Source organism: Zosterops lateralis (assembly GCF_965231275.1).
Source record: "Zosterops lateralis genome assembly, chromosome: 9".
In the NCBI taxonomy this organism is placed as follows: Eukaryota; Metazoa; Chordata; class Aves; order Passeriformes; family Zosteropidae; genus Zosterops; species Zosterops lateralis.
In genome coordinates this window covers 16,533,446-16,655,341 of record NC_139769.1, presented here as the reverse complement: position 1 = coordinate 16,655,341, position 121,896 = coordinate 16,533,446, and the positions used below count along the sequence as shown (strand labels likewise).

At 40.0% G+C, this 121,896-nt stretch overlaps 1 protein-coding gene across 1 annotated transcript; it reads left to right on the top strand.

The window, feature by feature from the left end:
• The first annotated feature begins 676 nt into the window (after nucleotides 1-676).
• Nucleotides 677-114,382, top strand: TGFBR3 (transforming growth factor beta receptor 3). Its single transcript, XM_083867130.1, has 17 exons — nucleotides 677-755; nucleotides 14,027-14,202; nucleotides 44,756-44,940; nucleotides 63,822-63,959; nucleotides 76,949-77,132; nucleotides 82,539-82,707; nucleotides 84,973-85,120; nucleotides 89,673-89,862; nucleotides 91,095-91,411; nucleotides 92,080-92,229; nucleotides 94,007-94,138; nucleotides 94,405-94,572; nucleotides 97,184-97,477; nucleotides 97,964-98,084; nucleotides 102,123-102,158; nucleotides 104,119-104,226; nucleotides 110,435-114,382. Exons 2-17 carry the CDS (start codon nucleotides 14,142-14,144, stop codon nucleotides 110,551-110,553), a joined length of 2,520 nt encoding a protein of 839 aa, XP_083723256.1. The 5' UTR covers nucleotides 677-755; nucleotides 14,027-14,141; the 3' UTR covers nucleotides 110,554-114,382.
• The last annotated feature ends 7,514 nt before the right edge of the window (nucleotides 114,383-121,896 follow it).

Here is a 121,896-nt window from a genome sequence, read left to right as displayed (position 1 = left end):
TGGCCCAAACTCGTTCTGATGTGGGCTTTTGGCTGCCCTTGGCCGGGGCGGCAGCACTGAGGGGCGGCCGGGCCTCTGCGCCAGCCGCCGGTGGGAGCTGGGCCCGGGCAGGGACGTACCTCGGTGCACAGGGCTGGGCACCGCCACACCGCCGCTCGCACTGGGCCCGGTACCGAGCGCAGCCCAGGCTCCGTTACGGGCGCGGTGCCCGGCGGCCTCACGCGGTTTCGAGGCCAGTAACTTAAAGGCCGTTTCCGGCCCGGCTGCCGTGAGCGGGGTCTGTGCCTCTCCCGCCCCGGCTGCGCGGGGACTCGGAGCCGCTGGCGGCGGGCACAGCCGGGCCGTGCGCGCCCCCGGGCCCCCTCACGGCCGGGTGGGCGGGGCTCGGGCGGGGCCGGGGCGGGGCGGGGCCGCGGCGCGCGCTCGCTGCACGCGGGCGCGAGGGGCGGGGCCGCCATTGGGCGCGGCCGTCACGGCGCCGTCCCCGCCCCGCGCCCAATGGCGGCCCCGCCCCGCCCCGCCCGCCCCGCGCGCCGAGGGGTGAGTGCCGGGCCGGGGCCGGGCGGGCGCACACGCGCCTCCTCCGCCTCCGCCTCCGCGCCGCCTCCTGCGCGCACCGCGGGCCAGGCACAGTGGCCGGCGCTGGGCGGCCTCGGTGAGGGCTGCGTTCCCGTCCCGGCCGGCCGTGCCCATGGCGTAGCCGCGCTGCCCCGCGCCTGCCCCGCGGGACGCGGCGTGGACAGAGTCGCTGCCAGGTGGGTGCGGCGGCCGCGACCCCCGCCCCGACAGCGGCGGTGCGGGCCGGGCGCCCCGCGGGGATGCGCCGTCCGCTGGGGCGGGTGCGCCCGTGGAGGTGTCACCGTGCGCGGGCCGGGCGGGAGGGCCCGGGGGCGGTCAGTGCCCGTGCCGTGCCCCGGGGAGCGCCGGAGCCCTCGCCCCTCGGCACCGTGCGGGCTGCGGGCTCCCCGTGCCGGCTGAGGGGACAGCCCTGGGGTGGGGTCTGGGGAGGGCAGCTACAGGTGTCCCGGCGACAGTCCCCGTGTCCGGCTGGTTGGTGCGTGCTGGGCGAGCTTCGGGCACCGGGCGAAAGCCTTTGCCGGGGCTCGCCCTGCTCTGCTCTGCGCGCCTGTCTTCGTGCCCTTCGTGAGGCCAGGGGAGAACTCGGCAATTACGGGAAGAGTGTGAGCTTAGTGTAAGTGAGAATAATATAAAGACCAATACAATATCCTTTCAGTGCTATTTCACTGAGGAGTTGTTGATATGTGGGAGTTATTGCTGCATATTTTGCAGGGGATGCGCTGGAGTCAGGTCAGCGCTTCTGAGCGCGGCTCTCCCGGTAATAAGAATGAGGCTGCAGTGTTAGATGTAAAAGTAGCAACTTTTTAAACACGAGCTTTCCCCAGTTTCAAGTGCAGTTGCAATTCCAAAGTCATTGTCATTGGTGTCAAACAGCACAGGATGTGATACTCCTTGTCCCTTTCAAAAAAGGCACTTCGGGGGTAGTGTGCATGTGCAGTTGTGCCTTCTCCACTTGCTGTGGATGAAACCAGATGTAAATCTACTTATCTCAGTTCTAATAAGCTGTGACTGTTAAAATTGATTTGTTATCATTTACTATTTTCTTCTCAAATTTGTGATCATCAGCACAGTTCATTTTTTGCAGAATGTTTCTGATAGTGCTCATAGGTTATTAGAGAGACATTTGGACACACGGGTGCCATGATTTTGTTCTAAGAAAAAGTTTTTCTGGTTGATCTTAGTTTATCTGCTTTTTGTTTGGTGAGGTCAAACAGGCTGATATTAGATGCCCAGTGGGGGAGAAAACCCCAAGTGAGAGAGCTGCCTGCTCACTAACTGTGCCATCAGTTGGGTTTGTCTCATGGTGACCTGGAGGACTGATAATATTGTAGTCTCATATGTGGAAGACTCTAAGTCTGTGTAAGTGAAATGTCTTTCCAAGACAAAACCTATTTGTTTATTGCTACTTACAAAGATTACTTTATTTCCCTTACAGTCCATGCTTTTTTTCATGAATACCTGGCACAGCATGAGCTGGTAGCTGGGTTTTAATTAGCACTGTACAGGTGTCCTGTCAAACTAGTCCCAACAAGGGCGTTAGTAAAATGTTAATGGAAGGTGCTTATTCGTTTGAAGAGCTCCAGTTTAACCCATGAAAGCTTGCAGGGCTTGAGTTCCAGCTGAGGAGGAGCTGCTCTTCGAGTGCAGACCTGGGCTGCTGCTGCAGCTGGTGCTCACTGGGGGAGGAAGGGAGGGACGCGTGTTGGAGGGGGGGGCAGGTCATTGGCTTCCTTCAGTGAAGAGTCCTTTACTCTGAAACTTGCTTCCCCCAATTGTTTGCTGCAGTCCAACCTTTTCAAGTTTAAAGTGACACTTCAGATTTTTCTCTCTTGACATGCTTTCTGTCCTTGGGGAGATCTTGTTTCGTGGTTGATTCTGATGCATGTTTTGTGTGTCCAGAGCCTCATCTAGTCAAAGTGTGTAGGTGATATCCATCAAGGAGGTGAATTATTTTAAAAAGTAACTTTCAGTTGTTGTTTCTGGCATGCAAAACATATTTTCATACCCCAGCATCTTGATGCCTACCACAGGAACTTCGTTTGGAAGGCAATTGCTAAACCAGCAGGGGGAACACAAAACTTTCTGTCTATAAAGTCTCTCCTTCTACCACAGTTGTAATTGATTAAAACTTTGGGCCTATACTTTTGATAGTATTTCTTTAGAAGGTGAATGTTAATTTATTTGGAACCCCCACATACAGTGAAATAAACATTATTTTCAAATACTTGTTTATAAATTTTTTCTAGCAGGCATATCTTCCGTTCTTCTGAATGCAATTTTTGCCATATTAGCTATTACTGACTTGCAAAAACATTAGAGGTTTGAGTGAAATATCTCTTTGAAGATATTTGAAGTGAATTAAGCCCAAGAAATTATATTTTGAGTAATCCTGCAAAGTTTCAGATAATGAACTAGACAAAATATTTTTACAATGGAGCTCTTCCTATATCACATTTATGATTGTATATAGATGTCTTGAGAGCTCAAGTTGACTTGCAATGCAGTTATATTCTCACAAGAAACTATTTCTAGTATTTAGGATTTCCATAAGAGAAAATATTTTTAGATATTCTCTTAGGTTTTAAGAAATCATTACTAGCTTATTACTGTAGAGGTCAACTGACGGTCCCAGCACAGAGCAGTAATGGGTTTCCTTTTTGATTCATATTGGCATAATAATTGGCAGAGTCTTTTGCACCAGGAATACTGAATGTAAAGGCTGTTCCCAAAGAAGGTTATGTGGATGGCTTGCACCAATCCGTATTGCTTCCTGGTCTGTGAAGTCTGGTGCAGCCAAATGGCAAATACTGAAGGTATGGATATACAAACAGATGGTTGAATGTGAAGTGAAGAGTGGGAATTCACAGTGTGTCAGCTATTCCCCAGTAAGAAGTGGGGAATGGGCTTTTACCTGCAATAAATGCGAGAGTCTTGCTGCTTCTACTTGGGGCTAATCCACCTTTCACTGATGGTGGGATAAAAACATGCCAAGAAGCTTTTGCTACGGAGTAGCCAATTTACTGCTTGTGATAACAATTGTATATTCCACTAGCATTAGGTATTAGAGCAGGTGCAGATGCAATGGCCTTCAGCTGAAATTGACAGTCCCAGGTCAGGTTTAAAGCAAGATATGTAAGCTCTGGTTCTGGAATGGCACTAACAGTATAGTGAGGTATAAAATATAGATAAATGTATATAAAGTATATGCATATTTCAATGGCCATGTATTGTTCTTGAAGAGTATTACATGATGATCTCTGCTACTGAAGGTACAAAAAGGTGTATGTTAAACTCCATTGGAAATCTTCATCTTCTGTTGTTTTCATGGAATCCCAAAACTTTCTTTCCAGATGGTTCTCTGAGATGCCGAAGTGTGTAATTCGTAAAGCCAAACTGAAATTTCTGTTTTAATGTGATTTGAAAATAGCAATAAATCTTTCCCTCATTTGTCTTACAATTCTTTTCTTTGATACCTCCAATAATATTGTGTCAGCATTTAAGACGTGAATTACCAAGTCTTTGGCCATTTATGTGGATCTCAGAAAATCCTCTCTGGGATATAGATTGCAGATATCTTTGCAATCACATTGCCTTTGATCTAGTTCCACAAAATATTTGTGTATTATAAATAGGCATTACTTCTATAGCAGTAATATTTGTGGTAATTAACAGTGGTATGCTAGTTTCTAGCCACTTCATGAATAGAAGCATGTTTTGTCATAAAAATGTACTAGCAAAAAGTAGTGCAATTGGAATTGCTTTATCCATCACTGTGGATTCGCATTTTTATGTGCTGGCAGTCATCCAATAGAGCAGCATTTCTTGTGCTATTGCAGCAACAATTAACTCTGTGGTAGCCAAAATGAAAGAGATTTACACATCTCTGGAAATCATGGAAAGAGGGACTTTAAACTGTCAATTTATATTCCATGTGTTTTTTATTTCAAGTATCACAAGATATTTTTAAAGAAGAACTTTATGACCTTGATTAGCTAAGTAGTCATATTTGTCAAGTTCAGCAGAGAACATTTAATATATTGCATTTTAAGTGTAATAACTGTTGATTTGTACTGCTCACAAATATTTATGTCTTGGAAAGCATGCTAGTTTCTGATGTTTCTATAATGAAGTGAATGGTGTTTTTGAGGAAAATGTGAAAATAATAATTTAATCTTCATCCTGTGAATAGTACTTCAAAATGAGCTATACCTGCTTATTATTAACAAATTTAATTGCATTCTAGTTAGCACTTCTCTGTAATAATCTGTCTGATTTCAGTACCCTAGTTGGCCAAGTTCAGATTTTTTTTTCTTCTTTCCTGTTGTAAGATATTGTAAGATTTTGAAGGAAAAGGCCTCTCTTTTAGATAATTTCAGTTGTGACCTTGCAAGAGACCTGTTAAGATTGCAGGAGAACAGTTTACCTAGAGGTCTTGGGTCTGAAGGAAGTTAATTATAGAGCTAGTATGTAGAGGTTGTTTTTCTGCACAGAAAACAATAGGGACTGTGATACATAAGGGGGTTTTAGTGTTTTTAAAGAGTAATGACAATTCACTTATTTTCTGGTTCTCCTTTGTAAGTATAGGCATTTTCTGTTGGAAATTGGTGAGTTATATTGCGTGAGTCGGGGACAGTAAAAAAATCCCCGAGCATCCAGTGAGTTTACTGTGTAATACAAATTTGCTGAATTCATGTATTTCTTTGCCAAGAAGCTGGAGGTGGATTGAAGGCTGATATGTCCTCTTTTGCCTTACATTTGACAAGTAAGTTGTTAGACTCTAGCTGCATTTGACACTGTGTGATTAAGAACTATGGGAGTATTTTTATCACATGTGTGATACGTTGGTTTTGACAGTGATTTGAGTGAAACAAAACTCTGTTCTACTTTACAAAGCAGCTGTTGCAGAATTTGAAAAGATGAGGCTTTTCTTGTAATAAAGCTATTGCATTAATGAACCAACTCACTCTTCCAGTATGTACAGCTTGTGTTCTGTGATATATTAGTTCTTCCCTCCAGCAGTTAAAATCACCAGTGTCTTTTAATACTTGTAGGTCTGGTAATTTGGTTCACTCCAGTGAGGAGGTGTAGCAATTTCCTTCTGGCAGAAAGATGCACAAATTATTTATATGGCTACAGGAATTTGTTGTGGTCTTCCCTCTCCCCATACCTGTGCCCAAAGATTTTTTTACAGCTGTCATTTATATATTTAATGTAAAATTATTAAAGGAAATTCTGAATGGTGAAGATTTTATGGGAGTATATCCTCATTCTCAGTGGTGCATGCTAGTGATTCATATCTTGACTGAAATAAATCCTCAATGAAGTGCTTATAAATAGTTTTTTTATGAAAAATTTTTGCTCCAACCTGAATGTGTTTTTCTGCTCAACAAATGGAATTACACCATTTATTTGACAGACAGGGAAAGGGTAGATACCCCTACACAAAGGGAAACTCCTTTTGGCTCATTCTTTTAACTATATGTCACTTTAAGGACTTCCCTATTTGTGTGGGAGAAGTTTCCTATCTCTAAGATGTGCAGCTGAAGATTTAGTGGCTAACAGTTAACTTTTGGTAAATGTGTTTATCTTGCATTCTTATTTAAGCAACCTGAAGAAATCATCTATTAATCTGCCTGCCTATTAGAGTTTGCCTTATTCTAGAGACCATAAGATATGCTTCTTTTGTTGTTCTGTTATGTTTGGGTTTTTTTCTAAAATGTTGGTTTGATAATGCATGCAGTTAACTTTAAAATACCTAGTAGTTAATATTTCAACCTGTTAATTTACTTTGTGTAGTATCTAATGGCCCATATCTGTGAGAACAGCTGGTTTGTGTCACCTCATCCAATTTCCCTGTAGTGGGAAGCACTTATTTTCAATCCTGTTCACTTATTTATTGACTATCTTGTTTGTTTTACCCTTCCCAAAGAGAATTGTATCGTCATACAGTGAATGTATGTTTAATGCTATAGTCTTGCTTTTTATCATACTCTTTGTGGGTTTCTCACAATTAACCCAGACAGTTTCAGGTATTTATAGGTCATGGTTTCAAAACTCCTTTTCTACACGTTTTAGTTTAGAGTTTCCTTTAGTTTCCTTAGAAACATTTAGTTTCAAGGTTTTAAATACACCAGTGACAGATTTAGGGTTTTTTTTCCTAGTAGGGAAGGTTCAAGGTAGAATATCACTAGATGCAGTCCCAAGGTTTTGCAGTCTTGAAAAAAAATAACAGTGCTAAGCATTCATTAACAGCAATTTGCTGAAATCTTTTACCCTAAGTAGAAGCCTTGTGAATTGTTGGTAACTTTCCATCCTACTGTGGCTTCAGTTCCTCAGAGATGCCTTCCCTAGGGTTATATCTGTCTTGATAGGTACATTAGAGCTGTTATCTGTTTAGTTTAGGTGTGCAATTAGAAACTCAGCCAAGTAAAACTTAAGATAAATTAAGTTTGTGTGAAGTTCTTGGCTGCTACTGTGTTTGTGAAGAATAAGATAGTCCAGTGCCAGGAAATCTATTCTGTTTCCAATTAGAAGCAATTAAAATTTTAGTAATTAGTCCAAAGAAATTTAACTATGAGAACGAAAGGTTGTAGAGATGTTTTTTCATGCAAGTTATGAGGATCTTGCTCAGCGTGAAGATTTCTATTTCTGTTGCTTTTGTTTAGGGTAAACTTTTCAGAAGCAGCAAGTCCCATTTAAAAAACATGAGCTTAGTCTCTGTTAGTTGCGGTGAGATGTTACTGGTTGATTGGCAACTTGAGTTTTATTTAAACGTACATTTGAGATTTTTTGGGTTGCCATGTTTTTATGTATGTATGCTTCTAGAAATCTCTGCCTTTTTTTTCTCCTTTCTGCTTCCTTAACGTGTATCAGAAAGATGGCATATAATTATGCTGCTGATATTCACTGGTAAGATCGGTGAGATTTCTTGTCCATCTTCTAACTAGAAGTTGGAAGCAGAATGCCTAAAGTAGTGTTGTCTTTCTAGGCAGGTGTTAAGGGGTCCTGTTGTTGCCAAGGTGAGGTCCTGTTGTCGCCAAGGTGAGGTCCTGTTATGACTTTTTTTGCCTGTGAAAGAATAGAGTAGCTGTGACTTGGACAGAAAAAACCTGGCTGAGCTGGTGGGAGATTGCAGATTGCTTTGGCCATTACAGTATAAGAGCTGTACAGCATCCCAGCCTCTTGTTTTCTCCACTTCCTTTAGAGATGTCCTGATGTGGAAGTTCCTGAAGGCTCTGTGATAAAGTAAAAAAATTCTGATTAGGTACTCAGATTACATGTAGAATGTTGGTCTTGTTGAACTCTGCAGTGCCATCTGTGCCTCTTCCTGTAGAGGTTCAGTGGCCTCTAGGAATTTCTGCTCTTGTCAAAAAGCAGTCTGTTCCAGTCTACTCCGTGTGGAAGTCTTGTGTACTCCTTCCACTAAAAGATGCCCGAATGCACTTCCTTCCCTTCCATGTATTGAAACCCTCCTGCATCCTGATCCTCTAAGAGACTGTTCTCATGTTTACACTTGGTAAGCAAAACCTTGCCCTCGGCCTAGGAAGATTTAGCTGCATACCTCCCTGTGTTCTGGGGAAGTTCTGGGAAAATATAACAATGATTTTTGTCCTGTTTCTGTAAACTGTCTCTTACTATTGTGCTATATCATGCAATGATTCTTCAGCTGCAACTTCCAGTGTCTGATGTTATCTAAACTCACAGCAATAAAATCAGGTGATTAAAAAAAGAAAGTTGTGAAGCTGAGGGGAAAGTTGGTTATGAAATGATAATGAGAATAGACAACCTCATCCAAACTGAAGCTTCGTTCCAGCTGTGGGCAAAGTATGTACCAGGTAGCAAAATCCCCCTCCAGTGTACTCTTACTAAATAGGTGGAATGATTTCGCATTTTTACTGGACTTATTTGTGTATATTTTTGTTCCTGTGATTTGGCAGGCTACACTGTAATACATTAATAAGAAAATAAATAAACAAAATACTAAAACAAAAATCACATGGAATAGAGGGGCACAATTGCTAAATGGCATAAAACATCTTCCTTTGGCACTCCTCCAGTTCCCATAGTCTTTAACTGTGACTTGTTGAAATGTCCCATTACAAGGACAGCAGCATGTGAACTGCAGGACATCAGAGTAACTATTTCCCTGGGCTTTTTGATATGTCAGGGTTTTTAGTTTTATTGCTATTCATATATTCTCTGAAAATGAAACCACTTTGCTTCTAAACCAGTATCTGTCCCTTTATAATTTATGAATAAGTTACTATTTTGAGTTCTGAATGGTGGGACTTTGTGTATATGCCTTGGATATAGGCATTTAAAAATACTTACAAATTTTCAATTCCACATGAACATTTGCTAATCCTATTAATCAGCTTTCCAACATGCATGTGTGCAAATCATGAAGAATTGACATGATAAATGTCAGCTAATAAAAAAAGATGTCTTCAAAAATGCATTTTTAATAGGAGTAGGGTTATAAATAAACTCTTTTGCTATTCCTAAGTTTGTAGAACTGCTCGTATAGTTAACTATTTGTGGTTTGGGTTTTTTTTAAACTTGAGATTGGTGTACTCGATTACAAATGATTGCCTTTTTTGCTTATACACGACATGCCTGTATTAATTGCATTCTCATAGGGAAGCAACTTGGACAAGTGGAAGAAAAACCGGTTAAATAAGTGAAATGGTTGCCATGCGTAAAACAAGCAAACAAAAAGTGAAAAGCTTTTGCTGTGAAGGCGGCCTTGGATGGCCTAGAAACTTGGGTTCACGTTGCTATGGCAAAACAACACAAAGGGACAGATCCTGCTGGCTTTGCTCAAGTATCCCCATTCACTTTGTTGGGACTTGTGATGTGACTTAGAGGAGGAGGATTTTTGGCTTGCTTTGGTAGAGAAGTGTTAGCAGTGTTGTAGAGAGCTGTGCAACCTCTGGCACCACACGTGGAAAGAGGAGGGAATTACCAGAGTCCATGCTGATAAGGAGGAGAGGAAGTGGAAGTTATTCTTCAGGCAGTAAAGGAAAAGTTTAGACAAGAAGGATAGAGTTAAGGCAGGGAAAGGTAGATGCTGATTAATGAAATAGATGGTGGCTATTTGGGGAAAGGGCTTAAGGGAACAGAAATAAAGGGGTAAATAAAACGGTAAGGTTCCAATTCAGCAAGAAATGTGACAAATTCCTGTGCTAGAGAAGCCTTTAATAGGAAACAGAAACACCCTAGATTCTGTGGCTCTGGTCACCGCAGGTTGGACTGGGCAGAGAAGCTTTGAAGAAGTAAGCAAAATAAATTTACCAAGAGAAGAAAAGTGTGTAAAAGTTGAAGCTAAGTCTTGCTGATTTCAAGAAGACTACTACACAGTAGGTACTTGGCTAGAAGTGCAGAATTGGGCTGAGTAGAAAGGTGCTCAAATGTCCTGAAGCCTGGGCCTAATCCTGGGGTGTACACTTGTTTATTTTCATTTATAGTTCTTCAAGCACTTTAGAGCCGAGTCCCATCCCCTTTCTGGAGAGGGTTAGGCTGGTGTGGGGATGGATACTAGTGGCAGAACAATGCAAAATGTAATTTCTTAGTGACAAGCCATCCATAGACCACAGAGCTTTATGGTCTGGGAGTGCCTGTCAGCAAGAACTGGAAAATCTGTAGGGAAAGATTTTTTTTTTAAGACTAAGCATCATGCTTCTAACCTGTGAATTCTTCCATCTTGTAGTATTAAAGGTGACTTTTTTAGCTCAAAGGCTAGCTTTAAGAAATCCAAAGACTGAAATTCTGAGGACAATGAGTAGCAGATTTTTACAAAGAAAACTATTTCTGTTGGTGAAAGGTAGAGGGAAAACAGTAGTGCATTCAAGTGATTTGTGTTTTGTCTGCTGGCTGGCTCTAACAAATGTAGATTGCTTTAAATACCACTGAATTAAAGAGCATTTGTTGTCCTCTAGCTTAGCATAGCAATGAGATCTGTCCTTCCAGTCAGCGCTTTGGTATCTTTCAAAAGCACCATGCTTTTCACTGGGTTCTAGCTAAGCTTTATGCATCAAAATTCTCATGGGCATCAGAGGCTCCTAATTGAAACCAAATTAAAACCTCATGCTTTCTCCTCTGCTTGTTCTTATGTACTTCAAAATGTGTTTCCTCCCTTTTCATTTCCTCAGTTCTTCTTTCAAACCTAGTAAAAGCTAGCAGTAGTCAGGATCTTCCTGCTGTTCCTAGCAGCACATATTCCTGATTGGATCTGCAAATATATATTTCTCATCAAAACAGAGTCTTTGTGCTTTTTAGACCCTCACTTTTACTGGGACTAGTGGCCTTTACAACAGGAGATTTCAGTGAAAATGGCCCCATAGTCTTCAATGGTTTTGATTCAGATGCCCTCTTTTGCCAGCCTTCCTTGCAGCTTGTTGTAATACAAAGCATTGGCATGAAAACATATTTAATAAACCCAGAACTCTCATGTCTGCTTCTCTTTCTCTTCCATGTTGAGATTCTTTGGTTATACTTTTAATATGCCCTTTCATGATCTCACTTACAAAAATAGCCACCCAGATATACCCCAAAGGAAAAGACGATTCTCTTGGAAGTTTCTTTTGAATGTCAAGTTGACTAGCAGTTGTGTTTACTTTTTGGGTAAATAGTTTAAGTCCCTTTGCACAGCTTTCTTCTCTTATTTCAAAGGAAATATCTTTCTATTTTGTGGACTGGCTTTTCCTACTTTTCCTAGTTTGCAGGTTTCACTTTTTTTTCTAGTGACAGCAGGTGTCACACTGAAGTAGAATCTGACAGATTTTGCACCACAGCTTAATTTTCTCACTTTTTTTAGTTGTTGATTTGCTTGGTACTGTCAGATGGTCACTTAATAGCAGCTTTGTAGCTGATTCCTGTCACACGTGATCAGATTTTGCAAAATATTGATAAACTGCCTGCTTAGTAGGTTTAGTCTTAAATGAGTTATTAGTAGCAGTTCTGTGTCTTTTGACTTAAATTGCAGCTGTGGAGCTGACAGTTTGGGTATCATTCATCCTAAACTCATGAAACACAGTCAGTTTGTCACCTTTTCATGTTTCACCTTTTCATGTTTGCCCTCCTTTAAAGTTTGTGAGTGTATGCCTTCAAGCAAGTGAGCTCACTCTTCAGAAAGCTCTTCCAAATTTTCTTTTAAGTCTTCATTATTCTGGCATAATTCATTATTTAAGTCTTCATAAACTGGCATAATCAGGGTAGAAGTTTAGGGCTTTTCAATCATATACTGGCAGCTCTGAGTTACACCATGGAAATGTTATTGGTCAGTGGGATGTGATAGAAATCAAATCACTCCTACAGATGGAAATGTGTATGTGTTCTCTCTGCCTTTTAAATCCTTTTTCAAAAGACTTTCATCAAAGTTGAATTGAAACTTGACATTTTAACATACTTAGATGTTCAGGTCAGAATAGGATTCTAAACGTCACTTCTTTCTCTCCAGTTCTTTCCCTGTGCTCCCTGTTTCTATACAACTTGGTGCCTTAGAAAACTGTCACTGAGGAATGAGAGGTTTGTGCAGATGGGAGAGTGATCTAAGTCATATCTTGTGTGTGTTCTTATTTGATATATTAGCATATGTGCTGTAGTCGCTCTTTTTCTAGTTTCTCTTGTATTCGTTGTTGGTGAAATGGCTGTACATCAGTAACTTGGGTTTCAGATTGCTTCTTCATTGCCTGTTTGCACATGACCTCTTGCAGAACATTATGCTGACCTTCTATAGATGACACTGTCTAGAAACCTCGTTATTTGCTGGTTTTGATCATTTTTCTTTATGGCAGCATTTAAAAATTGAGCTAGCAACCAAATACTGTCACCAGGCAGAGTTAGGTTTCTTTTCATCTAGAGAAATAGCAACAAATTATTCCAGCTTATATCTGACTTCCCAAATAATGCGCAGTATTTGTCATGTCTTGCCTTTTTGCCAGAAGTGCATTTTATCTGGGATGCTGAGCTTGAAAAGGAACTGCATGAACCCCCATGTTGTGACAGACAGTCAACTCCTTGCTGGCCCCATAGGCTGCTGTCCTGCAGAAGTGTGTCTGGGTGTTCCCAGCTGCCTGCAGAGCTGTTCCTGGGCTTTCCTCCCACCCCAAAGTGGGATCTGGGACTCTGCCAAGTCCAGTTGGAGGTTCCAGGAGCTGGGTGCTGAGTGAATGACCTGTAGGAGTTCTGGTCTTGGGCCCAACAGCCCTTTCAGGTGTGTAGATGCTGCTTCCTGCACACAGGGCGGTACTGTCCCTGCCAAATTGCCCAGGCAGAAATGCTGCTGAGGAGTTTCTTGAGTTTCCTCTTAGCCTTGGGGGTGCTGATCTTGAAGTGCTGGTCTGAGTGCACGTTCTAGTTGAGCTGACTTTTGCTGGTGCACAGCATGGTGCACACTGTATAACAAAATCTGGCCTTTTGTCCTTGTACTTCATTCCTTTTTAATATCAGCCAGAACCTTTTAAATGGTATTCATATTGCCACAATTTGGTTTTTTTGATCCTGACTCAGCATTTTGCTATCACTTTGTCTCACGATGAGGGTTTGTAATTTCTTGCATTAGTTTCTGGGGAGTGTTAATGGTTGCCAAGGTGCCATCTGTCACCTGCTCCTGAAGGCACAATTCTGGTTCTTTACCTTCTTGGTCTATAATCTTATTCTAGACATCGAGATGACTGAGAGTAGAGTTTAAAAAAAGGTAGAAGAGGACTTTGTGTATCTGCTTAAGTGTTTCCCCTGCCAAATCTGCAGCATGCATTCTGGGGTCAGAATTTTCGGTGTTTATAAGGCTTGCAGGCATCAGCTGTATTGTCATTTATTAGTATAGCACACTAGAGTTGTTTAACTGACCTGGTATATCATGTCTTGAAATCTCTTAAAGTAAAGATTTGAGGCAGTTTTGTTTCTATTTAGTGTCAGGTGGTATTGAAAAGTTTTCAGAGTTTGTCATACTGAGAAATGATGAGTTAAATTTATCGAGTTATCTGTCAACCAGCTAGAACACAAGTGAAACATTTCTCCATGTTTCTCCTATAGTAAAGGTAGCAGCAGATAACTGAGCAAACAAATGTTTATATGCACCAGAGAAAGTTGATTATTTAAAATAAACATGTCTGAGGGTGTGAGTACCATTGGCAGGCTTTAGTGGGACTTTGGTATTAGCTGACAGAAAAGACTCTGAGGCCTCACTTCTAAGCAGAATCCTAACTTGCACAATGTATAATATAAGGAAACAACATCTGCAAAGTGCTGAAATACAGGGGCAAGAGTACTGGTTATTGGTAAGTTATTGGTACCTAGGGTATCTGGCAATATAAAACGCACTCCCCTACTAGTCCTTTAAGAAAGAGTTCTGTTTCTCTTCTTACAAGAGAGATAATTTTAAATATCTAATAACATTTCTGTAAGTTGTATTTGTATTAATATTTATTCTTACTTCTTTCTATAGGCAATTAAAAGTCCAGAAGATCTGATTTCAAAGCATACCACAAATTTCAAAGGAAGCAAATCTACATGAAGAGCCACAAAGCAAGTTGATTTGAGAAGATACAGCATTTACAAAAATGTCGTCTAGTTGTGTGACTTCAGTGTTTGCTTTGATGGTTTTGTGCTTTGCAGCTGCAGGTAGGTGGTATTATGCAAATCAGACATTCAGTGTAACTGGTTGTGCATATTTAGAATTGTTGATCGGAAATACTTTTTCATGCTGAAAAAAGTAGGTCATCTAAAGTTTGTCTAGGTTTTCTATAAGACTATTGTGATCATAATGGCATTGTATATGATGTAAGAAACAATGCTGTTCCTATAAGAATATTTTCTTGCATCTATGTTCATCCTTAAAATAATTTAAGAACTGCAGTAGTAATGTAAATTATTTAGGTTATTTACCTATTTATTTTTAAAAAATGCATGGTGCACATGTATTATAAAGGGGAGGGTTGATAGGGAAGCCTTTGGGAGTGGAAGCAGGTTAGCTCTGCCAGCATGATGAACTATTGCATCTGCCAAGAGGCTGGATTTATTTCCCCAGGTGCAGAGTTGGGCTGGTGAAGCTGAGGCTGCTAGGGTCTCTCTACAGAGCTGGGCTGAAAGGGTGTACCAGCTCCATGCTGCCTCCAAGACCTATAATCTGGAATTAAGACCCAATTATTTGACTTTATAAAAGATATGTCTGACAAAATCCCAGAAAGGTTCCTAATAGGTCACCAAGTCCGTCCATCCTTCCTGCCTTATTGGGATAAATCTCACCTCGGTCATTCCTGACAGTTGCCTAACCTGGTTTATGGTCAACCATTAGTAATGATGACAAAAACCTTTTAGTAACAGTTGTCAGTGTTGATGGAGACCTTTTAGGTTAGGAACATGCATTGCCATTTAAGGGGATTGTTCCTGTCCCACATTTTGGCCTAGCTGGGGATTTTTAAAACAGTATGTTGCAACAACTGTCACAGAGAAAGGAAAGATCTGCGGAGTTCAAGTACCTAGTTTATTCTACAGTTTCTTCAAGCACTCAAGTGATTCTACTCAGGATGTTTGTTTGTCAAAGTTCTGTCTGTGGTTGCAAGGGGAAGCCTCTTATGTGTCCAGCTTGTGTACAGCGTGGGTCTTTGGAGAAGAGGCCAAGTCAGTCAAAATGAGACAGTGGGAAAAGTGGACAGTGGACAGATGGCTTGCTTAAATCTGAGATGTCCTCACTATGGAAAAGATGACCAGCTTTGGAAGAGACAGGGCTGAGCAATTAAATGTGTTACAATTTGGCTTCATTTCATCTACAGCATGGAAAATTATGTTATTTCAAGCCCTCAAGCCTTGTGGGACTTTCTCTGGGTTTGACCTCCTTGAAGGCATCCATCCAACATTAGTAACTTTGATTGTTTAATAGTACGTGATGCTGACATTTTGCAATAGCTTCATTACAGACAGACTTTCAGCAATGCAGGGTGTGTCTGAGTGTGTCTGCAGCTTGAGCTGAGGACATCAGTGCTGCTCTTGGCTGAGAAGAGCCATTACTTGGAGCAAATCTGTATTAGTCTAGAGGTGTAAAAATTTACTTTAAAAGGAATTGCCAGTGCAGAAAAGAAAAGCTTTTTTAATTGATCACAACCATAATTTTGTTTTGCTGCTGAGGAAAATGCTTGTCTATCAAGTCAGCTTACCTTTTAATGCCAGCTTTAATTAAACCCCACTGATTTAAAAGTGCTATCAAACAGTGCTACTATTAGAAAGTTATTCAGTGTTCAGAAAACGTAGCATGTCTGTCTTGAAATTCATTGTGGTTTTTTTGGTTTTACTCTCCAGTTCTGTGTTTGCCTCTGGCAGATATTCTTGAAACAAACTCTTAAAAAGCTTTGGATTCAATCAGATGCTTATTCATAAGTAGAGTCACAGAATTATTTTGGCTGGAAGGGATCTCTGGAAGTCTAGTCCAGCACCCTGCTTGGAGGAGAGCTAGTTTCAAATTGTCTTTCTTGGAGACTGATTTTTCCCTCTATCTGCATGGGAGGAAATTAGCTGAAGGGAGTAGGAAGGGTCACAGTTTTTTAGGGGAAGGTGAGGAAGCACTGTCTTTGTGGTTTCTGGCTGTACCTGCCTGTATATTTTGGCTTTCTTGCATGCTTTTTAATTTTTTCAATAAATTCTTAATGAGAACAACTAGATAATGTCCTTTACAGAGTATAATGAGTACTGTAAGATAAGAGCAAGAACTGATAGACTGTGATGAAGTGGAAGGAGATGTCAGGCAGATATAATTAAAACTGAGGAAGGATAGCTCTCTGGAGGTTATTTAGCTAGAGGTTTTGCATCTTGAGATCTTGAGTCTTTTTAATGGAAAGAGTTATACTTTAAATGTGGGGAGTTTGTATTTCTAGGTGAAAACAGGTAAGAGCAAACAGCATGTTCCAGTTGTGTGAAAAGCTGGCAGAGCTCTGGTCAGTGTGATGGCCAGGGCACTGCAGGCTTGGCACTCAATTGCCAGTGTACAGAACCTGTGCTTTTTCTGTCTTGAACCACTAATGTGCTAGTATAAATAAAACTAGAAGTCTAAATAAAGTTAAAAAGTATAAATAAAGTCCCTTGCTTGTGGTGGAGCCTGGGGGAGGCAGGGGGCAGCATGCCACCTCCTTAGGGTATTCATATTTATACGTTTGAGCCTTTTTCCAGCTTGCTCTTTGTTTCTGAAGAAGTGAGGCTGCTGCAGCAGAGCACACCGTTCTTTTGTTTGCTAGTCCTACACTGAAACTGCTGCTACTGGTTTAGGAGGGGTTTTGCTGACATAATGGCTTCAGCGTTCTTGTATTTTCAGGTATAAGTGAGCTTCTAGACAGAATCTGTTTTGTTTGGTATCTTCTTTTCTATTCTTGCTCTTGAAGGTACTAGTGTGTTAAATACATCAAAAAAAAAAACCCAAAACCCTTGAGTTGCATGACATGATGCACAGAAATGGATGGTCAAAGATGAGTCACAGACCTGCATATCGTTAAGCTAATAGGTTAAAGATTGCACCTCACTAACTGCTTTGAAAATGGTCTGTATAAATATTCAAAGAATATTTGCCTGGTTTTCTACCTCCTCATACTACCTGGATGTATGTAGCTTAAATGCTTATCTGAATCTGATTTGCTTTCACCTTGTACATGGATTTCTTGTAAGCTTTTATTTATACAGCTTTAATTGGACAGAAGAAGACTGCAAAGAAAACCTTGATTACTCTGAGATTTTTCTACTTCATGGAAAGTCGAGGCAGGATGGAGAGAAAAACTGCTGGCAAGCTATCTGCCCGACTGAAGGAATTAAGTTTTTGAAGTGGGATTAAATTAAGGTCTGGCAACCTGTAGTAGGAACTCCACACAAACACTCAGAACTGCACACAGTTATCCAGGCCTTGGATAACCTCTAAATTAGTCTGGCTTTGTAATCTTGGAGCAGAAATATTCTGTCCTAATGTGGCTTATATCAAAGGCTGGAACGTATTTATTTTACTTGCTGGCAGATTAGTGCAGTTGGGTGCATGATGCATGTCTTAATAAAATGTCTTAAAGCACAACTGAAATGCTTACCTGCTCTAGACCTTGAGAGCCAAACTTTCAACAAGACAGGTCCTCCTGTGAAGGAATGGGAGCACTTTTTAACTTGAACTTCTCTTTCTTCTTTTTTCTTTCCTGCATTACTATTTTGGAAAGAAGACAGAAGGATGATACTTCCTATGGATCTGGCCAAAGGTTCTCATTGCAGCCTCTGGGGTTGATCCTCTGCTGGTGCAAATCATTCCTGCTGCTGAGAAAGCAGCACAGCTGTGGCATCTGATACCAACCAGAATTTGCCCATGGAGCCATGTTTGTTTTCCTTCAACCCCCCTGCTGTTTAGCATTACCTGTGCTTGACTTGTAGATACCTCTCTCCTTATGACAGTTTCATGGTTGTGGTCAGGTAGATGAAGACCCTGTAAGAATTAGATGTATTGAAGAATTTTCTGTAATACTGAGATTACTGGTTTATCCGCTCATGTTAGGTCTGTCTTTATGGTTTTCTTCCAAAAGCTCTTTACTCCCTGGTTCTCCACTTTATTGCAATCCCAGCTGTTTTTTCTTTTTACATACTTGTTCTTGTAAATAATCCTACCTTGTTCAGAGCATGCGTGCTTCATTTTCAATAAGACTGTTCACTTGCAAGTTCATGTATCTCCTGGATCTGTGCCCCCTAGATGTGGTGGTGATGAGTGCCATGTTAATAAGCAGAACAGGCAGGAAGAGACAGGCCTTGTCATGACATCTACTTTTTCTTTTTTTTTTTTTTTTAAGATGAACTTCCCTTGACCTTGAACACTGTGTTTCCAAAAGCAATATATGATTCCTCAAAGTGTAATAGAAAAACCTTCCACTGGTAGGTGAAGGATGCGACCTAAAAAAAAAAAAAAAAAAAAAAGAAATTAATACTGGGAGTTACACAAATTTCCTTCTGTTTTAAACAGTGTTTGCTGGATATTGCCCAGATGTAATTAGAGTGTGATTTTTATTTTTTCCCCAAAGTATTTGTTGCCAAAGGTGAGGAGTTTTTTGTTTATTTAAATTGGGTTTAGAGGATGGAAACCAAGGGCCAGAGGTTGGATCTTGAATTCTTAGGACTGAAGTAAAGCACAGGCTGGTTGCAGCTTTTAAGTGGATGAGGATTTCACTCCCTACCTCCCTTTCTCTTCACTTCTTTCTCATAATCAGCTGACTTCTGCCTCCCTTGTAAAATCACCTATTCCTATCCATTTATGGTCTGAATGTTCAGACTTTTGAGGATGAGATGAACCAGCACTCAAAACATTTGAAGATTTGCAGTCTCAGAGAATTAGAGGAGCAGAGGGCTGTTTTGTGTGCTGTGCCATGTCAGAAAGGCTGCAAGCCCTCCTGCAGGGGCTGCAAGGGAATGCCCATGCTCTGCAGGGGACACTGTGCTCTCAGTTCTGAGAAATACTATTGAGAAACCAGTGTCTGGCTATTAGAAGTGGAAATTGTTCTAATTTTTTTATTCCTTCAGCACCCTGATGATGATTTGAAACATCTTAATACCACATTGATCTGATAGAGAATCAAATTATGAATTCCTAACTTCATGTCAGTGAGCTCTGTGACATAACTTTGAGATGCCAAAATATCTATTAAAAAATAGTGTTAATTTTCATTTCACACAAAACATAAAACCTTTCAAGCAGTAAATTGTTTGAAGTGAGCACTTTAAATACAAAGACTGATTAAAACTGGGAAGCTATACTAAATCTGTGTGCCCCTTGACTTTAGTTTCTTCAGCATTCTTGTGCTGCATGATGAGCTATTCCTTTGTAAATTACATTTTTAATCTGGTCTTCTGTCTGTCTTTTAGTAACTGAATTGAGTCAAATCCTGTGCCATTTCTGGTTTTTTTAATGCATAAATAGTGTTTTTTTTATCTTCCAAACCCACACAAAAATTCTGAAGAATTTAGAGAGTCAGGATACAGAGAAGGGTTATGTATTTTCAAAGAGGTAGTTGTTTCACAGACTTGGAATGGGTTGAACTGAGCAGACTTCATTTTTTTCCTGTATCAGCAAAGCTCTCAAGCTAAAAGCAGTTGAATTTCAGCAGAATTCTGCACAATTCTGCACCCATGTGGAGCAGTGGCATTGTGGGTCCTGATTCAGCAGAACAGCTGAGTGTACATTGAAGTGTTTGCTGAACCTGAGCATTTATCACTAAACATGAATATCTGGTTCTTTAATTAAAACTGACTCTGGGTGATGCCAAAGGAATCTTAAGAAATATAAAGTCCATAATGCAGTACTGGAATTGCACAGATGCAGGCAAATGGCAGCGTTACTGAGGGTCTCTGGAGGGAAGTAATAATGCGTACTGATGAAAAGTAGTTTTGAGGAAATTTTTATGACACAGAATGGGGAATGGCATTAATCCTTGTATTTGTAAGGAAATTTATTCAAGTTTTTTTTTCTTTTAAAGAGAAACTTCTCTTCAACAAGTTCTAAGCTTCACATAATTATTTTATAAATACTTTGCTAAAAATAATTCCTTTGTTTTCTGAAGGGAATTGGGATTTGAGGTTTTGCTTGTAGATCTTTTAATATCCCTTCTGTATTCCTGACCCTTATTAACTCTTTCTTAACTTTTCCATCTGTCATTTTTCTTATAAATAACATGAACCCTTGACCCCTTTAATTAATAAAAAAGTAAAAAAAGGCAGATTTAGTTAACTAAAGATTAGACTTCACATACTGTAGCACCCCACAGCCAGCATTCCCAAATGTGATCCTGGGGTATCTCAACAAGAAGCATCTGCTATTAGAAAAACAATTGCTATTTTCACATGAAAATTGTATTGAATTTCTGCAAATCTTTCTTGTATAAGCTCCTTCCACTGAAATATGCTTGTATGATTCAATTATTTTACTACTGGTGATGCTATAGTGTAGAGAAAATACAGGGAAGAGATACATGCCTTTTCAAGGAAGAGAAATAATTTCATCCTCTGTAGCTAATGACAAAAAGAACTGAAGTTCCTTAGGCTGTAAGTCATAGGAGAGATGAATTTGGAGTGAAAAATTAGCACAAAGACTGTACCATGTTTCATTACCTGGAGGCATTGAGTTGGATTCCTCTTTGGTGTAAACTTGTTTTAAGTCAATGGAATTTCACCAAAGATAAATTTTGACCCCAGGTGACAAAAGCAAAGGTTTTAATAATGCCATGAAGTGCAGCTGCTTTAAGCACAATGTGCTTTTCTTCATAAGTGTATTTTAAAAAAGATGGAGCTATTGTTCCTTTTTTTGGCAGCTCCCACACTGTGAGACTTACTAATAGGCCTTTAATAAAAAAGGGATTTTACCTGTCAGTGATGGAAATAACTGAACTTAAAACTTCATTACTCTCATTGAAGTAGCACAGTGTAGAAGTAATTAAATAAGGAATATGGGGAAATAAAGGAATATGGGGCTGGGCAATAGCAACATATGGAAGGTTTGTTGCTGTTTTCAGCAAAACATTTGCTTTCATCTGAAGCAGGCAAAGTGTCTTAAGTCATGGAGTTACTTCTTTTACTCTACCTGCCATCCTTATTTAAAAAAAAAAAAAAAAAAAAAACAGAAAACAAAAACAAAACAAAAAAACCAAACCAAACCAAAAACAAAAACAAAAAACCAAACAAACCCCCCCCCCCCCCAAAAAAAAAAAAAACAAACAAAACCAAAAACAAACCCAAAACACACAAAAACAAAAAAAACCCCACTATATTTGCAGGAAGTAGAATCAGTCGTACCAAAGCAGAGAAATGGGAAATCTGAGACTGTACCAAAAATGATTTTCAGATGAAATGTGACTCTTGTCTTGCATCATTGAGAGACAGCTTACAACATCAGGTAGAACTGCATTGAATCCCATGCATGGTTTGAGCAACATATTACAAGTTAATGTGTGGCTTCAGTTTCCTGCATTAGGGTAGACTTTGACTTTGGAGACGATTTGTAAACTATATTACTTGTAAATGTTGCCAGATTTCTGTATTTTCTGCTTTGCAATGTCAGATCAGTCTGGCTTTTTTTTTTTTTATATCACTAATGAGTTTGAAGCGCTAATTAATTTTTCTGTGGCATATTTTCACCTTCAAGCTAAAAAAGTAATAGGTATTTGAGTAAATTGGCAAGAGAACTCTGTTCAGAGATTACTTTGGAAATTATTTGTCTCAGTTGCTTTTTGGAACTAGGCCAGTAGTAGTTATTTTTCTTGCTAAAATAGTGCTCATGGCCATATTGTTCACTGCATTCATTTTCATTTTCCCAGTGCTAATGTTTGATCTCTGTGATCACATTTACCATCACAGATGGAAGTAAGAGAGCTCAAGTATGCATTGTAGGAAAGTCTCTGAGGTTTTGCTGAAGATTACAATTGTCTTAGTTGTAATACTTGACAAATGATTCTGTAGTGCTTCCTGTTAAAAGGTCAGTTATCTGACTTTAGTAATGGCTTCTTTACCAAGGGAAAAAAAGTAACTGAAGTATCAGAATAAGGAACGCTTCATGCCAGTAATAGAAAAATAAAAGCAGCCCTGAAAAAGATCTGGTTGTATTACTTGTGTTCTCTTGAAGTCTTTTTTCTTTTTTGAAATTAGCAAAACTAGGAGATTTTTTCAGCAGTTTCATGTCTGAGATAAAATAATGTTTAAGGCTTTGTAATGGTTGATTTTGAATAAAACAACAACAACAAAAAGTTCCTTAATTCTGGGTGTGTGATACATTTACTGCATCTCAAAAGTATATTTTCAGCCAGAAGCCTATAAGTCAACTCTTATAAATACTAGACTGAACTTCAACTTTATTGATATGATTCAGGAGAAGAGAATCCTAATGAAACAGTTCTGAATATTGAACTGCTTAATGGTGCTATTAAAATCTTGTTGTATGTGGAGAAAACTGAATCAGCTTATTCCTGTTTGTTTCAATATCACACAAGCACTATGTAAAGGATTAACCAAAAATATTGTCTAAAGCAGTTCAAATAAAAGTTGCTAACAAAGAACTTCTCTAGGTTTGTTTTTTTTTTTCTTGCCTTGAGGAGACCTAGAATGTATCTTCCCTCTTTCTCCAGAGAAATAATAAAGCGCTTGAGATTGTTTTATAGGTCAAGCATTCATGTAACTGTCTATGATTTGACAAGATTGCTCAAAGAAAAAGTGGAGTGAAATCAGGATTTACCCAGGAGGATGTTTTAGCAATGAATCAGTGCTTTTTTTGGCCTAGTGGACTGAAGTAATTTAATTGGAGCAATCAACATTTTTGGTACTAGTTGACTGAACTAATTAAGTTGATTCAGTTCTGATACCTTGTGTTGTCATCTTGTTGCAGCTGATATTCTTAATTTTTTGGAAGGAACCAGCCTGTATATTGGTGTCCCTGTGCTTGCTGGTGGCCTCTCTTGCTGGAATGCTTTTTTGAGCATTCAGTTCGCTGCTTGATGGGCTACAAGTGCTGCAGACAGAATGGGTTCATATTGAGACCATTACTTTCTGCAGAGTTATGCAGAAAGTTGCTGCATAGTTGCAGAGTTGCTGCAACTTCTTCCCTTTAATCCCATTCTAAACCAGTCAGTAGGTGTCTGATGCTGATACAGTTGTATAGCATTATGTCTCAAGGAGGATTTAACAGCAGAAATTTGAAGATGGTGTAGCACAGGTCCTCCTTCGTAATGGATTTAATCCTACGGTTCATGTCCTGAAGTGATTACAAAACTCATGTTCTAGTCTGAAGTCTTTTGGCCTTCCTTCTCCATTGGTGACACATGAGTTTGTTTGCTTTTTCTTCAAAGCTGCTTCTTGTTAGGTCCTCTGCTATTTTGTTAACTAGGCCATGGCTGGTGGAGTTGGAGGGAGATTTGCTGAGAACCTGCTGTGCAAGGGCTGTTGTGCCAGTGAAGGGAAATCATGCTGTTGCTCAGTTTTGGAGGGACCCTGCAATGAGTGTGATGCTCTCTGCTCCCCTCTTTACTGGGGGCTATGTTCTCCCTCCTGTGTTCAATATCTCGCTGTAATTGTTTGTATCCAAGATGTGTATTAGTATGGTTTTTTTAGTTAGGATGATCTCATCGCTAATGAGTATTTGATGCCTTTGTAATGCTCCTAATATACACATAGAACAGCTGGAAGAGACTTTTTAAACAAGCATCTTTGTAATATCCTGGATGATCTCAAAGAACATTTAAATACAACAGTGCAGTTACATTTGAAGCTTTAAAGATAAATATTTTTTTTTTCATACAATGGCTGAACAGTGTGTAGTGGGTGACATATGGGGTCTCTCTGCATTTATAGTGGATGAAAACCGCAGTAAATTGTCCAAGGGAATTAACTAAACTGTTAATGATTAGTAGTAAGCACAGTTAAAGTATCAGTAGATGCGAGCACACTTCTGTGCTATATTTCTGAATCTATTCGATTTGTTCTGTAGCCTTGTTATCCAAGAAAAGGTTGTTTGTCCTCAACAAGAACTTGGCTCTATTCCAGCCAAACTTGTGGCACTGGTGGTAGGGCTATGAGTAGTGGAACTGTCGAACTGCTCTGCCTGGACTCTGATCATGAGTCAGGTCTGTGCTGTCCCTCCCTGGGGCAGGGAGTGGATGTGTTTCTTATTCGGCTGTTTGCATCCAATTAGAAGATGTTGATACTGCGCTTCAGGTCAGTCAGGGGTGGTGGCATTTCTAAAGCAGGATACACTCAGGCTTATGCTTCTCTAAGCAACTTGCCTTGCAGTGTAATGTTAAGCCTGCCTCTGCATTGTATGGCCAGTAAGTTACCACAGATCTCATGAGGTGTTAATGAAAGAATGGGTATTAAATTCCATTCCATTCACTGATTTTAAACCACTGGTCCACTGATGGGAAGAATAAGTTTAAGCGGAGCCCCTTCCTGTGTGTTTACATGAGAGCTTTTGAAGTCCTAGAAGTGGCTGGTTTTCTCTGAACCATCGTGATTGCTAAAGCAGATAAGGAGACCCTTGGAAGTGTGTGGTGGGGGTGGTGGAGCCTCCCTTTTTTGCAGCAGCTCATGTTTGTACTGGGTCAAAAATGAATTTCCTCTTACAGAAGTAGAGTATCAAAGTATTGTCCAAGTATTTTGAGTAACTTGATCTGTGGTTCACCTAGTGGTACAGCTGGACATAACCACAAAGTAAACAGCCTGTCAGAATTGGAATATATGGCAACAGAATGGTTTGATTTACTGGCACAGCTATATGTCCTTACCCAAAAGTACATGAAAAAGCTGACAGCGCTGTTTTTTGTTCATGTAACTTATGTAACTCTACCCATAACAAGGCTTTGTCAACCAGTTTCCCAGTGATATGCAATACATTACAAAAAGGAAGTGTGCCACCATACAATGCAATGTTGAAACTTCTATACTTTTCCTGTGAAGACTGTTCAATAAATGAGAGGCAACAGTCCTCCTCTGGACTCTGAGCTGGAACCCTTCACAGTCAGTGTGTTATGGTTACAATGTAAGTAAGTGGAAGCCTGAAACATTTGATCTTGTTGAACTCTACCTAACCATATCGTTTAACTGGGCCCTGCATTAGTTTCTTTTCTTGTTTTTTCGTTTGTATTAAGATGCCACTTGTTTAGCATCTAAGTTTTTTCAGTCCCTACTTCTTGTTTGTTTACTCCAAAATCAAAACCTGGTATTACCTCCTAATTACAAATATGCTGTAATGGGTTGTTTACATGGTATTTTCTTCTACAAAAATAATAGTAATAATAATAAAAAAAAAGAGTAGGGCATGTAAGATGCATAGCGGTGGCCACTTTCAGGCTGTTAAAAATGCCAGCAAACCAGATGAATTGCCACCACCACGTGCTGACTCAATGATAGCTTTTATGTGCACTTTAAATGTTTAGCAGGAAGAGAGATTACTCATACCCCCACCTTTCTGGTGGACTGTTTGAAAGCTTGCAAATCGTGTATGAGGCCCCTCAGACTGCTGACTGCACTGCTTCCAGGATATTGTGACTGTTTTCTGAATAACACTATCCTTTACTGATTATACTTGAAAACAAATAGAGCTGTTCTAGGTATTACCAAGTCACTTTGAAAGTCTCATTGAAAGGTTTCTGAGTCCTTACCCCGTATGTAGGGCTGGGGTTGGCTTTTTGCTTCCAACAAAAAGAACATTCTGCTCGCTCAGGTCTCTGCTTCCAGTTAAGTCAGAGAGTAAGAAAGCTTCTGTGATCTTGCACTTCTACATTTAGTTAGCATTTTGTAGTTAGTTTTTACAGAATGTACCTACGGTTTTTTCCACTGAATTCTTGTTTGTTTGCTTGTTGAAGAAGGAGCAATAGGAGTTTTCCTGTAGTGGAAAAGACAAGGAATCACTCCATCACTGGCTGTCAGGTTCCGTGCGCATTCCCTGCCATCTGTAGTGTCATGGGGGCTTGTGCTTCCTTCATGCAAGCCTTAAATGGGAGTTGAACCTTTGCCATACAGAGAGATGGATTTCTACACCTGTGGGGTCTCTGAAAGGGAAGTACTTCAGATGTGCATGTGAACATTTTATATTTTTGTGAAACCTGAATCGACTTTGAGGTTCCCTGAGACTTTTTCCGTGCAGCAATGATACTAAGATGCATGCCTTATAAAGGCTGTGTTAGCATTGGGCACAAATGACTTATTTCCTGAGTTAAAACTCCTTTCCCCAACTTCCTTAAAAAAAAAAAAAAGTTAATAAAAGATTATTTGAGGAGAAGAGCCATTGTGATTTCATATGGAGGCCATCTCAGTTCTCCTTTCATATCTGCTGCTCTCCTGGGAGTATACACTGTATTCATGTCCAGAGCTTGAATTGTTTTCAGCTTCTTATTAGTTTTGAAAATGCATTTAGCAGTTAACTGCCAATGTGCGTGCTCCTTCTGGTTACAGCTAACAAGCAGCTGGGTAGTACATTAAGAAAATGTGGAATTGGTTAACTCTTGTAGAACCACATCTCTGTTTCTTCAGTTGCCCTTGTAGAACCATATGGGGGAAATCCTGTAGGATAACACAACGGGCATGTGCTTATGAGGGAAGAAATGAGCAAAAGGAAATCAAGGAGAAGAAAATATTTTGCTGTTTTGGCAGGGAAGAAGGGCTGCAGTGAGTGAAGTGTCAGTTGTTGCCCAGATAGCAAGGAGATGAGTGAGTGGTGGCATTTAGTAAGAAACTCCTTAAACAGAACTTTACCTCAGGGGGAATGGAAAGAGATACATTAGTGAGTGATTCATTTCAGAGCTCTGATGTTGCAGATAGCCTTTTGAGAGGCTCACTTTCCAAAGTGAGCAATTTTACTTTTTCATTAAAAATGATTTTAGGTTGATGTGGGGTTTGTTTTATTCCTGGTGGAACCTCAAGGATACTAGTTAGGAAGTGCTTCATTTTACAACTGAATATGTATCCCTTTATGTTACTTCAACAGTTTTGAAGATCTTGTTACTGGACTTACTCTGTCAAAATATACATTTTAAATAATCAAACTAATGCCTGTCTGCTGATGGGCCTTCCTCTTTTCAGTGAGGATGAGGCACAAGTATAGGATATATACGGCCAAATCTTTTTACATGTGGCTGCCATCTGCGTGAGCTAAATTACTGCCTATGAATCAGGCATACAATATGCAATCTGCTCTGTATAAAGATCTGCCCCCAACTTGTTTAGAGTCATCCTTTCTCACTCTCCATTTAGTCCTTTCTCTGGCAAATCTCCCATGGACCTCATCTGAATTCTTGCCTGATTAAGGACTAAGAGCTTGACCCTGTGAGATAATAAAACTCCAACATCCCTGTAAGAATCTGCAGATTTCAATGGAAGTTGAAGGCAGTGTGTGCTGCTAAAGTCTTCAGCATGTGTGCTGGGTTTAAGGTAATGATTTCAGGATTTGGCAGTGTTACAGTATACATACTGGCCCTAACTTGATTAAGCTGTGAGTATATTACTATGATTTCAGTCCTCTATGGAAAAGGAAGCACATAGTCTCTCTGTGGATTTTGTGGCTTATTTAGAATGAATTTTCATTTTCTGAATGTGTATATTGAGATGTTTCTCACCAGAAAATTTCAGTTTATTGGTACTTGTACTTTTTTAGGAGCTATTTTCCTAAAAGCAGGGATCCAAGAGTAGATTGCTTTGGGAAGTGGAGGCCATGAAATTAGAAGATCTGGGAAGGGTCTTTACTTTGACTCTTACTGCACACAGTCTTCCAAAATGATTCACTGTTTCCTTAAAAGATTCCAGTATCTCCATGTTTTTGTTAGAAACAAAGAAACACAATACTAATTATCACATCCAGGAAGAAAACATGTTACTGGATTAGACCATATAATGAGATAATGAGCACAGTTGCATAGTGACCTTCAGCTCTTTGTATGGGTAATACTCTTTAGACTTTCTTTATTTTAATAGAGTGGACTACCCAAACCCAAGGTTTAGAAAGAAAGAAAGAATGCCCACAAAACCTCCTTCAGAAGGGGGAAAGAAATATTGAAATGCTCGCATAGCCCCCAAATTATCTTTTAATTAAAAACTGGGTAAGTATAAAATGCATTTTAACTTGCAAGTAATTTATAACATAAGAAAAAACTGTTCTTTAGTGTTGTATGTTGTACTTATAGGTATGTTGTGCTTATAGGTTTCTTTTGGAATGCTGTTGCACCTAGGCACAAGAAGGGGCCTGAATTCAATTTTAGGTTGAAAGAATAACCCCTAAAAGACAAAAGCTTCTTGATTTGAAGGCTGCAGCATAGCCTACCAAGAAAGTAACTTTTTATTGAAAAACTCACCACAAACACAGGTAGTATTTAATTAAAGCAAAATTTTTAAAAAAATTAAATTGTCACCTTAAAATCTAGGTAGTTTTCTGGTGGTAATGCTCTTTCAGTCATTCAAGACCAGCACTCCTGTTTTTTATAAACTTTTTTTGGTGCATATACTTCTTTTTTCCCTGCACCTATAATTGGCTCCATACAAGGTTCACAGGGCTGGGTGTCACTGAGATTGCACACTTGGTAGTATCTGGTCAAACAGATAACACTTGTATGTTTACAAACATGAGGTGTTTTGTCTTCCTGCAGCATGGACTGCTGCTGTGACACACAGTATTTATATAGGTAGGAATAGTCAAGCTTGGATACTTTGTGAGATTGCAAAGGCCCAAGTGATGCAGCCACAAAGAGGTTATAATGAAAAAAAGATATGAAACAAGAACTAGTAAAAGTGTTCTTGTACACCATGGTGCATATTCAAGACAGTGGTGTAAGCCATTAAGTTTGTGGTCACTTTTCTATAGACACTGAAGGAAAGAAGATAGGGTTTGACTGAGAAAAGAAATGGGGAGGTGTGAAAAGAAAGCGTAGAAGGCAAAGGCTGTGAAGGAAAGGAAGGAAATAATGTGATTTCTGGTATCCAGTCTGTGCTGTACAGTTCATGGCTGTCACAGGTACATGGGGGAGGGCAGGAAGGAGGAGGCATAAGGATTCCTCTGTACCTGTAAATGCCTTTGGCTGGCTTCAGCTGAGGAGGTCTCCCAGCCTATTTGGAAAGGACTGATAGGGTGCAGTGCCTGGAAAAGTGCACCCTAAGCCAACTTCACTGATGACACCGAGCTGTGTGGTATGGCTGACACACTGGAGGGGAAGGATGTCATCCTGAGGGACACTGACAGGCTGGAGATGTCAGCAAATCCAGAGGAACCGACGTAGTTGATAAGGGGAATAGAATACCACCTCTGAAGAAAAGCTGAGAAAGCTGGGGCTGTTCAGCCTGGAGAAGAGAAGGTTGCATGGAGGCCTCAGAGTATCTGAAGAGGGCCTACAAGAAAGTCAGAGAGGGACTCTTTGTTCAGGAAACGTAGTGACAGAACAAGGAGTAATGGGCTCAGACTGAATGAGGAGTGGTTTGGGTTGGATATCTGGAAGAGATTCTTTACTGTGAGGGTGGTGTGGCACTGGAACAGGTTGCCCAGAGAAGCTGTGGGTATCCTATCCCTGGCAATTTTCAAGGCCTGATTGGATGGGGCTTTGAGTAACCTGGAGTAGTGGGAGATGTCTCTGCCCATGGCAGGGGTGTTGGAACTAGATGGTCTTTAAGGTCCCTTCCAACCTAAACCATCCTATCATTCTGTGATTCCAAGATGAAGGAGCATGTGTCCATTTTCCTGGCAATTGATACAAAATAATCTTTCCAGTCCCAGTTTTCCTTATATAATTCTGAGATTTTAATTCCTTTTAAGTCTGATTCTGTTGCTTCCCATGTATGGCTGTTACTGTGTTTCAGGACTGGACTACTGGGTTCAAGGGAGTGGAAGATCAGGCAGGTCATGGGGCATATGCTGTACTGTGGCACTCTGGCCAGGTGCTGCCTGATTACACATTCCCACCATCAGTTTCTCCTCCATCAGGTGTGTTTTGCAATATTGCAATACGCTTTTTTTCCCCTTTCTTTTTTTTAGGAAGATGTGAATAAACTTTAAGTGGTATTTTTCACATAAAACAGTCAAAGAGAACCTGCTGTGTTAGGTTAAAAGGGTTAATTTGAAGTCTCATTTAAAAGCCACCAAATTATTTGCCTGAGGATAAGCTTACTTTTTCAGCTGCTAAATTTCTTTTGCCCTTTAAATTAGTGGTAATAATGTTAGCAGGTTATAAAAGGGGGAAATATAGCCATGGATTCATGTTAGTGCAACCATTTATCTTAAGTGCTAAGTTTCACATTAAATTATAGTAATGTATTTGAGAAACTGGGGCCAAACATTTCAAAAGTCTCAGATCCCCAACTTCTTGAAAATACTCTGAATAATGTTTGTCTAGGTTTGTGCACCTCGAATTTCTGGTTTAAGCAATCTTACTTTGAGATAACGTCACTGCAATAATGGCAACACTGAGCTGTGGTGTATTGGCCTGTGGTCCATTGGAAGGTGGATTGGTTGTTTTTCACATGTCAATATTAGAGTAATAGCTGAGTTTAATATGTAGCATCACACTTTGAAACAGGTTCTGTTTAGAATGTGGTGTAAGCACTGAGCTTGCTAAAATTCAAGTATTGGTTTTTGTTGCTTCTGGTCAGTCTTTTTGTGTAAATGCTCAAAATACAGATTTCTGAGGCCACTTGATATGTGCTTGTATTTCACTCATTCTGTTGAATCAGTCTTATGGAGAGGGCAAAAATCAATTTCTTCCAGTTTGGGAAGGATAAAACAAAGATGACTTCTGCTTTTCATAGCTATAATCCAAAAGCGTTTTACTTGAAGAGAATATTTCTTTATTTACTTGTCTGAATATGACAGTTTTATAGAATTAGGAGCAAAAGATGAGAAAAAACATGCACTTGATGTGGACAGATATTGTGCCCAGCAAGCAAACCTCTGGACAATACTGATGAGAAGATGTTTATTTATTTATTAAGCCCTTTTGTGGTTAAACGCCATAGGTTTATCTGTTCATGATTAGATGGTTTCAGAGCTGGTCTGAGTCAGAGGTGCTTTTGCTCCTGTAGAAAACTTTCTCCTCCTTTGAGGCAACAAATGTCACATCAAGTCATCATGCACAACAAAACCCAGTCATGGCAAGGGATTTGGATTCTTTTCTGGTCACTCAGATTCTGTGCTGATGATTCAGACTTCCTGGTCCCCAGGTCTGTATAAGATATGATTGATCACCTGTCTGTACTGGAGAGGCTGGTGTCTTTAAGGCAGGTACCTACCAGCAGGTGGTCATTTTGGCATGACCCCAACAGTCAGTTGGGTAGAATGGGTGCTGACATTGAAATGCATGCACAAACAACATTCTTTAATCCTACTTTGATCTACTTTTGAATGCTTGGGCTTTCATCTGTATTTAATATTCAGTCTGTAATTGTAGATAGCCTCTTCACTTAGTCTGCTCTTTTGCACCATGTCTTCTTTTTCTGCCTGGCAGCTTCTTCTGGACAGAGTAACAGGCTTTTGGTTCTTCTTGTTCAGGACTTGTGAGCTTGGTTAAAGCTACTGTTACTGATCTTGGGTAGTTGGCTGGTGTTTGGAAGTCCAGGAGAAATGTCCATACACTGAGTATATGCAGGTGCTACATTGCTGCATTCGAATGACAATACTGCTGCTTTTGAAGGAAAGGATTGGACATTTCAGATGGTAATTTTCAGGTAGTTAGAGTTTGGGGTTTTTTGTTTGGGTTCTAATATTGACTTACATGTTTGTAAATTTCTCCCTGGACATATTGTGATGTTTTAGCAAATCACTCTCCTTCATTAGTTATGTAGGTGAGGCTCTGTGTGGTGTGGTAAGTTATTTCAGGTCTTTAGCTAGAACAGTGATCTTGCAAGGTGAATGCATAGAAAAGTTGCCTGCAGCAGTTTTCAACAGTTTTCAAATCTGTAGCATCTTGTGTACATACAGCTTGTCCCATAAGAAGATGCTGTAGCAGTACAGTAACCTGAGATGATGAGAATCTGTAAACCAGGCAGGATTTACTCAGCATCTGTTTACTCAGAACAGTAAATAAAATTTTTTGATCCTCTTTTTTTAGCTTTTTTTTTTTAATAGCATTTCTACCCTCACCCTTCTACCCCACCTTGAAAGCTAGAGGCAAGTGTAACTTGGTCTGAGAGCTGAGCCAGTGAAAGCATTGTATGATTCCTTCAGTCTCCTTGAAAAATGATTCTGTCTGAATTAAAAGCATTATGTTAATTCAACAATAGTAAATAACTTCATGGTATCCAAAGGACTGTGCCATGAGGCCCTGAATATGTAAATGAAGTGACATTGTCTGCACTTAATAAATTATTAAACCAGTTTAGACTTCTCCCACATCAGGTCTAATACTGCTGCATCTGAAGTGGTTCTTCCCAGTGCTGCTGTAAATGCAGTTTCCAGGAGTTTAACACAGGAAATGGGGATGAGAAGGCAAGGGGAGTGCAGAAGTGCAATGTGGTTACCACTTAAAAAGGGGGTAGCTCTAATTTTGCATTCCATATGAGGTGTTAAGAGTGGGCTAACAGGAACACTGATTAGGAAAGCAATTTTAAGAGACCATGTGTCATGACTGCAATGTCCTGTCATTGTAAATGGTGAGCTTAGTACTGCTGAGGAAATGAAATTAAATTCCTTCAGGAAAAGCTTTTATGTTAAAAACCAACAGTTTCTTGCATGCTCTTCAAAAGTGAAACAAATACCTTTATATGATTAAAGTGTGATTGATCTCACTTCCACTGAATGTTTTGTCAACCTCTTGATGAGATAGATATGGAGAACATGTATGTCTATACGTAGATATTTACACAAAGACATATGTACATATAAGAACATAGTGAGGTATTGCATGAAGCCTTTTTGGTAATCAGAGCAGTTGTTAAGCTGTGACTGTTTGTGTTCTTCACCATGGAAATATTTATTCAAAGTGAAAATGCACGAAGAGCTTTTGAAAGTGGTAGTTTGTGTCGCTATTGTGCTTATCGTGGACTAAAAGGAAACCGCATCTGTGCAGTCAGCACATTTTGTAAACAGTATTATCTCTTTCTAGGAAGGTCTTTTCACATTCAGTCACTGAGGTTTCATGAGCACAATCTGAAGTCTCTCTGCTGCCCATAGTAGGGATGGGGGTGCAGGTTATTCCAGTTAGCCAGCCTAGGTACTCCCTGTACCTTTCTTCCTGCTCTCAAGTGTACTAAAGGCCAACAGAAACCTGCTTAGTCTCTTTATTGCTGGGTTACCTTCCTGTCATGTTAGTGAGTTGAATCAGCTCCTGGGGAAAGCAGGTTTGATCAGCATCAAAAGAGGCATAAGATAGCTGGAAAGTGCTGGTGGGAAGGAGAACGATGGAGAGAATGAGGCACCCTGGGTTTGGCTGTGGTTAGATGTTGGATGATTCATCCTGTCTCATAAACCTGTGATGTTAGACTTTATTATTTTTTCATTACTGGTAGAAATAGCTGTGTATGTATGGCTCTGTCAAACCTGCCATCCCACAGACTTTTTCAGTTGGGTCCTTCTCTATCCTGATGATGTGTCCCCCATCTATTTGAAGCTGAGAACCATGCCTTGGGTGCCAGGCACAGCATTTGTCACCTGCCAAACAGCCACTGGGGCCTGTCCTGCAGCTGGGCTGGTCCTTTTGAGCAAGCCACAAATAATATCCAGGCATGAAGTCACAGTGCCCACAACTGCCTTGGGGCATTCCTCACAACACATGGTGTTTCCCAGTCTTCTTTAGAACCTTGAAAAATTTTGAACACAGAGTCTTCCCTAGTTAAAGCCAAACTAGATAATAAATATTCAGAAGTCTGAAGAGAGAACCTGTAGCAGGACATATTCCGGGATTGATTTCCTTGCTACAGGATTGATTTCCTTCCTAATCTACAGCAGAGGGCAAGAAGCAGTTGGCTAACTGAGTGGAGACTGCGGAACAGTACAGTAGATTTTGCATTTTTTTTCTCTGTTTATTTTTTAAGAATTTCTTTTTGTATTTTTGAAGACAAGACTGAAGCTTTGGAGTGTTTTGTGGAGCACTTGATAAGGATCTCTTTTCAAAGTTCGTTCAATGAGACATTTAGTGATAGTGAACTCATCCTTAAAGGGTCAGTTACAGGAATTCAGCCTTCAATTGAACTTGTAATCTTGTTATTTTTAATTAGGAAAAAGCTGGCATGCTTTCAGTTATGGAGCCATCTTTCCCCAAGTTTTTCTTCTTCCCTTTGGCTTTTGCTGCTTCTGAGATCCCCACTACGTTTGATGGGATTGGGGCAGGCGGTTGCCAACTGCTGCAGCTGAAAGCCTGAGTAACAAAGCCACATTTTTGTTTTATGAAGGGTCCTGTCCACTGATGAGGATTTTCAATCCCTTTGCCGCTGAGGAGCTGAGCAAAGCAGCCCCAGCGTGTCCTGGTCCGGCTGGCAGCACATGGATCACGTGTTTCAGTGCTGCTCTCATTCCAACACTGCGTCCAGCAGCGGTGTTTATCAGATCTTCCTGACACACAGCACTGAGCAGATGTTCCCTTTTTTAGTATGGAGTGATGCTTCTGACGTGCAAACTGAGATTAGAAAGGGGGAGCCTCGTAGAGTTTCGTGCTTGAGTGAAGCACCTATATGTCAGTTTCTGATAGGCAGAACTAAGGGGAAGAAAAACCAAACCCCAAACCAAAAAGCCCTCTCCAGCTGCTTTTCACTGAGTGGCTGGTGTTGCAATCAGAATCCACAAGCTTCAGTACTGGCCAAAGATTAGAGGCAGCAACAGCTAGCCTGTTCTGTTGGGCTAGTCACAAATGGCAAGGCTCCCATGCAGTCCTGGGCCCAGTGACAAAGTTAAAGCAGAAGATGATAGGAAGTTGCTGTTGAGCTGACAGCTGTACCATCTGGTACTCTGCATTTCTGTGGCTGTCAAAAAGATGTTTTGGAAAGGAAATCACCACTCTAACTCTCCAGATGTGCATACATCCATATGCACCAGCATCAAGAATTCATTGTTCCCTCTTTGAAGACCAAAATATGACTTGCTGATAATTGGATTGACAGATAAAAGCAAGACATCTTATTGAAAGAAGAGCCCTGTGTATGCAGGTATAGTGAATGCCAAGTGTTGATGAAGCTTAGGGGACTAGGTGGGAATGGTTAAATGGAATAATAGGGGTTGGACAGGAAAGAAAACCAACTATCAAGAAGTAAAGGAACTCATAGAGGTGGTAAAAAAAAGAGTACAAACAGAACTCCTGTAATTTCAGTGTGTCTATGTGAAGAAAAGGAAGCAGCTTGGACCAGATAAAAGAAATTTAAAGAAAAGAAAACTTTGGCTATGCTTTTACTTTGAAGCTTGGATAACCTATCAAAAATAATGCCAATGTTATGAACTGAAGGAAACTCTGTTAATGGTTTGTAGGATTGTGTGATACTGTAATTATTTAGGAACGTTTGTGAAGTGTCTAATAGATTTAGTAAAAGCAATTGGAAGACTTTTTAAATTGCAAGAGTAGCTATCAACTCTGTGGTGGAATGCCCCTGAACAAGACACCTCTAAATCCCTCCTGATCTCATTGAGGTTGCTCTCGTTAGTCACCAGATAGATATAAACTCTTTTCATGGTAGTCCCCTTGGACAAGCAGTATAACACTGTGCATTTTTGGGCAAAAGATGGCTGCCTGTGTAGTTTCAAATGAAGGTCGGTAAGGATCAAGCATGTAACATTGCTACTTGCAACTCTGAAAAACTGCCACGGGATATTTTTAGTCATTATGATTAAGAAAGGATGGGGAAAAAAAAGAAACAAACAACACAATCCACCTAGCCAAAAATCTTACCTTTGCCCTCAGTCTAGTGTATGCATTCTATAGTCTTACTATTACTGTATATTTTGGTACCTTCATCTATACTACTGATACTGCCTGAGATGGGATTCCAACACTTTCTGTGTTGGTTTGAAAATCATTAGAACTTGTATCAGTACTTTCAAGAGTATCTATGAGTATTCAGAGAACTGAAGTATATATTTGCAATTTAAATAGGTATTTTTTGCTGAGAGACTCAGAAGACTTGTTTCCTTAGATAAGCAGATTGCTGAAGTTAACATGTGTGTTTTTGTGCATGCTCTTCAATGAATTCTTGTATGGTTGATCATGAAAGTAAGTATGGTTCTCTCTCTTTGCCTCCTGAAACTGATTTTATGCAATCTGGGATCTCCTTCTCTGTCATCTTTAATTTATCTAATTTTAGTAAAAGCAGTAGTGTGGGTAGGATGCTTTGAGTTCCAATACTGATTTATTAAAAATACAATGGTTTTGAAACATGTTTTGGAGTTTTTTGCTCTAAGCAGGCATTAAATTTTTATATAGCTTTTTTTTCCCTTTTGGCCCCAATAGAGCTCTCATGTAAACCAAGCACAATGCTTCCTGTTGTTTTCTGATAAAAAGTGCACTTCCATTCATTGTTTCCATGCAATTTCCTATCTTTCTGTGGTAAAGAGGGGTAAATCTGAGACAATATATGGGCTACCTCTAGGGAAAATAGACTTTTACAACAAGAAGTTTGAATGTATTTGGGAATTATGAACAAGGAATGTTAGAAATAGTTGGTGTTTGTTCATTTCTTCCTCTTTGCACGATTACTTTGCTGAAGACAACTTCATCCATTAACAATGATGAAAATTGAATGCTAAATTTGCTTCTTCTGTTAAGTCTGTTAAGGCACAATGTTTCTTTGCATTTTGGGTACTGCTTGTTATCTAAAATAATTTTGTATCTTTTACAGTCTTGATAAAATTTTGTGATTTGAGTCAGGCATTTCTGAAATACAGCCCTGCCTGAGGGGCAGGGAAGCCCTCAGTCTAACATTGACCACTGTTTAAAAAGGAATGAGACAGGGGATTTGTGCAAGAGGATCATCTGCATTTGATTTTTAGACTAATTGCTTGAAACTTGGGGTTTTTTCCCTACTACTTGAGGATAACAAAGGGAAAAAGTCAACAACCCTTTTTGAAACATTGGTGGACCATTTTGTTTTCAGTTCTTTGACATGGAAACCAGAAAACGTGCTTTCTGGTTGTATTTAAATGAAAGTCAATGCATACATGCTGCTCTGTTTATGAGTATTAAAAATATGCTCTTATGTTAGTGGAAATGTTTTCCAAATCCTGGCTTGGGAGAAGGAATGGGAAGAGACAGTAAGAGCATATGTGAATGAGTTTGCACATTCAGGCATGGAAAAATACTAGAGAGGAGAGTTCCTGTAAGTGGTGTTTTGCTGCAAGCCTCAAGAGAAGGTAGGGCTCTGACAGTACTTCTGGTCAGAAAGAAGTACAGCAGAGGTTACATAAAATGTAGCTCTGTGGTAGAGTACATCTGCTTTTGAAAGACTTCTTTGTTTTCCAGGTGCAGATGTTTGTTTTCTAAGATTATGCCTCATGGGTAGTAATGTCTTGAGATTGTGCTCAGCGGATGTTAAACCAAACAGGTTTCTCATTCATTGCCTTTTCTGTTTAATTAGCTTAATATGTGTATAAACAAGACACCTGGATTTTCTTTTGTTAAACAAGATACTTAACTGATTGTCATTGCCTGTCTTTGCCTTGCTTGTTTAGATATTGAAATGGAGTTTCGATGTGTAACAAATGAGCATGACTTTATAATTTGCAATTTTTCCTGAAATGGATATTTAGGTTTAATTCATAATTTCTAAGTAGCAGTACATTACTACAGCAGTTGAGTTTTATTTGATAGTTAACCTTTCCAAATGAGCTTGCATCAGTTTCATGTCCTGATAAGGACAAAAGATCAATAGAAGCTTATTTTTCAAAAAGCGAAAGAAGGATTTTCTGCTTTAAAAATATAATTTGAATTTTTTCCTACGTGGAAAAAACTGAGTTCCATGCAGGTAACACTTGAAATTAGATCATCTCTGCTAAACAGGGATAAACCTTGTGCTTTTACCAGTGGCTGGGAGCCATGGGAGTGGATGTTTTGCCACACATCACTAGAGAGGCATAAAAAATTATTTTGCTTAGAGGGAGAAGCCAGCATCAGGAGTTTGTACCAAGCATAACAGCAACCTAAAAAGGTGTGTGGCATGTCATCTGAATGATTCCCAGTGGGCAGGCAGATGATGTTAGACTTTACTGTGTATAACAGAAATGTCTAGAAAAACTGCAGAAAATAGGGGACCAAAAGACATGGTAGATTAAGTGTAATTTAATGTGTTGAAACATCTGAATAGTTTGGACCATACATAGACTAAGTCTGGGCAGAGTTGATAATAGTGGTATAGGAATTAATTGGGGGATAATGGTTGGGGATAGACAGCACATGGAGCAATTGCATGTAGCATTAGCACCAGATGTCAGTGTAAAGGTGAAGAAAGGAGATTAATGTGTAGTTCCAGAGAATTTTCTTCCTTGAGGAAAGAGGAAAGGTGCAGAGATGGTGTTGTGGAGCTGCTGGGGGTTAGTAAGCTCCGTGCACTGGAATGGGAAACCTCTGCTGAGTTTTTGCAAAAGCACATGTTTTTAGTTAGTACAGCTTGTATGTTTTAACTCCTACAACCAAATCTTGCCACCTGTAGTGGATATTTCCTCAGGATGTATTTTTTTTCTCTTCTCAGTAAAAGTTTTATAGTTCATTCAATTCAAAAAGATCTGTGGAGTCTGATATCTTGGGTGTTTTGGTTGGTTGGATTGGCTTGTTTTTTCAAAAAAGCTAGAATTAGTCCATGTTCATGAATCTTCTCCCTGCAATTTTAAATCTCACCCTTTCCCCAATGGTGATTCAGTCAAAAGTAGCTTCATCTTAAAATATATGCACTAGATGTGACAGTAAAAGAGCTCCCTGAAAATTAAGGATCTGAATGGAATGTGTAGATTTATACAAATATAAAATGCTTTAGGTAGTCATCTTCTTTAGTCTTCCCCCTGGCCATATGAAGGTCTGATATTCTCTACCCTGCACCTTTCTTAAGGTGATCACACTTACTCAGAGGGGAAAATCATGTAATCACGAGTAGTCTTGGACAGCCCAGCTGCTTGTGATTTTTGATCCATCATGGAGGTGCTTCTCCTATTCATGAGCAGAAACACTGAGGTTTCCTCTGTGCTGTTGTCTCTCCACACAAAGCCTATAATGTTTCCTGCCATCTGATCTTGTCTTTTACATCTCTCAAGGCTGCTTGCCAGAATGAGCTGATCCTGAGCATTGATGTCTTGCTCAAGTCCTTGCTTAGGAGTGTGAAACTTTCTTCATTGTCATCTGTACTAAAAGCTGCTCTTCATATTAATCGTGGAGGTTGTCCATTATCCTCTACATTTAAATTACTAGGAATTTGGCTTTCAAGATGGTCTTCTGTGAAGGGGTGTGCAGGAAGGAATTTAGTATTTATTGTTAGCGAGCCACCCATGCTGAATGGTAGTGACTAACATTTTCTCTGGGAGTGATAGGTGTCACTTCTCTCTGTAAATTCTTATTTACCTCAACTCTTCTGTATATTTTTTGGTATAGATGCTTCCCTCTGTGAGAAACCTTTTATGAGAAGAAGGTTTTGGACGTGGTAACAATTCCTCCATGTGGAACGGTGGTCCTTTGCCCATGCACTTTTATCTTTAGAAATGAGTGGTGAAGATCATAGGAAGAAGTTATTGTTGAGTCTTGCTCAAATGCTCTGTGAAGATTTTTAGTTCAAGAGAAAATGATTTCCTCTCTCTGTTGTCATTCAAAAGTAGTTTTGTTTCAGCTATCATTGTCCCTAGGAGATTTAAGAGAATGCCCTTAAATTAACCTTCTCTAAAAGAAGTTTAGTGGAAGTCTGTCATTTGGGCACACTGAAATCTCTGCTTTAGTTAGCCTCCTCCACATCTTAATGTGTCTTTCAGCATAAAGTGATGAATTTTAGCAGAATCTGCAGTAATTTATATTACTTTGCACCCAACAGCAAAGAGATCCCTTGTGTTCCTCAAGTCTGGATTCTGATTTTTTTGTTTTTATATATAATGACTAGATGAGTGTCATTCCCTCATTCAAAAATCAATTACGATAAATCTGTCCTTCTTCTGAGGAGTGTTCTATCCCACTGGTGTGGCTTGTACCCCCTGCTATGGCATATGAGAACCATGCTAATGTGCTGTGGAACCCCCAGCACAGATTTGTGCAATTTGCAGGAGCTGCTCGTGCTTTTCTGCTGACAACACTGCAGAAATCACCATGGAAATACAACAGAAAGTACATTACCCTTTAGTATTTTAGTAAGATCAATCACAGTTATGAGTTGGTCTTGGGTTGTTGTGTTATCTCCCTTAGTTTTACTCTTACTTCTGCTACCTTCTTACAGCAGAACACGTGTTACTCATTAGTAGCATGGGTGATATGGGAAACAAGAATGTTGAAGTTGTATTGAATATGTTCCAGATGGACACAGCTACACAGTATCAACAAGGTTGGGTCTGCACTGATTTCCTTTAAAATATTAATTGGATGTGAAAAATAATTCAATACTCAACAATTCTTGAGAATTATCAAGTCACTAAACATTTGCAATAAACATTATATTGTAAAATATATACCTAATAATTGGTTCTTATAGAACTGCCTAATCTACTTTCCATCCTCTAAAGGCATTAAGCAACTGAAATTGTATTGGAGTAGGAGCCAGGATTTGCTAACACGATTAAGTGGTTACATGCTCCAAAGTTAAATAGAAGCCCAAGGATGGCTGTGTGTGTGCACTTAGATTCTCAGCAGAGAAGGCACTAAAGGCTTGTGACCACACTAAAATGGATAAAGTGGAAGAAATCTTTGACCTTTTAAGTGCTTTGATGAGGATGGAGACACAGGACACTACCTGTACGTATTTAAAGCTGATAAGGCAATCTTAATGTGTTAATTGGACATTGATAATAATGGATTTTGGCAGGATATTGGTGTCGCTGATGCAGGTGAGGTTGGCAGGAACAGAGTGTGAGGCTGGAGTGGGAAACTGGCAAAGCCTTATCCTGATGTTTGTGCAGGACAGAGTGACAGTAAAGCCTAGGTAGGACGAGGCTGTGGCTTCATGTTGGCTTTCAAATGTCACTTATGTAGGTGGTGTGGAGGATGTGGTGGATAAACAATCAGATTAGTAGTGTCCTAGGAAGGATTTTGGGGTTTTTATTCAGAGTGGCGAATATGCATTTTGTAGGATTTAAACTACATAGAGGAAGTAGCTGGCTTTCTAGTCAGAGAAAAGTGGAAGGAAGTAAGATGAAGGATCTGTGAGGGAGCCAAAAGTTGATAATTTGGATAGAGGAGAGCTCTTGCAGTTCCCACTGGAGTGACAGTGCCTTTTAGCAGCATCTGCCTTTGAGTGGGGAGGATCTGCAGGTGCAGTAGGAAGGGCTGGAAAGAAATGTGGTTAATGAATGTTGAGCAAACAGCTCCAGCATCGCTGTGGTGCACACAGTGTAAGAATAGACTAAAGTACAGCATAAATGCAGAGGAGGTGGCAGAAGGAGCTGCCTTGTGCCATTTGCAGGCTGAGCATTCACTGGACTTTGTGATCTGGAATAAGTTTTCCTTTCACTTAGTGCTACCTCCAGGCATGCCAGTGTATGTGGGCATGGCACTACAGCCGGGTTAGTGGTTGGGCGGATATGGGAATATCAGCGTGTGAGGACTGCAGCTTGGTATTGCCAGTGTAAGAGGATAGGTGATTGTGGGAGTTCTTGAGTTGCTGGGAAAGGTAGGATGGGCCCAGGACACACCTACTCAGGCACTGGTGTGAAACTTGGCAAAAATACAACAGCTCCACAAAATGCCTTGAACATGGGCAGTCTCACAGCATGTGTGGTCGGATTGTAGCAGAGCATCCTCCAGATGCTCCGGTTGTTGGTTCAGAGTTCCAGGGCTATATCCCTTTCTCTTACAAGGCTGATCTAAAAGCAGTTCTATCAAAGACAGTAATTCCCCCAAAACATTGGTTTCTTGGGGTGGCCTAGAGCAGCTCTGTGCACCCCTTTCCTCCAAAGAGAGCTGACAGAGGGGACATGCCCCAAGCTGCCGGGGTGTGCCGGCAGATGCTGTGCAGCTGCACTGCTGTAAGAGTGGACCTACACCAGTAAGCCCTGCTCAGGACTGGCACAACACATGGGCTCGCTGCCAGCAGGGTGATGGATTTCTGCCAGAGATCTGGCCCCTGTCCAGCCAGGGTGGAGTGCAGGCAGAGCAGGCATGCCTCATTCTGCCTGTCCCTGTACAGATAAGCTCAGCTGCACACGGTTATCCAGGATGTGAACTTCTGCTCCCTCCGGGACTGTTTCCATCTTGCATGTTGAGCAGAACAGAGGGATTTCTTAATGTGCATTTGAGGTGCCAGCAAAAGAAGGCAGTTACAGCCTGAACTAAACAGTCACAATCATCTTCCCCTTGTAGGATGTGAGGAAAAAATCCAGATGTCTTTTACTCTAATGTATTAAATTTGTTCAGAGTAAATATCAGATGAAAGCTGGAGGGGAGGATTGGTAGATGTCCTGCATGGGAATGGGTGTTCACAAGGAAATCACAAGGAGATATTTGCTCTTTCTCCTGAACCTTTGCTAAGTAAAGTGCACACTTTTGTCAGCAACTCCATTTCTGGTTTTGTTCAGTCTTGCAGCTTGCTCCTTGTTTGAAACATCTTAAACATCAACTCCATTTTGGCCAGCAAGAAACAATTCAATGAACAAGTGTTCTTATCCTTCCTAGCCCAAGAAATGCTTGTGGAGTTTACAGAAGTGTTTTGTACAGCTTGTAGAACATGGTGTGCCGTAGGACTTACACATCAGTGCCTGGGCTAATTGATCAGTAGGCTCTCTGATCTTCTCTTGTACATCAGGAAAATGTGGCCTTCTGTACTGGTTGTGTTATTGTTTCTAAATTCTAAATTCTAAATATTTCTTCAACCATTACAAAGGGCAACTTTTTAATGGGATTTTTTTAAAACTGAGTATCATTCCTTGGACTTGTAACATTTATTTAACTCCACAAAAGGAGTTAAATAAAAACCAGAAAACCTCAAGTCCTCCAAGCTGGTGGTCAGTGCTACTGCCAAGCTCCTCATTTAGGGAGAAGAAAGTTTGTTTATTCTCTGTACCCCAAGCACAGGCATGTGTAATTTATGCCTTGAGCATTGCCTTTACAAATATCCCTGTTCTGTGGGAGCTCACAGGACATGCACTATGCACTGGTGGGTTTCAGGAATGGCCCCTTTGTGGCCCAAGGCACTGCAGCAATCTCCCTGTGCTCAAGGGCTTTGCTTTTTCCAGATAGTCTGGTTTAAGACAGACTCTGACTTTCAAGTAAATGGCCAAACTGTATTTTGAAAAAACTGTGGTTTTAACCAGCAAAGTGTAGGTCAGTGCTAATATAATTAAATGTAATTGTATGCTAGTGTCAGATGATCTCTAGTGCTACAATAGCTGGCTTTAGACTTGACAAAACCTGATAGACCTCTTCCATTTAATCAGTTGAAGATTTTCTTTATTTTGAACTTGTTTCAAAGGAAGCTTTTTACTTCAATTGCAGATGTGCATGATCTGGGAAAAAATATGCTTCTACCTTGTATTTCTCTTTTATGCCTGGCAGCCTCTAAACTGACTGGTTCATGTGAGTCTTAATTCTCATCTGAGTGACTTTGGTGCAAATTAGGGGTTAAATCAATAATGTTCTCCTGTGACCTTCTGCATCAAAACCATACATGTATATCTATTACTGTCAGGGGTGGGCTTGAGCCGTTTTGGAAAAGCAGGGCTGCTTTTCATAAATATTTGTCTTGATTTAGTTTCCTGGGATATAGTTTAAATGTAAACTGCTGTGTATGCTTTAGCTTTTGTGCTATCTTGCTCTATCACATCACACGGTCTCACGTACTATATAAGAGTATGGCACTACATCATGCTGTGGTGATTATTTGAAAGGGCGTACACTCTGTTTTGGACTAGATAACTGTTATCAGTGCAGATAATTGCTGTCAGACACAAAATAGACTCAGTAAACAAACATTTCATTTTATCATGTGACAGATGCCTGCTGTTTTGTACAATGTATTTGAATGATGTTCATTATAAATCAGCACTGTTTCAAAAGCAACAAATCCAACTCGCCCAAATCCTTCCTGACATAATTACCTTTCTGGTAGATATTAACTTTTCATTGTTATATACACATGATTCCATCTACAGTGTTTGCAGATAAGTGTTTGGCATAAACATCTAAGATGAACCAATTCCCCTGACCGCTATCACTGGTGGTGAGGTTTTTTTTGTTTGTTTGTTTGGGGGGCGTTTTGGGGTGGTTGGTTGGTTGGTTTTGGTTGCGGTTTTTTGATTGTTTTGTTTGTTTGGGGTTTTTTTTTAAGTGAGGTTTTCTTCGACTTTTTTTTTTTCTCTTTTTTTTTCCTCCCTGGTAAAGAAAAGAATACGTTCGGTTTTGGAATTCATACTTGAAAATTTTGACTTTCAGAGAGAAGCAAACCAATGAGTTGGCATATTCAGGACAACTGAGAAGGGCAGTGGGAATAAAAGTCTTAATTTTGTAGAGAGTAAACAAAAAGCTTCTTCTTGTGTTCCTGTGGATTTTCTGAACAAAAGGATGATCATTATTTGACAAGTATAAATGATGTATTGCTTTTTTTTTCTCCCAGTGATGTGTGTCTATGTCTTTCTCTGCAGGTCCTGTGCCTCAGAGGGAGTGTGTCTTATCGCCTGTTAACAATTCTCACCCAGTCCATGCCTTATTGGAAAGCTTTACAGTCTTATCTGGCTGTGCAAGCCGAGGCACGACGAGCCTGCCCCAAGAGGTGCACGTCCTCAATCTCAGAAACCCCAAGGAGGGTCTTGGCCATCATGAAAGAGAGGTAAAGGGGAAATTACTTTTTCTCTAGATCCCTGGTGATAAGTATGTCTGCAAATGGGATTATTATATGTTAATTTGCTGCATAAAGTTATTTCTGAATTTTTACCAAAGTACCACAAAGAGCCATATACAATTTGCATGGAGACTGTCCACCTACGCTTTGCATGTCACATGAATAAACTGCTTCCATACCTAGCCACCATCTTCATTGTCTTTCACAACCACCAAGTGTACTTAAAAAAGGTAGGGGGTGGGCAGAGGAAATAAGAAACAGATTTAGATCTCCAACAGGCCTTTGCAGAATTGGCTGTCTTCAAAAGCAGATCGTTTACCTAAATGTGTTGTAAATTAACATGAATACCTTTGGATCCCTGCCATGACCACTATAAACAAATACTGAAGTTCAGATTCTTTTGCCAGTGTAGTACAGCCTTAATGCTTCACTGAGGGGGGACTGCTGTATGGAAAGCAAGTGTTGCTGACTATGGTAGTCCAATTACTTATTTATGTGTGCTGCACTCAGAGGGACTGGCAAAAACTTTAGCTGTTCTGAAAGCAACAGTAGAATGAAATTTTTGATGTAAAATTCTGCCTGTATTGTTGTTTACTCTCAAAACACATCAAAAGAGAATATCAAAGTGCAAAGAAAACATTGCCTGCCATGACAGCTGAGCCTTTTAATTCATGTTCTTATAGTATTACACACACAAATCTTTAGTACTGTGTCCTGTGAGAGCAACATGTGTGTACACAATTAGAAAGTTTGTAATGAGAGAACAAAGATAGTGATCTAACAGGGAGAAGCTTAGGAAAAGAGGGTCTAAATCTGTGCTGGAAGAACTTTCAAGTGAAGTCTTTTTAGTGATTGAACTAAAGGTAGATTCTCTTGCCCTGAATCAGTCTTTCCACTGACTCCAGTATCAGCCTTGTTGGATTTGTGGGGACTTCAGCTCATGTATATTGTATGCATCTATGAAACTTCAGCTGTTGTGTTAATTTTCAATATATATATATATATATAATCTTAAATATCTAGTTTATGATGAGAAAAATTATTTGCAGTTTCTTCAGTAGATATTTCACTGGCTTCCATTAATCAAAATTTGTCAGATCTTCTACTGCCATGAGATGAATAGAAAAATGATACTTTTTTGGTGGGGCTGTGAACAAGGAACAGATATTTCTATATTTGGAGGGAGTGGATTTTGTTTTGATTCAGTGTTTTCTAAGCCTTTCTTAGTATGCCAGGCACTGGGTTATCAGCCTGATAAGTGCACTGTGAATGACTGAAGAAAGTGTAGGTAGGTTCAGTTCTCTGGGCATGAAGACCAAATTGTAGGGCTTTGTGGTTTTACTCTGGGTTTTGTGGGTTGTTTGCTTGGGGTGGGGCGGGGTGGCTTGGTTGGGGTTGTTCGTTGGTTGGTTTGTGGTTTTTGAGCATAGTTTCCAATGAGAATTAAATAGCTGTGTGTAATTCTGCTATAGATTTTTCAGTGCTTCTCTCAACTCCCAGGAAATTTTAAATCCATTGCTACGTCATAGGCAAATGTGGTATGAGTAGGTCTCAGAAGGTAATCACAAGTTTTATTGAAAGCAGGCCAGAAGAGTGCCTGCACTGTGGGGACGTGGTACTGGGGGAACTTGTAACTTCTTGGTTACTAAAGGGTGCCCAGGGCTGGGATGGAATGGGCTGCAGCTGGAGCTTGTAGCTCCCAAGAGAGCAGCATGACTCAAGTGCTGAGTGCACATTTGCATAAGCCCAAATTTCCCTCTGGGCCGGCCCCTTTGGCGCTTTGTGCAGTTGTGCGCACACAACGTGAGCGAGGCACGAGGCACGGGGATGCAGGCAGTGCTCCTACTGCCTGATCAGCCTGACACAGTGATAGCATTAAATACGTGGCGTTGAGTAAAAATACTTGCTGTCTAGCAAAGAGAGGCTGTTTGTGCCTCATCTAACGTGCTTACGTTAAGAGAGCAGCTTGCCCTAAGCTGTCTTGTCTGTGTGCTTGGGGGGTATACTGAAGTGTAGGGCACTGAATGGATTTCAGCATTTGGAACCTTTAGCCTCCTTTTTCCATTTCCTGAGCAATTTCCAGTCACAGACCTTGGAGATGGCTGCTCTAAAAATGCACAGGAAGCTGGAGCAAGGTTTGCTGGCAGCAGTGTTGAGCAAAAGAGTGTAAACAACTTGGAAAGATCAGATTTTACTTATAGGATCAGACTCAGAGAACAAAGCAGAGCAAATGTTATCTTTTCCATTATTGTAGAAACCAACTCCAAGTGGCCCTTTGTCTAAAAGTAGAATGTACCCATCACCCTAAGTTACATGAGCTTGATTTACCAGCTGAGGTATTTCCTGTTGCCTGCAAATGCTGATAGCAAAAGTCAGAAATCTGTTTGTCATGTAGTATTTCCAGTAGACTCCAGAATAAAACCAGTGGTTTTGTTTGACAGCACATTACTTAGATTTAGCAACATGGAAAGCAAGTTTAAAATGAATCATGTATTTGTTCAGAGGTTGGATGAAGTTCTGATAATGTAGAATGCAAGATCTGAAAATCTTTAAGTGAAGGCTTGCTTTGGGGGAGGAGGTCGGGTTGTTTTGTTTTTAACCTGCACTGTGCTAGAATGCTGCTAAATTACACATTCCTTACTTGCTGGGAGAAGTGTAAACTTCCCCTAGCAAATTCCTTGGAGAGTTCATGCATTAAACATACTTGTGCAGTTATCATAGTTCTCATAAATATGCAACATATGTGTATGCATTAATTTAAGTCACTTTGACACTTGTGTAGAATATACAGACAACAAGCGTTTGCAAATTTAAACATAGAAGGGGTGGCTGATGAGGGGGAGGGCATGGCAGTGGTACGTGTTCCTCTTGTAACACAGGCAGGCTTTTCAGTAAGGGTTTGTAAGATTTGGGTGCTTTTCCTTCCCTATAAACTGGAAAAAAGACAAAAGACAGACTGGAAATGTATAGGATTATGTATTCTGAACAGTCTTTGCAAAACTGAATCAGTAGTTTACCCTTTCTGTGTTAAGGCAGAAATCTGGTAAATATAAGATCATATAACAAACTCCTGTTATCACATTTATAATCTTCAATGAACTTGTTTGTATTTTACTTCATTAATCCACTGGGATGAAATCTTGTATGTTGAGACTGGGAATGTCTTCTTTCTTCAAGTAAGAACCCCCGAAGTTCCAATTTTTTTCAAGTATTTCTTAGAAATGTCTTTTATCACAATTCATATTTGGCCATGCTTTATCATAGGAAATAGAATACGGGTGCATGTAATAGCCTCAAGTGTTTATATTGAACTTGGCAAGAAAAATGCAAGCCTTTTTTGTTTGTTTTATTTGATCAAATATTCCTGGGGAAGTGAGTGCGTGTGTGCATTTCTGTGCTGATCTGGGTCTCAACTGAATGCCAGGAACTACTGAACTCTTACAATAACTTTCTTTTTGGCTTGGGATATCTTCACTGCTTCAGTTTCTCAGTCTTTAGAAAGGAGATAGTTGCTTCCTAATGGAGCTGATTGTTCTGAGGAAGAGTTATTGCTTGCTGAGTCACTTGGAAACTAGAAATTCGCACCAGAAAAATGTGTAGAGAAGAGCATTAAAATTATTTTAAGATGGAAGTCGCTCTTTAGGTATATTATCAAGTCCTAAATTAATAGAGGATTCTTTTCTAATGCCTGTTGGTTGAATTTCCCTCAGCTGCTTCGAGCACACAATTACAATTGAAATAGTTAAAGGGAGAGAGGAGGGGCGTATAAAATTAATCTCATGTGAATACTTAGGATTGAATACATATGAATACATGGAATCAGAGTTCCTGGCAATGGATTCACTATTGTTTTCATTGACATCCTCATCCTCAAAAACTTTAAGATGTTATGCCTGATACAGATGTTTAACATGTGTTATATGAAATGAAGGCAGGAAAACCAAGGACTTGTCTTTATTTTTTTAATTTTGAGTAATCCCACTAGGCTGTAATAATTCAACAAACCTTTTTCTTCAGTGTTTAATCAGTGCTGCTTGGCAAAAAGTTAATAATAACAACTTTTAAAAAATTCCTTTGAGAGTAAACATGGAATATTGAAATGGATATGGATATTGAAATGGCTGTTAGCTCCTGTAATAGGCTAATTATAATAGGCTGATATTCTGAATTCAGGATAATTTTTCTGTGTCACAGTGTTTTTGGTTTTTAGGACTTTGAAGATCTGGGTGAGAAGGTGGTGAAAACCTAGTTCATTTTGCCTATTATGCTACATATTTACTGGATTTCTCAGTGTGTTTGTTTTAACTGGTTTCAGAAGTTGAATACTACAACAGCCTTACCCAAGGCTTTGTCAGGGAAAAATGTTTTGTTTTGTGCTCAGGCATCCAGAGATCCAGAAACAGCCTTGAGATTCAGCTCAGGCTGAATAAAGGGGCCACTTTCTGTGTGTATTAAAACATAGTGACCTGCAGCACCAGAGCCATGGTCAGAGGGGGCCTAGAGGTCATGTGCTGACAGCAGGCAGGAAGGGAATTCAAGGTTTGTTACTTGACAGCTGGAGTTTGTGAGGATTTTGTTACCTATTCATTTGTTTGAATAGGTATACAGTGCTGCACTGATATATTTAGTACTTCTGGTAGGTCAAAGGCCTTTGCTTTGAAGAAAAATAGTTGCTGCTTTAGAAGAAGCAGCTTTGAGAGATAAAACAAAGCACTGTGCCTCTGCCAAGGTAGAGACCAAATCTGAACTTTGCAAGGGTATTTTCCTTTTCTTGCCTCTTCAATTTCTGACCACCTTAGTTTGGCAGCAGTAGTGGATCTCAAGGTATAGCAGCAGACCTGCATGTTTCCATGGAAGTATGTTCAGGGGTTCTGAGCCTTCAGCCTCTTCAGCTGGCCAGCTCTTCTGTTACACTGAGCCCATCAAGGTCAACCCGATCACTTCACGTGTTACTTCTTGTTCCTTGATGACGTGTGGTTCATGAAGTTCTACAGACACAGTATAATCAGTCGTCCTGGGTATACAGAATTACAATGGAAAATGAGTTTGGCCACCTGCAAGCCTCTCTGTCAAATTTGAGGTTAACTACTGCTTTTTGTTGTGATCATTTTACATGGTGTTTTGTGAAGGGAAGGATGGCACATAAGATCAAGAATGGGAAGTCCAGATGAATTACTGGTTCCACCAATGCTCTGCGCCACTGAGGTTTGAGTCAAGCTGTGAGTGATGCTGTGGCAAATGTACTCCTGGAACACCCTGTATTTGTTACTTGGAAAGCAGGAGTTCCTCGTGGCATGCATCTTTGATCCTGGGTAATTTCCAAAGCTTGCCCACAGCTTGTGGTAGCTCCACTGGCTCACCAGGGTGGTTTAGCAGGCTGCTGTTACTCCCTTTATGCACAGCCCAGCCGTGCCCAAGAGCCCAGCTGGAGTACTGGACTGAATCAGAAAACAAGTATGTGATAGACCTTATAAAGCCTTAAAAACAGTAGCAGCACGTGCCACAGAAATTGTAATCATTCAGTGTCTGTCTCAGATAACTCCATGTCTGCTGAAAGCTGCAACTCCCATGCAACTGATACATTAAAATGACACTGATGTCTTAATTACCTTCATGATGAACATGGCATTGCTAAATCTTTAAGAAGTGGAGTTTGTTTGTTGCTTGAAAGCCTTTACAGCGTTCTTTTCCCCTCTTTGTTAGTACTTTGAGGCATCTGTGCTTGCATAAAAATTTTTAATGTGGCTTTTTCATCTTGTTTGTCTGGACTGCAGTCTTTGCGCATTGTTTTTAGCCAGCTCAGGATTTGCTGGTCATTGGATTTGGCAGTCCTTTCAAGTTCTGCCCACCAGAACTGCTAGAGGAAGTCCTGTGTTGGCCAGAGGAGCCTGTTTGTACAGAGCCTTGTGTCCTGCAGGAGCGTGGCTTGACGCGTGTCTGCCCTTAAAGAGGCAGCAGTGACATCTCATGACTTGGAAAGTGCTGTGCAAACCTTTGGTATTTTCCGTTTTTAGAAATGGGACTGTTTGCTGCGTGCAGAAAGTGAGCCCTGTTCTCAGCTGAGAGAGAGCTGTGTGCAGTGGTGTCTGAAGCCATGCCAAGGCCTACCACAGAACGCTAAACGGGCTCAGAAGGAAAAATGTCAGTATGAGTTTTCTGACTGCTCACAGTTTTTGATTTTGCTGACTCTTGCTTAAAATGTTGTGTTGGAAGCTATAAACTGGTCTCTTGTTTTCCTCTGATGCAAGATGCTGCAGGTACTGATGTGCTCTTGAGGGTTGTAGAGAGCAAGAGGGGCACTGCTGCTGTTCACTGCATGGATTTGTCCTGCCTTTCTATGGCTTGTGTGTGTAAGCACACTGTGCACGTGGGCTCACATGTTTCTTTCAGGCAGGTGTGTGTTGATTTTTTGATCATAGACTGTGATTTGTGTTTCATGGTCTCCAGTTTCTTCAAAGCTTCTGACATATCTTCTTCATAAATTACTGCTTTCTCCAAGAAAAGATAGTTAAGGAAGTGATGACATTTCCAGGAGTCCATTTATATCACAAACCCCATTGTCAGGTTCCAGTCTAGCTTTGGGCTCGTGCAAGCATGTGTGAGATGTTGGAGCAACATTTGTCATGAGTGGTCGTATTTATGTTGTTCTCTAGAGTGTCTGTTGGAACCAAAAGCTGGAATTAATGAAGTCGTTCTTCTTCAGCCTCCCAGTGCAGGGGAAAATTTCCAACATAAATTGTGTGGAGCTTGCCATGCCTGACAGCCATGCTCCTGTATCAGCTGAAGAAGTAAAACCATGCTGTGGCAAGAGGAACAACAAATGTTTTAATTGGTTGGGTGTTTTTATGTTGATTTTGCTTTTGATAACACTTTGGTAACACTTAAGTTTATGTTTCTCTAGAAGAGTCTCTTATTTTCCCTATAAAACATAAGCAGAGTACTTACACAGTAGGAAAACTTGTTATTTAAAGGAGAAAATGCAAAAATAGCACTGTGAGGTACAAATATCTGAAACTTAATTTCCTTGAAAAAGTTTGAAGGAAATAGAGATAAGTCATAGATGATACTGTCTGTTTAACAATTGCTGTGGCAATTTATAATAAAGAAATATTTTTATTAAAATTGGATGTCATATCATGTGTAATTAACATGGTAGTGGCTATAGTTAGTCTAGTTTGTCTAGAAGACAGGCAAATGCCATCAGTGAGGGAAAAGTATTAAGAACTGTCACCATTCTGGAGATAACCAACATTCTCTTACCCTGAAGACTGAGGTCTGGCTTACTCTTCCATCGTCTCTCAAGGAAGCTCAGTGTTCATGTCTTCTGCATGGACATGATATGCTAGTGCATGTGAATGTCTACACAGGGTTCTGGGCCTCTTGGGAAAAGTGACTCTTTATGACATTCATTTTGCAGAGAAATACAGTGGCCCTTGCTTTGTAGGTGTATCATTAGTGTAGGGCATTGGAACATGCCTTCTTTCCTCCACTAACTGGGCTTCAAGTGATACCTGCAATGAAGTAAATTGAACAGTGGAAATGCACCTGGAAGCTACATGGAAAAATACTGCATGCAAGAAGCAGCAGTTAGTTTTACTTACTTACCTGGAAAGCAAACCAGTATTTACTACAGTAAATTTCTTTTCAAGCCAGAATCAGCAAGAAGGTGCAGATATGATGTGCATAAAATGGCACTATTGTGCAAGAAAATACTTGATAGCATCACAAATTTCTTCTGGAGGTTTTTGTCAGGTTTTATCGTATTGATTCTGCAATTATATAGAGATATGAGTAGTTTTGCTTATATGGCTAGGCTGTATTAAATAGAAAATCTGGTTCCTTAGGGGTTTTGGGTGGGTTTGTTGTTGTTTTCCTGTGTAGTTACTGTAATAAAATCATTATTTGAAATATTCCTCAAATACTGCTTTGTACAGAGATTAAAAGTTCTGATTATTTTTAAGTTTGAAAATCAGAAAAGAAAAAGGGGAGATTGAAGATCCATGCAGGGGAGTAGAGAGACAATGTCTTGGTAACAATTACTTTTAATCTTCTGAAAGCAGTTTCCTTTGTATTTAGTTTCTAATACTGTTCGTGAGCAAGTGTAGTACAGACACATATTTGCACCAACTCTTAGTTGGGCTGGTGAGTTACTGACAATAAAGTAAACAAAACTGTTTCCTAAATCTGGAGCTGCTGCTAGGTTTTCTGGTTTTTATGAGTCATGTACACATGCTGTTCCTTATCCTGGCTTGGAAAGCAAGAATTTAGTTTTGCATGTCCACTAAAGATGTGAACACTGCATTTTACTCTTTCTGTGTGACAGTGTCTCTTTAAGAGACAGCTGTAGAATGATGTTTCTTTTTTCCAGTCATCTGTATCTACCTGGGGTCTAGCTGCAAACCCTGAGGACCAAAATTTTTGTACCTGGAGGCTTTCAAATGGCATAACCCTTTTCCCTGCAGTCTTTCTGTCATCTTTTTCATGTTTTTTGTAGTATTTACTTGCTTTCTTAAGCCCTATTATCTCAGCCTCCTCCCCTTCCCCACCTGCAGCCTTTGAAACAGTGGAAAGTATGACATTAAAACAGAAAGGATTTACCCTGGGATCTGGAAATTCTGTACTCAGATTCCAGTTTTGCTGTGATGTTCTTTAGACACTGCTCAGTTTACATCTGTATGGTGTTTTGCAGTTGAGATGAAGTACAAACCTGCTGTGTCAGCTTTACCCTCAGACCTGGTGGAGATGAGATAGTGTTAATGTTAATAATGTGTTGATTTGTTTCATTTCTTCTTTTTTGAATAGGCTGCTAGCAACAGTAGAGGAGATGCTCTACTTGTGGTGTACAGGGACAGATCCTCTGCCCTCAAACAGATCTAAAGGCAACGAGGAATTTTCCCACAAACTGTGTAGAAGGAAGACTGTCCCCTCAGGATTCATTATATGCCATGTGAATGGTATTGACATGTACTGATTTATGCAAAGCTGAGCAAAGCATTGTGTTTTTAGGATTCGAGTGCTGGGAAGCTTGGCTGATCTGCAGAAGGGCAGACGGCACAAATGGTTTCACTTAATCTTTGGGAGCCTGAGCATCTCATTCAGGTCACAGACAGAATGGGCAAAGGGGTTCCAGCTCTGCACTGGCAGAATCAGTTTTGCATTGACCAAACAGTGGGGCTGGTCACTGTGGGCAGCCCTTGCTCTGCAGGTGACAAAAGTGGGGATTATCATGTGAAAGTTACATTTGGTTGGCAAAGCTGAGCAGAATTGCTTGTGCAGAGACTGGTTTCTTTGCTGCAGACAGAAGTTTTGAAAAATCTTCTTTCTCAGGAGAATTATGGTTCTCAAAGCTATGTAATGCAGAACATATTCAGTGAAAATTAAATTGAAATAGATAAGCACAGGGAAAGCTGAATTTTGTATAATTCAGGTAAATAAAGCTAACATCGGCAGTAGTATCTACAGGGAATTTATCAGTAAACTCTTTGGGTTATACTTTCAAGATGATTGTCACAGAACTGTCTCAGTCTGACTTATAGTAATACAGTTATGGCCCTTTGTGTTCTGTTCTTATACAAACCCTTAAGTTTCTTTACTCTTATTATTCTTGCACTGTGAAAGTAATACCCCTTTCTATTGCAAATAGGATTTCAATAACTGTTCTGCATATTTGCCAAGTTATTTGTATCAGGAATAGCTTTTATTATGTAGGTATTTGCATAAGTTATTAGCATTTGGCTGCTCAATTTAGAATAACAACTTAGGAACACCAGAAATTAATTTGCTATGTTTTTGTCTGGAAATAAATTGTGTGACTAAGCTGTGGGCAAAAACAGTCTAATATTTTTATGAAGGTAGAAACACTATTTTGTAATGTGTGTTTGTGTCAGAATTATCTGATGCTGTGTGAGCTGTGGTGCTTTCTGAATAGGTGCTGCATTTCCAGTAAAACCTTACCAGCATGGTTGCCTACTCTTACACTTTTGAAGAGAAAGTATCACTGGTGCAGGAACCCACGAGTTGTGAACCAGACACAGGCAACTCTGCTGCCAGGAACAGAGCAGTATGTTTAATGTCATAGAGCATACCATTCTACTCATCTGGCACATGATGTCTTTGATAATGCTATTATTTACTTGTAATTTGCTTTTTTTAGCCTGCTGTGTGGAGTAGCTGAATTACAAATCCACATGAGGTGGTCTAAATGTGCTGCAATTCCATCCTATTACACAGACCCTCAGCTTGGTCATTTAATATTGGGACAAGAAATGTCCCAGAGCTTACACTGGAGGCAGAACTACATATAATTTTTGAGTATGCTGCAAGCCCTTAGGCTTTTGTTCTAAAGGGCTCTCTCTCATCTGACTGTTGGATACAACTACAAAATCAGTGTATGGGCAAGTCATTTTTCTAGCTGGTTCTGAAACCTTAGACTTTCATTAAAAACAGTATGTTGCTCTGCAGGGAGCAGGTGCCAAACTCAAGTGTGGTGCTTCATCCCTACTGAAGGTGAAGGGAACTTTGTTTAGTTCTCATCTCGAACAGGTTTTGGGCCTGCATTTAGTGGCTGAGGTCAGTTGGTCTGTTCAGCCTAGGGAAGAGGGGACTGAGGGGAGACCTCGCCACATTCTACAACTTCCTGATGAGGGGAAGAGGAGGGGCAGGCACTGATCTCCTCTCTGGGGTGACCAGCGACAGGGCCCAAGAGAATGGCCTAAAACTGTGTCGGGACGGGTTAGGTTGGATATTAGGAAAAGATTCTTCACCTATAGAGTGACTGGAGCAGGCTCCCCAGGGAAGTGGTCACAGCCCTATAAGTCTGACAGAGGTCAAGAAGCATTTGGACAATGCTCTCAGGCACAGGGTGTGACTCTTGGGGATGGTGCTGTGCTGGGCCAGGAGTTGGACTCGATAATCATTGAGGGTCCCTTCCAACTCCGCTTGTTCTATGATTCTCTGATCTTTCCTCTGAATCATTAATAATGGGAACATCATGCATAATTCAAAATAGTTTGTTAGTGGATGTTGGCACATTCATGTGCTGTAGGACTTAATTTTTAAACTCTTTGTGTCTAGCACAGCACACCCTGACCTTCAGCCCCTGATGAAGGACAAGCAGGGGTGAAGGGAGGAGTTTTCAAACACTTTTCAGTCAAAGGTTTTTGAGAGTACTTCTTAATGGAGAGAGTGCAGTGGGCCACAGGTCATATTTTGACAGTTCTTATCAACTTTTCTGTTTGCTTGTCTTCTTTTTTATGAAGCCTAGTTTTCCAGTCTGGGTGGTGGATTGTTACAGTCAAGAGATTGTGCAATAATATTCTCTCTTTTATGAAGTAATGTATGGGACCACATCAGTCTCTGGTTTAATGCCAGTAGCTTCAGTGGAATTATGCCAGGGGTAAATCTTTCCCATGATTTTTAAAACTGAGCTATAACTGCTGTTTAGTCAATCTGATTCTCTACTATTGTGTGGGCGAGAAGGTCCAGGCAATGCCAATCTATTTGCAATTTAGGGTAAACAAAGGATTGGTTTTAAAATTAGAGCGTTACACGAGTCTTGGAAATAAACTTCAGTTCCCCATGCAGCTGGGAGGATGCTACCTGGGACTCAGATCCATTCCCTAAGGACTGAGTTGTGCCTCATCCTGAAAGTAGCAAAAGGTCTTTCCTTCCCTGGTGCCTCGTGCATCACGGCTCCCTCCCTGCTTTCTCACAAAGAGCAGGTCCCTGCCCCAGCAGCCTCCATGAGTGCTGGTCTGGCAGAGAGAAGGTGGCATGGTGTGTCCCTGGCAAGGTCTGCAAAGGTGGCACAGTGTTGGATTCTGTGGGAGAAAAAGTAACTGTGGATATGAGTGCTTGCTTTTAGTACCATTGCAGTTTCCCTGGAGTTAGTGATTTCTTTGATACTGGTTTGAAGATCTTCTGTTTGATTGCTGGGGTGAGTTTTCAAAAATTGGTGCTTGCTCTGTCTGAACAGAGTCTGCATTGGAGGACCTTCCCAGAAGGGAAGCAGTAGGATCTCATGTTCCTTTAGGAACGTACTTATACAATCATTTGATTTAATAGTGCAAATATGTAACCCTGCAAGCAAAGTTACATTCAAGCAGTAACACCATGTGGACATATTTTGAGTTTCTTGGAAAAATCAGCAAACTCTCTCTCAGAAACTGTTGGCTCTGGAAAGCTGAGTATTGTGATCTACTATAGCTGGCTGGATATCAAATCTGTAACACAATATTCAGTGAGCATAGCAAAAATATGAGGAGGAGGAAAAAACAGTATTCCATTTTGAATCACAATCCCTGTGTAAAGAGTACTCTTTTTCTTTACTTTTATTTTTAAAAGAAGAGTATCCTTCCCAAAGTACTTGGTAAACACTTTGAAAAGTAGTGCAGTACTAGATCCCACCAGCTGAGGTGGATTAATGAAATACTTTGACTGAATTCTATTACAGCCAATGTACCAACATTATATTTTTAAGTGAATTTTAGTAGAAATTCCAAATCTCCTATATTGATAGACATAAGTGAACTGTAAAAATAAGTTTCTTCATATTAATTTCTTCAACTTGTGATACCAGAATAAACTATGCTCTATAAATTTTGTATTAACAAAAAGAGTAAGAACACTTAAGGCAGAGATAGGTATAAATTTTCAGATTTCAGCTCTAAATTTTGCCTGCTTTGAATGAGTTAATTTAGTCTTTGCAGCAGAGTAATGAGTTAAGATGTCATAAATCTGTCTTTACTGCATCACTTGTAAGTCAGAAAATGTACTTATGTGATCTGAGAGTTAAAATTATTTTTTTCTTGTTTTTTAGAGAACAGCTGTCCAAGCCTAGGCAGTGTAATTCAATACGACACCACATATTTTGTCCTGGCTTATTAGCACAGATTTGTAATGGCTGTTTTGGAAAATGTGCTATGAATTTGTCTAAAGGTCTTCATGCCGGAATAGTTAATTCAACCTTACAAATCCTTTGCATTTAACTTTCATCTTTTTAGAACAAAACACAGAGCCTTTGATTCGATGCCTTGAAGTCAGCAAAACAGAATGGTACTTTAACAGCAGCCTTCACTTTGATCAGTTTTCAGCGTTTGTGTCCTTGCCTTTCACGTAGTACAAATTGCTTTACCAGAGCAGCAGGGCAGAAGCCCGTAGACTGTTTTTGTAGTTGGTTTCTGTGGTGATACTCAGCCTTCCATGAAACTGATCTCTGGGGACAGAAGCCTCTGCAGCCGCCTTAACCTTGCTGCTGCTGGAGACCTTAAAGGAACTGTGTGCAGAATGTGCAGGCAGCAGTGGCCAGCCTGGCTCTGTACAGAGGCAGCTGTGCACTGTCTGTGCAGTGCCAGCGGGGCTTTGATGGGCAGTGTTCCTCTGAATGGAAAAAGGCATTCTAGCAAACGGGGCAGAACCACTGAGGTTCACATCCCAGTTGTGCTTAGATGCTTTTTCAAGAGGAATGTGTAGGTTTTGCTTTACGTTTTCAAAATAGCTTTAGTCTATAATTTTCAGCTGTGACCAAATTGTTGTATTCCTCACAAGTTAGTCATGTATTATTTGGAGGGGTGTGTGCCAAAGGGGGCCAGACGTGAGTCTGAAGAGGAGCTTCCTCTGACAAACAGCTGCTGAAGTTGAGTCTTGCTGAGAGGACCATTGCTGACACACGTGCCCAGAAGGTCTGGCCTGGCTATTGATTGCACAATGAAAATGCTGGCTGTGCAACAGCTTTGTGATCAAATGAGCCCTTCACTGGGAGTGAGGAATGTCTTGGACCACGTTGACTTATTTTCCTGTACTGTTGTGCTGCTGTCTGCTTGGATAATATGCTGTCTCTTAATATGTTTTTAAAATATGGCAAAGCAATAGCAGCTGCTTTTTAAATGGACTGGGTGACCTAAAAATGCCCAAGTCAATTGAATGATTCTGGTTTCATTTTCTTTTGGTATTGTTTGACCAAACTGATCACAAAGCTGCCTGAGATGCAGAAGACTTCAGCTGAGGTAGTATGTTGTTGAGAAGTACAAAATGTGTGTATTTTATAAGTGTCTTTGAAAATCTAGGAATGGATGGAGAATGTCCCTTTTTGGATCCCTGATTACTTTTTTTTTTAAAAAACCTTATACGGGAGTTTCAGGAAGAAGTTAGGAATTTTGCCACAGAGTTCAGTGAGTTCAGAATTTCACACTGTCTTCAAAACACTCTTTACAGTACTGAATATACATAGGATTGGTTTCTGACGGAGTTTCTGGGCAAGGCTTCACATAAATATGTAGTAATAGTGATTTTGCCAGTGAAAATACAAAAAGGAAGGGAAAATTGATAGTTATCTCTTGTGCTATTAATTAGAAACATTTTTGATGGTTTAATGCAATCCGGTATCTTTCTATCAATTTGTGTTGTGTTTTGAAGGTGCTGTGAACTGTAGAAATGTGAGAAAGGATGTGCCTTGAGTAGCTCTTGGGTTAAGATGGGACAGAATGGTGTCCTGCAGAGGGGGATGTCTTGGGACTCAGCTAATATATGGTATAGCTACAGCCACAGTGGGGGCACTGCAGCAGAAATGACATTTTGTTGAAATTGTAGAGACGGATGAAGGTCTTTGTCTGCAGTGCTGTGGATGGAGGCAGCCATGCCAGAAATTAGCAAAGGGACAAGTCAGTGGGAGCACAGCTGTGGCAGCAGAAAGCTTAGCAGGGCAGAGCTAAAGAGAGGGCTAAATGTTGTGCTGGAGGTTCTAGTGCAGGTGAAGTGATGAACTTGTGCTTGTGTTGATGTCATAACTCTTAACACCTTAGAGTCCTGTAAAGCCTTTCAGTCTCTGAAGCAGGAGTGGGGAAGAGGTATTTGTGTGCCTCTAATGCATAGTCAAAGTTCAAAGCTTTCACTTGGACTCTGCAGTTCAAACCAGTGTCCTTCACATGAGCACCTCTCTGGTGAGCTGTTCTGACCATGCCTATGGTACTTGGGTTGAAATTTCCATGTGATACCTGCTGACTGTAGTTATGCAACATAAAATACCCAAATTCTTGGCAGCAGGGTTTTGGCATAAAGATCTTGAGTCCTGGTAACTCCCCACCAGTTTCCTTGAAAAATTTTCCAAGAACCAGAAGAAGTCTCTCATAATAGATACCCCTGCTGTGTATCATCAAGTACTGACAGGGATGTTGGAGCAACTGTAAATATAAAGGGGGAAATATTTATGCTGTGAGGACTGTGTTAATTTTGTACAGCTTCTCAGAGGGAACAGTAACATTCAGACTTGACTACCCAGCAGGTAGGCTCCTCAGCAGGTTCCTTCTGCTCTAAAGCAGAAACTGGTTATAAAAAAGATGATGACCAAGATGGTCCTGAGCAGTTTTTGTGGAGCTCTGGGGAGCTTTTTTCCAGTCTGTAAAACTGAGTTGTTTTTTTTGCTCAAGACTCAGTTTTTTCCTGAGTGTTATGCAAACAAGTTTAGTAACAGGGAATATATATACACTACGGAATATAGTGATGGAGGCTGCTGCAGAACCACGGTCACATAAACTATATTCTTTCTCAAGTTTAGGACTAGGCACATAAATTCGGCATTGTGTGTTTTGTTGCTTAGTCATGAGCATCACTGATGAGTGCAGTAATGCAAAATTACCTTTATTTGGAAAATTTACACATAAGCATTTCATTTAGTTATGAAAAAAGTTGATTTGGTGTTGAAGTCCTGTAGCTTTTCCCAAGGATCTGCACTTTCAGGGAGAAATGTAGGAAAATTCCATTATGTGGTGTAACTTATCCTGTAGTTTCAGCCAAAGGCATGGATAGATAGATCACCACTTCTGCATACAGCTCAAATGTTGTTGATTATTTCCATGCATGTATGGAAATAATAATGCATGTGTGTATTATATACATCTTTAATTTTCAAAGCTAAGGGAATAGCAACTACAAAGTCTGATAGTAGATGCAGTTGCAAAGAGTCTTTGCTTTTCTCACTAAGGTAGTGCTCTGTGTGCTCTCATGTGACTAAAACAACAGGAAGAAATCTGCATGAAGTCTAAAACATCTATCTTGTCTGATAGATGTTGGCTTTGAACAAATTTCTCTGAGATCAGTTGAAACAGAGTTATTTCTCCATTTCCTTATTACCCAAAGGACTTGGCCTAGCTATTTCTGAGATGAAGTTTTCAGAGTGTGTTATATGTATTGTATCATTCCCACTTTTAATAAATAACGAAGATTTTAAATAGCAAAAATTTTTTAAAGTTTCTAATAAGAGCCATATCTTTTACATTGGCTTGACGTTCTGGAAAAAACAGCCAGGGTACAAGCCTAAGCTGAGTGCTCCTGTTGGCCAGTGCAAGAGGATTGTTAATGGGTTTTTATTCTTGGTTATTTAAGTACGCAAACGACATTATAAGTAATTTCATCAATTTCATCTAGAATCAAAGAAAATCGGTTATTATTGGACATGGAAGTATGCTGGATGTACTTTATGCCATTAAAAGCTGAAAAAAATGAGAATAAAATTCAAAATCATATTTGTGAGATCACAACTTCAAAACTGGACTACTTTACTGAACTGAGATTACAGTATTTTTATTGTTTTGTAAGAAAACATAAACCCAGAACAAGGTAATTACATTTAATAGTTTAAACAGCTTATTATTAATTAGCAGTGATTACAGCTGAAAAGCCACAAGAATGAATGAAAGCTTTTTAATTGTTGTGAATTTATTAGTGATTCTAAACACCTTTTCCTTTTTACTTTCACCTCTCCATTTCTAGACAGAACACCAAAGCTGGAGTCTTGTAAAATGAATAATTTCTCTTATTTTCAGGTAACAGAACTAAATTGGCTCTGTAGCTGATAAAGCAAAGCAGTTTCTGTAGCTAAGAACATGACTGGCATTTCAGATCTCTGTCCTCCCATTAGAATTGAGAGCACTACCACCCTGCAGTTTGCTAAAATGAGATATTTCATTCTTTAGAGGCAGAAAATGGGGAGAAATGTGGTTCTTGGTAGTCTGTGGTACTAGTTTTCTTTACAAAATGTGTGAATACACTGTGTCTTCTGCTGGGAGGCCAGGTGGTGCCAGAGGTGGCTGCAGAGAGCAGAAGATGGCACTGCCTGGCTGCTGGCCAGGAGAGGAGCTCCTTTAAAGCAGCTTGGGTTTAGCACACATATGGATTTACTCAGTTTCCCAGCAAGTCTTAATGAAGCTGAACAAAGAGGAGCACAGGGATGTCCTCAGTGCTCCCAGAGCTGTGTGTGTGGGGTTTGATGTCTGGCACTGTGGGAACTGGAGACTCGTTTGGTCAGTGGCATTTCAGAATCTGGGGCACTCTGCTCGTGTACAGCCAGCTGTTAACTAGCTTTTTTACAAGTTCTTAAGTAGTGAAAAAGGCCTTTCTGCTGTCCTCCTGGATCTGAGACCAGGGCCTGGCTTTGGCTTTATAGTGATGGTGAACTTTTCAAGGTGAAATAAATGAAAAAAAAAAAGGGGCGGGGGGGGGGGGGGGGCGGCGGTCAAAAAAACCCAACCAACCAAACAAAGCACAAAACCAACCAAACAAAAAACCACCCTACTTTCTATTTTGGAAAATATTTTCAGCAGTAATAGGTACGTAGTTTTCAATTTGGTCTCTAGCTTTCATCTAGTTAGTTTACTGGGTGAATGTCCATTTACTCTACTGGTAATTTAATGGTTGTTTGCCACTATATAAGAATCATGCAATGAATTATACATAGTGGCTCTTCTCTATCTTAAATATCCTTTTAAATTGTCTTTAGGATATTAATTAGCAGCATATAGAATTCATTCCGAATTATCTTTGTCCTCGTTTCTATTTGCCACCACTGAGATTGATGGTTGTGTTCATGTTTGCTTCCTCTGTACTTTTTTTAGAGAGAGCTGTCATTGTCAGGGAACCTGCCTGTCACCAGTGTGGTGGGACATCAGCTTCCCTGCTCAGTCTGTGGTAGATCATCTCTCCATTGCAGACTAAAGGGCTTTCTCCCTATAACGTGGGATGAAGTATCAAGCTAAATCCTGAGTGCTTAAAGAGCTTATTAGGTGCCACAAAACCACTGTAATATCAGTTGCAAGTCTGTATATGCAAAAAAATGACAGGTTGTTCTGTTGTGTGTTTGGTTATGGGTTTGTGCAACATTGAACCCTTTCTAGAAGGGCAGTACTGGGATATGAGGAGCTGGGCAGGATGGACTTCCACCAACTCACCAACTACAAACTGGTTGTTTCAAAGCCACCTGGAACAGGTTGTCTCACTTCCATGATGTCCACTTTCCTCAGATCATTTACCCTGTGTATCTTTTAGTGTCTGAACATGGGCATTTTCTTTCCCTAGTAGATGCTAAAATTTCATTTGGAGTTCCTTCCATAAAGCAGTGTAGTGCTCACTTGTGTTTCTGGATTTGTTCCTACTGGTTCTTGTTTGTTTAGTTTTATTTGTTTTGCAGGCTAGGTTTATGCCCTTAACAGAATCAGCAGATGAGGTTTTATACTCTCAGCCAGCTTTGTAGACTACCATCTAGAAACCAGAAATCAGAGTTTGCTTTGCAATTCTTTTTATCTCCTTGTTCTCCAGCTCTCAGCTTAGTGGTTTGACCTTTTGCATAAGCTATTTTTCATCAGCATTTGCCAAGGTTTTCTTTTTAGCAGTGCTTTGCAAGCATAGAGTACAAACATTAACTATTTCATATTTTCTTTTCTCTGTGCTCCGTTGACTGACTTTTATGGAAGTAGATTAGTCTATAGTTTTGAGTCAAGATGTCTCAATGCTAAAAGTTATAATATATATAAAAATTACCTTTGATTCATTGTTTCAGATTCCAGGAAGTACTCACGTATTTCTGTGTTTTTTTTCTGTAGGTCACGTTACATTTGAATCCAATTTCATCAGTGCATATTCACCAGAAGCCTCTGGTGTTTCTTCTCAACTCTCCTTTGCCTTTGGTCTGGAAGCTAAAAACAGAAAGACTGGCACCTGGAATCCAAAGAGTTTTCTTTGTAAGTGTACACAGTCCTCTGGCCTGCTCTCTATCATAGCTGCTTGTCACATAAGACATGGAGTTAATGACATTCATTTGGAAATTTTTCAAACTTAGATTAAAAAAAAAAGGGAGTCAAGTTTCATTGTAGGGCTCTGGGGACCAGTTAGGTGGTAGGGCAAAGCAGTTTGGGAGAAGCAGCCAATTACTTGTTATGTGAATTTAAGGAGAGGAAAGCAAAACTGCTTTTCAGAATCTGCACATCGTATAAATATTAATACTAACAGCCATTTGAGCTCAAAAAGCTGTGAGGTTATACCAGATTGCCAGTCCTGATTGGAAGTCTAACAGTACCATAAAGCAAAAAGCCTCAGAGCAATTGGAAATATTAAGAGTGGATCGGAATTGTGTGGTCTGTGACCAAAACAGAAATTTGTGTGTATTGAGCTCAGTGTGTCCAGTTATGGTTTTTGTCTCTGCTGAAGCTTTGCTCTGTTGAAATGACCAAGCTAAGCACAGAATGAAGTAATTTTTATTTCTCAGAAAGACTGGAGCACTGCTTATAATGCAAGATCCAAATATTACCTAGTATTTGTAAATCATGTCCTTACAGTTTGCCAGGACATTCAAGTTTGCTATTTGTAGTGAAACAGACAAGTTGTTTGGATTAAATTTTTAATGCATGACATCATGTCTAATCATGAGTTGTCTTTATGAAAGTTGCAGCTTTCACTATGTTCAACTCTAATTGCAAAACTAAACTTGATTATTTTTAGCAGTATCCTTATAGGGCTTAATTTTGCTCCTCCAGCACAGCTGACAGTGGTAGGCAAGATGGTTTCTGCAGCAACCAGTGGGAACTTAGCTGTGTCTCTGTGCATCAGCAGGACAGGAAGATGGACCATGTGCAGCATTAGGACACTGTTGTCTCAGTCGACCTGGTGGTGACATGGTTAAGTGCACCAAGAGTTCTGTTGCTTGCTGGACACTGCAAACTTTCTGGAATTGTTTTTCCTGTCATCAAGGTATAAGAGCAGGAGTAGCCTTGATATTTTGAACACTGAAGGACTCAGTCCTGTTTCTAGTACAGTGTATTACTGATTGGTGCAAAGGATATGGACTTGCTTTTATTCTAAGGTATTCACAGTCTTAGGTTTTTCATTGTTGTTTTGGACACTCATGAGTATTATCTTCTTGTTGACCATTCCTGCTATGTGACCTTAATGCAACCAGTACAGTTCTGGTCTGCTCAGAAAATGGCTGAGGAACAACATGTGAAACGATAGTGTGACAAGTCCTCATTCCTCTCACGGACAAAAGAAGCAGGATCTTTCATCAGATAATAAAGCCTTGGACCTACTTTGAGTTTAGTTTTGATCTCCTACAGTGCATTATTGCTCCCGTTTCCTACCAACTACATTTTGTTCAGCTAGTTTGTGTTCTTGCTCTGCACCCAGGATTTTCCCTCTCCCCTTATCTTGCTCTGAGAGTGGAGAGATGGTCTGCTGATACCCATCCATTTCTGCTCAGTTGATTTTGCTGGAGTTCAGATGGTGATTGTGCTGAGCTTGCTTGGTTTGTCTCAGTGGGGTTTCAGCAGTCTGCATTAAGGCATAGGAAGAATAGGAATGTTCCTAAGACTCTGGCTGCCAAAACTGTACCAGGAGGTGAGTGTTTGCTGCAGACTATTTAAGGTGTTGAGGTGAGCAGCAGCAGTCATGATTCTTGCCAAACAAGACATTGCCTGACTTCAAGAATTGCTACTATAAACTTGGCCACTGATGCTGCAGAGAGGAGTGAACTGTTTCTCAGATGAAGCAGCAGGACCTGGTAGGTGCTATGGATTTGCTGCTCTGTTGGGGGGACTCAAACCAAATATCTCTCTCAAAACTCTATCTCTTAGTCTCTGCTAGTCATGGTAAGGGCTGAATGTTGTGCTGCCTTGTGCCATCCTGCCAGCCTGTGGTGCTGGGGTAATGCTGCTGCCTATGGGAGCTTACCTTTTTTGTTGCAAGGGACTGAACTGGCTCTCAGTGTTAACCCATCCTTAATCTATCTGAATACCTCTCCATAACAATTTTGGATCTCCTTAAGTGCCATATGAATTTATGTATTTTTCCTTCCACCATTTTAAGGTTTCTATTTTTCTTTCCTACAAAGACCTCAAAGAACAAGATTGCAGAATGCCAGGTACCACCATTACCTCTCTCTGTCATATGTCTCACTCTTAAAGTTCACTTTGTTCTTTCCCTAAGGTGATATTTTTGCTGTAAACATAAACTAACTTCAGTCTCTTACCATGGATTCATCAGCCTTCCCACTTTTCATGGCCCAGTTTCTCAGTAGCTAGGGCATCTTGGGATGATAAGCCATGAGGTTATGGGCTGAACAACTTCTTTCTAAATTTGGTCATCATCTGTTGCTTTTCTACAATTCGACTGTGCTCACAAGGAAAAACACATTGTTTTCCAAAAAATTTCTGAAAAAGCAGCACAGAATCATGTTGCACAGAAAACATGAAAAGTGTGGAGAAGTCCTAGCAGCACCTGTAGGCAAGTGCAGTATGCCAAATAGAGATCAAGGGGCTCTAGTTTTGTGTTGAGCTGTGCTAGTTTGCAACCCCTTTGAGAGTCTTTGTCCTAGGAAAGGTTGTCGCTTTCCAGAATCAAGGGTTCTTGTTTTGGGTGAGTTGTGGGGCAAAGGGACATACTGCTTCTGCCCTGGTTGCAGAGAGGTTCCCTGCCTCTGTGCCAGGGCCTTCAATGAGTTCCAGACAACTGACCCCAGGACTGTAAATAGCAGCTCCAAGGGCTGCAGAGTGCAGAGCATACTTCCTTAGCCTCTGTAGCTCTGACTTGTTGTCTCCTTAAATGTATAGCCAAAACAGAAAATTGAGTTTTTTGAATCATTAAAGGTTTTGAATTTTAAAAAAACTTTTCTAGTGCCCATGAATTCTATGCTCAAAACAGAACTCCATGGCACACATACCACAGGAGTGTCATAACTATTGTGTCTGTCTCTATGGAAGCCTCAGGCAAGATATTCGTTGGCTTTCCAGCTTTTCCTTCAGACTTTCCAAACAATACATTCATTCACAATTTTATTAATATACTGTATGTAAAGTATGAATTGCAATGACTTTCACTGGTTGAATCCTAGTTAGAACAGTAAGTAGTGTAAAGAAGTTTAAATGACAACTTCTGTGACTTGCTACTCAAAGACCACACTGCTAGAGCAAGATCCGAGTTTATAGTGAAAGAATCGTGGAACCATTAGTGAAGTCCTAGCTCTTTATTTATTTTTAATATTAGGGCTTTTTTCCTTGTAAAGTGTCATAATAAAGTTGTCAAACTGTTACAGGGACATGTACTTTGAGTAAGTAAATAACTAAATAAAAATTGAAAATTAATTGTATTATAAATTTCAGGGTTATTTCTAACAAAGGTATCTCCAGGATATGAGTAGATGGTGAATTGGAGCACAAGTGCTGTTAGTAGCATTGTACTGGTGGAGAAACCAAGACACACAGAGCTTGAATGGTGATTGTACTGGAGAAGAGGGTAGAGTTAAGGCTGTGTGTTCTCAGTGTCCTCATTAGCAAAATGGTCTGTTTCCTTCATTCTGTGAATTTGTTTGAGTTTCCATTAAAGCTAAGCTGCCCCAGGGAAGGATGAAAAGATTTAAAGCTTGTATCAGCACATATCCAAAATACTAGGAAAATACAATACTACTGAGTTGGGCTGGAGTTTAACTTCTTATCACATAGTTCGAGCATGGATTTTTGCCTTTGGCCTGGTCCTCCATTAGTTAAGAAGCTTAAAATGAATGTGGGAGAAAATCCAGGCTTTGGGTGCATGGCTATAATATAGGGGGAAGCACAAACACAAATTACCTTCTTGATAAACATTTTTTCAGTATGGACATGTAGATTTTATGTATACATGTGGTTTTGTACTTATTTTTATCATGTAATGCACATAGTTTTGCGCAGTGACTTATGTGCTTTATCTTCATGGAAACAACTTATGGTTTCATTTTCACAAGATATCTACTGGTGGCTGAACCTCACAGTGGAATAAATTATCATTAAAATTAAATAGCTTGCCCCAAACAAGCCAAAATTTATGTTGGGTTAGCATCAGGATTTTTTTAATGTCATGTTTTGAAGAGCTTTGTCCAAAGTGACACTGAATGGAAGCACAGTGATTCTCACAGAGTTACAGTACTTTGGAGGAAGCCATCATGACAGGGCATGGCTGCTAAGGGGAGCTGTGCTTCACTATTCTGTTGCTTGTGTTGTCATTTTGCTTCTTGGAGTGTTTTCCCCATGTCTGTAAAACATAAGGAACACTAGTGAGTAGAGAAGAGAAAATTTGGGCATCTTGATATAAATCTGAACAAAAATTTTCTGTGTGCACAGAGGAAGAGGAAGGAATATATGGTGTTTGCCTAGTGTGGTGTTAACAATACATTTAGCATGGACACGGTTATTTTTTCACACTCTGCATGAGTTGCTTTATATTGATGAGTGAAGTAGGTGATGCTGTGAAATTACCGTAACTTTAGTAAAATAAGTCTTGAGTTTATTTTCGTTGTGTTAAAAATAAATGTACCTTAGTATCATGACATTTCAATCCAAAAATACCTGCAATGGGTTAGTGCATGGACTACCTGACCTAAGTAACTGTAAATCATCACTTCAGTTACTGGTGCATGTAGTCATATTATCTGATTGTATATTCATACATGTCACAATAATACAACAATTTGGCATCTGGGCACTTTCTGTTCAAGTGTTAGTGGGGCTCATCACCTGAAGAGTATCCCATGGGTGGGAAACTCTGTTCAGTTCAGAAAGGGAAATGCTTGGCATCTTTGCATTGTTTTTCCTCTGCAGGGAATAAATGCCAAAATTGCATTATGAAGAGGGGTGGGAGAGGAAGTTGCAGGACATCTTCATCAGTGATTAGACTGGTTAGATTATGACAGATCACAGTTTTATGTAAGCTAGACAACTACTGTAGAAACTGCTTTTACCTGAGATCTTGATGCAAGTCAGTACTGCAGAAAAACATTACCAGACCTCTTCCACCACCCCACTTGTAAGTTTTCATACAGCAAAATAGTTTTCTTCCTTCCCATCAAGTCGTCATTTCTCTCCTTCCCTAAAACTAGTTTATTGCAAACATGTCTTGGCAGAAAACCAAAAGTTCTATGAAACTGCACAGAAAGAGGGTTTTATAGGTGCTACTCAGCAAGTAATTTTTTTTCTTTATATCTGGTAGCTTTTTCAATTGCTTTTATAGCCTAGGAATGTCTTTACTCAGCAAGTGAAAGTAGTGAGAATTAAATCAATGAGAAAAGATCCAAATCCTTTGTGATTTCCTGTTAGAAATCGCTGTTAGAATAGATCCAAAACCCCCTTAAATACCTACATATGTGATTTTATTTAATATGTTATTTAAAAAGTGATGCTTCAGCTTTTTCTGAGTTACTTATTCAGGCAATTGAATGAGTAAGAGTTATGGATAAGAAAACACTTAGGCAAACGAATAACCTTACTTGCAAGAGCTTGGAGTGAATGTGTGTTAAGGTAGTGAAATGGAAGAAGCAAGAGCAATAATGATAAATACAAAAACAGATCACTTGCTCTTGATTTTGAGATTTGAAAAGATAAAAGCTTTAAAGAAGACAAAGTGTGATAGAATGAAAAATTTAATTATTAGTCATTTCACTTGTAAGAAAAAAAAAGCCATGTTCTTATTACTTTAGCCAATTGCTGATTTATTTCTCTCACTTCATGAAAATATGGTTCACATATTTTGGGTCACTGCCACCAAACCACAGGCTGTTCTATGGTTTGCACTACATTTGGATGACTGACAAAACTCACTGAAAAACAAGTGCTATTTGTTTTCCTGTGCCTAGTATTTAACGGGAAATCAGGAGGCTAAATTTCCAATCACTGGTTAAACAGACCCAGATGTGAACACAGTACTCTGCTAGGAGAAGAGTGAGGAAGGATAGGAAATGCATGACTAGTGATAAATTTGGTATAAATAGTGACCTTTCACTATTCCAAGTAAAAGCAGTAGATTTTCAGTGTTGTGTAAAAGTGTGAAGAGGAATTTAAAAGGACGTTTACATTGCTGTAGAATCCTGAGTTTGGTTTTTTTAATAAATCTTCATCATTCTTCTACTCAGGAGCTGGAAATAATCCTGTAGTTGCCCTTTTCCACTTGGAAAAGTTCATGTTCTTCCTTCCCTTCCCCATACCATTTCCTTGCCTTTTGAAAAAAAATGTGAAAGTCAACATTTTGTGTCAAATTCCAAGCAGTGTTTAGTAAATGGTAACTCTTACTATGATTTTCACAATGATAAATTTCCCTGTAGACTTTGTCTCCTGGCATGATTCAACCCTGACAAAATACTGCTTTCTGAAGTCTATATAAATGGGTTAGTCCCAAAAATATTAGGGGGACCTCATGCTACATATGGTTGTGATCCTTATGTTCTGGGCAAAAGAGCAGAAGGATTTTCTCAGCAGTAGGAATGGCAGAAAATGACAGCATAGTAAATACATGCTTGAAAATGATGCATGTAAAAGGAGTTTAAGAGTACAATAACCTTAGTAAGGCATCTTTAAATATCATGGGGGGTTGAGGTTTTTTTTTCCCATTCAAGGCTTGCTTCAGGAAGACATTGCAGAGGAGAAGTGCTATTTCTGGCTTAGGAAGCAAGACATAGTACATGAAATGAATATGTAGAGTATGGTAAAAAAAATTCTGTATGTGTGATGTCCCAAAACAGGGAAATTTTGTGATATATAGCTATCCTCTGCTTTCACTGTAATCACTTTGGTTTGGGCAGAAATATTTCAAGAATACAACTTGCCAGTAAATTTCACAGGAAATTAGGCAGGTCCTTGTGCCTTAGTTTCCTTTTGTGGGACTTCAAAGGCCTGCATTTTTTTGGGAGCCTGGTTTGCTAAATGTCACAGAGTTCATACTAGATTCCATGTGATTTAAGACATCTTTCAGAACTCAAGCTTTATTGTGTGGTGTTTGTTTCAGCTTTGAGTGGCCTGTCTCTGTGGGTCATTGCTCCAACCAGAACTTGCGTTAGGAGTATGGATAGGCCAGATCTGGATGATGCTGCCTCTTGTGTCTCCTGCTGATCTTTCTCATTGCTGCCTCTGACTGATCCTAAGCATTCCTCCTTCTTCTGTTCCTCTAGGAGCCCAGACCCATCACTTTCAGAACCAAGACAGTTGGTAGTCAGGAAGACATCCTGGATTTTAGGTTAATCCAGCCAGCAAAAGTGAAGAAACAAAGACTATTCTGGCGTTTAGTGGTTGAGGTATATTCCCAAACTAATCTTGCAGGAGGCTGAAGGACCTGGAACAGACACCTGTGATGGTCTTTTCTCTTCTGTATGCTCGTGGCTCCTTCCTTTCTTTGCTTGCTTCAGTAAACAGGGGCTTAGCCAGTGGAAGTTTACAGAAGCAGGCAGTGGATTTTGGCAGACTGCTGGTTTTAGTGACGTGGAGATAATAAATCACAACAGGTTGTGTTACTGAGTCACTGATTCCAGTGGAAACTATAGCTGCTGTTGCATAGATAGGCTTTAATACTCCCCTCACTTCTTCCACTAAATTGCCTCTAACTTGAAACAGAATCCCTGGAAAAGCTTCTGCTACCGTACTTTGCTCATATCAAGCAAGGGTTACACTGAGTCTATTAAGATGTTGTTAAATTAATGTGAGATGAGTGGACAATTACCTGTGTGCAGTTAGTTAACTCCTGCTGAGCCTTAAACTTTGGGAACAGATTTCCCCTTTACATGGATTTTCTTATTTGTTTCTTTATCATTCTAGTAACCATTCCTTAGAGATTTTGAAAATTCCACTAGATTTGACACGGATTCAGCTTTGATAGAAAATCCCAGGATTTTCTTTTCTAGCTCTATAAAGATGTGCAGGAGTCTGCTCTCTGATCTCAAAGTTCTGCTTTCATCCTGAGAAAACATTGAACAGCCCGAATTATATGAAGATCTTTAGTAGCTGCCAAACTGAGTATCTCCTAGGAAGTTGAATTAAAATCTAAAGAGTAATTAAGATAATGCTGCTTATGTGTGTTTTCAAAAAAGTGAGAACTGGAAGTGAAATTCTGTAATGACTGCATGTGGTCTTGAGAACATTAAAAAGAAAAACTTTGTCATTGCCTGAAAACATCACCTCTGTGGCTGTAAGGACTATGAAATTTGATAGATGATTCACAAATGTGGCACGTAATTTCAAAAGCAGCATGTTTCTTACTCACTTGTTGAAGAGAATTGTTCTCTTAATTAAAGTAGGTTGTGTATGGGTTTATGAACAACAAACATTTTTGAGTTTTGGAATACCTGATACTTCTCCATCCATGGCTTTATTTTCCTGTGTAAGAGGATGAAGTTACATCAAAGTACAATACCAAAGAACACTAGCTGACTCTAATCTCATGTAGGCTGCTCTGATAGTTGGTTGAAGTATTTTAATTTTATTCTGAGCAGATCTACTCCTCTCCTACGTGTTCCAGCACAGGTCTGATACTGTACAGCTCAGATAAAAATATGAAAGATGCTGCTTCTTTACTTCGATTATATTTGCCTTAGTCATGGCTTTAGGGGTGGATTGGGTGATCACTTGTGCTGGCAGGCCCTCGATGAATAGTGTTGTAGCTGTTGTTGTGAGAGAAGGGGTTGGTTCATGCCCTGTGGCTGTGGACACTTTGTATTCTGAGTCATGTCCCAGAGGTGCCTACCTCTCTGTCAAAGCTAAATTATGAACTTGCTTCCTACTTGGGAGTTCTGAATTATAACTATGTTAAATACTTAAAATGTTATAAAGCAAAGTAAATATCCTCCTGGATCAGATTCAAAGGGAAAAAAAAAGGCAATAAGCGTTTAAAAGGAGAGAAGGAAATAGGTAAAATAAGAAACAGAATATGCAATTTTGTGTGTGCAGTATTCACGCTCGCCACTGAGATGACTCAGGTTTGGCTCTGAGAGTTGTTCCCTCTGGGGAATAGTAATTTATGGCATCTGGCACTTCTGCCAGGTAGCTGATGTCCTGAACTACCATGGCAGCCTTGCAAGGGCAGTTTTATTCAGACTAGAAATTTTTCTTAAGGGACGTGTGAAGGCTATTTTTGTTTGGTCCCCCAGCATGAGAGGTGTATGTTTCCTTGCCTTGGTGTGATGCAGAGAGATTTTACACCCTATTTTCCCCAGTGGTCTGCAGTGTAGTAGTACATGCAACCAAAATACATTCCTAAATACATTTTGTTCTTTGATGGAATACTCAGCTTTTGGTAGCAAATTTTCAGTATACTGTGCTTGATCCTCATTTCCTCTGCAGAGCAGCCCTTTGACCTGTGGTGCTTGCTGTGGTTAGTGGCCATGGCCAGTATCTTTTGGTCTTGTGAACAGATTTTCCATGTCCAGCCTCTTCATTTAGCCTCAGAAAAGTGACAGAACATGTAGGTTTACTCAGCAGCAGAGGATGTTTCCACTTCAGCTCCTTTTACTGTCCTCACAACAACTGGAAGAAATAGAACCGGGGCACTTTTTTCACTCTGCAGCCTCAGAAAATAACCACTAAAGGAGTTGAAGGGAGGAGATAAAAGTGTCTGTGGCAGCAGTCTCTTAATCACTCAATCAGTGCGTAATTAGTGCTCAGATAAAAGTTGATTAATTCCCAAATATTTAAAACATTCTTTGACTTTAATGCTTTGCGTTATCCTAAGCATGTTAGATTTGCTTTTGATTTGTTCTGAAAAGTAAGTGGTTAATGTTCAAGGCAGGTGTTGAAACAGTGATGGTTGCCTTTTTTGGAAGGGTCTGTTGAATTCTTTCCAGAACAAATAACGTGCTTGGCTCACTTAACCTTGCCTTAGGTCTGTGTAGTAAAAATCCCAACATTGGCAAGCGCAGCAGAACTCTGCAGTTCTTTCTAAAACCTGGGTAGTGGAACCAGCATTTCAAATAGACTTTAGTAGGTGATTGAAAAAAATAAATATTATAAGCTTCATGTTTATTTAAAGATGTTTACTGTGTGATCGCTTAGTGAGTATGCTTGTTCCAGACTTTTTAGTTTCTTTGCTTTCTGTCTGTTGGTTCCTCCCTTGTAGCACTTGATAACTTTGATAGGATCTATTGCTCAGGAAGACATTCGTCATGCTGCAGGGTGATGAAAAAGGTTTTCAAATTTTAATTAGTAATAAATAAAAAAACAGGTGTATTCTGAGGAAGACAGCTGTTGTGTCTTCTTCAGATACATTTAACTATCTCAAATGAAAAATACAGCAAAAATGTATTATTGCAAGATAATCCATTTCTTTGGTTGTTATTTAGGAGGAATATTTTCTCTCATGTTGTCCTCAAATGTTTAGAAAGACACACCGATGCTGCTTTACCCAGAGACTGACCATAAAAAATATGAAACAATGTGTAACTGAAAACCAACTCCTGTACTTACTGGATAAACTGTTTGTTTGTCTCCAAGGGTGGAATGCCAACATCTATTTAATATTTCTGCAAAATAATCACTGATTAGGTCCTTAAATCCCGTGAATTTTATGCATGGAAGATTTTTCTAGTTAGGCCAAAGCTCTATGAAAATGTCCCACATGTCTTTCATATAAAAGTATACCAGAGACACGTGGAACATGTATAAAAGTATAAAAATCAGGTGTGAACTGGCATATGCTGTGTCAGTGTCATCCTCTGAGACTGTGCACTTGGAATTTATACAGAGTTTGTGTTAGGAGTATTGTAGAGATGCTCCATGAAATCAGTCTGTGGTGTAGCTGCTTCTAGGTGATGAAAATACAAAGTGAATGCTCTTTGCTAAATATGTTATAGAGATAACTGGTTGCTCTCCTTTCCTAGAACTAGATTAATTCTAAGGGCAGACTTTACTTCCTTGTTTGAGAACTATGCAAGTACTGACAGAATGTGGTGTGGTCTGTGTTACACTGAATAATAAAGATTTTTTTTTATTATTCAAAGGAAGCATTTTATGGTAGTCATTTGAAAAAAATAAGATTATTCAAAATTGAAACAGATGTTAGTTTAAACTTTGAAAAATATTCTGGCAAAAGGATTCCTGAGGTATGTTTTATGACGGGTCTGGTCAAATTGAACTCTAAATTACCTGTGCCTTCTCTTGGAGAAGACTATGTGATAGGTGCATAATAAATGCTGGAATTATAGCTGGAGGCACAGGGAAGAATTCGCAATTTATGTATCTACTTATGTAGATTTATATAATTTATGTATCTAATTTATATATCTACTTTGACAAATATTTTGTGCCAAATAATTTGGTATGCATCACCCTGAAATAGTGCTGGCAACAATAGCTTCAGAGATGGTAATAGTTTGTTGCCATTAGTTAATTTCTGTAATTGTAACCTGCCTTCAGATAATTTGTGTAAAATAATTAGTTTGAGAGATACTTAGTGTAAATAGTGCTCTAGACAGAAATTGTTATGATGCATTTTTATGATTTGTTTTTCCCTCTTTGAGTTATCAGTATTTTTGGCTTCTCAGTTGGGTAAAAAAAAAAATATTGTTCCACCAAAGAAGCCTGGGTTAGTAGAAAGATGTGAAAAAGAAAGGAGGAGGAGAACAACAGGGTGACTCAGACTTCTTCCTGGGATGCTCAGAGGACAACAGAAGAAGATGGGAGTAGTGGTACTTTCATGAAACCTTGTCTGCTGCAGTGGTCTGGAAGTAGGGTCTGTGTGCTGTATCTAAAGAAAATAAAGGAAGCGTGTCCAAAATGGTCTTCACTGATGATTTCACATCTGAAAGCTTGTTCATCTTGCTTTCATTCAAGTACACATTCTTCTTGACTTGGTATTTAGATCTTAGTGGAAGTGTTCATTGAAGGACCAGCCTGGGTAGGGCATACAGGCCCAGTCCTTGAGCACCTTAAGGGGGAGACAGTGGAGTGTGTGGATGGGTTGGGCAAAAGAAGGAATGCTGCTCTTTCACCACTTCCTGTAGGAACTTCTCAAGAGCTGACACATGTCCTGGAAGTGTTGGCCACATCCATCTGCAGGGACAGGCAAGTCAAAAGGATGCTGTTGGGATGATGTTGCATTGTAGTAAATCTGGAATGACTTGTTTATCTCTCAAGACCAACACAGGTTCAAGCAAGTCACAATCTGAAAGAGAGTCTGACCCTCTGCCACCTTCTGTTTTTGAAGATGCTACTGCCACTCCAGTGAAGTTGTGTTTGAACATCTTTGGTTTTCCTGCAGAACCTGTTACACTTCTATGTACTGTTTTTCCATTTTCACTATTTTAAATAACATTTTAGTCTTTCCATTCAAGATCTCACTTAATGTAACCTATTTTTAAGAATTTTTCAAAATATGTATTTAACTCATCTCCTCTATTAAACTAAAGTATTTCTTCACTTCCTGTAAATAACGCAACAATAAATACTGTCATTTTCTCTTAGCCTTTCTGTTTCCTTGCATTCTATTTCTGTGCTGGCCTTTATATGTCACTGAGCTTGGACTCACCTTCTTTCTGATTTGGGATTTACTTCAATAGTTCCCAGTTTTATTGAGGTTTACATTCTTATCTGCCTTCATTTCTTCAGACCATCCTCTTCTTATTCTCTCCCTCCCTTTGCCCCTGAAGTTTATCTCCCCTTGCAGCACTGTGGTTCCACTTCTGCAGCAGTACAGTTTTGGAGTGTCTCAGAGCTCTCTGTTATTCAGCTGCCATGTGCACCCCACCTGGGTTGATAGGAACTTAATTTCTTTAAAAAAACATCTCTGAAAATGGGATCATTATGCAGATGTTAAAACGTGACATTTGGGTGCTGTTGGAAATAAGCCATAATCACCTTCGATCACTACATTTGGGTGTGACAGATTACATTGCTCAAAGGTGCTACATGTCTGTGTGGATAAATGGACCTCATTAAAAATATGTTTTTATTCCCATCAGGTGTCTTTAGGTTCCGTCGTTCAGTTTGAGAAGGGAAACTTCTCCTTGTCAGCAGAAACGGAAGAAAAGTTTTTCCCTGAGAAAAATGAACATCTGCTACAGTGGGCCCAGAAGAAATATGGAGCAGTAACATCTTTCACTGAACTTAAAATATCAAGAAACATCTATATTAAAGTAGGAGAAGGTAAACCAATATAAAACCAACTGAATTCATAGACACTTCTAGATACTGAGAATAAGCATTGCTTATATTTCACTTATTTTAATTTTTAAACATACCTCTAATTTTCCAAGAGATATGATATGAAAGAGGAAGGCAGAGAAATAAGAGCAAGTCTAAAGACCAGACTTGGATTTAGGCAACTTTTAATGGATTCTGGTGCCATAACTTTATGTTCATATATGTGGATGCAATTGCTCAGAATCTTACAAGAGTCAAACTTTGCCTTTTAAACAGAATTAACTACTCATGGTGATTGTTTGGGTGCATTTATCTGGAGAACTGAAGTGGAGACTTTGAAGTACAGGGAAGTTTCTAGAAAGACCTGAGTTACATTTATTTTTTTCAGTATTTGCTTGTATAAGGACCCAGGGCAAATCGTCTTTGGGCAAAGAGGTATTTGAGCTTTCCTCACCAAACTAAGTTGCCTCAGTCTGTCCTTACATATTTTCATCCCAAGGAGAAAGATTTCCTGTCTCTGTGAGCCACATGCCAGATTCTTCAGGTGGCCTAGTGCAGGTGGGAGAGGACTCCAGCTCCTGGGGGACTTCACAGGCCCATATGGGGTGGGGCTCAGGCTGTAGCTCCATAGCTGAGTGGTGTTGGCACAATATAATTATATACAGGAATATCTCTGCAGAAACTCCCAAACAGCTGAACTGGTTGGTTACAGAAAAGTAAAAACCAACCAAAAGCCTTCTGTGGAGAAAACATTCTTTCCTAACCACATATATCTGATAATTTGATTTCCTGACACGTGAGGTTTGCCCCCCAAAATCAGAATATACCTGAGTTAGTTTTATCCAAATCCTGCCAAATTTGTAGAGGATTCCCCTGTGTGTTTTTGGGGGTTTTGTTTGTTGGTTTTTTTTTGTTCTACTTGCCACCAGTCATGTACTCTAATGCCAGAAAACCATTCAGAAATATACTTATTAGCTTATTAAAGTGCTCTTGAAACACATATATGGGAGTAGTGGTCTCTGCATTGTGGAGACAAATATTTAATTAGGCATGTTGAAAAAAACAGATAAAATTTTGTTTGTTGATTTGCACATCTCCAGTCAAATCAGGAGGCTAAAGAGGAGAGTTTTGCATCATCTTTAGGATGCACTAAAACACAATTTCATTAGGAATAAGTACACAAAATGGAACTTGGCAGGCAACCAAAACAGACAGTTCCTGAGAAGGCTCCTACAAACTAGCTCAGCTGTAACCACACTGGATTTTGATTTAAATTCTTGCAGAAGAATGAATATGTGTGTATGTGTGGGGGTTGTGCATGTGTTCAGGGGTGGGGACAGGGTCAGTTCTTGAACTGCAGCAGTTTTGTGCAGAGTTCTGTGAAAACCATGTGGTCCTGGTCCTCTTCTCTGCAGAGTGAACAATAGAATCACTGGATTTCACAAACCACTGCATACAGTGATGTACAATTTAGGCTTTTCATACAAAACTTACACTCCTCCTGTGATTTAGTAAGGTACCCTCAGCTGGCAGTCTGTGAATCACTGCTAGTATTTCTCATAATCTATAGGTGGTTGTACAAAGCAGTTCCTTGCTATGTGACTGATACAGAATTTGATGGCTGTATCCATATAATTGTCTACATTTCAGCTTCACTCAAGTTAGACAAATCTGAAACTGGGAGCCTACATTTTAAAAGTGTAGTCTGTATCTGAATACAGCAAATAGAAAATGCAAGCCAAGGGACAGAAAGATCTGAAGAAGGCTGATCTTTCATAGAATAAAGCTGCTTCTCATGCCATGGGTCTCTCTGAAGTCACTTTTGAAACTGCAAATGAGAGGCAGCTGAGAGCACTAGCAAACTGGATCAGGGCCAAGTGCATCTGAATCCTGTTGATTCTAAAGAGTGGCAGATCAAATACTGCAGGGATGGTGATCACAACAAGAACTTTAAGGGGCCAGAATCGGGGTATGGAAGAAGGGGGTGCAAGAAGTGGGGTTCTTGTTCTTGTCTTGGTTTATGTAATGAAGGAGAGGGAAGAGTGACTGCTGTGATAATCACTGTCAGATTCTAGAAGGCAGGACTGCTCATGGTGAAAGTGGTCTTGGTACGTATTTTTCAGCAGAAGACAGTTTAATTTCTCATGGTTCAGTAAGACATGATTAAACAAGTCAGGAAGTCCTATCTGTTAGCTAAATGTTACTTAGTGCATCCACTATCACCAGTAAATCTAGGGCAAATATGCTAGCCTGGAGGGACCCTAATTTCAACACACTTCTTAGCTGAATAAGAAAAAACCTTAGCCTTAACAGTAGCTAAACTGGAAAATGCAGTCTATTTACAGACAGTAACACTGTGCTTCTGTCCTGGCAGAAGCTGAAGCATCAGTCCTGACTCTGAATTTATAGTTGGTACACACCAGTGCACGTATCCTGCATGCCATGCTTGCTTGGTTTAATGCTTGCACATGGTCACAGTGTGTCTGGCTTAGGTGTGTGTCCTGCTGCAGGATAAGCACTGCCTAGAGTTTGCATCCTCCCTTCTGAGACCCCTGTAGGCCCTTCCCTGATCCTGTATCTATCCTGCCATTAAATGCCAGCCAAGGTTCTGATCTCTGTTGTGCTAAGGGCTAGCAAACTGCAAAATACACATGAATAATCCCTACCATCAGAATGCCCAAGGAAAATTCCAAACACCTTGCTTATGCCCAGCTCAGACTTTGAAAGGCAAGCTCTGCTTGGATGGGATTTTTATTGCTGAATCCAACTGCTGCTGCCCAGGGTGCGTGTCTTGGAGAGTGACACTTGACTAACAGTGCTCATTTGCACAAAAACCTCTTCAGGATGATGCTAAGCTTGGATATTCAACTTTTAGCCAAGAACCTGTGGATGACACCTAATTTGTGCAGAATAGAGCAGACAATGTCTGTCCTCATCAGTAAAATAAAAGTGCTGCACACAGAAACTACAGATCCTGGTGTGCAATCCGTGTCCATGCAGAGGCAGCCTGGCACTCACCAAAGGAAGAGGTGGCTGCTGGCCACTGCTCACAGCTGAAGGAGGAGGTGGCTGCTGGCCACTGCTCACAGCTCTGCTGCTCTCTGGCCAGCAGGGCCCCTAGGCACCCCAGCCTGCTGGCCAGAGACCCTCTGCTGAGGGTGTTGCCTGCAAACCTCACGTCTGATTCCATATTGGGAGTCTGGGGAGATTAGAGAGGCACAGAATCCATAAACTGACTGTTTCTTGGCTGGTTTGGTAATGTTTTTAATTGATTACAGACACCTGCAGTCCCTTTCCAAAGTAGACAGCCCTGAAACTAACAAAGAGGAGATGTGTAGAACAAAGAGAAGAGCAAAGAAAGATGAAACGGATCCCCTTTTTTTTCTGCTGTAGCCCGATTTTGGTAACTGGTGCGGATGAGAGTAAATACATTCTGGTGTCAATGTCAAGTAGATAGAGTGATAGAGTTAAATTTTGCTGTAGAGGAAAAGCATGCTGTTGAGTAGAGGCCCAGGCTGGGGAGTCTCCGTGCTTCTGGCAGCAAGAGCAGCACTTCTCGAGAGCTCCAGAGACGCCTAATGGAAGTGCCAGGAGCAAGAACTGAGTTCTTTGCAATGGCAAAGGATAGCATGTGTGGTAATTACCTACAAACTACTCCAAAATTGTTATTTTATGGTCTGAATCATGTTGTACAGCAGTTAAGAAGCAAATACCTAGTGTCTCTCTGTGTGAGTATATATATATTTTAAAAATTCAAGCTCAGCATAGACCATTTGGGATCATTTTCCATTCTGTGCTGTTGTGGGAGGAGCTGGCAGAACTGCAGCTGCATTCAAGGCTAATCTGGCAGGGCACATACCAGATGTTGGAGAAGTGCTTTGCTTGGGCAGTATGAATAGTTACAGCCTTATACAGCTTTAGTAGCTTCTGTAGGGGACACAACAGGGTTAATATTCAAAGGCTGCTTTGTATAAGATCAGGAGAAGAAACTCCCGTGATTGTTTCTGCAGAGACCAGGGTCACAGGAGTCTCTGGTCTTCCTGCAAAGCTGGGTAGCACACACAAATGCACTTCAGAGGTGACATTTCAGTTCTCATTTAGAGAGTGCATGGCCTCAGCACAGCTCCTAAGAGTTTGTTCACAGTTTTTTGTTCACAATGCATGCTAGTTGATTTTTTTTTTTTTTTTTTTTTTTTGTATCGTGCTACTAACCTTAATAGAAAGTCTTTCTTGTAAAGCAGTGGTCAAAGATCCAGCCATGTGGAATTGTATTCTTACAGGACTTCAAGTGTTTGAACATGGTACTTAGTCCTTCTATGTATTATGACAATTCATATGTCAAGCTATCTCAGAAATGAAAAATGCTACTGATTTTCAGTGGAAAAACTGTTTCTTGGGGTAGTAATGTAGGCTGTGCATGAGAATTTCATGTGAGTGACTTTCTTTTATGGTTTGCATTTATGCATTTCTTCACCTAGAGGGTGGTCAGGCACTGGAGCAGCTCCCCAGGGCAGTGGTCACAGCACCAGCCTGATAGACTTGGAGAAGTGTTTGGACAATGCTCTCAGGCACAGGGTGTGACTCTTGGGGATGGTGCTGTGCTGGGCCAGGAGTTGGACTCAGTGACCCTTGTGGGTCTCTTCCAGCTCATCCTATTCTATGATTCTGTAATGCTCATGTTCAGCTTTTCAGTTAAAACCAAAAGAGAGATTGAATAGCTATGCTAGAATTTTATAATTTCAGTTATGCATATTGTGATCAGTCTTCCTGGATATCAACAACTGATTCCATAATTTTCTTGATGTTTTTTAATTTTTCATATGCAAGAGAAATGCAGTATTTGTTGCTTTCTAGACAATACTGACTCCGACTACACAATATATAAAAATATGTTATGTAAGGAAATGGAATGTACTAGGAAATAGAATGTACTTTCTGTAGTATTTAAAAAATTGTAAGCTTATAATAACAAGAATAAAACATTTTCCACAGAGAGAGGGAGTTGATTCCAAAAGTTATCTCCGAGTAAATTGCAATAGAAAGAAATCTCTTCTAAAGATGCAAGGAAGAAATTAAATGTATTTTATTCATTTTGAAACATTTTCACATATTTTCCTTCAGAATTGTTTTGAAGTTTCCCTTTGCAGGGATTTTCTTTCATTAAGTGTTTAAATCCATAAATAGTAACTATTCAGTTTAGAAGTATATATTTCATATTTGAAAGTTGATGTATTAGTGCATCAGTAATCTCCCTTTCAATATGATGATTTGTCATATGTGCTTATAATAGATGGTAGATATATCTTTCAGCAGTATAGTGTACACTGAAGTTGATGTGGTGCATGCATACATCTAAGCTGATATCTGTGTTTAGAGTTCCATATGCTTTCTTTTTTTTCCCCCCTCCAGATGAAGTTTTTCCTCCCTCGTGCAACATAAAAAAGAATTTTCTCTCTTTAAATTACCTTGCGGGATACCTACAACCAAAACCAGCAGAGGGATGCCTTATGACTAACTTAGTCCAAGAAAGAGAAGTTCATATCATTGAACTAAGCGCTCCAAATTCCAATCCTAACAGGTAAATATCACCTAAATAGACTAAAACTGTTTGAAATAATAGCTAAAAACTTCACTTGTCTAATAAAAATCAACTGAAAGTAGCTATTTCATCCTTAAAGAAAAGCTTGGGCTTTAGTACTTTGCCTTAAATAGAAATCAGTTCTTCCAGTATGTAAAGATTTTGAATTCTGCTTCATAATCACAGGATTTTTCTGGACAAGACTGCAAAGCACATCTTTTATGGAGTATATATTGCTCCCCGTCTCAATTGATCACATTTTTCCAACGATAAGGCGAATAAGGGAATATCAATAAGGGCAGTATCTGACAGAGAGGTTTTAAGGTTAGACCACTGTATGAGGAGGTGAGATAGAGGTTGAAAGTAATCTTGACTTGTCACAGGTAGGGATGACTGGCAGCAAGGTCTGGGACAGTGGCTCCCAAATGATGTTCAGAGGCTGCAACTGATCTGTAGTCAATGGTGTTCCACAGTTGCTCTGAAGATTCACAACAGTTTTCTGTCAAGTTTCCAGCTGAGTTTAAGGGATAATTTGATAATTACAACAAATGTTAAGGGTTGACAGTGATGCACTGACAAAAAAAGTTTTTAACTACTGGTTCGGAAAAGTAACTCTCTGTACATGTTATGAGGGTTTTCTAAATTGTCAAAGATACCTATGTGGGGTTAAGACATTTGAAATACTCATCCTTTACTGTTCTTTCTTAGATCTTAATGGGAGAACGTGAGAGGGGGTTGTTTCAGATAGTCATACTCGGAAAAAACTCTTCTTAAGTGCCAAGTATGATTGCTAGAATAGAAATTTGCTATGAAACTTAGATGGTTACAATTTCATTAGAGATAAGGTAGAATTAAAATCCTGTCTGCTTACTGCATTCACTGAGTATCTTGCATTGTCTGGTTTTGCTCCTCGTGCAGCTGCACTTGAGTGTATCCTGTCCCTAATGAGAAAATCACACAGGGAGATGGAGATGGGAGGAGCTGTTGTTGTGAAAAGGATCATTCTCACTGCAAAATGTTGAACCCAGAGCCTGATAATTTTCTTGCATAGTAACTTGGGGAGAGTAAGAAAGTGGTGAGGTGTAGTGGAAGGGAAGTAGGTAACCCCAAATGAGGATGCAGCCCCATACTGAACAGAGCTGATGCTAAGCATCATTCCAAGTCCCTTGTAGTGCTACACAGTGAAAGTCCTGGTTCAAGCTTTTGGCTTTGAATGACAGTACAATAGGAATTTGCTTTTGAGATAATAACACTGCAAAAAGTTTAAATGATTTGCTATTGAAAGTGAAAAAACCTCAAAGGTACTAAGTTAGTTTGTTTTTAGTTTTAGCCGTAGCTATCCTTACAAAGTTTGAATCCCCAAAGAAACATACAGAAGCTGAGCTGGGCGTGTGTAAAACTGCAGGAGGACCAAAGGTCCTACGATACACTAAGTCTCAGTGTAGAATATTAGTTGGAAGCTATTGCTTGGGGATGAGCACGTTCTTGTAATGTATGGCCCCATAAGATGATCTGGAAGTATAGGTTTTTCTGTTGAATTGGTATTTTGCATGATGAGATGTTATTGATGGGTAAGAACCCATTTGCTCTACTTATTTTACTGTGATCTTGAAAATCTGGATAGTTTTCATCTATTTTCCAGCAAGCAGCAGGCTGGACATCTGGGTTTTTTTCTTTTTAAAATAAGTATATATCCAGAACTAGTGGAAACTGAATACACTGCTTAATTCCTCAAAGCACGCAAGATCTTAAGCAAAGTCATTCCACAATTTAACTGTTTAGGCAGAGACACCCCCCAATATAGTACTTGTGGTTTGGTTTGGGTTTTTATGCATGTGTGTTACCCTAGTTGTCTTCTTTACCTTTTTTAAGGTATTATTTTAAGTTTTAATACAACTATAGCCAGAGGAAACTGAAACAGTTATATTTAGGCACTGTCACAGTGAAATAAGAAAATTGTTTACTTTAGAAAGCAACCTGCTAGTCATATAACTTACCTGCACTAAGTAATAGGTGAATTGAGTAGCACACTTCTGGTAAATAAGAGACAGATTTATTTTTCTAAAAAGTACTTGTATCTATTGTTATGCAAAATCACTTACGTGTATATGGAATAACAATCTGTTTTGCACATGTTGCGTTGCCTGGGATAATATCCAGCATTTTAATCAGCTGGCCAGACAGTGGAAACATGATGGATTGGAAGAAGGTTGATAGCTGAAAATTTCTGGCATTCTGTTCTAACTTTCTATTTTCCACATACAGTGCTCTCCAGGTGGATATAATTGTTGACATTAAACCATCGCAACCAGGCGCCAGACTTGTCAGAGATGTCGTACTTATCCTCAAGTGTAGAAAGTCTGTCAATTGGGTTATCAAGTCTCATGATGTCCAGGGAAAGCTGGAAGTGATTGTAAGTTTTACTTTTTTGAGACCTGTCATAATGCAACACTATAGAAATTAATTTAAATGTGATGTAGTGCTAGACCATGTTGATTTCTGAATCTTTTCTCTTGGCTGGTTCTTTTTAATAATTACAGAATTTTAAGGAGTAAATGCATAAACTTCTTATTCTCATTAACTTTTAATATATTGGCTATAAGACTGACCAACACATTGCAGAAGCCGGATGGTTAGAGCAAGGATTTGGTGTGTCTTTTTGACTTCTGTTGAAGCACTCTAAACACAGAGTTGGATGTTCATCTCTCTTTTTGCTGTTACTTTGGTGAATGGATCAATAGCTTCATGTCAGAAGCTGGAGTGATGCCTTCAAGTGCAGAATGGATAATACTAGATATGCACCACACAGCCACATCCCTTTAGAAGTGGAAGCCCTGCGTGTGGTTGTAGTAGTATCTATCCCTCTTCTCTGCCAGTACTTCTGTGTCTAGTAGTGTTTGGTCAAATTGACCTCATCTCTCCTCAGACAGCAAATTTTTTTTTTTTTTTTTTTTTTTTTTTAAGTTAAAACCAGGAAACCAGGGTCTGTAAAGTTAAACTTCTAAAATTACTGAAGATGCTGATTTATGTTGATTTTTGGTACAGGCTTTGAGGCTTAACACCATTTCTGTTCCCTTGCTCTGAAATAAATAAATATAATTGAACTGATCTTGCAGCCTATAAATTTGTGGCCTATTTCTGTCTTAAGTGAGCAGTTAAGAGCACATTGTACAGTTGAGCTGAATGTTTGCTCAGGACCACCCAGTAGCCTCACGATTAGCAGTTTTGCAGCAATTCAGTTACATTTTCAAACTCCAGTTCTTGATATTTATAGGAATTTTTACTTTGCTTAGTTGCTTTCTGCTTGTAATTTGTGCAGAGGAAATTCTGGCAGAATGCAAAGGCTAATTGGTCTAAATCTCCTAAGAAAGTAAATTGGCAAGCAGGATTTCATAGTAGCTTTTGAGAATGAAGGGAAATAAAAGAAAGCTAATTTTGGTGTTGCTCAGAAAATTGAATGGAAAAATTATATAGGGTGGGTGATGAAATTCCCTCTTGATCCCTGACACGTATTTATCTTACAGACAGGAAAGGATGTTCTGGTCATTCTGTAGGTCCGAAATAGTCAGTCCTTAAAGAGAAAGGTCAAGGTTGGTTGCTGAGGATTACCACTCTTGTAAGCAGACGGATGAAATTCAATGCTTGACTTCAAGATTTCATTCTGAGTTATTACATGAAATTCATCACTGTATATTTGGGCATATATGGATCTACTTTCACAGGATAAAGAATTGAGATTTAGTCCACACCATGCTAGGAAATAGCTCAAGTAGCATATTCCATGTCAATGAAGCTATCACTTTATGGATGATCAATTTTCAAAAGACAATTTCTACAGATTTTTAAAATTTCTAAAACGCTGCACTTTAATGTAGAAAAGTAAGACTGCTTTAAAAACTTTATCTTTAACGTTCTTCTTTATTAATTATTGAGAATATAAATAAAAAGTATAATTAAAAATAGTTTCTGTAATGACTGGCAGCTGGTAACATTTTATTTAGATTAACAAAAAGAGAAAGTAATACATTAAATATATACAGAAATGTCAGTATTTAAAAGACTTCGTATTCATGTTAGGATTTGTATCTATTTACTACTTCATTTATATAGATGCTTCATTTTCTAAATATGTGTTCATTTTCCTTTATTTAGAAGGGGGTAAGGGAGGGAATTAACTCCCCCATGTCATTAAAAAGCCTGCATATCCAGCATTTAGGATTTCTTCGTATCTTTATTAAGCTGAATGCCTTTCCAAGCCCAAATTTAGACAATGCATAAAAAACATTACTAAGCAATTAGGTAATGTTTCACAATGTTCTTTTTATTAGTTGAAGCAGTTCCATGCACTTCAATTTTCCTAACTTCTTGCCCTCACTATGAATTAGAATTGTCTTGAGGGGATTGGCAAGCTGAGAGGGAACGGTTAGTGTTAAGCTGCCTCAAACCCAAGCACTGTAAGTTACTGAGGTCTAAATTCACAGACAAGAAATGAAAAAGATGTTTTAGGTCATATAGCTCATCTCCCAGCCTGCTGTGGTTTTTTTAAACTCTAAAAGAGGATGGACACAAACCCAAGTAAAATGGGAGTACTTTAGGTAAATGTATGTAAAAAAAATGTAAAAACATGATGTATGTGCAGTGCTTTCCTCCCAGGCTGTGTTTAACTCCTGTGTTGAGTCCTTACATGCAGTGCTTGTGTGGTTCTGTGCTTGTACACTGCTGTTCACATAGTTTCCTTTGCAGCTAGTGTCCCTCTGCAAAGCTGGGAACTGGGCAGTGAAGTTCCAGAAAGACATTAGGTTTGTTGAGGGCCAAGGAGTGAGAGAGGTGCAATGCACAAAACAACCTTTGCTTTCAGATGCTTGGAGGGATGGTTGTTTACCTGAAAACAACTGCTCACCATTTTCTGAAGTGGTGTCTATTCTGAGTAGGTTGGGGGCTCAGATTGTCTGGTTTCAATCACTGTGTGTTGGCAGGGCAGGCAAGTGAAGGAAGGTCTATTCCTGCAAGCCCTTGTCGCTTTTGTTTCAGTGAGGCAATGCAAGACTGAACATTTACAGGCTCAGCCATGAGGAGTGGAGGGGTGGAAACAAGCCCTGGAAATGCTTGGGTGCCAGCTAGGACAGTAAAGTTCTGAGATAATATTTGTTCAGCTGTCTCCTCATGACAGAATAGTAAAGAGATGCAGCAAAGTTGGAGTAGCATAATAACTCCAACTAGTCAAAGCTGTGTGGTAATATGAAAATACGCGGTCAGTTGTGTCTAGATTTGCACATGTTGAAGATCAAAGAGTAGTTGATCCCAAAGAGTAGTAAGGCACTAAAATTAGGATACCTATTGATTCATTTTTGTTTCTTATCTTCAGTGGCCTTTGCTGAGCATTGGTAACTGTTCTGGTAACATTATCCTCAAACCAGGCGCTCTGTACTTAAAGTTATCTTTAACTTCAGTTGTGAAGCTCCGAGTGTTTAAAGGCTGCAGAACTGGGTCTTTAGGAAGAAATGAGGGAGAGAGCTAAAGGTACACTATGTCATTCCATCAGGATTCTCTACATCTTTATTCACTTCTTTGTTCAAAAACTCATTCTGATGTTGGATAGAGAAGTGCAGAGTGAGCTGTCTGACCTGTGTAGCATGTTCATATGAGCAATGTCTCAGATCTCTCTAGTTAATCTTCTGGTGTTCTAGAGTGAAAGACATTTAAGATTGGTTCACATTGAGGAAAAACCAGTGGGGATGAAAAGAAGATGCAGCCTATATGATGGAGAAGGTAATTGAGCATGGGAATGAAAGTGTTTGTGGAACATTCCATCAGCTGCATTAGAAAGTGCATTTCAATCACATTGCAGAAATCATTAAAAAGTGGGTCATCGTACCTTTCCTGCAGCATCTATGTTCAGCTTGTTCTGCAGCCATTGATGTGATTGTTACCGTGATAATAGTGATATTGTGACTGTAAGACTAAATATTCATGTATTTAGCTTTGGTGTTAATGATTACATGTTAAAAATGCCAAACTGCTGAATACAAGTTTGTGTAATACCAGTGAGTATTTTTGAACTGCCCCTCTAACAATGAGAGATGCTTGTTATGTTCCTTTGACTTGCCCGTTTAGGGCAAAAAAAATTGAAATTTTACAAAACATTTACAAGAAAATAAAAACTAAGTGGTTGGGTGACTCATTTATTTAATAATAATTCATTATGTTCATTCATAAGGTCAGCATGTGCCTTTATGAGTTTGCTGTATCAACATATTTGTGTAAAACTTGTATTGTTAATTAATTTTAAATTCTCTTCATGTGCAGAAAGTATATGTTGTTTTTTTAAGTAGTCTGGCCGCACATAAATATGTATGGTCTCGCTTAGTGCTCTATTAAGTCTTTACTGTTTAACAAACTCGACACTTTGGAGGAGGCACACAGCATTTCTAGGGTGAAGCTCATTCAGACATAGCCTGTCCTTGGTGCCAGCTGACTTACAGCATTAGTTGATATCAGCTCTACTTCATGAGCATGCTTTTTGCCTTTTTCAGTAATGCTCATTTGAACAAAGGTTTTCCTTTATCCAGCTTAAGTAATGCTCTAATCCAAGAAATTAAGGGGACACTTGAAAATTCATTAGTCATCTTGAGTTCACTTAAGGAGTAATTCCAGCTCAGTTTTGAAGAAAGTATGGCATTGTAAAAAAGGCTGTAAATATGTCTCATTTAGGGATTAACAGTTTCTGAGTGCCTTGATTTATTGTACTCCAGGCAGAGGCTGAGAGGAAGCAGGGGGTTCTTTTCCATCTGTGCAGCAGTTACGTGCCTAAGGTGGTAGGGTTTGGTTTATTTCCTAGGTGTCCTGAGTTTGCTGTTACTTAGTAGATAAAACAGAATAAGAAAACAGGGTTCAATCAGTGTCACTATTCCATCATAAGTATCCTTAAGGGGTAAATCACAAACCAAGTTTTTCTTTATTTACAGACATCAAACAGTATTGGTTTTGGAAAAGAAACAGAACGATCCATGGCTATGGGTAAATCAGTAATACCTGACCTTCCCTCATCGCATGAGAGTTTGATCAAGTGGGCTTATGAGCATAATTTTAGTCCAGTTATTTCCTACACAAAAGCACCTGTTGCTAACAGATTTCATCTGCAACTTGAAGATACAGGTAAGTTTGAAGATGGACTTTTGGCATTTAGAAAAAACACATCTTGTGTTTCTAGGAATGCAATTACTTGAAAGGTGTTTTCTCAGTTTTGAAGTTTTGGTTTTGGCTGTTGCACTTCTTTTACTGTTGGTCATCAAATATGCTGGTGATATCTGATGAATGATGGTTACAAATAATAATCTGTGGCTTTTTGATTAGAAAAGATGACACAAGAGATTGTGTTATTTCCTGAAATTTGGTGGAATTAAATGTTTATAGTTTATCCAAAGCACAAGACTTCCATAGCCGATGGTACCCAGTGTTCACTGAAATAGATGTCAGCAACTGGATAGCTTGGTAGTTAACAAATCCAGCTTTGATATATTTTTTTTAGTGTGTTTTTTCCAAAAGTATGAGCATAATGTTTCCTTGAGATGATTAAATAAACACTGAAACTGTTTACAGACATGAGTGACTTACCAAAAAAGTCTGAGCAAACAGAATAAATACAACTATTGAAAAAAATTGGGTATTCAGCCAAAGTAATTGCTGATGTAAAACTGGGTATGGATACATTCTGAGTCCATTGAAGCTAGCGGAGTTGCATCTGTATTTTTCACTAATTCTGAGTTGCAACCACTAAAACTATTGTTTTACAATTTTAATAGAGATTACATTCACATTAATTTTATCAATTGCACTCTCATGGGTTCTGTCTTCAGCAGTCAGGTGTATAAGCCAAGAGATAGTTTTCTCATCTACTCACTATAAAGTTAACTCCTATTTATGGTTATGTAAGTAGTTTCAGAACAGTAGTAACTGAATTTCTAATGGGTCAGGTAGTGGAAGAATTTTACCTAATGATTTGTATTAGGCTCTTTCAGCAGTACCAAAATAGTATTTTTGATGAACATGATGTTTCTTTTACCTCTGTAGATCTTTTACCTCTGTGGATATTTTACATATAATAGATGCACTCATCAAAAGTTTATTTTCAGTTCTTGATGAGAGAGATTTCTGATAGGAGCTAAGTATACCAAGATTGGATGCCTCAGTAACAACTAAACCCTTAGTCGCAGGATTTGTGGCTACTTACCTGGAAAGTACAAAGATGCTGCTTTTGTTGTCCTTCAGGAGCTCCCTTTATCAATAATATTTTTTTTTGCATGAAACTTATTAGTTCTGGATACTTTCAGGAAAAATATCTACTAAACTAATGTGGAGTTGTTGTTTTTTCTTTTTTTTTTTTTTAGAAGAGATGAATGATGAAGAAGACCATTCCCTTCCTCCAGAGCTGACAGAATTGCTGGGTGCTAACCCACTGCCAGCTCCAAAGAATACCGATGGCCTGACTTTTCCATTTCACATTAACAGAGGAAGGCATGATACAGTGGGAGAAGAACTCTTCCCATCCAGGCATTCAGTAGATACATTTATAAATCATGACTTTGGGCATTCCCTCTCAAAACATAAAGAACCTGAAGAAGTTCAGGGCAGTGCTGATATGGCCCTGTCAATAAAGTGTGATGACAAAGTTATGACAGTAGCTGTAGAAAAAGATTCTCTACAGGTTGGTGTGATATCTTATTCTCAAAACTGGGGAGGCATTTTGGGCAGACTATTTTATTTGCATTTTGATTGAAAAAATAAGCATTTAAATTCGTACAGCCATCACCACACAACCCCCCCAAACAGTTTGGTAGATGTTCTTTGCCATAACTCAGAATCGTGTTTTCTTTTCCCAACAATCTGGCGGTTTTTAGAGGAGTTTCTGATTGAAGGTGTGCACGGTTGGTTCTGTCAAAAAGTTACTGTACTCAGCCATCAGTCTCAGTCTTTAATTTCCAAAGTACTAAAAAGCTGCTTTTGGTAGCAGTGTGAAACCTAAATAGATCTAAAGATCTATCTTTGCCATCTACCAGCTGACAGGTTGCTTGTGTCCATTTGTTGCATGGAAAAGAGCCTGAAACAGACAGCATTTTAGCTCATTTCAGACCAAACAGAGTCAGCATTATTAATCAGCAGATTAATAATGAACCTGTTGTTTCCTTTTTTTCCATGTTACATTTATTCTTTGTCTGCCATGTATAACAGCATTTTGAGAGTGCCCTTCCCTGGACGTCAGTACAATGAACTCCACTTCCTCCTGTCAGCAGTCACGAACAGTGACCGAGCTGCAGTTGGGCAGGAGCCGAGCACAGTGGTGCTCCAGCCCCTCACAAAGCCCCTTTGTTTCAGGCTGGCGGCTACGCCCGCACCGAGCTCTCGCTGCTGGACCACTCCTGCAAGGCCAGGATGAACGGGACCCACTTCATCTTGGAATCTTCACTCAACAAATGTGGGACTCGGACAGCATATGTCTTGAACAAGATTGTTTATTTTAACTCTGTGAGTATTTTACAAGGAGGATCCACCTTCTGTACTGCACATCAGAGTAGTACAAGGAAGCCGTTGTAGTTAGCTTTAGTCTTAGCAAAAAGGAGGCATCCTGGTCCTTTCTGCCCAGCTCAAACCTAGTTGCAGCTACAGTCCCTGTATTCAAGGAGGTATGAAGGCTGCACATTCAGTGTGCTCCTGTGGTCAGATGGTATCCCAGAGGAAAACAGAGGAGTTGGAGTTAAATACATTTTACAACATAGCTGCCCTTTGGGGACCATCTGTACCAGTCTGGGAGGAGTTGTACTGGTGTTCCCTGTGCTGCTTTGATCATCCAAACATAAGCAGTAATACATTGCTGTAAAGAGAAAGAGGCATGAAGTTTTGTAATTGCTCAAAGCAATACCTTTAAATTCATATTCTGAATAAAGTGAAATTCTTTTCTTCTAAAATCGTATGTGAAAAAAGGCTTTTAAAATGTGAGGAAATTACATTATTTTTGCATGCTTTTCTCTTAGAATTTGAATTTATATTTTTTAGCAGTTGCTATATGAAATGAAGGGACTCTTGAGTACTAGTATGAGTGATGATGCAAAGGAGCCCAGTTAGGTTGTAAGCAACTGCTTCCAGATTGGCTCAGCTTATGAGCCAGAATACAATGAGATATTCTGGGTTCAAAAGTAATGACACGTTTCTCTTGCTGAGCTTTCCAGTACATGGAAGTAACTTTGGCAAATGATGGAAATCCTGTGGTCCAATCCAAACACAGCTCAGGCAATCTGTTCTGACCTTGCCTGGTTAAAACTGTTCTGTGCTGGGGAGTCAGTAGCACCTAACTTTAGAAACAGTCCCAAACCAAGACAGAATCTTCGGCAAACGACAGAGCGGCACAAGTCTGGAGCTAAATACTCTCATGGTCCCTGTATTCTATTATGGCCCAAAGTAAAAGTGGTCATTTACCTCCTCTCCTTTCTCCATCATGGTCTTTTAATAGTCTTGGCTACACATTTGAACTTCAAATCACGTATGGGATTGTTCAAAATTTGGGAGTGTTTCTCCTGAAAAACAGACATCCTGCAGTGGAGTGTCAAAGGGTGTGCACATGTCATTTTTTAGCAGCTGCTCTAAGTCTAGGAAAACAAAGCTGAAGTCCTGGGAGGGAGGGAACTAGCTGAGAAGCTGCAAGCATAAAGAGGCAGAATGCAGAACACTGAGAAAGAAAACCTTAAATTTCCAGGTGAAGAAATGAAGATGTGGAAAGGATGAAAAAAAAAAAAAAAAAAGAGGGGGAAATTCAGTGAAAAAAAAAAAAAAAAGGAGAAAATGAAGACAGAATATCATGGGTTTGGGTGTACATGTCTGAAAAAAATGCTAATGTCAAAAGAGAAAATCCTTTTGTGACCCTAACATTTTTAGTGATCTTTTATGAGTGCACTAGGAGAACTGCAAGTAACAAAGTATCACTTTAGAGAGCCACTTCTTTTTTTAGTGTTGGCTATACAAATACTAGAAATAGAATAGAAATGCTGGGCTGCTCATTCAGACACAAACACCCAGACTGGTGTCTTTCTTCACTGGCTCTGAATTCTGCAAAAAACTTGGGCATTCTTTAAATATATGCTGCATATCCTACATGCTCAGCATAAGGCTGTTTAAGACCTGCTTTCCATTGCTTAGCTGGTGCTCTTCCTGTGGCCTTTGCATTGTTCTGAAGAGAGCAGAAAATAATAACCATGAGAGCACTTGGTTATCACCTAATCTAATTTGTTTGCAATCCCTCTCTGTGCAGATTGTCATTCAGCTGTCAGCACCAGCTGAAGGCAGCGGCTTTGAAGATGACGACATGGAATCGGGTGATAATGGATTTCCAGGGGATGCTGATGAGGGAGAGGTGGCTTTCTCAAGCTGGCCTGAAATAGCGGTACGTTACCCTCGGGTTTGCACCTGACAGTGAAGAAATGCCTATTGTAATAGGCATTTCACATAAATTACATTATTGTCTAGAAATTAATTTGTCTTTTAACACATTTCTTCTCACTAGGGTTTCTTATGACCCTGTTGAAGATTTGCACTAAGTAGATGTAACATGGGTGGGCCTATATTGTACATAACATAACAAACAAACATAACAAATTTGTCCTACCACTCCTGACTTGTGATGTTACTGTATTTTTTTTCTCATTTTAGTTTAATTGCACACTGCACCAGCCAGAGGATGACAGAGGCGTTTTCTGGCCTCCTGAACCACACATCAGCAATGTGACCTTCAACATGGAGCTGTACAAAACAGATTTGTTCCTTGCTCCCTCCCAAGGACTCTTCTCTGTTGCCAAGAATGGGCCAGTATATGTAGAGGTAACAACCTGAAAAAGACTTCAAACTAACCAAAGGGTTTTGCAAGGCTGGTGGCTGAGCCAAATCTGTTCTTGTCAGTTGAAAGGTTTTGTTGGGCAGTTGGTTCAGGCCACTGTGGTGGCTGCAGAGATCAGAAACTGTGGGATAAGAGCTAGGAAAATATTTTGGGTAAAAACCCCAAAGGATTCTTGCAAAATGGATGAATTTAACTTACAAGTGAATTGGTGATTCTTGCTAAATCTGCTTTTCCATACCAAATTTAGAGGTGGTTTCTGAGCTCATGCTCTGAACTGGCATGTCCTGATGGGTTCATTTTGTTGTATGTCTGAACCTTGTCTGAAAGATGTAGACATGCAAAAAACCTATTACAAATGCATGTCTTTCATATGCTGGTGTTCTCAGGTTACACTGCTAATACACATTCTGGTCTCTCTCCAATCTGCTTAAAAATATCAGTTATAATCCATTGAATGCTACCACATAAAAGATCTAGCAGATTTACATAAATAATACTAAAGCAAAATCAACAGCCAGGTACCCTTGACTTCAGGTGCATTTTGCACATGATATTTCCATGTGCTGCTGAGTTGCTTATAAAATATCTGGAATTTCACACCAATAGAGTCAGTACTTTGAAGATAGCTATGTGAACAGAATTTTGGATTTTCAGATAGTGGTAGACATTAATACATGCAGCTTTGGCAGAAGAAGTATGACCAGTTTCTAGGCAAGTAAATGACAAGGTGTAAGCTATGGGGTTGTAAGAACAGGAAAAAGCAGCAGTGCTGTGCTGTGTTTCTCTTGCCCAAGTCCATTCCTCTTTGGGAGCCCATGTTGCCCATGATAAGCACAGTAACTCAATTGGTGCTATTTTCTTCATGATTTCAGTCTGCTTTGTCGTTTCTTTGTTCTCTACCCAGTGAAAAGTACTTAAGACAGCTAAAGCAAAAATAAAGTCTGTCTCACTCAGTTAAGAATATTTTTATAACAAACACTTATAACCATCCGCTTCCTTCATTGGTCTGGGATGAATCCCCCTGACTCTGAGCCTGCTGGAGCTGTTTATTCAGACAGATGTTCTGTTTATTTCATCACCTGTCCTGGCAAAAGCCTTTTTTATTCTGTTTATCTTTCTTGCAAAGTGGAAAATATATCAGTTTTCAATTTCTGTGACTCCATTTTTTTAAGATGATACTGATTTTTGTTTTCTCTTTTTTTGTTTCTATTTTGCATTTGTTACTAAGAAAAATATCTTTGGGTTTTGATAAATACATATTTGGTTAATTTTTTTCATCTCCTTTTTCCTTGTTTGGTAAGAATTGTGTTTTTTTGTGTTTGAATCTTTTGGATTCTGGGGTTTTTTTCTTTCTTCTCTGCTGTAATTTTCTTACCATATTTTGGTCTTCCACTTTCCTCCTGTGGTTCTTTTCTTTCCTTGAGATATCATTCATCCTTTTATTTAATTAACTGTAGTATGCCTGCCCTACTTTCCATAATCTCTTTTTTAATTAGTTTACACCATCAGCTCGTTTCCTGTCAGTATCTGCGGCTGACTTTTGTTCATACATCTTTATTTCTGTTCTTTTTAGAAGACAGTCTTTATTGCTTGGATGCTTCAGCACATCCCTTCATCTCTAATTTGATTGCTGCTCACATAAGGGAGAGAAAAAAGGAGAAATGCTTTTATTCACTGCAAAACTCCTAGCACCCAGCAATTATGGCATAGACCACACAATTTGGCAGGCTCTTCCTAAAAGATACATGCAGCACATATGGATTAAGTATGCATATAAGGCACATTTCTTCTAAGAAGATTTCTTGTGTTTCATTGGGCAGCGTTAATGGTTAGACAAATGCTTCTGTTGTTTATTAAGAGTAACATGCCTCATTTGTTACAAATTCCATTTATTTTTTTCTTCTAATTATTCTGTAGCATTTATTGTCTGCATTCCAATCCAGCTGAGCAACATCAGTGCATTGGAAACTTTCAGTATTAATTATTTTTCATAAAAGAATATGAATTTCAAACTTAAAATAAGCTAAAAGGATCCTTTCACAAGAAATTATGGCTCTTGAGGAGACTCCCTCAGCCCCTGCAGTCCAGGCATGCCACCCACACGTCAGACCATGACCTCCTCTCTGCCTTTGCATTCCTGTCTTGGCTGGGGGTGGATGCTCTGTTTTCTGTTGTGCCTTTTTTTTTTTTTTTTTTTTTTTTTTTCATTATAATTTTGAACAGATACAAACCCATGGAATTAGTGATTGATTTCCATAGAGCTCTGCTATAGCCTGTGTGTCTAAGGGAGGCAGTGCCATCTCAGGTGGCAGACACAGATATTAACTGTGTGTCTTACCTGTGGGTGGGGTTTATCTGCTTTCAGAAAGATAAGGGATTGCTGTATTTATGCATGGTGATGCTATTAAACAGCTGCTGATTTTGAAAGCACAGATTTTCTGTCGGTTTGACAGTTTACCCTTAACATTTAGCCTTCAAAATATTTCAGATTGGAAATGGCAATGGGAAACTGCTTAAAAAATTGTTGAAACTATTAATGAAATGTGAACTAAAAATGTCATTTCTGAGATCTTACTGTCTCTTTCTTTAATGCAGGTGTCTGTGACTAAAGCTGACAGATCGTTGGGCTTTGCTATTCAGACATGCTTTGTTTCCCCGTTTTCAAATCCAGATAGAATGTCTGATTATACCATTATAGAAAACATTTGTCCTAAAGATGAATCTGTTAAATTCTACAGTATTGAGAATTTTCCAATACCACACGCACAGAAGGACAGAAAAAGATTTAGCTTTGTGTTCAAACCAATGTTCAACATCTCACTGCTCTTTCTTCACTGCGAGTTGACTTTGTGTACAAATAAAGACAAAGATACTCAAGGACTGCCAAAGGTCAGTAATTAATTAAATTTATCAAAACTTCTGATTTAGATGAAAACAATGTAATTTTTTATCTGAACTCTGAAGGCTATAAATAGCTTTTTATGGAATTGTCTAATGAACATGATATCTCTAGGCTCAGGATTTTAATAGCTTAGAGTTATTATACTGTGCATTTTGACTAGATAATTTGCAGTTGCTGTTTAAATTTCAATAGGTGGCTACAAATAGAAATTGCTTTTTATTGCACAAGTGGTTTAAGTTCATCTTTTCTATGCATATCCAAAGCACAAACAACGTTAGCTTTAATTTCCAAAGACATGCACCATATTGGATAATATTGTAATCTGATTGCTACAAATGAAAAGGTTGTTTGGAGGTGCTCTTTTTTTGGCAAATTGTGAAGGGAAAAACTGGTTATGAGGTAGCTGTGCCAGTGGCACAGCTGTCCTGGCAGACAGCTGCCTCTGACCTCACACTCTGTTCTTTGCAATCCAGTGCATTCCTCCTGATGAAGCTTGCACCTCTCTCAATGTGGATATGATCCTGGCCATGATGCACAACAAGAAAACCTTCACCAAGCCCCTTGTTGTAATAACACATGAAGGAAAACAAGAAGGTATAAATATGAGCTTGACCTGTTTAATAATCCTATATATATATAAAATATTGTGTAACATGCAGCCATTTGAAATGAGAGAGTGCTACAAGTGTGTGACAATTTATAATCTTGTAGTGGTACTGTGTTTGTAAGATGTAACTTGTTAGGAAATTTCCCTGGCAGCAGTCATCAGGCCAAGTTGTAGCCATTTTTTAACTGCTGTTATTGTTCTCTGGACATGTGGGTTTGCTGAGCATTGAGAGAGGAATACTCAAATAGTACAGAATAACATGGGTTTTGGAAGTATGAACGTAGCAGTAGCACTTGGAGCAATTTCTTGTTGCTCAGAGATCAAAGGCAGTGTTCTGCTCCCTGCTGTGCCCTTTATTTATTGTGCTTGTAAATATAAATTTATGAATAACAACAATGGAATTGCAAAGTATTGAGGATGTTAAAGCCTGATAAGTTTGTAAGGCAAAGAGATGGCCCCTGGGGACTTACTAGATCCCTAAACTGTGAAGAGCAAAGGATAATATGCACAAGGGGGTTCCACTTTGGTGGAACTTGTTTGAATATGGGACCTTTCTTGGAAAAAAAAAAAAAAAAAAAAGTGGTTAGTAACTGGTTGAAGGAGTTGGAGAGGCTGAAGTGCATTATGAGATAATGCCCAGTGGCAGGATGAGACCTTACTCTAGTTTAAATATATGCCTTGTGAGTGATGGGAGGTAAGAACTGTTCTCACAATTTCGTTTAATTTGAAAGTTTTCCTTAGTAGATCACTCTGACAACAGCATCAGTCACGTTTTGATGCAGTCCTAGAAGAAAATAAGTGCATTTATCTTTCTGTATTTGCACTGAAGTTTCATAAGAAGCTTCAGTGGCCTCTCATACACATCAAAATCTTCTAATGGTGTCCAAAGGCTGTTTGACCTCTGGAATGCTTTTCAAGGAGCATCAAAAGGATGGAGATCAGGAGTCCTTTAACCTCTTTTTTACAGTGCATGCTGTTAGTCTTTGAACAATTTAATGTTCAAATACAGCATTGCTAGGGAACATAGGCAACAACTGTTTCTGTCTAACTCTGCAAGTCAGCTCATACTTAGTTTGGAGGGTTTTTAACAAAAAACAATCCACTATGAATTAAAGCCAAGTATTTGATCTGTTGCTGTTACAATTAAAACTGTGCTTTGGGGCTGACTCTGGACTTTCATTTTGCTCAGCTCTCTTATTATTTCAGTAGGTTTTCTATTGGGAATGAGTAAATCCTGCAACTGAAATTCGGCTTTCAATAAACAGACTCGTACTTCAGCTCTCTTGTCCTTATGATGTGTGGAGCATTGTGCACAGCTCCCATCTTGGGCTCCACTCAGAATGTTGTCTTTGTCAGAGGCACAAGGTCCCAGTGTGCAAAGACAAGCTAAATTTATAAAGATTAGTTACAAGACAACAGTGTGAGAGAGTATTTTGTTGCATTGTGGGTGATTTAGTATAATTGTGGGACGCTTGGTGGAAATCTCCCCAACATATCCCAGCTTTCAGGCATAATTCAAAGTGGCATATTAACAATGTAGCTTTGCTGGTATACAGTTGTTCTGCAGTGAATCAAAACCCCCTTCTTAAAGCCGAACACCATTGTTGGCCAATACATGAACCTAAGATTTGGAGAAGAAATTACATCACATTATTGAACAGGAGAATTTACCTCTCAGAGGTGGTATTCTTCATTTTCTTTGATGTGAACAGAACCAGCTTTCACTATTGCAAACCACTCTGAGGTGCTGCCCCTGGTTCTCCTCATCAAGCACATGTGAAAGTCATGTGCTTGACATTTCAAAAGTCAGAACAAGCTCATCATTCCAAAGGTGTCCTTTTTCTTCAGACAAGCTTATAACTGTCATTGCCTGTATTAGAAATGGCAATACTATATCTAAATGTGAATTTGCAGTAGATCCCAATGGAAGTGCTTAAAACGTAACTCCATGCCACATACATTCCCTTTGCATTCCTGCATTTCCCTGTGCTCTCCCCCACTCCCATGAAAAGCATGTGGATGGCCATTTATATGGAAATACATGTTCTGTGGAAAAAAAAACCTACCAATGTTGTTCAGATTATTGCTAAGTGCAGAAACCTTAGATTATTATTTCTTCAGCAAAAACAGACAGGTCATAGAAAGAAGGTCAAAAGGGTAACCAGCAAGTGCCTCTATCCTAAAAAGGTGTAGAAAATAATGATAATTCTAAAGGCTGGCAGCACTTGTTTTTAAATTAGATGTTTTTTGTAGACCTCAGTGATTCTCACTGCTTCTGAATTGCTCTGAGCAAATCACAATAAAATACATGTAAGAACTGGATGACTGAAGAGAATTGATAATAAGCTATGCAGCTTATCATTAGCTGATTTCATATTCTCTGTAGAGAGGCCAGTGATAGAAATAGCATGGAAAATTCATTTTCCCCTCAGCTCAGAAGGCATTTTCTTGGCACGTGGGATATGCCAGTGGAGTGTTTGGACAATCTGATAGTGCCCTTACCCATGTTTGTACTTTTCAGTGCTCCTTGGTTTCAATCCAGCCCTCCTCGCAGATCTTACATTCAGTTACACTGTTGCTGTTACATGCACTTGATAACTTTCCAAATTATTTTTGCATGCACCACCCCACACATGTTCTGTGTCCTCACCTGTTTCCTACTGCTGCTCCACCTGTTTCCTATCATCTGCCAAAAGCGATCTGCTAAGGATACCCAGGTGTTAGAACAAGACACAATAAGACAGTTTAAGAATAAAATGATTTTTTTTGATTTTGTAGGCACATGTGTCTCAGGGCCTGATGGTCTAAAGGATATTGCTGAAAGTTTGGTGCTGCCATCTGAGTTTTAGAAGTTAGAAGCATAGTTTTATTTAAGAACACTTTAAATAAATGAATACATTTATTTTCAGTATTTTGGGGCTGTTATGTTTGCATAGGAATTAATTAAACTATTTTTTCTAGTTGCTAAAGATACAAAAACAAGTATTTTGAAGCAGTTTCATCAAATCATTTTACATCTATTGCCTGATCAGACTCAGATACGCCAGAATATAAATGGAATTCCTGAGTTGCTGGGCAATTCAGGATCAAACTGCAGCTAACCAAACAGGTCCCTGAGTCTGAAGCCAGAATTTCTGGCTCTTCTGCTTAGGTGGCATTCTTGGAGAAAGATAAGAGAGGCCATTTAAGAAAAAGGAGGGGAAATTCTTCATTTTTTAAACATTTGTTTACTTGTCTCTTTCTGTTACAGGGTGATATCTTCATCACTAGGATGATGATATTTGGTATTCTTGCCTAGAATAATAGCTTTGATCTTTGAACAATACCTTTGATCTTTTATTTCTTATATATAATAATAAATTTTTTAAACCCCTCCCCCCCCCCAAAAAAAAACAAAAAAACAAAAAACAAAACAAAACAAAACAAAAACCAACCAAACCAAACAACAACAACAAAAAAACCGCAAAAAAACCCCCTTCACAGGACTTCCAAGACAGAATACCATGTAGGACTCAGGAAAATGGGTGAATCAACACATACTCATGCAATTTGGACAAAGCAGCTTGTACTATTCTATAAAACTCAGTATTCTTTAGGGAGTGTTTGCTTTTGTGTGTGATTTATCTCGGAGTTATGCTTAGTGAGTCGTCAGATGGATGCAATCACCGTAATACAATCTTTGTTCCTTCCCGATCTGAACTTTGAGTTCCACATAGGGGTAACCAGAGTTACTGTGGGTCATGCCTGATGACATCTGATTTGGGAAAGGTTGCAGTGTATTTGCCAGCAAAATATATGGTGTGTGAACTATACTCTAGATAGAGTCCCTTGAGGAGTAATCAATATATGAATAGAATTTTTCTGAGATGAGAGAGATTACTGAAATTGGTCTGCTTTTCCTGAAATTCATGGTTTGTAAAAATTACAGTTAATGTCTCTGTGAGATCAGAACCTGCATAGTTAGTAGGCTGCATATGGAACTCTATCTGATTAATATTTTGTGCATTTTCTTTGTTTTAAATTAGATCCTTCCCTTCCAAAGCCAAACGTGAGACAGCCACGTAAGTAACACTTAAAACAATCTATTTCAATCTTTAAACGTTTGTCTACAAAGCATTAGATAAATTAAGAAAACTCTCTTCAAGGTTTCTGAGTGGGTGCATGTTTAATTCAGAGACAGAACAGAATTGACTATACTGTTGAATGAGAGGTGTTCTCATCAGTGTTTAGAGGAGGACTGTGACCTTTTGTGTATGTGAAAATCAGGTTGGGGAAACCCCACTGAGAGTCTCAGCCTTAGCGAGTTCATGTGCTGGTGTGTGTGTCTCCCTCTCTGCCGAGGCCAGTGCTTCCCAACTCCAATGTTAGAGCAGCAGTGACATCCCTCACAGCCCTACCTGTGTCCTATTTCAGCCTCACTCCTGTCCTGCACCTCAGCTCCAGGTGCTCCAGCACCAGCACTTACAAGGCTGTGCTTAGATGAGGTCACTGCCTTGATGTGGGTTAATTTCTTTGGTTTTAGTGTTACCTTGGTGTGGTGAACTAATCAGGGTCAATTAATGACCCAGAAAAGGAGAGAAGCAGTACTGGAGGAAAATAAACAGGAAGGTGCAGACAATGTGCTGCCAAAAGCAAGAATGAATGGAGAAAAGGGAGATTTAAAGAGGAAGTGAAGAAGGTTTTTCTTCTGCTCCTGTCCCTGTGTCTTTGAGACTAAATTTGTTCAAAATAGCAAAGGCAATTATGCCACTTCTCCATGCAACTTTCTTCTCTCCACTGTGTTTCCTCCTAAGAGGAGAGGACACTGGCTGGTGCCTGGTGGAAAAACCAGTTGAGTTTAGTCTTTTGTGTTTGCATTTGAACGACTATAAGTAGCCAGAGGAATGAGAAACAGTCTCATAAAAAAAGTGAGAGGAAAACCTTCCAAGACACTATCTGTCAGGTGCTATATATGCAAATTAGCTCACAAGCACCCAGAAATGGGCCCTTGACAACAGGAGCTGCTGGAGAAGACTCTTGTCAAAAGAGGATGAGGGATATCCTTAGGGACATCTGCTGGATGCAGGATGTGTAAAGCGAGGGTGTTGGTTGTGTTCTGAGAACTGAAAATTCCACTGAAGGATACTACTAAGATCCAGTCAGCTCATTTCCTGGCCAGCATAGTCAGTAAAACGTTACTCACTGGCCTAAGCAATTTTCTGCACTGGGAGATATTAAAAATACTAAACTAGAAATCAGGTTTTTAAGAAGAAATTTTTCCAAAAGATTGCTGAACTATTATTAATTTTTTAGTAGTTCTAATTACCAAAAAGAAAAACACAAAGGCAAAAATTTTTTCTGTTTGGATGATTAGCACTGGGGGCAATACATCCAGGAACCAAATGCTGTTACCCTTGAAATGGTCCTACAAAATGGCCTCTCCCCAGAAAGTGATTTACATGTGTGTGTGTGTTTCTATTTTTGTGATCTGGAATTAATTTCAGTTATTAAAAGCGTTGCCAAATGTGAACAACAATTGTTTCTATTTATGTTTTCGCTGACTTTTTGCTGGCATCTCTTCCCTCTTAACAGCAGTTCCGTTCTCCACCTAGATTTCAGACTGAACTTGAGGAGATGTAGGGGAAAGTTTGCTTGCATGTTAGGCCATTTAAATGAGAAGCATTTTTGCCAAACATCTCAGCCTTTTTAAAACACACTTTAAAGATAAATGAATACTTAATTGAAAGCAAGTTATTAACAGCCAACTGAAAATGCTTAATTCTTGCAACATTTTCCAGATTTGGGTGTGCTGAGCTGGAGTTTTACTTTGTGATGTGGAACAGTTGGTTGGACTGAAGCCACTCTGAAAGCATCACTTTCATTTCCTTGATGCAAATCTGCCAGTCTGTTTCTCAAAGGGATGCTTAGTTAACTATGAAATTTTAAAAAGCTCTTCCATGAAATAGTAAGGTGAATTTTTCTACAATATTATCTGTCTCTGACAATAAGAAGTGTGTGTGTTGTGTGTGTTTCCCTGAGCAGCTGTGCTGTATGGGCTGGACACGCTGACCGTGGTGGGCATCGCCTTTGCGGCGTTCGTGATCGGAGCCCTGCTGACCGGAGCGCTCTGGTTCATCTACTCGCGCACAGGTACGGCCAGGCCCCGCAGGGCAGGGCATGCAGGGTGCTCTGAGCCACTGCACAGGGCAGGGAGGGCAAGGGACCCGCCTCTGCTTGTCCTGGGCTTTTTATTTTCTTGCTCTCTTCTTACTCAGGAGTTTTCCAGCAGCTCCTCCCATGAGCTGCTATTACATACCAGCTGAGTGATACCCGCCCTTCCCTAAAGGGAGATGTTATGTATTATGGTATAAAATTTGCTTGAATAATTTTAAACACAGGTCTTGAAAACTCACCTGGGACATGAGTAAAACTGAGTATTTCTGGCTTGTGTATTATCATTAGTAACATCTCTGTATTTCAAATTTAGTTAATATTTCAGTTAATGGATCCCTTTTGGTTCCATACTACTTCTTAAAAATTTTTTTTTGCAGTTACTACATTAGGCTGATGTGTACAAGAAGTGGGCCAAATGGTTAAGAGAGTGCTTTATCTAAACAGACTTATTTGATTATAACTAGTCTTGAAAAAAATTTTGGGGGCCTTGATTACAAAGAATTTTTGCCACAATTATTTATCCCTTCATTCTTCAACTACTACTTTCAATTGCTAGAAGTCACGTGTAATTTTAATTGTGTGAAACCAAATACTTAGGAACATGTCTGAATTGGTGCAGCCTCTATACACAGATAATTTTCCAGCATCTCCTTAGAATTTTTTTCCATGCTAAACTAAATTAGAAAAAATGGAATAATGTATTGAAGGAAGAGGGCATTTGGGGAGCTTTCTGTTACATGCCCCAGGCAAGGACTGGACACTGATGGAGCCTTGATTTCCAGCATGTGACCTTGGCTTTTTGTGGATTATGGGATATCTCAGGATCCTTACAGTATTCTGGGCTCCCAACTACTTCCACTTTTGACCTCACGAGACCCTACCAAGATCTGGGAGGTGGGAAAAATATGGGGTCAATAGCTCCAAGCCTGTGCAGCTCTGAAGCACTGAAATTTGCCTGTAGCCTACTGCAGGGTTTTTTTTTTTTTTTTTTCTGGCACCTAAAATCTCATGGAAGCTATTTAAGAGTGAGACTCCAGCCCTGTTGGGTCAGGGCTTCTGTAAATATTATGACCTAGGAGCTTATGTTAATTTGGAAATAAAAACTATGGTGTTTTTTCCAGTTGGCAGTGCAACAATTTTGTATAAGCAGTTTAGTACTTCTCAGTGCATCAGCTGTGTATGAAACTTATTTGGAATTGAAGCAAACATGGAAAATTTAAAGGTTGTGATAAATTGTATAATTCTATCTCATATAAGTACTGAAACATTGTGGAAGAAAAGTAAGCACTATTTCAGTGAGTAAATGGTAAGTTACTGATCTTCCCATATCGGTAGTCTATTAACAAAAAAAAATTAACTAATTGTTCAATTAATACCTTTGGTCCTGCATTTGTGGAAGTTCAATCTGTATCCACATACAGAACCATCTATAGACACTTGTTGTGTGTCAGTACTAAAGGAACACTGGGAAACCAATATGATAAATCCTTCAGCAACAGTAGAATTTGGACCAATCCCATTAAAAGAATTCTATTGGCAAGGTACATCAGTCACGGTGACCACATCCACGTAGTGGAGAGGAAAGCTGCTCTGGGTTTCATCTTTAAGAGATGAAAATAAGTGGAGAAAAAGGCCACACAAAAAGTAATGCGAGAAAAAAAGGGGACACTGTAACTCATCGGATTAGAGAATCACAGAAATTATAAAAATTATCTAGGAAGTTTTCTGGTTCAGATTTTCAAAGGACTGTAAAAGTGCACCTATGTTCCTGTGCACGTCATTTTTCTGTGCATAGTGTCATGTATCTACAAAGCATAGCTTGCAGCAGAGTATAGTAAAGGCTCTGGCAGGCACAATCTCTTAGAGGACAACTGCTGTGGCAGACAAGATAATCCAGCTGCAGTGGAAACATTTTAGGGCTTGCTGTAGGCTTTTATTAACTTGAGGAGGGGAAGAAAAAATAATCTAAATTTCATCTACAGAGTGGCTGTCTTTTGACATTAGAGAATTTATGCATTGCTGAATTGTGTTCTGAAATCTCATCTTTTGTTGTAAGTAGTACTGGGTTTCCAACACATGATTTAGACGAAAGGTTGGAAAAAATGAGTTCATTCTAAAACTCTGCTTTGCTGATACTCAGAGCACAGATAAAAGCTACTGCTAGTAGAGAATGGCAGCTTGGGATGTGTGAAGTAAGCTATTTTTATTGCTGTAGTGCTATGTGCAATACAGCAAAAGGCCACCTTTTTGCCAGTAGTAAGATTTGCTGATACACTTTTATCAGTATGTCTCTGCTGCTAACAAAGAAAGTGTTACATGAATGAATTCCTTTATTCGTCTTGATAGGCCATTAGCATTAAAACCTCAAACAAGTGATAGCAGAAAGGAAATACACAATAAGTAGAATTTCATCTCTAGATATTGAGCAAGGATTGTTGTGTTGTCACGTAGGGCTTTTGCTAATTTCAGTAATTTCTGCCAAAGCATCACAGCTGTGCTTTAGAAAATTCTAGATTTTCTGAAGCAATTCAACATGGAGTAGAGATGTCCTATGATACATGGGTACTAAGAGAAGAGAGAGGGAAAGCTAGTATAAGAACAACAGAGGAGGAATTTTAGCTGACTTGTCTGCAAAAAGACCCTACTTTTGGATCCATTCCCTGGTCAGTTAAAGGGCATGAAAGGTGTTGGTGCTGCCTGGAGAGGACCCAAGAACTAAGGGAAATATCCGATTGCATTTGCCACAATTGACCTCATTTAACTAGGGGTCTTGGAAAGAAGCAAAAATTTTGCAGTGTGCATGAATGCAGAAACTCTTCATAATTTAACCATATAAATATCATGTAATCAATGTAATATATGTCAATATAATATATGTCTTAGTAGGGATTATTGAGTATATTTAGGAGAGACAGGCACAAGCCTGATTAGTTAATGAGACTGTTAAACCTTGTAAAGTGTGTTAAAGAAAACATCCGTCCCTGCATTCTCTTAGGAAGTGTGCTTCCCTTCTTCAGGCGGTGTTGCAAGTTAAGAGGATAAAGTGTTCCAAAATCTGAGAAGTTAAAAGTGTCCCTCCTCCCCCACTTCTCTCTTTTTTATGGGATCTGATTTAAAGTAAACTGACATAGCAACCAATTATATTTGGCAAATGGAGATAGAAAAGCAAACATTCAGACTTCCTGGACAGGGAGTACAACTGGCAGCTTTCCTAAGTGTGAATAATAAAGTGCATGTTGTCGCATTCAGATGGGTAAAAGCTTGTTTACTGTCAATAGATGAGATGTGTCCATTCTGAGCAGTTTTGGTTCAGTAACATGAGATACATGAAGCTGTTTACATGAAAAAGACAGATGGAGAATGTCTCTTCAGTGATCGTTTACATTTCTTTACATCCTTTTTTTGAATACTCTTTTAATAAAAGCTTTGCTACGGTTTAGCTAGGTGTTGAGGAAATAAAATACAGGAAATAAAATACAGTCCAGATGTAGTTGCTAGGTTGTGTGTTCATAACATCACTGTGATTTGGATTTTCTTTTTTCTTGAAAACATTGAGAATTTGTTATTGTTAAAGAAGTGATTGTGGTGCATCAGAGCTGCTGATGTGCTCTAGAAATGAGGTGCTGCAGAGGCCATTACAGTGGAAGGAAGGGGTCTTCCAACCCAAACAGAAGGGAGGGTGCCTCCTAGGACACTTTCCAGAGGAGCCAGGAGGGGAGTGGGAGCCATAGGGCTTGCTGGGGACTGCGGCACTGTGCTTTCGCTTTGCCATAAAATTAAAACACGTATTTGGCTTATAAATGAATTTATGTTTAAATGCATACAGATTGTGTCGATGTGCTGAGGCTGACCGAAGCTGTGTGTAGCCATGTGGTTTGTGAAATGGGTGACAGCGGCTGCAGGGAGAGGCGGGGGCCCTGCCGGGGGAGCCCAGCGGCCGCCCTTCCTCTGTGCCAGAGCAGCTTGTGCAGCAGGGCTGGGGGTCTGCAGCCCCCCTCGCTGCTCTCTGATGTTTGTGAACACTTGCTTAGCTTTAATGAAAGGGAGTTTGCTTATCGCTGCCTTTATAAATATATCCTGTAGTACAAAAGGAAGGAAGACGCGTACACAAACAACGGGAGAAGGGAGCAAGTCAGGAGGGGAAGAAACATCCAAACAAGGCTTATGAAAGCCTGTACAGCACGATGACACATACTTTGATTTGATGCTGTTTATTCTGGGGGGGTTACAAAGCCATTTCCAAAGCAAGGTAAAGCTGAAACTTGATTTATTTGCAGATGACTGGGGGTAGATTCTGAGCTGCTGCCTATGAGCAGAAATCCACAGCTCATGGATGAGCTGCAGTAGTTATTTCTTACACTGGGAAAAACAGACTCAAAATCTGCTCACAAGAGTAAAAGGCTGGACTGAATGCTGAATTTAAAAACAAGATCCTCACCCTCTTTTTAAAAGTTTGTTTGGCCTCCTGGGCAGTGTGGTTTAGTAGTTTAGTTTGTTGTTTTTTCTGTCCTGTCCTGTCCCTTCTTTCCTCCCCATTCCTAAACCAGTGGGATGTAAGGCAAGAGTCTGTGGGGCCTTAAGTATGCTTCAGCTGTGGCTGTGGCTTGAGCTAGCAGCAAATCTGCTGGTCTCCATTACACAGAGCACTTGCAACCTCTGCTGTGAGAAATCCTCAGACCTCCCTTGTTTGATTGCAGCAGACCTCTGAGTACTGAGCAGCCTGCAGAAGGATATTTTGTGGCCCGAGACACAAAGCGTTAAAGGCGCATTTCCTCTGCAGCCACATTCCGAGAAGCTCAGGCTCTGGCAGCTGGGCAGCAGCACACAGGGCATGGGGATGTGCCAGGGCAGCTCCTGTGGGAGGAAGCTGGCTCGTCCTTGCACTGTAACCCTCTGTGTGCAGGCTGTGCCTCCAGCCTGTCACTGAAGCAGTCACTGGGGAGTGGGATCTCTACCAAATTTTGAACATGGAAGAAAAATTGGAGGGTGCAGACCTGACCCATGAAATCAGGTTTCAGATAACACAGGATAATGTGGAGCAGGAAAGCTGCGTCACCATAAGCTCATGAGGCAGTAGATGTACACTAGCCTCTGATTATTCCTAACTGCTCTGCCCATGATCCCACAAATCATTTCCGTCTTGCTCCTTCTCTGGGAAAGGAGCCGTGCTGGTGCTGGCTGCCATGGCAGGTCTGCAGCTCAGGCAGCAGCACTGTGACTGTTACTGCACTGAGATCACAGGTTCACATCCTGGAGATGAGCTCAAGGGAGGGGGCAGCTACAGTGCACATTATATAAACTTAAGTCTTGCCATCTGTTTTGAAGAGACTATTTTGTAATATCACTAAGGTTACAGACTTGAGCACTGTAACTTTAAAAATGCCACAGTTATGGTTTCCTATGTGGCCTTATTATGATCTTTTAGGCATTAAATGGCATAATTACTGCTTTCATGCTTAGTTGACAGCTGGATTTTTCCCTTCAATCCCAGCCACAGGTGCAGGATGTGTGAGGAGACCCCAGGTGCTCGATTTGGCAATCTAAATAGTGAAGGGGTTTTAATTTATTGTCAGTAAACAGTTAACGAGAAATGGTGAGACATGTTCTCACTACAGGTTGTAGGTGCTGCACATACTCTGGTAGCTGTAGGAAAACTTCCTGCATGTTGTATTAGGAGTAAATCAAGTCAAGCTTTCAGGATAGCCTGTTGTTTTTCTACATGAAGAAAACTGTCTGTGTTTCAGGATATGTGGTATCCAGCTGATGGAAGAACGTTGTCTTGAGCTACACTTTTAGTAAATAGGGCATTAAAACTAAACCCTACATTTCCTGGCCTTTTTCCTTGAAACAGTAAAGCTATAAAATGAGTTGTGTAATAGGGCCCATTCTGAGTGACAGCTGACAATAGAAGATAGACAATGTTGATCTTGGCAGTTTCCATCAGTTGCTTGTAAAATGCTCAAGGAAACAGCGTTGTTATTTGTGCACAGCAATGCCTAGGTGCCAAAGTCTGGTAATGTTTCCAGTGATACTTCAGTTGAGGTCTGTGACCCAATATATTAATTGCATGGAAAAACAGACCACCAGAAGAGGAAGACTGGGAAGAAATGGATTGTTGTTTTCTATGACATAATTTTCAATTTCCCTTGTCCTGACCCCACTTTTTCTCTTGCCTGTCCCTCAGGGGAAGCAGCGGGAAGGCAGCAGGTCCCTACGTCACCGCCAGGCTCAGAGAACAGCAGTGCAGCGCACAGCATCGGCAGCACACAGAGCACCCCCTGCTCCAGCAGCAGTGCCACCTAACCAGGACTCTGTGGGGTCATCAGACAGCAGCTTCTTAACGTTAAAAGGATTGGTTTGGTTGCTTCTGAAAAAAAATGAGGAGGAATTTTTCTACAGGAAAAGAAAAAAAAGACTGATTTTCTTTTGGGGAAGCCACTGTGTGTGTGAGTGTGTATGTGAGCACACAATGCATGAGAGAACGCAGCCTGTTGGATCTTGTTAGCATGTTATGCTACATGTGACAAAGCTACTATTTTTACAGTACTGCAACCTGTTCTAGGGGTCTGTGGGCCCTCAATGTGAAATCTATGCCAGTTTGGAAAAATGCTGCTTTGTCTATATGATATTTTCCTTTCCCTGAACCTTCTCATTGACACAAGGTATTCATTAAGGGAATTTAGTCATAGAATCACAGAATGGGTTGGGTTGGAAGAGACCTTAAAGATCATCTAGTTCCAACCCTCTGCCATGGGCAGGGACACCTTCCACTAGACCAGGTTGCTCAAGCCCCATCCAATGTGCCTTTGAATACTTCTAGAGATGGGATATCCACAATTTCTCTGGGCAACCTGTTCAGTGCCTCACGACCGTCACTGTAAAGAGTTTTTTCCTAATGTCTAATCTAAACCTGCCCTCTTTCAGTTTAAAGCCATTACTTCTTGTCCTATCACTACATAAGATAAGCAGAACAAAGATGATCTTAGGTCAAAGGATTTCTGTTTGTCTGAAGAAGAAAGCATCAATGTCAGATCTCCTTGGTAAATAGTATTTTATTATTCAGCTACATTTAGCCTCTTTTGAATAATCTTTGTTTTGTTCAGCTTACAGCTACAGCATCTCATTTGCTTTCCTGTTGTGTTTGCAGCTTCAGGTTTGTTCCAGGTATTTTTGTTACAATAGTCGTTGATTTGGTAATTGGAAAAGAGCACACTCTAACATTCCCTCTTGTCTTATGGGCCAAAGCTCTTCTATTAGAGATTTTTTGATCTGCTATACCAAATACAGGCACACACAAACATAAAGACAAAGAATGGTCTTGTGCACTAACATAGATGGAGATGGGTGTGTACCTTTAATGGCAATGTCTGTATACAGATAGGTATATATCAAGGTATGCACAGCCTAACCACTTTACCAATTGGAAATTAGCACAGCATTCCTTCCATATGTAAACATATAATCTAATATATATAAAATTTAAAACTCTTTTCAGTTTATAATAGGTAGCTAGAGGAGATAAAGAAGTTGATTTGGTTCTAATCTTTTAACTAGCCTAAATTCTCTTTGAAATAAGAGATGAGTTTGAGGCACAAGGAATGTACAGTAGTGCCTGTTGTTCGCTATTCTCTGAAAATAGCTGTGCAATTGTTTGTGTCAAACTGTTGTATGAACGTTATGATTGGATAGTCCCAAAGTAGTATCAGAATATGGAAACGGCAGAAGGGTACTAATTGTCAGTATTTTTTAGTGTCGTTGCCTAATCTTGACTTTCAAATTGATGCAAAATGAAAAGCAGGAAAAGACACTTTTGTCATATAATTGTTTGACTGTTACTTGCCACTTTGTAATGTGTTCTACTGATCCTTCTTTGAGGAAGAAAGAGCATTGTTTTCCTCTAAAAATGAGATTAATAACTTTTGTTAGTTGTAGTGAAGGTTACCTGTGTTCTGCAAGAGAGGAAGGGACTTCATTACACTCGAGTGATAGTCTGCTCTGAAGTCTGAGCTGCAGATCTCTTGCTGATTCTACACTTGTGCCTTGCTGATGCCAGGATGGTCCAAGTGCAACATATGCAATAGATTTAAGTGCCCAGGATCAGGCAGAGTGTTACTCTCTTTAAATCAAATCTGTTACTAATCCTGCAAACACCTGTGCAAATGGGTAACTGCACACCTTGTCCTCACTATTGCAAGCACATGCCCAACTCTGTACACCAGGGCTGGTCTCAGTGTCTGTGCAGGCAGGGGGGCCTTAGAGTTACACATGCAGAAATATTTGATGTTACCAGGCCAGTGAGCAGTCCTGGTAATGTGGACAGGGTGTCACAAGGAAGTTACCCCTGTGTAGAAGGGTGTGCAGGGCTGGCTCTGCTCCAGGGCATCAGGAGGATGAATGTGCTACCTGTGTGGTTGAAAAGAAAGCGCTTTGCCTAACCTTCAGCAGAATGTATTGTTAAAGCATATTCTATGTGTAAAGTCTTTAAAGATGTCTTCAAAGAAGACTAGAGTCTTTAACTTCAATCATAGCTATATTTTACTACATTAAATTTCTGTATAAAGATATATTTAAATGTTTTAGATAAATGTAAGTTACTCTATATGAAATGTTTTATTTCAATTACTGTGAAATTTACATATTTTGTAAATTCCTTTCCCCGTTTTAACCCTTTCCTTCCTCAGATATTTTATTAAGTAGTTTCTCATAGGAAGTATTAGATTTGGTTGTTGGGATGGACAGGTTGAAAAATTCTATGTAAAATAGATAATTGTATATTTTTGAGAAAAACATGCTGCACTATCAATCTTTTTATCAAAAAGTTAATCTAATTCTAGATTAATCTAATAATTTACAGATTTATAGTTACCATTGGATAAACCAAAAATATATAAAGGTCAAAGATTTGATTTGGTGAAATACAGGTTAAGTTAACTGAACTTGGTATACTCAGCTATTTAATTCAGCAATTTTAATACACCTGAGTTAATTGTCTGTTAGAGTTTACCAAAATGGCACATGATTGCTTAGCAGATGGAAGAGCCATTTCTGCTTCAATAAAGAGAGAGAACCAAACCCAAGCATTCCCAGTGAATAACTTTATTACAGAAATGTGTAGTACTTTGCAGCAGCTGTTAAGCTGCCCACAGCTCAGAGCCTGACACACCTCCAGGCCCTGGTTTAATAGCAGCCATTTGTCTCCACTGCCAGTCTCTGTGTGTGGTGTGGCAGCTCCTGTAACAGCTGAGGCACTGATTGCCACCTCTGTCCCATGTGGTTTCACCACGCTGGATTCACGTGGCAGAGCCCTGTGGGGTCTGGAAGGCCAGTGAGACTCTCCTGTCCCAGCAGAGGGTGTGAAAGCAGGGGTTTGGGTGGATGGAGTCAGTGGCTCATGTCACCATGATGGAATCAACTGCGAAGGAACTTCTTATGTAACAATGGGAGGATTGGGCTTAAAATGGACACCTTCTGCCTGTAAAAGCTATTAGTAGCATAAACTCCAGAGTAGACTGCTTGTTCTGTCATGTGTCATCTAATCGCTAACTCTAACCTTTTACAGTATTTGGTTTTGGACATTGCGTTTCAAGAGATCAGGTCTTTCTGTGTTAGGCTATTTTTGTAGCATTTTCCACATGGAAATGGATTTTGCAAAATGTCTGTAGATGCTGATGATTGTAACCTTCCCCCTGCTCTTTCCTAACAATTCCTCTCCTGTATGTTCTTTCTGTTATGTATATCTACCTCATGCTTCACAAGAAGACTGTACTGTTGGTTATGCTGGCAGCCCTTCATGTGAGGTGACTGTTGTGCCCTGTTGTCAGTCATTGGGATGTTCATAGCACTATCAGATCTTTGCTGCTGTGTCCTGCCAGTTCCAAACACAATATTCTCACCTTTGAATAAATAAGTATATTTCTTTTAGATGCAAATGCCAGATTTTTTTAAAATCAAAGAATGGGAGAAATTTACTTGCTAATACCTGTGGCCAGTCTGAACACCCCATTTGTATTTCATATTGCATTCAGTATTTCAGAGCCGTGTGGAAATGCATAGTTGTACAGTTTTGATAACCACAGTGTCATGTCATCTTAGTCTCTTGTGCATAATAAAGTATGTATCAATTTATTAATAATTGGTGTCGTGATTCATTTAAGTTGTACAGAGCCAACAACAATAGATCAAATTTTGTCTCATTGCTCTGTCCTCATGTCCCATAAATTTCAATGGGAATTGTGTGCAGGTTTTGATTTTGTGTATCCTCTTCCATTTTCTCCTTTCTGAGTTCTTTTATCCATTGGCTTTGTTTGACTACTCAGTATCATGGCTTCTTGTAGAAACCAGTAGATATGTTTAGCTAAATGCTGCTGGTTTTCACTTAAATTGAAGTCCAGAGCTCTGATCCTGTGGGCATGCAGTTGTTGCATGCCAAGACACGGCCTCAGTCGAATTCTGCACAAAGCCTGGCTTGAGCAGAGGGAAGCCCATGGCTCTGCAGCAGCAGAGTGCTGGGGGCTTGTACCTGTGAGACACAGGCACACTGGAGACGTGTGAGCAGTACTCTGTTTTCATCACTGAATGGTCTTCCTGTGCAGGAGCTAATAGTTTGGCTGTGTATCAGCAGGACAAGAATTTGGGTGTTTACTATGCTGCTTTCTAATTTGTTTCCTGTATTTCTTGTGCATAATGTTCTTTATGGGCACTTGAGGGGAGCAGCCTCAGTGTTTTTTTTCTGGGTTATTCTGATGTAGTTATTGACTCACAAAAGAGAGAAAAGGAACTTCCTTAGTAAGGAAATCTGAAATGTTAAATGATCACTTTAAAAACCACGATTTCTTCAGTACAGAAAAGGCTATTAATTAGAAGCAACTTTAAGCTTGTGTTGCCTATGACATAATTCACAGAGGTGCAATAGATTTATTGCTTCACAACAACCATATTTCAGTTTCTGCATCAAGACAATTTTGTTTTCCTGTGGAAATGAGCTCCAGAGGGTGAACTTTCTGCTGAAAGTTGCTGTAGCTGCTGTTCCCTTTTGCCTGTAAAATTTATATTTTGATTGAAACATGATGTGAAAGCATGATCAGTGTCTCATATGTGGAATTAATTTTAAAGTGCAACTATTATCCAATGAATTCTGATATATTTGCATGAGTATTTTTAGACATTAAGAGGAATAGTATTGCCATATTGCAGAGTAGGTATCAATGTTGTGCATATTTATTCTCTCAAGTATTGCGAGTGAAGCAAATCTTTTGGACGGTCAAAAAATACCAGGTGCCAGTTTCAGGGAAAACACAGTCCAGAGCTCTTCAAATTTAAACAGAATTGAATTTATCACAGCATTCCTTCCAAGACAATATAAAAGGAAATGGAGACAATATTTTGATAAATTTTCACAGCTGTCACTTTGTAATTGTAAAGTAGATATTTATGAGGCTGGAAGCCTGATTGCAGCATGTGTTTTTGAAGAGTGTTCCCAAATCTCAGGCCCTGCACCTAGCCTTGCCAACATGCGTGCATTTACACTGTGCAAAAGAAAGATCAAATTACATCCCTTCACCTATCCAAAGAAGTTTACAGCTCAAATTGCAAATTTCTCTGTCATTTGCTGGAAGCCCTGCGGGTGCCACTGCAGCCTGCCCAGAAGTGATGTGCCCGTCTCGGCCGCTCTCCTGCTGTGCTGAGCTGCAGCTTTACTGTGTTTAGGAAAGTCTAAAAAGGAGCTGGTTTGTGGAGAGATGAGGAGGATAAGCAGCGCAAAAGTGTTACTCTTGCACTCTTGTTTAAATAACAGATTTTTTCCATCCAATTTTGGCACATATATTTTGAGGAATTGGTTAAAAAATATTTGGGTGGAGGCTCTTTTCCTCTGTTACTGCTGCTTGTAAACTGCCGGCTCTGGTAAAGAACATACTGTAGAGACAAAAAATTAAATCAGTATTTTAAAAAACAAAATCTTGAGTGTTAAGCAGAGAAAGCTGATGGTATTTAACAATGTGTTAAGTGGCTCACCAAGCGCTCTGTTTTGTCAGTAAATTTTTTATGGCGTGCCTGCAAAATCACAGTGCAGTCCATGCAAGTGGCTATGGTCTTCCCAGTTCTCTAAGCATGTGAAGTCGAGATTTGCTTTGTAAATAGGGTGAAAGGATTAAAAAATTCTTAGTCTTTCCTTTATACAAGTAAGCATATCCCATGATGTCATAAGTGCTTGGGATGTAGTCTTTGCACTACACAATATTTTTATTAGTCCATGATCCTAAAGGTGATTAGTAACATTGGCTGTTAGGATTGAAAAATAAACAGGAAGATTTAAGAGGAGCTTACACACAGAGCATTCGCAGCAGGAATATTTAGGTTTTCACAAAATTTTTTGAGTGCCAAAACATGTCGCAGAAAATTTAAATCACTGAAATAAAATAACATGGAGGAAGCAGTTAAGAAGTGTCTGGAAATGGGAGGCTGAAGACTCATGCCACACTTGAGGCTGAAAGGAGCTGTGTCTGGCAGACCTCCAGGGCTGCCATTCATTCCCTCAGTGTGCCGAGGGCATGAGGGCTGGGGTGGTGCCTGTCCCTGCGAGCTGCAGGCTGCAGTGCTGGGCATCAGCCGGGCAGGATTGTTACAGGCAGGGCTGGTGCTCTTCGCTCTGGGTGTGCCTGTCCCTGCCAGAGTCCCCCTGTTAACAGCTCTTCCTGACAAACCAGGTGTGTGTGTGCTAAGCAGGTCTGGCTGGCTTTTGCCTTGGGAAGAAGGGCTGTGAAATATGAAAGGCTTCAGCTGGAAGCCACAATCTGCACTTGGGAGAGTCAGAGAGTGAGTGAGTGTTCATCCTGCAGGCAGAAGAGACACAGCACCAGTCTTGTGTCTGGGAGCTCCTCTGCTGCTAAAAGCAGAGCCCAGGAGTTCAAAATAAAAATCCCTATCCTGAACAAGACCAGCTCCTGTCTCTCCCTGAGCAGCTCCTGCAGGGGCAGCGGATGGAGCAGTTTCCCCTGCGGGCCCGGTGCGAGCTGTGGCCCCCCGGGCAGGCTCCGGCGGGCACTGTGGGGCTCGGCCCGTCCCAGGGGGCTCTGCAGGGGATCTCAGGGGGGGAGGCCGCTGTTGGCACCAGGGCACGGCCGGGGCTCCTCAGGGACAGCAGCGAGCGGCTCCCGGGCTGTGGGTTAAAGGAGGGCGGCCGTGACCTCCCGTGTGTGCCCATGAGAGCCGTGAGGGGGGCGGCAGAGCTGCTGGGAGCCTTTTGGGACAGAGTTAAATGTCACTGTAGGTGAAAGATGCGTGTGGGCTTTGGGGAGTGGCTCACGTTTTTATCCAGTGTTAAATTGCCGCCTCACTGGTGCATCGTGCGGGGAGCGAGAGGGCCCTGCAGCCCCCGAGCACCGGCACCTGCACACCCTGGGCTCTGGTCACAAACAGGCCTGCCCTCGCTCTTATTTCAGTGGAAAGAAACCCAAAGGTGGGGTTTGGATCCCAGTTCTCTGGCAAAATGCCTCAACCCCCCCGGTTAGAGCCACAGGATGTACTGCCCAGGCAGCTCAGCTGGACAGGGCAGCACAGGGGGACAGGCAGACAGGAGGTGATGAAGGTGTCGAAGGTGGGGAAGATGCTCAGGTGAGACAGGCAACAGCAGGCACAGGATGACAAACACCTACGTGAAGGAGGTGAGGCTGTTACTTTGATTTACATACACTAAGCTGACTGTGTCCTCGGTCTGAGGATGTGGCAAGGCAATGTTGATAATTAGGATTGGAAAAAGGAAGAAATCCATGATGAGGTTATTGTCAAGTTGGTTGACAGAGAAAGTTGGATGAATGTTGTGATTATGAGTGTTGCAGCATGACTGTGCTGCCTTTCTCCAGAGAGGGCTGAGGGATGATTGCTCTGGAAAGCACGAACCCTGCTGACACGCTTTGTCCCATTACAAAGACAGAGTAAGTACACCCATGTTTTTACTGGCAGTGCTTAGTTAATTTTTCTGTGACTTCCCTCAAATGTGTGTCCCTGAAGTGAGTCATATTTTACTACATGCGAGACAACAAGGGTCTGTCATAAACCAAGAGGCCTTGCCTGGGCCAGCTGCTGTCCCTGTGGGCCATGGAAAGCACAGGATGATCTGCTCTCAGGACAGAATGATTCCTTCTGCTTGGGCTGTGCCCATCACCTGAATCATGGGATCACCTACCAAGGGAGGCCACAGTTATACTCGGAACTTTGCAAATGTAGCTCTGGAAAGGCATTGTGAAGGGTTAATTTTGTTTTCTGGTTTAATGGTACGAGTAGGGTTATGCCAAGCTGATTCCAGATGATTTTTCTATTGCTCGTTCTTGTGAACTTTCATTTATGATATTGCTCTTTCATTACAAGTTAAAAACTTCAAAAGATGTTGAAACTTAGACCTCATACTTTTAGAGTGCATGCCTTTTAATCAGTATCTGGTTAAACAACTGTGAGCTGAGGCCAAATTTTCTATTCTCTCATCTAGATGTTATAAGAAATCTTAATTGCAGTGTTTATTTGATTAACGAAAAATAATATGGTTACACAGACCAGAGCTACATGTTATAGTTTTCTTGTGCTTTTACTGAGCAAAACAAAACTGTTATATCAAAAAACTGAGATATTCACATGGTTATGTTTTCAATATAAATGCACATGTATATACAAACACACATCCTTCCATCTAGTGCTGGGTGAACCCAAGAAGGGAAAGTTCCAACATGTACTGGAGGCAAATGCACGTGGCCATGAGTAGTGCAAAAAGCATGTAGAGTATGCAAGCCAGTGCTCTTGTGAACCAGCAATTTACATCTGGAAGATTTGACTCAGTTGTGCTGTCTTTCAAAATCTTACAGCCCTGGATTTTGTTGGCTTCCTTCAGGCAGCCAGGAGAGCCATCAGCCTGTGCCTCCTGTGTGGTGGCTGGAGGAGGCAGCCCCTGACTCAGCACACACAGCTCCTGCCTGCTGAGCAGCACTGGGGAGATCTGAGACAAATCCTGCCCCTGACTGAGCACCTGCAGTGGGCCAGGATGAATCTGCAAGGGCATCTGCTCTAGAGGGCAGTGCTCATGCTGGGAACCAGTTTTAAAGAATCATGTACTTCAATCTGAATGAACTCATCATTCTCAGACCTTATATGTGCTGGTGATGCCAGTGTAGAAATATGATGATATGGGTTTATTTTGACACAATCAATAAAGGGAACAGTTACATGGAAGCAGACTGGAGGTGATCAGGGTCACTGCCATACAGGCATGCAGCTTCTCTCTCTAGAAGGGATAACTCAAGTGTTGCCTCCTGCTTAACAACCTTTAAGATTCTTCACAGCATGGCAAGAAACCAATGTCTGTAAAACTGGAGGCATTTGCCAGGATCCAGGTTCAGTGCCATATTTGAAGAAAAAAATAGTTTGCATTATTCAGAGTCTATATTTTATTTTTAAAGCAAAGTAGGGGTCAAATTCTCACCTGGTATAAACCTGCTCCTTCAGCTTCTGTCAAATTCTGTCTATTTACACCAACAAAGCATTTCTCAAATATGTAAGCTGTTCTTTAGTACCTAACAGAAATATAATCTGGCAAGCAGACAGTTTTGACAGCTGCCAGTGTACTTCAGATCCAAAGATGATTCCTTGAACTTCAGCTCTTCCCTCCTTCTTTAGAGTTTTATTAAAAACAGGACCTATTCTCTAGTCTCTCATGTCATACATACTTACTGCAATGTTAGTTCAGTACACTACCCACTTTCTCCAAACATCTGAATTCTGTTCCACAGCTGTAAAGTCCTTTTCCTCAACTCTAATCAGCATTAAAATCTCTTATTCCCAACTGAAATTCTGACAATTGCAGTGCTGGTCCTCCTGTTTGCATTTAAGACAAGAAGACTCACATTGTAGATCAGCCAAATGCAAATCATGCAAAATGCCATGTTCATTTTGTTTAAAAAAGATGTCTTTTGAGCAGGGTATGCAAGGCAGCAAGGCATTAGAGCTATTCTAACTTCAATGATTGGGTAGGTTTTACTATAAAAACCCCAAGAAAAGGTTGAAGCAGGTGTTGTGGACACCTGATCACAGCACACAGAGGGTGGCACTTGAGGTCTCCTCACTCAGGGTGTGGCTGTGGGCTTGCCCAGACAAGTGCCCCATGATATATTTGGCATTTTCTTTCTGGGGCAATGTCACTCCCATAAAGGGAGAGAAACGTGTGGAGCACTGGGCTGTGTTTCCCAGTGCTGTCACTGTGGCACTGGTGAAGGTAAACGGCTGCCAGGCTGCAATGGGCTGGCTCCTCACAGGGGTGACAGTCAGCAAGGGGCCACTGCTGCTCTCGTGTCCCTCTCTCAGCAGCACTTGCTTAGGTCTCCAAGGAAAACAGCAGCATTAGTCATACATGTATCAGCTGTAACGATCCCACCCCTTATACACCCTACTCCCATTGCCTGCTCCCAGATGTTTTTAGCTGGCAGCTGTAAAATGTGTCCAGGCTGGGGCCAGGACTGGGCTAGTTGGCACTGCACGTGTTGAGGCCACTCATCAGGGAGGCTCGAAAACTGTTCTGTTGATCTAAGTTTTCAGGAAGGTTTCTTTCTCTTTTTCCTTTGAGCTCATTGCCATTCTTGCATTGAGTGCTGTCCATTCACATTTCCAAGTTTGCTTTTTGGACAAAGCAAGGACATCTCTATCTTGACACTTTTGACTTTGTCTTCTGGAAGTGAGTTTGTAGGTTAGGTGACTGTCACTGGAGACAAAGAAGTAGCATGTGGCATTTGAGTTCCTTAGTATTAAAGAAATATTTCCAGATAACAGTCTGCAAAAAAACCTACATAGACTGAAACTTGAATTTAAGGTTCATCAAATGCTTTGGAATAGCAACCAAAAGAGTAAAATCACACAGTGCTCTTAGAGAAGTAATAGGTGGGGGGGGGGAGGAAATAACTGTGTGGGATAAGTATGTTCATTGTATTGAACCCTTTGGAAAAGACTTAGAGTTCCTGGAAAGAAATGACCATTCAGTTCTGCAAATACAGATACATGAAGCTATTGCACAGTGCTAAAGTATTTTTATGGAATTTGAATTGTTCTTTTATCAGTCATCAAATTTATGGAAACCACTCTTCATGTGTCATGGGCTGTGCTTTCAATATAATCTGTGATTCATTACCAAGGACTAAGAAACTTTAGGGATGTTCTCTGAACTTCTCACCTTCCCTAGGACTGACTGCCATTGAAAGGCACGTTACGTGACCCCTGACTAAAGGCTTCTAATGTGTGATTCGAAATGAGACTTGCCCAAGTATCTTATGGGAAAACTTGCATTTTCCCTGAAACTTTGCTTTATTTTCATGAAGATTTTTAGTGCTAAAATTAAGTTTATTTTAAACTGATTTACTGAATTGTATCACACAACTCTATGCCTCAGCTGTGAATTGAAATAGGCAGCTAGCTGAGGAAATTTCAAGCCTTTGTTTTATTCTTCTAAAATACGTGGTAACTTTGTGTGGATGTCATTGGGATAGTGCAAAACACTCTCATGGAAGGATTACCCATTTCTTTTTTCTTGGGGAAGATTGGTTGATCAAAGCTATCATCTAAATCTTGTAACACTGTCAGGTGTTGCTCTCCATAACACAGTAATAAGAGCTATTC

Excerpts from the sequence above, each read along its gene's own strand:
- TGFBR3 (XM_083867130.1), top strand. The coding sequence starts at position 14,142 with ATGTCGTCTAGTTGTGTGACTTCAGTGTTTGCTTTGATGGTTTTGTGC. Across the intron at positions 14,203-44,755 it reads TTTGTGCTTTGCAGCTGCAG|GTCCTGTGCCTCAGAGGGAG; the intron begins GTAGGTGGTATT and ends CTTTCTCTGCAG. Across the intron at positions 97,478-97,963 it reads ATACTCAAGGACTGCCAAAG|TGCATTCCTCCTGATGAAGC; the intron begins GTCAGTAATTAA and ends TTTGCAATCCAG.